This window comes from Populus trichocarpa, chromosome 5 (assembly GCF_000002775.5).
Source record: "Populus trichocarpa isolate Nisqually-1 chromosome 5, P.trichocarpa_v4.1, whole genome shotgun sequence".
NCBI lineage: Eukaryota > Viridiplantae > Streptophyta > Magnoliopsida > Malpighiales > Salicaceae > Populus > Populus trichocarpa.
This window is the reverse complement of record NC_037289.2, coordinates 5646705-5768600: the sequence shown is the minus strand read 5'-3', so window position 1 is coordinate 5768600 and position 121896 is coordinate 5646705. Positions and strand designations below refer to the sequence as shown.

General features: G+C 34.0%; 10 protein-coding genes and 2 long non-coding RNA genes across 23 annotated transcripts; 6 read left to right on the top strand and 6 right to left on the bottom strand.

The window, feature by feature from the left end:
* The first annotated feature begins 7839 nt into the window (after window positions 1-7839).
* LOC7477125 (protein HEAT INTOLERANT 4) lies at window positions 7840-14101 on the top strand. Its single transcript, XM_024600472.2, has 14 exons — window positions 7840-8264; window positions 8723-8761; window positions 8849-8902; window positions 8991-9054; window positions 9215-9273; window positions 10061-10185; window positions 10310-10369; window positions 11432-11490; window positions 11781-11860; window positions 12062-12100; window positions 12476-12538; window positions 12624-12671; window positions 12754-12882; window positions 13623-14101. Exons 1-14 carry the CDS (start codon window positions 8088-8090, stop codon window positions 13668-13670), a joined length of 1044 nt encoding a protein of 347 aa, XP_024456240.1. The 5' UTR covers window positions 7840-8087; the 3' UTR covers window positions 13671-14101.
* A 133-nt stretch (window positions 14102-14234) lies between these two features.
* Window positions 14235-20255, bottom strand: LOC7477124 (protein CPR-5). Its single transcript, XM_002306311.4, has 5 exons — window positions 19577-20255; window positions 17636-17692; window positions 17235-17270; window positions 16366-17091; window positions 14235-15063 (listed from the first exon to the last, which is right to left on the bottom strand). The coding sequence occupies exons 1-5, from the start codon at window positions 19916-19918 to the stop codon at window positions 14524-14526; spliced, it is 1701 nt and encodes a 566-aa protein (XP_002306347.4). The 5' UTR covers window positions 19919-20255; the 3' UTR covers window positions 14235-14523.
* A 2491-nt stretch (window positions 20256-22746) lies between these two features.
* LOC7477123 (cytoplasmic tRNA 2-thiolation protein 1) lies at window positions 22747-28731 on the top strand. Of its 5 annotated transcripts, none has more exons than XM_052453266.1 (12): window positions 22755-23067; window positions 23185-23299; window positions 23389-23531; window positions 23649-23768; window positions 24372-24484; window positions 24571-24663; window positions 24777-24817; window positions 24996-25062; window positions 25455-25566; window positions 26069-26320; window positions 27224-28273; window positions 28396-28731. In XM_052453266.1, the coding sequence occupies exons 1-10, from the start codon at window positions 22975-22977 to the stop codon at window positions 26231-26233; spliced, it is 1062 nt and encodes a 353-aa protein (XP_052309226.1). In that variant the 5' UTR covers window positions 22755-22974; the 3' UTR covers window positions 26234-26320; window positions 27224-28273; window positions 28396-28731. The 5 variants fall into 5 exon arrangements, with proteins under 5 accessions (XP_024457817.1, XP_052309226.1, XP_052309225.1 ...); XM_052453264.1 differs by lacking the exons at window positions 27224-28273; window positions 28396-28731 and adding exons at window positions 26430-26582; window positions 26615-26794 and having other exon boundaries at window positions 22756-23067; XM_052453265.1 differs by having other exon boundaries at window positions 27224-28731.
* Window positions 25183-25571, bottom strand: LOC127905373 (uncharacterized). The gene is made up of 2 exons (XR_008059321.1): window positions 25425-25571; window positions 25183-25308 (listed from the first exon to the last, which is right to left on the bottom strand). It is a non-coding gene; the product is annotated as an uncharacterized LOC127905373 (long non-coding RNA).
* A 124-nt stretch (window positions 28732-28855) lies between the features above and the next one.
* Window positions 28856-29796, bottom strand: LOC7486332 (nuclear transcription factor Y subunit B-3). The gene has a single exon (XM_002306309.4). It carries the CDS (start codon window positions 29642-29644, stop codon window positions 28970-28972), a length of 675 nt encoding a protein of 224 aa, XP_002306345.2. The 5' UTR covers window positions 29645-29796; the 3' UTR covers window positions 28856-28969.
* A 7468-nt stretch (window positions 29797-37264) lies between these two features.
* LOC7486331 (somatic embryogenesis receptor kinase 1) lies at window positions 37265-44452 on the top strand. The gene is made up of 11 exons (XM_002307088.4): window positions 37265-37766; window positions 38650-38782; window positions 38879-38950; window positions 39834-39977; window positions 40812-40883; window positions 40968-41039; window positions 41129-41241; window positions 41605-41736; window positions 41815-42156; window positions 42416-42810; window positions 43858-44452. The coding sequence occupies exons 1-11, from the start codon at window positions 37673-37675 to the stop codon at window positions 44170-44172; spliced, it is 1884 nt and encodes a 627-aa protein (XP_002307124.2). The 5' UTR covers window positions 37265-37672; the 3' UTR covers window positions 44173-44452.
* A 1735-nt stretch (window positions 44453-46187) lies between these two features.
* LOC7486330 (protein ACTIVITY OF BC1 COMPLEX KINASE 8, chloroplastic) lies at window positions 46188-56030 on the top strand. 5 transcript variants are annotated; one of them, XM_024601681.2, is made up of 21 exons: window positions 46188-46819; window positions 47650-47785; window positions 48055-48221; window positions 48569-48689; window positions 48849-48949; window positions 49059-49157; window positions 49889-49999; window positions 50099-50178; window positions 50541-50610; window positions 51699-51772; window positions 51873-51942; window positions 52056-52144; window positions 53057-53181; window positions 53685-53765; window positions 53851-53911; window positions 54024-54078; window positions 54200-54298; window positions 54423-54512; window positions 55120-55179; window positions 55279-55400; window positions 55702-56030. In XM_024601681.2, the coding sequence occupies exons 1-20, from the start codon at window positions 46337-46339 to the stop codon at window positions 55393-55395; spliced, it is 2289 nt and encodes a 762-aa protein (XP_024457449.2). In that variant the 5' UTR covers window positions 46188-46336; the 3' UTR covers window positions 55396-55400; window positions 55702-56030. The 5 variants fall into 5 exon arrangements, with proteins under 5 accessions (XP_024457449.2, XP_052308978.1, XP_006382925.3 ...); XM_006382859.3 differs by having other exon boundaries at window positions 46189-46825; XM_002307087.4 differs by having other exon boundaries at window positions 46189-46825; window positions 55620-56030.
* A 2565-nt stretch (window positions 56031-58595) lies between these two features.
* Window positions 58596-60077, bottom strand: LOC112327450 (uncharacterized). The gene is made up of 2 exons (XR_002981651.2): window positions 59468-60077; window positions 58596-59025 (listed from the first exon to the last, which is right to left on the bottom strand). It is a non-coding gene; the product is annotated as an uncharacterized LOC112327450 (long non-coding RNA).
* Window positions 60078-74296: 14219 nt separating this feature from the next.
* LOC7486329 (2-isopropylmalate synthase 1, chloroplastic) lies at window positions 74297-80289 on the top strand. The gene is made up of 12 exons (XM_002307086.4): window positions 74297-75105; window positions 75666-75879; window positions 75966-76046; window positions 76653-76745; window positions 76838-76924; window positions 77432-77532; window positions 77915-77948; window positions 78040-78114; window positions 78835-78918; window positions 79013-79147; window positions 79617-79762; window positions 79865-80289. Exons 1-12 carry the CDS (start codon window positions 74420-74422, stop codon window positions 79998-80000), a joined length of 1872 nt encoding a protein of 623 aa, XP_002307122.4. The 5' UTR covers window positions 74297-74419; the 3' UTR covers window positions 80001-80289.
* A 7259-nt stretch (window positions 80290-87548) lies between these two features.
* Window positions 87549-93684, top strand: LOC7477122 (probable inactive receptor kinase At5g10020). 2 transcript variants are annotated; one of them, XR_002981923.2, is made up of 4 exons: window positions 87549-88670; window positions 89395-91050; window positions 92429-92493; window positions 92896-93040. XR_002981923.2 is itself a non-coding variant. In XM_002307085.4 (3 exons), the coding sequence occupies exons 1-3, from the start codon at window positions 87743-87745 to the stop codon at window positions 93471-93473; spliced, it is 3162 nt and encodes a 1053-aa protein (XP_002307121.1). In that variant the 5' UTR covers window positions 87552-87742; the 3' UTR covers window positions 93474-93684. The 2 variants fall into 2 exon arrangements, 1 of the variants encoding a protein (XP_002307121.1); XM_002307085.4 differs by lacking the exon at window positions 92429-92493 and having other exon boundaries at window positions 87552-88670; window positions 92896-93684.
* Window positions 93685-98965: 5281 nt separating this feature from the next.
* Window positions 98966-109918, bottom strand: LOC7477121 (lysine-specific demethylase JMJ25). Of its 2 annotated transcripts, XM_024600729.2 has the most exons (14): window positions 107077-109161; window positions 106878-106993; window positions 106179-106278; window positions 105940-106081; window positions 105319-105382; window positions 104478-105228; window positions 103425-103754; window positions 102463-102625; window positions 102157-102365; window positions 101618-101690; window positions 101439-101524; window positions 100819-100938; window positions 99927-99988; window positions 98966-99312 (listed from the first exon to the last, which is right to left on the bottom strand). In XM_024600729.2, the coding sequence occupies exons 1-14, from the start codon at window positions 108592-108594 to the stop codon at window positions 99288-99290; spliced, it is 3759 nt and encodes a 1252-aa protein (XP_024456497.1). In that variant the 5' UTR covers window positions 108595-109161; the 3' UTR covers window positions 98966-99287. The 2 variants fall into 2 exon arrangements, with proteins under 2 accessions (XP_024456497.1, XP_024456498.1); XM_024600730.2 differs by lacking the exons at window positions 98966-99312; window positions 99927-99988; window positions 100819-100938; ... (2 more) ...; window positions 102157-102365; window positions 102463-102625 and adding an exon at window positions 102632-103174 and having other exon boundaries at window positions 107077-109918.
* A 1633-nt stretch (window positions 109919-111551) lies between these two features.
* LOC7477120 (glutathione hydrolase 1) lies at window positions 111552-119426 on the bottom strand. 2 transcript variants are annotated; one of them, XM_024602412.2, is made up of 7 exons: window positions 119160-119426; window positions 115340-115689; window positions 113932-114447; window positions 113598-113833; window positions 112888-113152; window positions 112415-112552; window positions 111552-111959 (listed from the first exon to the last, which is right to left on the bottom strand). In XM_024602412.2, the coding sequence occupies exons 1-7, from the start codon at window positions 119164-119166 to the stop codon at window positions 111720-111722; spliced, it is 1752 nt and encodes a 583-aa protein (XP_024458180.1). In that variant the 5' UTR covers window positions 119167-119426; the 3' UTR covers window positions 111552-111719. The 2 variants fall into 2 exon arrangements, with proteins under 2 accessions (XP_024458180.1, XP_024458179.1); XM_024602411.2 differs by lacking the exon at window positions 119160-119426 and adding an exon at window positions 115850-116006.
* Window positions 119427-121896: the final 2470 nt, after the last annotated feature.

The window sequence follows — 121896 nt, the reverse complement described above, 5'->3', positions numbered from 1 at the left end:
AGAAGGTCTTTTCCATGAGATTTATTTGATATTATGCAATTAATTGATGTTATAATGGTCATTTAACTTTTTCTGTATGGTTAAATTACATAAATATCCTTATTTACACAAAAATAAAGGATAAGAGGGCCTTTTGCGTTATTTCTTGTTTTTTTAAAAGATATATTTACTCTGTTACCCTTCAGATAAAAATAAATAAAGAATGAGTCAAGATGTATTTTTGTATCTTCATTATGGTTTTTTTGTTATAATCTATTCGAGTTATGAGCAAATATAATAAAAAAAAGGTTGTCGGCGTGTATTCTAGTGGCCATGTCATCTGAAACGTCTAATGACGATGAAGCTAATAAGATGATATGTATATCCCAATTCATGATGATTAGGTGCCGATAGTGTTTTTTTCTCCTCCCTTTCTTTTTGTTTTTCCTCTCATCTCCTTGTAATTCGTGTTGGGTTAGTTAAATTTCAAAGTTGTCATCTCATATAATTTTTATTTTAATTGCATTATTTTGATTAGTATTTATTTGTTTTAGATTATTTGTTTTTTATTTTTCATTCATTTTCATTTGGTTTTATTTATTTATTATATAAAATATAATATCCATTCTCATGATTGATTTTTTTATCATTTTTTTATCTGTTTATTTTTTAATTTTATCTCTCAATATTTTATTTCATTTATTTAGCTTGTTTTTTAAAGTTAAATAAACTCCTTATATGTTTTTTTTTATTTAGCTTTCATCCCTTTTTCTAGGTTATTTTTTAAAAATTTAATTTTTTTAATCATGACCTCATATCGCGGGCGGCGGGTTGGTAGAGTTAACTCGAGTTGACTCAAGTTTTCCAGGTCGCAGGTCAGTGAAGTTAAGTTGGGGTGACTTGGGTTTTTTTTTTCCAATGTTTGTTTATTTAACTTTATCTTTTTTTTCTAAGTTATTTTAAAAGAACTATTTTTTTAATCTCGATCTTATGTCACAAATAGCATACTAATATAGGGTTAACTCAGGTTTTTTTTTTCTAACGTCTTTTTTTCAAGATTTTGTTTTTCAATTTCATTGTTTAAAAATAAGTTATTGGACCTTAAATTTTATGGTTTTTTTTGCTTTATTTTCCATAGAATATCACGATTTCATATTTTATATATTTATCAAGTTAATTAAAATTAACTTGGGATATCATCACATGAATATTTTTTTATATTAAAAAAATAACTCTACTTACAACATAGTTCGGGTAAAAAACAATTTATTTAAGAATCTAATGGGACAAGTAAACAATGATTTATGAAAAGCTAAGACTAAAACTTAAATCCAATACAACTCAGAATAATTGACAAAAAAAAAATGTTTTTAATTAAAACGTGCGAGGAAATAATTGGGGTGGGATGAAAATTTGGATGGACGTGCCAATAATCTACTATTTTTTGGAAGAAACAAAAGAGTGAAAATGGCTATGGAGAGAATCAAGGAGGAAAACTTTCCTGCCTAGTCCATTAAATTAGAGAGTAGCCACTAGCTCGAGAAAAAATAAAGATAAAAAGAAAATCATATAGTAGATAGTATAATGGTAAAAACTTGAAACTAAAAGGTTTATTTTTTTTGTAATCTCAGGTTCGAGTTGGTTGTTAATATGATAACTATTGGAAGCTTACATGGTCGTTAATTTCAGGAACCGTAGGATTAGTCGAGATACGCATAAACTGACCTGAATATCCATATTAATAAAAAAAAACAAAGACAAGAAGAAAATCCATCCAATTTAAAAGAATGTGAAGACTATATATATAAAAAAAGTCCAACCCAATTTAAACCCAAAAATACCATTGACTTTTTACATGTTCTCATCTTGAAACGTAAGATGGAAAATTCTACATAACATATAAATCACACATTATATGTCTATATAGAAAATCTGGAGGAAGGCATAATCTCCCTTTCTTGATCAAATATACAATTACCAATAAAGAGAAGTTAAAACTGTCCTCTGATTTTTACAAGTCTTGTAAGGAAACGAGCCTTATAACGGTGACACCGAGTACTTTTATATCTCTTGTTATTGTCCAACCAAGTGTTTATAATCGAGGTTTTGTTTGTTTTTTTTAAAAAAATTAGATTAAAAATATTTTAAAAAATATTTTTTATTTTATTTTTAAAATTAGTATATTAAAATAATCTAAAAATATAAAAATTTATTTTTTTTAAAAAATAATTTTATTAAAAACACAGCGTTGCCATAAAAACAAACACCACTTATATCATGAACTGCTTTGAAATCTCAAACAAACTTTCTTAAAAAAAAATGAAAAATAATGAATGATGCTTTTGAATCATGGATTTGTGTCCACATGGTATCAAAAGGGGGCAATTGCCCTCTTAATTTTTTTTTTCAACATATTTTTTATATTAAAATATACAATTGCCCCTTTAAACATTTTTTTTTTCAAAATACTTTTTATATTAGAATATTAATAATATCTTAACATGTTTAATTTTCTTTGATGGCTACTAATTAATTAACCCAAGTTAGCTATTGTTAACTTACAACATAATATAATATATAATATATATATATATATTTAGCATATTTCATTAATTTTTTTTCTTTCTCTTTCATTAATTAGCAGAGAGTCTTTTTTTTTCTTTTGAGCTACTATTCTTGCCTCTCTTTCTTTTACAGGTTTGTCTTCAAGTCCTAAGCTATTAATTAGTTAAGTAAATAACCTCTTATGTTTTATGCTTTATGTAAGTTTTCTTCATCTTTTCTATTTGTTTTATTGTTTAATTTTAGTTTTATTCATTTACAATTAGTTATTAAAAATGTTAGGATTTATAATAATTTAAGAGTTTGTTGAATTAATATATGTTTGAGTAATATTATATGTATATGGATATGAATTGAAATGAGTTTTAATAAATTGATAAGTATTTTACTATAAATTTCATATTGAAAATGGATGACGGTGAACTTACTAGTTATGGTTTTAGCTACTCTCTACCATATGTTAGCATAACGTTGTTGTCAAGAACTTCACTAGTCCTTGAAAAATTTAGAAAACACAAGCATTGAACCCATCCTAAACTAAAAATAGATGAATGACAGTTTGATTGTATATATTAAGAGAAAAATATCTTTGATGAGATTGATAATGAAATTATTATGAAGCAGTTTTAAAATATAAAACTCAAAAAGAACAATTATAATGTAAGTTTTTTTTTATTTTAAAAGTATTTTTAAATTAATTTTGTTTGATATGAGTTAATACATGTATTTCAAATTGACTTCTTAATATAATGCATGTCTACATAATACATAATATTAAATATTTGTTAATAATTTGCTTTCTTATTTAAAAAATACTGGCTCCACCACTGTTGATAGGAATAGCTTGAACTCACCTTTAACACTCCTCAATCACTACATGTACTGTAAAATTCTTTGCCTCCCATGAAAAAATGGAGGTGATTCATCGCTAGAAAAAAGAAAATTACGACTCAATGCCTGCTAACAAGCATATTCATGAGAAGGATTTTCAAAAGAGCTCACTTATATTCTTCTTTCAAGTCAAGCGAAGATTAGCGGGATTTGTAAAGTGAAATTAATTCTTAAAGCCCCACAAACTATCGCTCCATTTAAATTCGATGTTGCATTAAGATCATAATTGTAGCTTGGTTTAATTAATTTCATGGTAAATTTATAGAATCGTTGATTGTTGGTTTTAAAATTAGGAAGCTTGGTTTTATGTTGTGGGTTAGTCTCAAATATGTCGTTTTAAGGCCTGGTAGAAGGGGACTATGTAAAAACTGGGGAAATTAGTTGGAACAATCTTTTTTTTTTTTTAATTAACGTAAGTGTCCGGGTAGCTTGCGTGTATTTCGATTAATTTTACATATTTTAAAGTTAACGACCATGTAAACCTCTAATGACCCAGAGGTAGTTGGAACAATCTTTTAAGATCGAGAGTCCTGATAAATTAATAGAGTCGTTGATTGTTGGTTTTAAAATTAAGAAGCTTGTTTTTATGTCGTGGGTTAGTCTCAAATATGAAAAACTTGAGGACTCTTATACCTTCATGAAAATTAGGATCATGTTGAAATTGGTCGCCGAATGTCCATTAATAAATGATAATGGTTTGCATCGGCAAAAGATTAGAGTAGCAAAATCTTAGTTTGGAGATATGAAGGGTAGGATGGCAAATACAAGAAGGGTAAGTATAAATCCAGACTGGTTTCGTAGATCTGGTGGTGGTCGAGATCAAGTGGAGCGAAACATTATAATGAGTAGCGCATGAGAGTAAAACATGAGCATGATCAATTACAAAGCGTTTCGAGATAAAGAAAAATCTATAGTGGAATTGACGCAGGTGAAAATATAAATAATAAGAAAATAAGTTAAAAAGACAAAATTAAAATCGAAAAGTGTTGTCACATAAAATAATAATTTTTAATTTTATTACTGAATATTTATCTTTAAATATTTTATCCCGTCAAGAGGTTCACGGTATTTTTAAATAAATCCAAAAAGTAATCTAAACAAACTAGAACATCCAAAAATAAATGAAAGACAATAAAAATCCTTAACAAACTACTAAAAATAAAATTATCAAGTATAATATTTAATTTTATAAACTAAATAAAAAATACTAAGAAAACAAATAACTTTTCATAAAATCCCTCTAATATAGGTCTTTATATTTTTGAAAGAATCTGTCCTTGAGCTCGAATCTTTACAATTTAGATATTGTGTATGTCCAATTAAAACTCACCAATTTTTTTTTTTTTTTCATGCGCATAACAATTTTAAATATTAATTTCAATCAATTCATATTAAATTTTCATGAGAAACAATAATTAACATATTATCTATATTTTATTGGCTTGTGGGGTAATGAATTACAAACCTCAAACTTGCCTTTTCAATTTGTGTTGTGTCCGTATAACCTTTGAATAAGTTTATTTTGGTGATAACAATAAGCCTCTAATTAAAATAATCAATATAGCCTAATTTAATTAAAAAAAAATTGTTGAACGACTTCCCTTTTTTTTTTGCACTTAACTTTTAGCCTGTCAACGAGGATACCATTAATAACATCATCATTACCCTTACTATCATTATTCATGGCATCATCATCACCATTAAAATAAAAATGATAAATTAATAGAGAATATCAATCCACATTTAATTCATCATAAATAGGATCATGAGAATCTCCATGATACTTATCTCAATTAAGAAGTTATTTTATTTACGGTGTGTTTGGGAACGCGGTGTAAACCGTGTTCCCTCAAATTTTATTTTATTTTGCTTAAAATAATTTTTGTTATGTTTTCAGATTGTTTTGATGTGCTGATTTTAAAAATAATTTTTTAAAAATAAAAAAAAAACTTTATTTTTATGCATTCATCATAAATAGGACCATGAGAATCTCCATGATACTTATCTCAATTAAGAAGTTATTTTATTTACGGTGTGTTTGGGAACGCGGTGCAAACCGCGTTCCCTCAAAATTTAATTTTTTCTTGCTTAAAATAATTTTTGTTATGTTTTCAGATTGTTTTGATGTGCTGATTTTAAAAATAATTTTTAAAAAATAAAAAAATTTTATTTTTATGCATTTCTAAACGAAAAACACCTTGAACCACCACCACAACCACAATCCTAAATATACTCTTATTCGTGCTTCTGAAATAAGTTCTTAAAATTATCAATGGAATTGTGATCAATTTCTCACGATCCTTTGGGCTCCTTACCTCTGCTAACTTACTAGTTAATTTTGCATTGAAGGAGGTTTTTTTTTTTTTATTTTCTTTTGACTAACATCCATTAAATGAAGTAACTACATCGTAAAAAAATTAAATTTTATGTTTACCAGACAATGTTGATCAAAATAATCTTAGAAAGAAAATTACACAATCAATTTTAAATATATATCTAACACTATAGGCGTAATAAATTATATATATAAATTTGGGTATGGAGGTCCAAGATTATGCCACCTTCACCTCCATACTCGAATAATTCGGGCAATTAATAATTTTATCAATCTTCACCTCTTCTTTCATGGAGATAGAAGTCCATCCACCCCCGTCTTCATTAAGGCCATGTTTGTTTCTCGGAATTCATTTTCCGGAAAACCACTTTCCAAACTTTCATGTGTTTGTTTGCCATTAGAAAAGTTGGTCAACGGAAAACACTTTCCGGTCAACGGAAAACACTTTCTGGTCAACGGAAACACTTTTCAGTCAACGGAAAACACTTTCCAGTCAAAGAAAAATTTGATTTGATTTCTAGGAAAGTGTTTTCCTTTTTGGCTGTGTTTGTTTTCCGGAAAGTGGTTTCCGGGAAACCACTTTCCAAACTTTCCTGTGTTTGTTTGCCATTGGAAAAGTTGGTCAACGGAAAACACTTTCCAGTCAAAGGAAAATTTGGCTTGGTTTTCAGGAAAGTGTTTTCCTGAAAAATTTGGGCGGAAAACACTTTCTGGAAGTTGTGAAAAATTTAGAAATGTCATTATTTGCTGATTATATCAAATTTGATCCTCAAACTTTTGATTGCTATATATAATTTGTTTTGAATATTTATTTTTCAATTTCATCTCTTAAAATTTAATTTTTATATTAATTTTGGTCCTTATTTTTATAATTGCTATTTGCTTTTTCCTTATCATTTTTTTATTGAAATTTTTTATCTATCAAATTTGGTCCTCATTCTTTTGATTTTTACTTATTTTATTTGAAATAATTTATGAAATGTTAATTATTATTATTTTAATTTCTTCACCTTTTATTTTTTTTAATTTTTTAGATTTGATCTCTATTATTTTAATTATTATTTATTTTATTTGAGATAATTTATGAAATTATATTTTTTTTCAATTTCATTCTCATTCAACTTTTTAATTTGTAAGATTTGTTCCTTATTATTTTAATAAACTTGAAAAAATAAAACATTAATAAGTTATTTTCCAGCTCATTTTCCATAACATAACCAAACACTGGAAAGTGTTTTCCAACTTATTTTCCATTACACTACCAAACATCGGAAAACACTTTCCCGGAATTCACTTTCCCCGGAATTCACTTTCCAAAAGGAAACTACTTTCCTGCAAACAAACGGGGCCTAAGTCAAGTGGAGATTATCCCTGGATCTTTCATTAAAATAAAAATACGAACACTCCTAGTTTTTTTAAAATTTATTTTTATTATTCGTTCTCTCATAATTTTATCCTTTTTTAAATGCACACTTCATTTTATTTTTTAAGTTCTTCAATTTCATCTACTACAAAACAAACCTAGCATTTTGAAAGTAAAAACTTAGTTTTTTTAAAAAAAATTTGCAGTTAACTCTAATCAAGAAATCAAAATACAAGGACTGATGTTTATTTTTACCTTTCAAAAACGCTTCTGAAAAAATTTATTTTTTTTAATTTTTATCTTTGTTTTAAATTAATATTGTTTTGATATTTTTAGATTATTTTGATGTGTTTATATCAAAAATAATTTTGAAAAAATAAAAATAATATTATTTTGATATATTTCTGAGTGAAAAATATTTTGAAAAATAACCGCAATCACACTCCCAAACAAACGTTAAAAGATATTTGTTTTGAATTGTATTTTAAAATTTTAAGATTTAAGTTAATTTTTTTAATATATTAATATTAAAAATAAAAAAAATTATTATTTCAATATATTTTTAAATAAAAAAAATTAAAAAACAAGTTCGAGACAGTCTCACAATCTTACTGCCTCGTGTTTTCGGTTTTTTTTTTCCCACTACTTATTGCCGACGTTGTCCGTACACCACCCTCAGTGCTTCATTAAAAAAAAAAAAATAGAAAAAACAAATCCAAAAAATTCAAATCTTTGCGCCTCTCTAGAAACTGAAATTTCAACCTTCCGAAAGAGAAAAAACCCTATCTCCCCGCGTCAATTTCACGCTTTTAAAAAACAAAAACACACACTGTCCCTCCCACCCTCCCTCCCTCTCTAGGACTCGAATCCGGATCCTTCGAGTTCGATCCAAAATAACCAAGCTCTCTCGCCATTACTTGGTTTTTTCTCTCTAGAAAATCAATCAATCAATCAATAATGAGGAAAGGAGCCAAGAGAAAGAGAATCCAGAAAGATAATAATGAAGACGAAGCTGCTGCCGTTCCCGCTCAAGACAACCACAAAACCACCGAATCGACGAAACCACCTACTAGAGCTAAGCCAGTCAAGGCATCCAAACCCGAACCCGAATACTTCGAAGACAAGCGCAACTTGGTATTCTAATCTTTCACTTCCTCCCATTATTTTGTTTCAATTAGTTTATTTTGTTGGATTTTAGAAATTAATTAATCTAAGTTTTTTCTTTTTATATATTGAAAAATTTAGGAATAATTTGTTCAATTTCTGTTTGTTAATAGGTTTTTAAAAATGAATGAAATCGGATATTTTTTCGTAGGGTTAATTATATTGTTAACCAATCAGTCAATTAAACAGTGGAAAAACTTAGCTTTGAGTTTAAGGTTAATAGCTGCAGTTTGGCAGTTTGTTAGTTTAGTTTAGTTTTATTTTTTTATTTTTTTCTTAATTAGGTTAAAATTCTTGAACTGTGTAGTAATGCTTTTATAGCAAGGATAGTTTGGAATTTTTTTGTTGAATTTTTTGAGTACCGTGTTATTTTTTTTAAGCTGGTCAATTAAAAAAATTAAGCATTGTGAAATTGTTTTCTTATGCAGGAAGACTTATGGAAGGAAATATTCCCTGTCGGTACAGAGGTTAGATTTTAATTTTTATCCTGTTCTTTGCTTTGTTGGTTAATTAATTATGTTGCTTATAGCTTACAATATTTCTTTTTTGTACAGTGGGATCAACTGGACAAGCTTTACGGATTCAACTGGAATTTCTCTAATCTAGAGGTGGTTGTCATAAAATCACCTATATCTTTCACTGCGTAGATGGTTTTTAGTATGTGTGTAAACTGAAACTACTGCTCTGACTGGTCAGAATGCATTTGAAGAAGGAGGTGTTCTACATGGGAGGAAAGTTTACCTTTTTGGGTGTACAGAGCGTGAGTTGCTTTCTAACTTGAAACCTTAATTTTTTTCTAAGTCTTTGTGCCCAGGCTTCTTTAAATAGCCAGACATTACTTTCTTTTTTGCTTGATTTTCCCATGCCCTGTCCTTTTCTTTTGCCATATGAATCTTACTTTGTTTCTTTGGTTTCTTCAGCTCAACTGGTCCCTTTCAAGGATGATAGCCTATTAATCTACATACCTGCAGTCGTGGCGGTAAGTTTACTGAAACAGTTACTTTTGCATGCACTCTGATATATGTATGTTCACCTATGAAATTGTCAAGGAGCAGACTTTACAAACACCTTTTCTTATCGCATATTTTTACATTGGTTTGTTTTCATGATGAAAGTAACGTGGGCTTTTTCTTTACTTAATTTGATAAAAGGTTTAGCTGTGTCCGGTTATGGCTTTACGTTGTCCCCACCTTTACACCTACTTAAATCTCATATAACAAGGATCTCAGGTTTCAAAAGCCCTAGATATATATGTCCAAGAAGTGCTTCCATGCATTAAAGCACAATCCAGGAGTGAAAAGGTCATAGCGCTCATAGACATTCTACATTTCCTTTATGGTAATAGTGGGATCACAGATCTCTCCTTTTGAACTTGGCAAAGTGAGAATGTTGGTTCTACAATTGTCCCTACCTTTACACCTAGTTAAACCTTTTATAAGATGAACTTAAAAGGAAGCCTATGTTTTACTACGAAGATGTCCATTTTGTGCTGTTCTCAAGGCTATAGGTTAAGAGCTTGAGAATTTACCTCTTAGATTGTTACTTTTCCCAACACCACATTTTTTCTTCCTAAGAGTTGTTTCATCACATATTTCACTATCTGTTATAATTTCAGAAGTACAGTTGCAGATTGGTGTTGTTGTGAAGACAATTATCTCTAGTCTTCCTTGAAAAAGAAAATAAAAAAAATAAAAATCCTTTATATTAATGGAGGCTAGTCATTTCTTGCTGCTGCCTTTCTATTTATTAAACATCTTCTTTTACAGGTTGCATCTCCTTTCCCTCCTTCTGATAAGATTGGAATTAAGTCGGTTCAGAGGGAGGTTGAAGAAATAATTCCCATGAAACAAATGAAAATGGATTGGGTTCCTTATATACCTCTGGAAAATAGGTATCCAATTTTCATATTCCAAATTACATTTCTTCATGATTTCATGGAGTTTCTCTTTTCCCAATTTTTTTTTTAATTATATATTTTGCTCAATGTCTTTTTTGCAACTCAAATCCTTCTCCAGAGAAAGTCAAGTTGACAGACTGAGACATCAAATTTTTATTCTGAGCTGCACTCAGAGAAGGTACCTTGCTCCCCTCTCAATCTTCCTGTACACACACAATATATCATTTCTAGTGTTTTATATGAGGTTCCTTACCCTATAGTTATTACTTAAAAGTTCTTTTGGCTGCCTTTTTAATTTCCTTGAGCTGTATGTATGGAGAACTGTTCCGATTGGTTTTTGTATGTTGATTTTTATGGAGCTCTGCTCTGATTTTTTTTTGTATGTAGATTCTCGGTTATCAGGACAAACTGCTCTTTAAGTTATTTATTGCTGCCCATTTTCATTACATATGTTGATATCACAGTTTGTTCTTAAATAATCATTACAAGCACACATGGTGCTCAAATGTCTCATGGGCATTTCTGGACAACTTGTTTGGTACTTTTTTTGGATAATCCAGTTCCCAGATCTCAGTTCCTGCTTTTGAGAACCATTATCACAGTTTGGTCCTAAATACACGTTATAAGCATGCATGGTGCTCACATGTCTTAGGGCCATTTCTGGACAACTGGCTTGGTACTTTTTTTAGATAATCCAGTTCTCAGTTCCTACTTTTGAGAACCATTATTATATTATTTATTTAACAGAAATAACTTCACCTTTTGCTACATTTTGGTTTCTCATTTTACATTTTTTCTTGGTTATATATACCTTTTATTATGGCAGTTGGATGACATTCTGTTCAGTAGACATTTAAGTGTGATATGAAGAAAATAATGAGACATAAAGACACATCTGGGCTTGTTTTTTAGCAAGATAGAAGCTAGAGGAATCAACATTTTTATGTTCATAGATCTGCTGTTAAACTTACAGCCAGCATGTTGTTATTGCACAATAAACTTGAGAACTTAATACTCGAGCTTCCTTCAGCAGAATATTTTATAACCTTTTCACCTTTTAAACTTCCTTTCTGGTTCTCCAATTCATTAATCATTGGAAGTTGATGCGCACATAAGCATACCATATTTTATGAGAAATAGTCAGGTTTGTAGTGTTTCATTGAAATTTTCAGATACTATGATGTTTGTGTATCCTTACATGTGTCTATTCCTGTTGCCTGTGCACATGGATTGCTTGCAGGACCGCTTTGAAACATTTGAAGATAGATCGGATCAAGAAATATGAGTACTGCTTACCTTGTGAGTTTTGAGGAAATTTCACATATTTAGATTGCTGTATTCCACACAAACTTCTTTTTACTTAAACAGTGTTGTGAAAATAATGGAACAAAGTGCTCTCTAAGTTCTGATGAGTAGAAAAAGTTTGTGGCCACAACACTTATTTTCTGAACAATGTTTGACTGCTTGCTAGATTAATCAGAGCAGAGGATAATACAGCTCATGCATTAGCTTTTAGTGTTCTGTCATCTTTTATTGCTAATGTATAGGGAACTGTTCCATTCCTCTGACATGCTTCCCTTTTTTGACAGATTTCTACAACCCCTTTAAGGAAGATGAGCTTGAGCAGAGCACCGAGGTTCAGATAATTTTCCCATCAGAACTAAAGCCGGTAAGTGAATAGCATGTAAGAGAAACAAATTGATGGAAACCAAAACCTTTGGATGTTGATGGATTGCATGATTTGAGATTGGTTCAGAAATTACAGTCTATGGTTAATTAAGCAAACTGCTGTGCTTAGTTTAGTTGTGATGATAAAGGTAGCACTGATATACGATTCAGTAAATTGACCTTCTATCATTAATAACTGCAGATTTTCTGTGAATTTGATTGGGAACTTGATGAACTTGAGGTAAGAGTTCTATTTCTGATGTTTTTTTCTTCGTTTAACCTGGATGGTTTTTCATGAAGTTTCTCTTTTCACGTCTTCTGTCTTTTGAATGTATCATAACCACTGTGACATTTGACATCATGGGAGAATTGGTTTGAACATGTGGTTATGATAGTCGTCTTATAAATCCACCACTGTGGAGCTGGATTCTCCTGCATATTTGAAGGAATGATGTAGAAATGGTGTTATGCTTATGAACATATTCTTACCTCCTCTTGTGATTATACTTGTCCTATCATTGCTCAACTTTGTCAAAATTCTTTCCTGAACCACCACCCTACCCACTGCAAAGAAAGTACAATTAATTTATATTAAGATTTACCTATCAATCTGCAGGAGTTCACTGATAAACTGATCCAGGAGGATGAATTATCTGAAGATCAAAAGGATGCCTTTAAGGTGAGTTTTGTTAAATATATTTGAATATCTCATCATTTCATCTTATTTTTGTTAATAATTGAACCTTGCATTTTTGCTTTCTTAGGAATTTGTTAAAGAGAAAGTTCGAGAAGCAAAGAAAGCTAACAGAGAGGTAACTTGTTTGGTTCTGTTTGGTTTGGGAGTATAAGTAGGCAGTCTTTGATCTGCTTTCTAACAAGTTTCCTTTGACGCAGGCAAGGGAAGCCAGGAGAAAGGCCCTGGAGGAAATGAGTGAGGAAAGTAGACGAGCATTTGAGAAGTTGAGGTTTTACAAGTTCTATCCCGTGCAAACACCTGATACACCTGACATATCAAATGTGAAGGTAAAGCGTTGTCCACAAGGACATGCAAAAACAGCTTTTGATTAATCAGAGTTTGTTTTTCTATTCTGATTGTAGTTCAATAGCTAGCAACCTTTGTGATTGCCTGTTCAGTTTCCAAGTAGTTGGAATACAAAGTTATAGGAGGACATTATTCAAGTTAAACATATTATCCCCTTGTCTATCTGTCTAATTAGCTTATTTTGGATTTCATATTCCAAATATGAGCCTCTTTCAAATCCTGTGTGCCCGTTTCATTTTATGATCAGAGCATGCATATTGTCCTTGAATGAGGTATACAGGCCTGTCTTACCTCTATGAGTTTTGTATTGTTGTCTGGTATTATCTCTGGTGTATGCAAAAACACCCAAATAGTCAGGTTTCCATTATTTAAAGCAGTTCCATATTGAATATGCTTTCTGTGGGAAAATTCTGTGGACCATGGTCTTTTGTCTTTTGAATGCTACAACTTTTAGGGAATGAGAAATTATTTATGCGTGGGTTTCAAGTTTAGATTGTATGATTAAGGTTTCTTTTATACCCCATTGTGTCCCACAGTTTTGTCAATCTACCGTTCCAACTTCTCAAGGGAACATCTTAAATTTTCCATTCATTCTCTCAATTTCCAAGTATTAATAGATTGTCCCAGGTCAACGAGGATAGTACATGCAGACCTTGCATTTTCTCTTTCCCGAAAGTGGATTATCTGATTTCCTTGTGATTTTTGCAATTTTTCCTTGAAGGCATCCTTCATAAACAGGTATTATGGGAAGGCTCATGAGGTTCTATGAGTGGATACATCTAGGACAAGCGTGACAGTTTGAAGCCTGCTTTGGCTGCAAAGAATCAAATATGAAGATTTTGTTCACCATGAAGATGGGAGTCGTGCCTATGGGGCCTCGTTATAATCTTCACTTTATCAGTCTAGGTGTCTCAGGGCATGTAAACTTTATAGTTTCAGAATTTTTTTGACAGTCAGCACATGGTACTCTAGCAGGCATTTGTAAGATAACACTGTTGAGGGCTATCACATTTTCCAGTTATAGAGTTGCAGGTGGTGAAATTCACCTGTTGCTTGGATCTCTCGGTTGTTTCCCCCATACATTTTGTTCTGATATAATTAGTTTTATTACCAGAAGTTTAGTCGCAAAACAATATGATTTATAGTATTTCAACTTTCTGTAATAAATGACCGCAATGCATTGGCTTGCGTTCTAAATTTGACCGGTGGTCTGAGGACTTGAGCAACATTAAATTCTTATTGGTGTGTGAGGTGAACGATTATTTTGGTTATTAGCAGCGTGGCCTTGAGATTTATACTCTTAGAGTTCAAGGGAAATGAATAAGATACAGGATAAAGTAATATATCAGTTCACGAATATTCTAACATTAAAATGCTGCTACCATGATACAACATGACAATTCACTTAACATTACAAACGACCTGCGATGCAACTTCTGCTCTCTTCTTGTAAAGCATCCCTAGCTAATTTTGCAGTGACTCAAGCATACAAAATGAATAAATCAACCCAGCTGCCCACATAATTTATTTAGCCCAAGCACAATACTTAGGCAGCTTGGTGTACAGTACAAGTAACATACAAATAGACAGGAGCTTGACTGGTTGCGATATGAATGGGAGCCTCAATCACCCGTTTTGGGACACATCATGTTCGGTTTTAACAGACAAAAATGATTTGTCCATTCACCTGGGCCAGCAAATGGCAAGAGACCACAGCACAATGGTAGAAACAGGACGGAAGTAGCGTAGAAGAGTAATTTCCGGAGCCAATATGGAAATATTGTGTTGGGTTTTGTCCCTTGAGAGATTGCAACGACGGGGCCATGAAGTATACGGAACAAAGTTGGTGTACATACATTTGAGAAGAACTGCAGCGAGCATAAAGCTTCCCAATACAGAAGCCAGAGTGATCCACTCCCTCCCAGTGTATCTACACAAAGTTTGCCAGTAAAACCACAGACAGCTCCCAACAGTAGCAGAATGAAAGTTATTGGCATTGTCCGGTGTGAACTCGAGGACCGTTGTACAAGCAAAAAAGCAACTGCAAGAATAATTAGGATTCCAAACGCCATTTGGCTCACAACTTGAACTTGACATATCAGTATCTGCAGCCAGGAATTTAAGGATGAAAAAGGCCTGACGAACCACCCGAACTTGGACACCTGAAACACAGCCAGAAACATAGAATTTTTCCTCAGCATCTGATATGAAATTAACAAGAGAAAAGGAGTATATAGCAAAAAGAAACAAAAATCATTTGTTACCAAAGGTATGGCATGGCAATTGTCTAATCCATAGACCCACGGTTGGTGCTAATCCCACCCCTTATTTGTTGTTCCCCATCAATAATTTCATTAAGTGACAAAACTAACCTCAATTTAATTCCTCAAAACTTCAAATAATTAAACCAATTAAATTCTTTTAGATGTACATGCCAAAAAAAATAAAACATAATTTCACATTAACAATGCAATTTTCTATTACACACACACACACAAATAAATGTACTTAAAATTCATGAAAAGTGTGGTAAAATGTATTTGTATTTCTAATTGTTTTTAATATACTATTTTTGTTTATGTTAAACATTGTTTAGATGACAAAACATTACTATTATCACTCAATGATATCATTAAGAGTGTCTATTTTATAGCAGATACAAAGTGTTCTACATTTTATTCATTATCATAAAAATATCATAAGTTTTTTTAAAATCTAACTTGTAAATTATAAAATATTTTTTACAATAATGATTTTGAACAATACGCTATATATTTCAATGAAAACAAAAATACTATTAGCATGTTCAATTTAGATTTGAAGACAGTATTCTTTTATAAATTTATATTAGATTTATAGTGTATAGAATTGATGGTGTTTTAATTATATATGAGAACATTCTAAATGAAGGTTAATTTGGTCACCTCATAATGTTAGGGAGTGGGAATAGTGTCAACCTAGACCCAATATCACAAAACTAGAAAGGGTTTAGAACAAAGACATGGTATTAGACATGGAAACAATGATAAAGAATTTTCTTTCTGCTCGTGATTAAGACTATTTTGGATCAAGATTGCTAAATCATGTTTAAACTTGAAAAGGAGAATCCGGTCACAATTTGCCCAATGAGAAAGGTTGTCCATCGTTTCTACTTCGTCAAATTTCAGACATCAAGGGATGATTAGAATATAAAGCCTGCCCAAGCCCTAACCTTTACCAACTACCTCAAGGATTGAAGTTAAAATGCTGCTTATAATATAATAGTTTTAATTAAAAATACACTTTTAGTAGCCTCTCTCTAGTCTCTCTGTTATTTCTCAAGGAAGCACCTTTGCTAGTACCTAGTACTAGAAAGAAAGCATATAGAACCAGACCAGAATACCAACAAAAATGATAATTACACACATGTCAAGAAACTAAATCAAATGACATTAGCAAGATAAACAATAAGACATGGTCCTTGCCTTGTGTGAATGAGAGCAGGATGCAGTAGCTTCTTTGATCCTTCTGTATGAATAAACATATGTACTGTATGAAAGCGAGGCTGACATGATGAACAAACCAGCAACAAGACAGTCAATGCAATTTCTATGCAGCTCAGCATGCCTTGTGTCTTCTAATTGAGTCTTGAACTTGTCAGCTTTAAAGGATGCCTTTGACATGCCCATTACTAATTTTGATCTCTCCAGATAGTTTGATTCTGAGGTGAGATTCAACAATTCCTCATCCAACTTCAATCTTTTCATTGCAACACCAATCTCCAATGCCTTCAGGTCATTAGAACGGACTTGCTCCACAACAGATTTCTCAATATTGTTATACATGTTAATTAAAGGGTATGAACTAGGAGCACAAGCCAGTTGGTTGGCTGGCCCGTGCAGGACAAGTTCTTGACCCAAGCAACCCACTGATATGTTCTCTTCTACCTGCTCGGGTTTATGGGTTTGACCCTCAGTTGAATTATTGGGCAAGTCTGCTTCTGAATCCGAGTCTTTCATACAGGCACTATTTGTACAGCCATCTCTTTTATTGAGAGTCCTGTTTGAAGCAGAAATTTCTAGGTTCTGGTGAATTAAGGCATGCGGTCCCAAGTTGATAGACGATTCATTAATCAATCTAAGAGTACTCAATGTGCTCCCAAATGATTTCTGAAAATTCCTTGCGAAGAAATCAAATTTGTTACCAAAGACCTGTTGCAAATAGGGTGTAAAGAATGAAGCGCATTCATATAAGTCAGCATTTTGTGGCCTGTCTGATGTTGACAAGTACATGAGGAAACTTGACTTGTAAAACCAGAGTCAATGGATGAGTGAGCAGTTAAGGTCTGGCTTACACTGGCTAAAGATTCTCTGACAGCTGAAGAGCAGATCTGCACAAAAGTAGACAAATAAAGATTGATTTAATCCCCAATATTCCAAACATCATTAATCTTAGAACAAACAAATTCAATATCAAAGGGAAAGAGCCTATAAAAAAAAAAACCCAAGTATGCTGCGGCAAATTTTTCTGTTGCAGTGAAAAATTTACTAGATGGGCAATTTCATTGATCTGATTGCATTGTTGCCTAAATATGAACTGTATAACAAGCAGTCCATTTGAGTTATAAATCTAGTATGTTATTCAGTATGCAGATAAAAGATGTACAGCAGAAGGGATGTAACCATAGTGATGACATCTTAGATCTATTTCTGCGAGGTGAATATAAAGTTCACGTTAGGCTAAAAAAAACCTTACCATTGAAAGATGATCAACAGACATCCTTTCACCTGCAGCATCTTTCCTCTCCAGAACCTAAAATTAGAAGAAAAAAAAACAGCAACAGATGAACAATATCAAATGACAAATACTAATGTGAATGCAAGAAAATCTTTACAAATGTGCACATTATTTACATTTATTTCTAAGACCAGAGCATAAAACTGGAGACTTTGCCAATGGAGTCTTAAGTGGCGATGCAACACTTATTTTGCAAATCTCCTCTGAACACTGTTTTGATAATATAAAATTATCAAAATTCAAAACTATTCAGATCCGGTAACATAGCATACCTCAGAAAACATTTTTTTGAAAAAACAAAATTGAATAAAGTATTAAAACAGTTAGGTATGAAATGGGAAATTTTAATTTCTCATGTCCAAAATGATTAGCACATATGATAAAAGATGCCTGAGACCTTGCTAATTGACAAAAACTCTCCAGTGTCTCCATTCCTGTAAGAATGCGATTATGTATTTTTAATGAGACATTTTTCATAGGGCAAGCCATTTCATTTGAAAGTTCAGAAATCCCACAGGAGAGTGCTGAAAGGTACAAAGGGGACACTGAAAGAAACCATAGGGAGAAAAAACCTATATATATAAAACAATTAGAAATTGAAAATAAAACCTTAAAAAGGAAGAAAATAGAGTTCAAGTTTTTTTTTAATGCTTTGTTTTTACAAAGATGGAAGACTATAATAAAATTGGCAGTCAAGACCAGAAAGACTCGGCGTTCAGGCGAGCTGCTCGGTATCTCAGGTTCAAACAAATAGCTGTGAAGATGTTTGAGGGTTAACTTTATAAACAATCACCAATCTGTTTGGTATACTTAAGAGAAGGCAGAGTCCAGTCCACCTTTTGATTCACCAAAGATAACATATTACAAGAATACAACTGATGTCATTAACGGACATCCCACAAGAACAAAAATTCTCATTGCATGAGTAAATATAAACTGTCAACCTAATATCAAAATTAATTTGACCACCAAATGATATTAGACTGCAAACATGGTGTTGAATAAAAAACTGGACACTGCTTTGGACGCACTAATTATACATATATCGATGTATAAATCAAAGAAGGCCATAAGGTATAGACTTGAATGTATTAATGTAAACAAAATAAGAATCATGCAACAAACGATATGTCCGCATGCAAGTAAAAGCATGTAATGTGTATGCCATATGATACGCAGATAGCAATAAAACATCCACATTAAGCATCACATAACAGGCTTGTCTCTATCCCTACTGCTTTCCCGAAACACCAAAACAATAGATACAATGTAGATATCTAATTATCTATCTCAATGACGTTTATATACATAGCCACAATTGTACATCAAATGTATACATTTTCTATAGGGTTGCTTAAAAACCTTTTATTCACAATCCATTGATCATTTTAATGCCAACTACCAGAACTTAAATTCAAGTCAACACTGAATTTCATGCATAATATAGTTGATCAAAAGCTAAAATCCAAGTGCTTGTAACTCATCTTTGAGTTCCATAGTTGCACATCTAAATCAATACATAAACTTAAGGACATTCAAAGAGCTAAACACTCCACAACATCAAAAATTCATCAACAATCTCCTTAACCTTACATAAGTATCTATCTCCATTCCAACAAATCAACAAATTTTATCTAGAAAAGCAATAACCAATAGCAAACAAATCCCAAACCCGATTAGACAGTTAAACAAACGCCAATCAATTTGAATAACATATAAGCAAATTGCCTTAAAAAATTTCCCAATGCAAGCAGATACAAAACCTAATTGCCTTAAAAAAACTAGACAGACACAAAAAAAAGAAACCAAACTTGAAGCTACATCAAAATTCCAAACTTTATGAGCCAAAATCCCTAATTTCAATCTAAATCGCATAAAAAAACAGAAAATTGAAGAAACCTGAGCAACAACAGCAGCAAAAGACATTCCAAGAGGTAATGCAATAGCCTCCACACCATCATCCCCTATACCACCCCTGCGCCTAACAGGAGCAAAAACCACCTTAGGGCTTCTGCGTTTGTGTGACACGCGCGGACTTTTATTCACAGAAGAAGAAGAAGAAGAAGAAGAAGAGGTTGGTTGTGATGGGGGCGGTGTTATGGCTGTGTCTTTAAAGACTCTTTTTTTCTTCCTCTTGTTGATGGTTTTTGGGTTACAATCATTCTCCACAGTTGGATTTGGATGATTAGTGGGGGTCGGTTCTTGGGTCGAGAGGGAAGGAGATGGAGCGGTGCGATCCATGGAGGAGTACAGAGTAGGAGGCCTCAAGTACCGATTTTTAAAATCTCATAAATAACAACAGAGAGAGAGAGAGAGGAGCGTCTGGTAAATATTGGAACAATGGAATCGGATCCACAAAGCTTGTTCATGGGGGGGTTTGACTGTTTTGTAACTTTTGGACCGTGTCTGTACTGTTTATTCATGACATAATGAAACCTAGTACCTGTACTCTTAATTTTCATTTTCTTTCTGAATCCCGTGCTCCTCCTAGATTTCTTTTACTTGATTTTTTCCACATTCTATCAGTAATTCAAGATTGTGAAACAAGAATCAAACACTGGATAAGGACAGGATCTTGAAAAATCTTAAGCACGGGAACTTAAATGGAAAAAATACAAAGGTGTAAGTAGTAAAGATATGGTTAGGATGCGTGTCGGCGGGCGTGTTCTTTACAAAAGAGGCATTCCAAATCCAAGAAATTCGGTAAAATGTTTGTTTTTTTTGTTTTACTTATAAAGGTCATGTTTGGAGGGAATAAGTGCTTGTTGGATGGTTGTGAGATTGTGCTGTCTGTTAAACAATCATGGCAGATCCACTTGTAAGTTGTAACCCAACCCGATAAGACAACAGTGTACAGTCACATTCGACCCAGTAAAACTGTAAAACTACCCTGCAACTATAAAGATCCTTTTTAATATGTAACTCACTATTCTTTACTAGCTAACTATAATGGTGAAATTGCATCATTATAATTATTGCTAATGATGAACCAAAAAAGGTGGTGATTTTGTTGCCCGTAGTCTTATGAAATACTATTTATTATAGTAGTTTTTTTTTTCAAGATTTATGGTTATTTTTCTCATTTCATACTTCAACATTTAGTTTATTAAAAATTAAACTTCATAATTTATTGGAGATTGTTTTTTATAATATTGTCTCAGTCTTATAACTCAAGTCACGGGTTAACTCAATTGAATCGAGTTTGTTTTGTTTTTTTTAATTGATGTTTTTTTCAATCTTATCCTTTGACATTTGATTAATTATGAATTATGTTTCATGATTTATTTTAGATTATTTTCTATAAAGTTATCTCGGTTTTATGAATCAGGTCATGTGTTTTGTGTGTTAACCCGGATAAACACGAGTTGTTTTACTCATAGTTTTGAAACTCAGCCCGGCCCGGTGGGTCGACCCGGGGCTAGAACCGGGCTGGGTTGAAAAAAAATAGGGGAAGGAAAAATCCGGTGCGACCCGGCAATACCCGGTCATAAACCCGATTGCAACCCGTTGACTTTTGTTTTGTTTTTTTTACTAAAACGACGTCGTTTTGATTTTAAAAAAAATTGACTCAGTCAAAACCCGGAACTTGGACCTTGGACCGGGCTGCCCACCAGGCCGGGTCTGAAAACTATGGTTTTACTATATCATGTTTTTAGATTGAATATTTTTTTTTTAATTTCATCATTTGGTGATGAGTTTATTGAAAATTGGGTTTCATAATTTGTTTTAATTTACTTTGTATAGAGGTTATCATAGTCTTACGATCTTGGTCGCGAATTTGACAGGTTAGCCAATGTTGACTTGGGTCATTCTTTTTTTGTTTACTTTCTATGAGGTTACTTTGACCTTATGATTCGGATCACGAGTTTGACATGTTAACTTATGCTATTTTTTTTATTAAACATTTTCAATTTCATCATTTAACGCTGGGTTAATTGAGAATTGAATTTTATAATTTGTTTTGATTTGCTTTACATGAGATTATCATAGTCTCATGATCCATGTCATGGATTTGATAAGTTAATCAGGATTGACCTAGATTGATCAAATATGTTATCGTTTTAATATTTTTTTATATAAAAAAAAGATGTTGACTTGAATTCCTGAGAGTCAAAGTATATTTTTACTGGTTGTTCGGGTTGTCTTTAAACTCATCAAGTCGACCAGGTCATATCGGATCAGCCTTCACGTGATTTTAATTTTTTTTACTATAAAAGTGCTAGCAATGCTAGATATTTCTTTCATATATTTTAAAAAAAATTAATCTAACTTGCAACGTAGTGCGAGCTAGTGATATAACAAACCACTAAAATGATTCTAAGTCACATGCATTATTATATTTCAATTGTCGGAGAAAGAAAGAATTCGACAAAAGAATATCAAAGTGTAAAATAAAAAGAAATCTCATGACCAATCCAAAACTCGTTAGAAAAAAAAATTATACTTAGTCCAAGTTCTTTCTTTCTTCTCCCTTTATAATTCCTTTATTTTTTTTTTCAATTTTAACTTTGATTCAAAATTTTATTTTTTTAATATTTCATTTCTTGAACTTGAGAGAGGATATAAAGTTGTCTCGATAAAGAAGAGAAAAAGTCGAAGGTTTGACCACATTTTAACATAAAAAAGACTAATTCTGGTATCAACAAGTTCAATTCAATAATAGAATTTTATTGGGGTGTTTTGAATTTTCATCTTGCATGAAAAAGTAGATTAGGGGTGAGAGATAAATTCTTTTTTGTTTTGATTTTTAGAGCTTTTTTGGGTTGATAAATTGTTTTTTTGATATTTTAAAATTATTTATTGGGTATTTTAAAGTAAAAATGACTTTTTTAGCTAAAAAATCCCTTGATTTTCTAGCTACTGATTTCTAGTAAACTATACAGTCTGCCTTATTTTTTTTAAAAAAATAAGTGTCGAGGCTTAGATAAAAAAAAATCAAAAGAAACGAAAGCCCACGCGCGTGGGCTTTTATATTATTGGATCAAGCGTGCTTGTACACCCAGTCCCAGGCAGGTCCAGTAGTTCTCGATGATCTCTCGAAGTGCCCTCGTGCATTGCTATATATATATATTCTCACCTCGTCGCCCGAAATCATTTAATTTAAAATTTTCCTCGTTTAATTTGTGATATTCAATTTGATTTTGGCTCAAAATTCATAGAAGCTTTAGAATTCCCTGGAAGCATTGAAAAAAATAAAATAAAATCACAGCTTGCTTCAAGAGGTAATCTTTTTTTTCCTCCTCAAGCGAAGTTTGAATAAAGAAGGTTTTCAATTTTGTTACCAGTAAGAGTTATTTATGGCGGAAAATCACAAGAAAGCTGCGGGTCGCCTGTGTTACCTTTGTAACCAAAGAAGGGCTGCCCTCAAAAGACCTAAAACCCTAGAGCAGGTAAATTCATTTTTTTTATTTTTTTTTTAAATTAACTATTTTTCGCCCTAACTTACAAGTACTGATAGTTGAACTTGCTATTGTGTCTTTTGTGGATGAATTAAAATAAAAAAAAAGATATGCAGGGAGTGTTTCTACGAGGTATTTGAGGAAGAGATTCATCAGGTGATTGTGAAAAACCAGCTGTTTAAGCCCGGTGAGCGGATTGCAATCGGTGCCTCCGGTGGAAAAGGTTACATACAATAAAAAAAAGACACTTTTTTGGTTATTTTGGTTGCTTGTTTATTCATTTTGTGATTTTGTTTTGTTTGTTTGCTGTAGATTCGACAGTGCTTGCTTATGTTTTATCCGAGTTGAATCGTCGACACAATTATGGGCTGGATCTCTTCCTCTTGTCTGTTGATGAAGGCATTACTGGATATAGGGATGACTCCCTTGAGACGGTTAAAAGAAATGAAATTCAGGTAGCTAAGCTTTAGCCTTTGTTGTTTGATTTGGATTGGAATGCGCGGGTGATTCGATTTTTGCAAGGGCATGCTAATTTTGAATCCAAATGTAATGGCTGTTGTTATTTTTCTTAGTATGGGCTGCCGTTAAAGATTGTTTCCTACAAGGATTTGTATGGATGGACGATGGATGAGATAGTGAAGATGATTGGTTTAAAGAACAATTGTACATTTTGTGGTGTTTTTCGTAGGCAGGTATTTATATCGCTCTTTGTTTCCCCAACGCTGCTGATGCTTTCTGTTTTTGCTCTGTATCTAGAAGATATGTCATTAGGCCCCATAAATAGATGTTTGCAAATGATTATCTGGTGCCTGAATGACATATTTTAGGGCATCCTCCTGAAAAAAGAAAAAAAAAAGAATTAATAATTGAGTGTAGAAAAAGGTAACACTAAAGCAACTTTGACAATAATAGATGTACAATTACTTAAATTCATAATAATGATGTTGGAAACACCCTGCTTTTATTCCAAACTAAGTTCAGAGTTCAAGTCACTGATTGGGTTGTTAGTCAAGGCAAGCAATTAATGCTTCATACAGCCTGATTTATGTCATTCTTAAACTGCTTTATTCATGCATCACTTATTTTACTTCAGTCAATTGAGAAATAGAATGCTTTAGTTCATGCTTAAAAAAGAATTTTTTTGAACTGAAACTTATGCCTCAAATGGTATTTGAAACCACGCTAGATATTAGATCGTAGCGAAAAGTTTTAGCATGCAGTTTGATATTGATATTTTCATGTGAAGAATAAGATTTATGTATTTGATGGGGTTGGTTTATTTCTTTGTCTTCAAGGCCCTTGATCGTGGCGCTGCATTGTTGAAAGTAGACAAGCTGGTTACCGGACACAATGCAGATGATATTGCCGAAACTGTACTCTTGAATATATTGCGAGGGGATATTGCTAGGTAATGCATTCTGGTTGGAGGATCTTTTTTCTTCTTATCTTCCTCTGATTGTTTGGTTACTTGAGTAGATTTAACTTTCCTTGCAGATTGAGTAGATGCACTTCAATAACCACTGGGGAGGATGGACCAATTCCAAGATGCAAGCCATTTAAGTACACCTATGAGAAGGAGATTGTTATATATCCTTATGGTTATGGTGTTAAGTTCCCATGGAGATTCTTTATTGCTTATTGTATTTCATTGCTATCTGTTTCTTAGTGGTGATAGTTGAGAACCTTAACAAGATGCTCACGTATGCTTATTTCAAGAGGCTGGACTACTTCTCCACTGAATGTACTACCCTTTCCCCCTTTTTCCTTGGTTGTAATTTGCTTTTGTTTTGTTTCTTTATTTTTCCTTCATGTCTTCTGCGGGATGTTGGGACTTGGTGTCTGAAGTTTGTGCCTATCAATTGGATTTTGTATAAGGTATTGAGCTTGTCTGCCTCTATTCACAGAGTATTTTGTTGCAGGCATATATTCACCTAATGCATATCGTGGTTTTGCTCGTGAGTTCATCAAAGATTTGGAGAGGATGAGGTTTACTATTCTCTTTATTCTCCCTTATCAGCATCATTGAAACAGGATTCTATTTTCTATTTTTGTGAAATTTCTTTTTCTTCCTCTTCTTATTTTTTTTGTGTTGGGAGGGGGGCGGGGATGTTAGAAGTATAAATATGCCCTTGGATTAATGATCTTCTTGTTGCATTTGCTACTACATGCAAGCAGAAACTGTATGCTCCAAAAATTTGGTGATTTTCCTCTTATATCTCTCTTTGTGTTACCCTATTAATTATTGGTTGATTAATGATCTTCTTGTTGCATTTTCTACCACATGCAAGTAGAAACTGTATGCTCCAAAAATTTGGTGATGCTCTTCTTATATCTCTCTTTTTGTTAACCTATTAATTATTGGTTGATTACTGATGCAGACCAAGGGCGATACTTGACATTATCAAATCAGGGGAAGATTTTAGAATTTCCACTTCTACGAAAATGCCGGAGCAGGGGACATGTGAACGATGTGGTTACATTTCAAGCCAGGTGAGTGTTGCTTTTGCTTTTAAGCGAGATAAGCATGGAGTTCAGATTGGATTAGTATCCGGCATGAGTTTGGTGGAACAACTCATCTGATAGACTGAATGTTGTAGATGTGATGCATTTCATGTAGGGTAGTCCCGATTTAAATTTTCAGAGATTATCCTGAAAAGCTATAAAACCCATAGATTGAAACAAATGAATTATCCACCAGGAAATTAAAACTTACTCGGTTACTAGTAAATTGATAAACCAATCATCCAAAGTTTGCAATTGTTTTCTAGCATATGATTTAAACCAGTAGTATTAACCTGATATAGCAAGTTTATCTGACACATAGCTATTATATATTAATCAGGTATTGATCCCAAAGTTATTATTTCAGGACCATAGATAAAAACCTTTCATCTAATATATATAAACTCCTTTTCTGCTAGTGCCTAGAATGTTTAGCCGTGCTTCTAAACTGCTACAAATATTTTGTTTCATGGTGATGTTCCATGCACAGAAATGGTGTAAAGCCTGTGTTCTGCTTGAAGGACTGAATAAGGGTTTGCCTAAGCTGGGAATTGGACGAAGTCGAGGCCTAGATAACAACCATAGGAAGGATGTGAAACAAAGTAATGGAACAAAGAATATTGAGGGCAAACAATGTGGAAGTTTGGACTTCTGATGTAGTTGTTTCATTTGAGTTTTGGGGATTTCTTGCAATTGATTCATGGTGTCAACGGAAAGTCACTGAATAGAGTATACTTGGAAGGTAATTTCTTGAAGAGAAATGCATATTTTAGTTGCCAGGGACCACTATGGTTACTGGAATTGATTTGATATTTGAGGTTATTCAGGAGAGATAACGTTTGCATTTGAAGGTACATCACTTGACTGCTAATACAACAAAAGAATGAAGAAGTGAATGGTGGAATATATGTTGGCACATGGGGGCTGAATAAAAAGTGCACAAGCATTTCTTCTCTTTTGGTTTGTTGAGTTAATTATAGAAGTAACAAACAGTGTGTGTGTGTGTGTGTTGGGGGGGGGGGGGGGAATTTGGGAGGAGTCTTTCATTCAACAGATGGACTCATGCTGTAGTGGAATCCATTTCATCATTTCACTGATCTTGCTTCTTGTTAATGTTATTTGTTCCCAGGAACGAGCCTGGGAAAACTGTCATTGCTTTGTATTAGAATTAGAATAGCAAGGATTGCTTATTACATGGATGTGCTACTTTTGTCAATTCCCAGCGTCTGTTTTACCATTTCGTTTTGGCAATGATAGAATATTCCTCTTTTCATTTTCTATCATTACCTTTTGTGTTCTTGTTAAAATTAAATGCCTAATCGGTAATTGATGGCTTTGCTTTTAAAAAAGGCTGTACTTTTTACTTAAGAAAACAATGCATGCCCAATAAACTCTTTATTTGTGGGTGATGATATACCATTCCACCAATTCACAACGGCAAATTCAATAATTTATATTTTGCTGTTGTAAATTGATGGAGTACCATTATCAAGCCCCTTGTTTCTTTTTTCAACAGTTTTGTGTCTTGCTTTGAAAGCAAAGCACAATTGCACCCCTTTGTTATTTTTTTGGCCGAAAGCATAAAAGATCCAATGCCCATCTTATCCTGTTGATAAGCTTTTACAAGGATGTTTCTCTTCTTCAGTTACGAGGGCTTCCCTTATGGGAGGTGCGCTGACTTAATGACGAAACGGGCATCTCAGTGTTGGTTGTCAGGAAAATCTCACTGGTTTGCTAATGCTATCAGAGTTAACACAATTGCCTCCTGACCACATGGCTTCATGCCCTTTGAGAAATCACTAGAGCTGGAAGGCACCCTTTGAGAAATCCGTGAAAGAGAGAAAAACACAGAAATAGACAGCTTCATGCCGGTCCTCCAGTGTCTGGTTAATGCAATCACACCTTGTGATCTAAATTAAGAGCATTTCTTGTATTTTATGGTGTTTATATGGTGGAATTCATGTGATCATGAATCAACAGCATTATAGGAGTGTTTTAAAAGCTACTTTTCAGCCTCTTTTGGTGATGCCCTCATTAAATAAAAAAGAACTGGAGAAACGAACTACTGCGGATGAAATAATTTTTTTGAAGAGAATTATCGATAGCTCCCAGTCTCAGTTTGGGGTTTATCAATCCACCCTGGCGCCAGGACTCCCAGTTGAGCTGGAATCTCCCTGTGGGGAATCTGGCCTCCCAAGAGTCCACAACCCCATGTTTCGAGGTGGCAATATAGCCCTCAACTTGCTGTGGTGATCAAAGTGATTCCTAACATTCACAGTAACCGTTAATTCATGTGCTTTTCTCTCGAGTTAAAAAAGCTACTGTCTACTACACTACTGGATAGCTCTGGGAACTGGAAGCCCTGACGAGGAGGCAACTGACGCTGTTTTTGAGAGTATTCGCGTGGCCATGAGAAGACCATCCATTATAACAGGATTTTGACATTTGATTAATTAATTCTTGTTTTGACATCTAGAATCCCGTTTCCAATTCATTTTGTGCTTGCTTTTGAGGTCTCATTGGATATTGACTCTCCCTCGGATTTATTTTGGAATATTTAGGATGATGCTATTGTTATCCTTTGACGAGATGTAGTTGGACTCAAGCATTTGGGGATAGGGGCTCAATTCCCACCTCTGTAATGACAGCTTCGGCTTTTGCTTCGTATTTCTGTGGTGCACTACTTCTCTTTGAGGTTTGACTTGCTGGCTCAGCTGGTTTGGGATTGATATTGACATTTTTTACTTTATCAGTCTCCTTTGCACGCACCATGCACCGCTTTACTTGACTGCAAAATCCTTACACCTTGGTTTTCAGCTTCATTCTTGGGCTGATGTTCTGTGTTTGGAATACTGAGAAGATAGACTACCTCAGTTCTAAAATCACAAGCTCTGTGTAGGAATGACAGCCGTGCAGAGTTCACAGTGCCTACCACCTCTTGCTTGTGTAATTGCTTGAGTTTAGAAATAATTAATCTATACTAAGAGGTCATATTCTCCAGGTCGATTTCTTCTTCTGTATAGTATGCATAGCCGAACATCTTTGATGAGTTTTTAGAGGCAGTCATATATATGGGTAACGATTGTTTCTGTGAATGAATCTGTAATATATATCAATTATTCATCAATAAAAAGAAAGTTACCACTTACCACAAGTATAATATTTTCCTTTACGTTCACAGTTGTAGATTGTAGTGATTGAACTGTATATATATATATATTAAATGAACAGGCATAAGATTTCATGGAGATTATTCTAAGCTCTACGATGTTCATACTTTCAGAGCACAATCTGCAATAACTTCATTTATGTGGACATGTAGATGTAGATAGTTAATTGATCTAACAAAGTAAGAGATAAGCTTATATAAATATATAAGATCAGTATATCTCTACCACCGAACCCCATGATAAAGCTGAGCTGCCCTAGCTCTCTCGCTATTCCTGTCTCCGTTTTCGCCTATCCTATTCATGTTGAAATCACCAGCCATAAAATTCTCTTGATAGCCAAGGAGCCTTGTGTTTTCCCCATAGCTCTTGGCTGTAACTTCTGTGCCAAGTGAGTAGAGTCCATTGTTAAAACTTTGAAGATCCATCTCAGTTGACGGATCAGTAAGAGTACCATTGACTTTGTTAGTTTCATGAGTACCGACAGTGCCATGGTTGGTGGGGGACAACTGGTCTTCTTGTCTAGCCATGGAATTTTTCTCTCCCTCGGTCTCTCTATACTTGTTGAGATAAACCTTCAAGGACCCAACATAATTTTCAAACCCTAGTGTGGTCATAGCCCACAAAAGATCATCACCGTTTATAGTCTTCCTCTTCTCTCGTTGACACTTGTCGGATGCTTCGCCAGTGATGAAACTTATGAACTCAGAGACACACTCTTGGACAGTTTCCTTGGCTTCTTTGGATATTTTTGCATTTGCTGGGAGCGATTTTTTCATGATCCGGCTTACGTTGGCGATGGGGAGGAATCGGTCTTGCTCTAATTTGGAAGAGCTGTCTGAGATGTTCTCAGACGAGGGGCTTCCAATTGGGCTGCTTTGGGTCCCTTTCCCAGTCATTTTAGGCAACCAAATATGCAGGAGAAGAGAAGATGCCAAGTGCCAAAAAAAAGGGTAGGTAGGAGAGGGAGGGTTGGGTGAGGACACAAGTGTTTTGCTCTTCAAGTTTTTGTTGTGGGATCCAATGAGGGAGCTCGGGCATTTAAGCGAGAAGCAGCGGAGTAAAGAAGCCAAAAATATAAAGAGCGGAAAGGCGGTCTTGACGCGGACAGAAAAGGGAAGAGACAAGCACTTGAGGGATCGGTGGAACCATCACAAAGAATGGTTTGTGAAGCATGGAATCTAGGTTAAAAGTAAGAGCTATTAATTTGTGGGACCCGCAAAAGATCGATGAAGGAGCTATCAGGTGGTGCATGATTCTCTCGTAGAAGGAGTTTCATTGGTGGTCGAGTACAAGTGGGTATGAAAAACAATGGCAAGTAAACTACTTTTGCCTCTATGTTCTTTGATACACAACCTTTGCAGGTTTGTTTTGTCAAAACTCAATTAGAAATGTTTATGGACCACAAACAAACATTTTTATTTTTCAACCCAAATCATTAGAAAAAGTGCATGCAAACATGGTAAAGTTCTCAAGGAAAATGTGAACTCGACATCAAGTCACTTTCACCTGTTCCTACCCTCTGCAATTTGATATGTTCCGTAAGGTGGGTAATAATATGCAATAACTTGGTTAACTCCTTCAAACATAGGCAGAGTTTGATGTCAGATGATGCATAGAACAGTTTTTTATTAAAAAAAAAATCGATTCTGAAATGTTTTGAGAAGAAAGATATTACTGTCTGTCGAGTACGTACTGTCATTAACTGTATAGAACAATGTTAAGTGGCGGCTTCAATGACTAATATAGATCGATAAAAGTTAACATCCCCTCACATTTACTTGATAAACCTGATCAGATAACTGTTATTTAATCAGGTCACCCTAGCTATAAAAATAATGGTGGAATAAATCCTAGCTACATATGGATGGGACATCCATGGAAGCAAGCAACCCCCCCCCCCCCCCACATTCCTGTCTCCATGCAGATATATATTCGTATATGAAAGCTCCATGATCTTTTTTTTTTCTGATTTTGGATCAGGGTTCTTGATAATAATATTAGCCTTTAATTCATATCATTGGACATGGTATCTTTGCACGGCTTAAGAAAAAGGTGGTCTTTTTGTAGGGGTGGCTCTGGCACATATGCTTGACGATCACTTTGCTTTTCTTTTGTTCCTTTTATGTTTCTCAAGATTCTCTTGCATCACATCCATGATATGCTTCAAAATATCAACAGCTATTCTCCCAAGGCAACCACTATTTTTTCCTCATTGTTCTTTCTTAAGTTTTAAGTATACATACTCAACACACTGACAACCAAAAGCCATTAATTCCCAATATGCATGATTGGTAGAAAGAAACGTCAGCAATTCACCATTACACACACACACACACACACACACACATCGGAAGCCACCATTTCTTCCTTGTCATTTCCTAGATCGGCAAATTATGCTTGGTGGGAGGATGTGAAGAAATTATTCATTGAACCTTGATCAGCTGTCTTCTTTCAGAATTATTTCGTCTCATTCAAGCTTGATATGCAATTTGCAAACTTTGACTAATAAGCCTGTTCGATTTAGCACTGACCATGCCTCGTAACGTATATCAGTCAAACCTATTCGAAATTTCATATATATATATATATATATATATATATATATATATATTAAATTCATGAATAAATTTAGAAAAAAATAAATAGTTTATAACACTCTGACAGGATCATCACAAGTGGCTTCTTTGGCACCTACCTTTACCTGTTTATTCCATCATTACATGCATCATGATTTTAAAATGGTGTAGACTGTCTTTAACTTGCTGTCTCCTCAATAAATTAAGAACTAAAGTCCCAAGTTCAACATACAACTTGCAATTATTTATGGACTCGGATCATATTATCTAAATCACAACCATGTTTTAAAAAAACCCTAATTGATTAAAAGATGAGCTTAATATTCAGCTTTTCCAACATTAACATGCTTAATAATTAACACATAAAATATGTTGTTGGAAAAGCTGAAAACTGTCAGGATATTGGTGAACGGAGGCATCCAAACAAAAGATATATACTGATCACCCAATACAATCTTAGAATCTCATCAAGGCAGGCTTTAATTTGGTGATGATATGATCGATCATAGGATTAAACTCTCACTCTTTTATATTGCACGAAAATGATGTTTCGATGTAAATTGTGATCATATATGCTGAGCATTCACTGTTTTGACCATTCTGAATGTATCATTCTCTGCTAAAAGATGCACGAAAGAATTACGTAAGGTGCATGTAATGGCTTATAAGCTGGGCTAGTTCTTTATTCTGGCTCATATAAGAACTAAGATTGTTGAATCCACACTTTCTAAAGAACAGAAAGATGAACTGAAAGGCACAAATCCCTACTAATATGAGCCACTCTTGATTTGATTTTTACTATTGACCATTGAGAGAATATGCTCCAAACAGATCTTACAAATGATTTAATAAATGTTTTTATTAGCTAGTGGATATATCTGAATTCAAGAGAAATTTTGTTTGTCATACTAAGATTATAATTTAAAATGAAGATAACAAGATATTTGACTGTTGAATTAACTTAAATTTCTATAAAAGATTCTACTGGTTGTTTTTTTAATTGGGAGCAATTGCATCGCTCATCAGACTATTTTATCTCTTTAAATTAGGTTTATAAATTGTTGTTTATGTTGATTTTTATTTTATTTTCTAGTTCATTTAAGTTTTTATAGCCTATAAAAATATTTAAACCTCTTTAGAAAACATCTTTAATCATAGTATTAATGTATTTTTCATTCCGTTAAAAATCAATTTCTTGATATTTCGCTTCAGATCCTCAACTTTGTTTGGTAGCTTTTGTAAGAAGGGAAAATGTTAAAGGATTACATTTAACCTTAAAAAAAGAGGGTGTAAACCTCGGTAAACATAAACATGTACCATTAAATACAATTTTTTAAACTAAGAAAAAAAATATTATTTTCATCTTTTTAAAAAATAAGCATTTAAACTATGCCAATATGAACAGCCAAATCGAAAACCCAATAACCTGGGCAGGCCCGCTTTTGTAAATGAGCCGAAAATGCATTTAACCCACCCGGCTAAACAACCTAGTTCGGACCATCCAAAACCAATGAATCCAAGTTGGCATGAGAGGATCATTTCCAACCATGTCTCTTAAGAAAAAAAAAAAAAAAAAACTCGTCATTGATTCGTGATTTGCCGTGAGCTGGGCTAAAATTTGTTTTAATATAAAAAAATAAATTTGCAATCATTTCCAACATGTCTCTGACATAAAAAAGTTAATGCATGTTCTCGTATAGCAATATATTGCAATGTATCTATGGATCTAAAAAATGTACGAAGTATTATTTTCTTGAGAATAATACAAGCTCGATGACGAGGTTGGGGGCATCGCTGGGCTTGTGTTCAAGCCAATGGTCTGCAACCTTTGAACAATGCCTGCAAACCATATCTGTAACCTAGCGACTTGCTACTGGCTGCTTTCAACTCATTAAGATACAGTCTAATCTCTGCTCGATCAAGCTATTTCTCGTGATTTTTACATGAAGAAATTTATACGTTTGAGATTTCTTATGATATACTGCGGTTATCTGAAAATAGATTCTTAGAATAATCATGGGACAAATCTCTTTTTATCTGTTATAATTGTATAAATTCAGTAAGTAATATTTGATAAAAAGTTTCATCAAACTTACTATATGTTTACCACAATTCTTTACCCACTCAACCTAATTTGCCTCTTACTTATGTTCTAGCCTCTTCTCTTCGCTAGCCTACCTGAGCTTACCTGCATAGATCATCTGTTTGATTTCTTATATGTCATTCAATCTGGGCTCTTTACAGTAACGATTGCACCTTGGTGTGTTTGAGATGTGGCAGCGGTTTGTGATTCAAAGTGTTTTTTGCTTAAAAATTCATCAAAATAATATTTTTTTTTAAATTATTTTTGATATCAGCATATCAAAATGATCTGAAAATATATATTTTAAAAATAATTTTTAACAAAATAAAAATCAAAATCAAAATTTAAGAGAACGCGGTTTGCACTGCGTTCCCAAACAGACCTTATGTTATTATAACCGTTCTTTAGAAATAAAGTGATAACTTGTCCCCCAGCCATGATGTTTCGTATAGTTAGATTGTGTCATCTAAGAATGGTGTTCATTAACCATTATCCACTTTACATCCTCGTTAATGTAAAAGTTATGCTTTACTATCTTTAATTTTTGAAGGAGTTCATCGAATTTATTATTATGAATTCTTTTAAATAAAAATGTCCCTAATTGATTTGGCTATGTTTATCATCCTAACAGTCATTAGAAGACATACACGCACCAACATTTCTTCTACCACTCACAACTTGTGACAGAGTTCTCTAAATTATCATTTGACTATTGTTATTACTATGAGTTTTTATGAATTTCCCCCAACTAATCTAACTATGTTCATCTTTCTAACGACCATGAAAAGGCATGCAAACATCATCATCATCATCATCATCATCATATGTTTTTTCTACCACTCACGACTTGTGATGGATTTTTTCATCATGTTGTTATTGTAATACATTTCTTTAAATTATATTGCTCCTCATCTTATCTAGATATGTTAATCTTTCCATTCATCATCCAAAAACATGCATGCATTATCTTCATCGAACTCCCCTAAAAAAATGAGTTAGGCAATCAATTGTTCCTTCTATTGCGCATCCATAAATAATTACACCGTTAATTCACACAATGTATTTTTTTCGGTCACTTAGTTTTCTTTTCTTTTCATTTTTAACCTTCCACAATAATTTTGTTCGAGATTGGCCTTGATAGTTTGTTTTAATAGGTTCGGTGTGAGGTTCTTATAGAGTTGGTAAAACATCCTGTCATTGTATTGGCACTTGATTTTGTGTAAAATTATTTGGATTTTTTGTTTTTAAAAAATTAAAAATAAAAGGACTATAATTGAAAATATGGAAAAAAATGTAGCCCCCTTTGTCTATGATGGGAAGAATAGAAGAAATCAGGTGTGGGAACTAATGAGAGGGAGAGAAAAAATAGAGGAAAGAAAAGAAAAGAAAAGAAAAATGAGTCGCTAAAGCATACTGGAGCTACATCACCATTATGTTCTACAATAAAAAGAAGCCCTTGCATAAAGAATTTCAATGGCTTTAAGGAAGGCCATCATCGAATCTCAGAGAAAACCACACGCACCTCTCCAATACAACGACATTCCTCACACGCTAATGTATGTGTTACAATGTTAGACATTTTTTTCCTCTTTGTTTAATTCAATCCTTGACTCTCTCAAACCTTTTTAATCCAATCCAGAATTCCATCATGTATTAGTCCAATAAAGGCTCAATTAGGACGAGAAGAAGGCAAAGTAAAAGAAAGAGAAAAATGGCTCAATTAGGTTAGTTCATTATAGTTGTATCCATGACCTAGGTTTGGAATTTGATAAGTTAACTCGGGTTGATTGGAGGCAATCCAATATGTTTTCATTTCAATATTAAAAAAAGATGTTGTCTTGAATTTTTTTAAAGTCAAATCATGTTTTTACTCGTCATCCAAATTGCCTTTAGACCTATTAAGTTGATTAGGTCATATTGGGGCAACTCACATATGATTTAATTTGAAGCTTGAACTAGACGAGGAGTTAGGTCGGGAGATTTCAAGGTTGACCTATTGAGCCGCGTTTAATGATACTATCAAAGTGCTTCCTATGACCTGATCATTTTTTTTACGTTAAAAAATAACATTGTTTAACATTTTTTTTAATAAATAAGTTTGAATAGCATCATCTTAATTTTTTTTAGTCAGATCAGATTTGACTATGTTAACTTGGTATTTTAAGAATATATACATGTTATTAAAAAATTATCAATGATATTTCAAATCCGTTCTAACAATGGAGCGCGTGCAATGAAACTAGTAATGATTAATATCATTACTTATACATCTAAAACAACTAAGAAATGATCTGGTGATGAAAAGTGAAGCACGTCCTTTTTTTCCCCCAATTACATACTTTTTCAGCCTAATGAGATTAAATTAGGTGTGGAATTATGGTAAAAGTATCAAATTACAAGTTAAAGGACTAAAAAGTAAAATGTAAAGCCACAAATTTGCAACAATTTTTATTTTGGTACGAAAGCTCATTTTATTTATTTTTTAGTTTTTATGTTAGAAAGAGGAGAGATAAACTTACCAAAAAAATGGGTAGAAAAATAGAGTTGTCTATTTAGCCACTTGTTTGCTATGAAACTCATTGTTATCAGTGTCAATGAGTTCCATTTGATAAAGGAAGTTTGATGGCGGTAGTTTTTGCCTTCAAACATCCCTATAAAAAGATATCAGACTTTATTTAGATATTTTTATTTGGTTGATTTTTTGTTTTTTGGGTGATTTTGGATTTGGGGTTGTTAGGTGGTTTAAGGAGGTTTTTATGATGTTTAAGAGGTGTTTTCGGGTTAAAATAAGTTGGAAAATGGATTTGTAATTCAAAAACCCCCTCCCCTGGTATTTCAGCTATCATAATCGTGGTCGGAATCTTAATTGTAGCTCACCAAATGAAGCATTGTCTAATACTTATTTTGTTATTATTTTCTTAAAATAAAGGGTGAATAACTTGTCATATGACCCTTAAGCAAGAAGAAAAATATCTGGCCCAACCGAGCAAGCCTACCTCAGGCCCACACGCCTTGTCACTCGGGCCCTATGAGTTCTTTTTTATTTTGAAATGATTTTTTTTATTATATAGTAAAATAAAATAAAAGATCGATGGAATGAAATGGAGTCCATGAAACAAGCAGATGTTTGTTAAATTAATCCATATTAACTTGTGCTATTTTTTTTATCTTTAGACCTGCTAAATTAATAAAATTATACGGGAATAATTTTTACGCAATTTAATTTTAAATCCCTATAAAGTGTTGGGACATTAACTTTCATTCAATTTTATATCATATGGCCGAGATATCATGTTCTTACATTCAATTTTTTTTATCCAACCCCGCAAAGTATGATGAGAAGAAAGCTAGTAGTATCATATAGTGGTAATAATTGATTGTTTCGATCAAGAGTGTCATGAAAGTTTGTTTGACTGAATCCGAGGTGGCACCATGTACCCCACCTTCCTTTTCCTTTGACTCTCAAACGTAGTTCGCTTCAGAGTAAATTATAGGCTGGTCCCTCTATTTCTTATGATTTTGTAAGATGGCTTGTTTTGTCATGAAAACTATATATTAGTCCCTCAGAGTGAACTAGAGTTTACCGTCAATCTTCTTAAAATCTCCGAGCTACCCTTTTCTAAATGTAAATGACTTGTTTGTAGTGGGTGGGATTGGAAAATTTGATAAAAATGAAGGACATTTTAAGAAAAAAAATAGTGAAATAAAACCAAGTCACAGACACATATAAGATTAGAGAGATTCAATATTGGATCCCTTAGAATAAAGTAATTAACGAAAAAAAAATAGGAATTAAATAATACTTTACTCTTTTACCTTTTGCACTTCCTCCTTGCCATTTGCATGCTTTGACTGGGACCCAAGTTGTCGCTGCACCACTGCACGCCACCTTCTCTCTCCCTCTCCGTAAAAAGCTTGACAAAAAAAATAAAAAATAAAAAAAATACCCCAATACAAATCCATTTTCTCTGGCCAAAAAGTACAGTAAAGTTGAAGCATTTATTTGAAAAGAAGATTTTCAAGGATCTTCTTTCATCACATTAACAAAAGAAAAACCTCTCTACTTAATGAAACCACTTTTTTGACATGAAGGCTACTAGACTTACTTTTGAAAACTACCCTTTTGTTAGTCTTCGTTAATGATGGTCTTTTGGGGGGGTAGTGGAGGGTTATGAGTGTGAAATTTTACTTCTTTATGTGTTTTTAAAATGAGGTGCTAAGGTTTGGGCTTTGGGTTTGTGTCAGTGTTCATTTTGTCAATTTTAATGGAGAGAGAAACTGGGGTTTCTGTGATTACTCTGTGGATGATCCTGGTGGTATTCATACTCCCCTTTTCAAGGATCTCTGCCAACATGGAAGGTTCTTGCTGGTTTCTTATTTTCTTGAATATTTTATTTGTTACTTATCAATAGATTGTTGTGGCCCTTTGTAAGTCTGTGGAATTATGGATTTTGTTTGTTAAGTTGTTGTGTTATTGAATGCTGGCTTTATAGAGTTATTTTGAACAGTGATGGATGGAATTAATGCTTTATTGTTGTGTTTATGGAGCTGGATTGGTCTGGTCAGTTATTTTTAAGGTGTTTTATTGATAGGATGTGCAATTAAGAAACTTTCTTGTATTAGATAATGACAGGCTCTATATAATAAATTTGACTCTCAGAACTTGTTATGGTAGTGTCTTATTAAATTAAGGTGTCATTTTCCTATCAGATCAAAGAGAGTGTTAATTACTGTCATTTTTTGATGTTAAGTTATTGCACGAGAAGGATGTGGTAGCTCATTTTCTTTTTGTGGGCTGAATGTTTTAAAATTTCAATTAGTTCTTGCCTGAGTTCAATTTTTGTTTGCTTCAAAGTGCTATGCTAGGTTCTTTTGCTTTGACTTAGATAAGAAAGAGGGGTTTCAATGCAGCGGGAGATGGGCTTATAGCATATGGAGATTTGATTGAGACATTAAGATTAGACAACACAAACACAAGATTTGGCTTGTAATTCATATCTTTGAAAGCAATCCTTTTCTCATGTCATTAAGCTGGTTGAAAGAGCACATCTTCCCAAACTTGTAGGACAGAGTCAGGTGTAATGGGTCATTTAATGCTTGTTAGAGAATATCAGAGATGGTAAAATCTAGTGCTGATGCGAAGTTGAGTAACTTTACCTGCAAGCTTTAGAAATCTGCTTTATCTTCTTGCCTTTTTCTTCCTTTGATTGACCTTCACATCTCAATATTGCGGTTGAAGCAGGTGATGCGTTGCGTAATCTACGGGTAAATTTACAAGATCCAAACAATGTCCTGCAGAGCTGGGATCCTACCCTTGTTAACCCCTGTACATGGTTTCATGTTACATGCAACAATGACAATAGTGTTATTAGAGTGTAAGCAACCTTATTTAATCAATCACTTTGTTAAGTAAACCATGCTTGTTTTATGATCTTCTATATGCTAAAAGCACCATTTCTTGTCTCCTACAGTGACCTTGGCAATGCAGCCTTATCTGGTCAATTGGTCCCACAGGTTGGCCAGCTTAAGAATTTACAGTACCTGTAAGTCATCATGAAGAATGTTTATTAGAAGCACTCTGTTTGCGTGTATTTTTTTGTGGCTAACTGCTACTCCTCTCTATGCTTCTATTAACACTAACTGCATTTTTTTTTGTGCATTCTTGATTGACAATTTTTATGTTCAATGTTCGCTACCTCTCCAATCATCCTTCTCTCATGAAAAGGATTCTTTTACGTGAATTGTAGGCATGCATTTATTGGTGATGCCTGACAATATCCAGTTGCTGTCATATCAATTATTACTTTTCTTTCCTGTTCTCAAAAGAGGGGAGGGCAGCTTGAACATGGATAAATACAGATTGAAGTCTTAGGAAACTTAGTTAACCTTCCTGATTAAAATTTGTTGAGTGGAAGTTTTTTATATTGTATATACTATACACAAGTACATCTTTCTTGTAAAGTTATTTTAGCTAATTATTTTAACATGCTACTGAGTTATCACACAACAAATCTGTAGTGTTTAATTGGATTAATGACTGGGTGAGTTCCCAATTAAGTTTGCTATTGTTTTATAGGAGAAATGGATTTTGTTAATGCAATGAATCAACTAGTTCACTCAGAGCATAATGATCGCCCATTATTTAATGTTCTTTTCTGTGTTTGTTTAAATTTGGAGGTCATCACAATGCACAGCATTTAGAATCAAAATTTGAATGATTGCTATATTAATAACAACATTAAAGAGGATACAAGTTCAGTACAACAGAGATGAGCACACAGTAGTTTCGTTTTATTATTGTTGCGTGTGGACACATGCTCTTAGTGGTACTCTTTTATTGAACTATGTTATTAGTTTGTAGTGTTTTACCATCATAAATGTTTTCTTTTAAGTTTTAATGTCTTATGATTAATTTTTAACATGCAGAGAACTCTATGGTAACAACATAAGTGGACCAATTCCTAGTGATCTTGGGAATCTGACAAACTTGGTGAGCTTGGATCTTTACCTGAACAGTTTCAGTGGTCCTATTCCAGACGCATTGGGCAAACTGACGAAACTTCGCTTTCTGTATGAATGAACACCCTTTTCCTTGCCTTCTATAATTTTTGCTCTTTGGGATTCATTGCTGCTTATTAGAACTTCATTTAGTTTGTTTATTGGAAAAGACTGCTTAGCACAAAGCTCGTTTTTTTGAGCCACAAAGCTTAATTTGTCAAGGAACGGCTAGCATCATAATTGCCTTACTATGCAGCATTTTATCCATGAACAATAGTACAAGGGTCCGATATTGCTTAGCACCAAGGAATTCATAACTACTTTCTTTCTCTGTTTGTTTTTTTCATCACATTCAATTTCCTTTCCTTTCCTTTTCCTTTTATTTTCTTTTTCTGCTTGATATGAGGAAGTCAATGTAAAAGCAGCAGTGTAAACTCAAATAGTATCATGTTGCCTTCCATTTTGAGACTGTTCTGCAGATTGAACTAAATTATCCTTGATACTGGAGCACTCTCCCTTACAATCATGAAAAGTTAATTGAAGGTTGTTTATGTTTAAGGAAAGTAGCATGATATTCCATTTATTAATTTTTAACAAGGGAACTTTGTGTGCTTCATTTGCTGCAAGCTAGCATGTAAGTAATTGCAAATGGACTTCTTGACTGGTGTAGTTCTCAAGGTGTCCTTGAGGTGATTTCATGATTCTATTTTCTGCTTGAATGGAGTAGAACTTAAGTGCTGAACCATTCCTTTTTCTTTCCTAATTTTATTAATTTCTAACTTCTCAATTGTTTGTGCGCTTGAGTGCTTGTGGGCACGTGTTGGTTCCAGCAGGATTTTAATAATACATGCTAAAGTGGTAGAGGGGAAACTTATCATTTTTTTTGGTATGTCTCTGCAAGGATAGCCGACTCAACAACAATAGCTTGTCAGGTTCCATACCTTTGTCCTTGACAAACATCACTGCCCTTCAAGTCTTGTAAGTGCTTCTTCTCTTTTTCAGCCATCAGTACTGTCTTGGTTGTAATGATGTGATATGAACTTTTTGCAAATTTGGTTGTAGAGACTTGTCAAATAATCGTCTCTCGGGACCTGTACCAGACAATGGCTCGTTTTCACTATTTACCCCCATCAGGTTTGCCATCTTACAATTGGAACTTTCTATACCTGAAATTCTGGATGTCCAAAACGGAACCATTAGCTAATTGGAATCGCCTTTAACAGCTTCGTGAATAACTTGGACCTCTGTGGCCCAGTTACGGGGAAGCCTTGCCCTGGATCTCCACCATTTGCACCACCACCTCCATTTATTCCACCATCAACTGATTCTTATCCTGGTAATCTCCTGCACTAATAGTGAAAATACAATTATTTCATACTGTCATCTTTTCTCATCTTCAGCTTGATAATCTTCATATTGTTTCTTACGAGGGCATAGTTGGTGTTTGATTTACTTATTCTGTCCACTACAATCATTCCTATAACTGCACATGCATTTCAAGATTTGTTTTTATTTAATTTTGCAGCTGCCACTTGTTGCACTAATAGCCTTATTTAATTACCAAATTCTCAAAAAGAAGTCCTTTTTAAGCGTATTCATATCATCAGAAGGTGGAAATTACTGTTGAAATCACTGTTTTGGAAGTTAGTTTTGTTCCAACAAATTTGCATTAGGAGACTGAACTAAATTATCATTTCAGGAGAAAATAACCCCACTGGAGCAATTGCTGGCGGAGTGGCTGCTGGTGCTGCTTTACTGTTTGCAGCCCCAGCCTTTTGGTTTGCATATTGGAGGCGAAGGAGACCGATAGAGCTTTTTTTTGATGTACCTGGTTTGTGTTTCACCTTCAAAATAGACTAGTTTTAATGATTGGGCCTTGAATGTTCTTTTAACTCTGTTGTTTCTCCAGCTGAAGAAGATCCAGAAGTCCATTTGGGACAGCTCAAAAGGTATTCTTTGCGAGAACTACTGGTTGCAACAGATAGTTTTAGCAACAAGAACATTCTTGGCCGAGGTGGATTTGGTAAGGTGTACAAGGGACGCCTGGCTGATGGCACATTGGTGGCAGTAAAAAGACTGAAAGAGGAGCGGACACCTGGAGGGGAATTGCAGTTCCAAACAGAGGTAGAAATGATCAGCATGGCTGTGCATCGGAATCTCCTGCGGTTGCGTGGGTTTTGCATGACTCCAACGGAACGGCTGCTTGTTTATCCATACATGGCTAATGGAAGTGTTGCATCCTGTCTAAGAGGTACTACTTGTTGGTCCTTTCTGGTGCTTTTAGGTCATGGAGGTCATGTCTGCTACCCTTATGCTACAAACCTCATCCAACCACTTTGGTTTAGTCTCATCTGTGGTTTTTATACTGGAGTTAAATGCTCATTCTAGTTTCTGCTGCTTTCATGCTCCCATCACCTCACTAATTCATTTATATCAAATAGGAATTTTAACTTGAACACCTTTTATGTGAGTAATTGGTACTCATGATCCTTTTTTATGTATTCTTGTAGAACGCCCCCCATCAGAAGCCCCTCTTGATTGGGCAACTAGGAAGAGAATTGCATTGGGGTCTGCAAGGGGTCTTTCTTATTTGCATGATCACTGTGACCCAAAGATCATTCATCGTGATGTGAAAGCTGCAAATATATTATTGGATGAGGAGTTTGAGGCAGTTGTTGGTGACTTTGGGTTGGCTAAACTTATGGACTACAAAGATACCCATGTCACAACTGCTGTGCGTGGAACCATTGGACATATAGCCCCTGAATATCTTTCCACGGGAAAATCATCTGAGAAGACTGATGTTTTTGGTTATGGGATCATGCTCTTAGAGCTTATCACTGGACAGCGCGCATTTGATCTCGCCAGGCTTGCCAATGATGATGATGTTATGCTACTTGATTGGGTAATAAACTCACTGCCTTCCTCCTTGTTATTTGCCAGATTCTTCCGTTATGTGTTAAGATGCAAAAGTTTATTTTGTGATGTTATAATCTTGCTTCAACAGTGTTACTCTGGATATATATATATATATATATATATATATATATATATATATATATAGTATATCTGGAATTGTTTTGTTCAGGGATGCACTCCATAACGCTCATGGCTCTGGTCAGTTGAATCCGTGTTTCAACCTGCTTCACTTTTTCTGCTTGTTTACTTCTCTTTTTCCATACAAACCATGCCCTTTTTTGTAACTCCATGTTTTCGTTGATTCCTTGTTACTCCCACGTGTTTCTAAAAGAATTTTAGCCTTCTGAGATTTATTGGGACGATAGATAGGAAATGGTATTTTGTTCCTTACGACCTTTTATCTCTTAGCTTAATTTCTTTATTGTCTTTGGCTTAGGAGAAGCATCATAGTTCTGGCCTTAATATTCTATTCTTGAAATACTAGGGATCTTTGGTTATCCCATGGAATTCATCTTTAAATAGCATCTAGGGTATAATTTTACTATTAAATGGCTGACTCAAAGGTAGTTGCTGCTATCATCATATGGTGATTTGTGATTAATGAAAACTGTCAACCTAGAATACCTCTTATTTCTGAATCTCTCTTCTTTCCTCTCCAATGACGGCTGGTACTCTTGAACTGATCTATCATACTGATTACTGAGGGATTTGTTCATATATTTATGAAGAGAGAACAGAATGAATTTAACTTTCTTGAAACATCCGGATGGGCTTCAACTACAGCTCATCTTGATATTAAATAATTTCAGTTTTGTTTACTCTTCATATAAGTTGCTGAAAGGTCGTGCCTTTAGTAATTATGTTGGCTCATTAGGCACAGCATGGACAGTGCATATCTTTTCACAGATGTAAACTTCCTGCTTGCAGCTGGGTTTAGTCATACGCTTCTCTGATATTTTTCTCATTCTTACTGCTGGACTTGTCTATGCCACATTTGTTCATTCACTAATCAAAGCTTCTGCAAGTTCTGCAGGTTAAAGCACTCCTAAAAGAGAGGAAATTGGAAATGCTGGTTGATCCGGACCTGCAGAACAATTATGTCGACTCTGAGGTAGAACAACTAATCCAAGTAGCATTGCTCTGCACCCAAAGCTCCCCAATGGACCGGCCTAAGATGTCCGAGGTGGTGAGAATGCTTGAAGGTGATGGATTGGCAGAGAGATGGGAGGAGTGGCAGAAGGTAGAGGTGGTCCGCCAGGATCTTGATTTGGCTCCATGTCAAAATTCTGAGTGGCTCCTTGACTCCACTGAGAACCTTCATGCTGTAGAATTGTCCGGTCCGAGATGACCATACCTTTTCAACAGATAAGAAAATCCATGATTTACTTTCACTTTTTGTTTTTGTTTTTGCAATGCCCCCGTCTGCAATCTTGTCTCTAATATTCAAGTTAACCCAATGTAGTCCCCCTAGGAATATATATTAAAAATCTGTGCATATGAATCTTTCTGGGTTACATTTTGGATCTTACAAGGCAAACTGCAGGACACTATGAATATACCCAATGCCTTGTGCTCTCTTTTATTCTTGTAACATTAATATAGTTCAATTGCAAAAGTTGGTTTGATGATTCTCGGACCCCCATTTTTATTTTTTTGCACATGGATCTTTTCTTCTTTTATTTGAGGAAAATTTTCAATTCGTCTAAAGTTTCATAGTGGTGTTTTAAATCATTGAAAGTTGTGCAATCAAACCTATTTTCTAGTATTGGGGTCTTAAAAATGTATTAAAATAATATTTTAAAAAAATATTTTTGATATTAACATTTTAAAACACGATTAAAAAACATAGAAAAAGTAAAAAAGTAAAATTTTTGTGAAACATTTGTTTGTCTGCTTTCCTTAAAAAACATCTTAACTCATAAAGTTGAATGCTGTGGTGCTGACAGGTGCCAATAAATGCTCGATGGTTCGATTTAGTAATTACCCAATCATCTAATTTTGAAGCTGAACTGGGTTTGGTTTTATTTTGAATTAATTTTTTTAATTAAAATACAAAAAATTCAATTAACTAGGCCATGTTATGAGGTTATCAGCACATTAAAATAAAAAAATTTGATATAAATAAAACATTTTATTTTTAAAAAAAATACGGTGTTGCTGCATAACAAATGCTGCCTTAAACTTTTCAAAAACAACCCAAAATCATGGTTACAAGCATTCGTGTCTAGAGACCTTGCAATAAGTGTTTTGCTGCTGGTTTCATTCACCAAACCAAGTTGAATACCATAAATAAAAAGAATAAATTAAAAAAACAGATCATCTTGCACCCAAAATGGTGAAAGGGTGACATTTTCTTTGGAAGGAAAAAGGAAAACACACACAAAAAAAAAGAAGGGCAAAAGCATATCTTTTTTTTTTTTTAGATTCGAGGAAACTCCACCTTCCGGAAAGCGTATTTTGTAGGTTTAGGTGAGCGAGTAAAACCCTGGCTGTTCCAGGCTCTTACAAGAGATGCACAACCTGACTCGAACTCAAAACCTATTGTACAGATCTCAAGCTCTTTGCCATTACGCTATAACTCGGGACAGCAAAAGCATATCATCCACGAACTTGACCCGAATTGGGACCGGCAACCTTTTGCCTAAATATAATAAAAATACCTAGATTATTTCTTGTCAAATAAAAATAATAAAAAATCCTTAACGAAAGACACGTAGGCCGAAACGAGTCCAAAAAACACCTCCAAAGCCAAAATTATCCTTTTGTGGCTCTCTCACCCAATAAGAACCGCGCTATCTCCCAACTCTCATCTTCCTGCTTGCCACGTGTCCTCCCCTCCTCCACCCCTTTCCCTCCCTCCCTCCCTCCCTGTCTTTTACACGACTTCCTAATTTCATGGAAAACTATAAAACCGCCATCTAACTACACAGATACTTTCAATTAGGTCTTCAAAGTCCAGGATTATTCAGAAAACTCCTCTCTAAAATCATAAACTCCACTATTTAATATATTTACACGTGATATTTTCCGATTCTACTAGCAATCATATAAGAATTTCTTATAATTAATTGGTTCTAATTAATTAAATTTAATTTTTTTATCACTTATAGTTGCTGCTGCTTTTATATGGTATCATATTTCCATCACCATACCTTAAATAAAATGCTCCTAATTCAAACACACACATCAACCCTAATAACGGATTTTGTTAATTATAGCATTTCGTTTTAGGACAATGTCTCTCAATTTTAGGATACAATTGAACTATATGAAGAGTTGAGAGACTGATATGTAGTTTCTCAAATTAAGAGTACCACTACAATAATTTTTTTTTTTCCTATTAAAAACACACTCCATCCATGTCTTGTTCTTCTCCTTGTCCAGACTCCCCTCTGCTTCATTCTCATACCACAAATCTCTTGAGCACAAACACGCTCTATACAAGAAAAGAATAAAAAAATAAATGAAGATTGGGGTTTTGATTTGAAATAATAAAATCAAAATCTCCATTGATGGCTTCTTCTTTACCCCTGCCAGAGCTCACTTTCATCTCTCCACAAACCAGAACTCGGAAACATCACCACCACCTACTTCCTCTCTCTAGACACTCTCTTTCTAAACTAAATGTTTCTAGTAAAAAACTTAAATTCAATATTCCTCTTCGGACTCCAGTGGTTCGAGCTTTGAGTGAGGATACTGCAGTGATCGATGAGAGAGAGCGAGAAATTTTGAAAGAACTGAATGGAAATGGGAACGGAAGAGTGAATGGATCAGTGGAGAGGTATGTAAATGGTAGAGTTGTGAGTGTGGAGGAGGGAGAGAGTAGTAGTAATGGGAGTTTGATGAAGTATGCGAATGGAAATGGTGTGGCAGCCACGGCGACGGCGAAGATTGTGGGGGAGGAGGAAAAGGAAGGGTTGAAGGAGGATGGAAGGAAGAAGAGGATAGAGGAAATTGGGAAAGAAGAGGCTTGGTTTAAGCGTGCTGGTCAACAAGTTGAGGTTTTATTTCTTTTATTTTCATCATTTAAAGAAGTTTTGCTTGATTGTTTTGTTTCATAGGAAATAAATGGGTCTTAGAATTTACGTGCTTGATTTGAATTTAGTTAAAGAAAGAACAGATTTTCGCTAACTAACTAGTTTAACTTCTTACTTTGTGTTGTGCTAAGCAATCTTGATTAAAGTTTTGCTCGTACCTGGACTGAGAGGGTCAAGGGAAGGAAGAGCAAGCACCAATGATCTCTCAATCTAAAGGAAAAAAAAGGGGGAATACCATCATTTTGGTTTATAAATAGTAATCTTGCATGCATCGTCACTTGTTAGTAATACTTGTACGCTTAGTCCATAGTTTCCCTTTGTATCATAGATATAACATGACACAAGTATGAGTGGATTCCTGGAGAACTTGAGATTAATGTCCATTTTAGGAAATGTGTCCTACCAGTTGGCTGTTTATCAGCAGATTATCTTTCTTAGGATGGTAATTCAAGCATCGGAGAATAAAGTTGAGCCAGTAGCAACTCTGACGGAAGGGATCTGGTTTGTTGTTAAGCAAGACATGAGGCTTTGTGATAGGAGAATGACTGAGAAACTTTAGTTGAGCAAGATTGCAAGCTTTTCATTTCTGGATATGTTGTCTTTGCAAGTTTCTAGTCCTGTATGGTCTTACCAGAGGTCATGGAGATAGAATTACCTCAATAGTATATCCCGCTATTTAATTCAGGCTTCATCGTGCTACCACCTCATGGCTGAGCACAATTGCATTTCCCATGAAATCTGGGTTCTGAAACACTGTTTGTTTGGGATGACAATTCATGGTCTTGCAGGTTTCTGTTGTACCTGGAGGGCGTTGGAGTAGATTCAAGACCTACTCAACAATACAAAGGACTTTGGAAATATGGGGATTTGTTTTAACATTTATCTTCAAGGCTTGGCTGAACAGCCAAAAATTCTCTTACCAGGGTAAGTGATTTCTAGTTGATTGGTATTGGTTTAGTGGTAAGAAAATATAATTTAAATTTTGAATCATCATCGTGTAGTTTTTGCATTTTTTTGCTCTTGTATTTGTACTTCATGTCTGATTTGTGTGACTGGAGCTCTCAATAACCCATGAGTTTTACGGAAATTGTTAATTTATCAGGATGATCAGCCTCTAGACTTATCTTGCTAAGTTTTCCCTTCTTTTTTTTTCCTCTGCTGGTCGGTCTGATTATACAAATGAAAATATGCAGGAGGAATGACAAAGGAGAAAAAAGTTGCAAGGAGGAAGGCCCTTGCCAAGTGGTTAAAGGAAAGCATATTAAGATTAGGTCCAACATTCATAAAAATTGGTCAGCAGTTCTCTACAAGAGTGGATATTCTTGCTCAAGAATATGTTGATCAATTGTCTGAGCTTCAGGTCAAGACTTTTCTTTTGATATTGGGTGTTTGACATTGAGTTTCAACCTGCTTTTCATCAAAATTTGATTTTATTTTTGCTTTAAATTAATATTTTTTAGTGTTTTTGGATCGTTTTGAAATGCTGATGTCAAAAATGAATTTTAAAAAATGAAAAAACATTATTTTGATGCATTTCTGAGTGAAAAACCCTTTGAAAAACAACCGTTACCACACTCCTAAAAACCTTCTTAGCAAAAAAGGCTTCTCATTGTATGTATTTTTCAGTTGGTTCAATTTTCTTCTATTGTCCATTTTTTTGGAGTTCGTGATTTATTTGGGATGGTCTAAATTGATGTATTCTTTCAGGATCAAGTTCCTCCATTTCCATCAGAGACTGCTGTTTCTATTGTTGAGGAAGAGCTTGGAGCTCCAGTGGATGATATCTTTGATCAATTTGACTACGAACCCATAGCTGCCGCAAGTCTTGGTAATTGTTATTTCATTTTGGTTGTTTTTTGATGGGGAAACTTTTGCAATTTGCCGTTTGACATTTGTTTTCTGTGATGCAATTGATGATAAGAAAGAAATATCTAACGTTGCAATTTCTTTCTTGTTCTTCCCTCTCCCCCCCTGTTTCTTAATGGAGGTCAAGTTCACCGTGCAAGATTGAAAGGACAGGAAGTTGTGATTAAAGTCCAAAGACCTGGTCTCAAGGATCTTTTTGATATTGACCTAAAAAACCTGAGGGTTAGTTTCCTTTGTACTTTAGAAATTCCTTGCATCACTTTTGGTGGGGTCATGAGGGTTTAAAAGTCTGAGATATATGAAGCATCGCCTAGTTGCTGATTGTTTCCAGGTAATAGCTGAATATCTTCAAAAGATTGACCCAAAGTCAGATGGTGCAAAGAGGGACTGGGTTGCAATATATGATGAATGTGCAAGTGTCTTGTATCAGGTAGCAGTGTTCCCTTTATGACCTCATCTTCCTGATTGCTCAGAAAAAAACAAGTGGCATCTATTCTTTTACTCCAATTTCCCAAGTCAAAGTTTTTCTGTTTGCAATAATTAATGTTTTTTCCTTAAGTTGGTGTTGTAAGTTAAGCATTGAGGTTTTTGATAAATTTGAAATGAATTGAGCACTAGGATGGTCATGCTTCTTGAAACAACATTCTCACTATCTTAGTCAAATTGAAATCAGGATGTGGGACATAGATGAGTAGGAGGACAGAAGGGAAGCCCCTCATTTAATGTTGGTTTTTGTTGCAATCAAACACATGCCTGGGATAGAGTTGCAAATTAAATGAACATTAGGATGGTCATGCTTCAAGAAACAAGATTTTCACAATCTTTAGTCTACTTAAAGTCAGGATAAGTGACATGGATGAGTAGGGAGATAAAAGGGAAGACCTCAAGAAATGAGTGATCAAATACATGCAGCCTATGATTTAACCATATAAATGAGCTCTAACAGCATGCAACCAAGTACAAAATGACTAGTAATGCCTTTTTAGATTAATTTTCTCTACTTCAAAGAAATTCAATAAAATTGTAAATTTAAGTTTTTAAATTTAATTATGGTTTAACTTGCAGGTCTTGTGCCTAGGGGTCATTAACATAATTTATTATGGAGCTGCATTACAGTTCAGTTTTCTGATTGCAACGGCTAATAGTATTTGACATTTTCAGGAGATTGATTATACTAAGGAAGCTGCTAATGCAGAACTGTTTGCAAGTAATTTCAAAAAGATGGAATATGTAAAAGTCCCAACAATAAATTGGGAATACACCACTCCACAGGTTCTAATTATGAACTTGAGCACTATTTTTTTCTTATAAAACACTATTTCTAAAGTTATTTGTAACCTCTTGCTCCTTTATTTATTCATCTGAATGTAGATTCTGACAATGGAGTATGTCCCAGGGATCAAAATAAACAAAATTCAAGCTTTAGATCAATTGGGTGTTGATCGCAAAAGGTTAAGATAATCTCCTGCTATTAAGGGAGTGTTTGGAAACGTGGGTCGTGTTTCTAAAAAATTCAAATTTTTTTTTTGCAAAAAATTAATTTTTTTGGCTATGTTTTGGATCATTTTGATGCACTGATCTCAAAAATAATTTTTAAAAAATAAAAAAACATCATTTTGATGCATTTCGGCATGAAAAACACTTTGAAAAGCAGCTGCAACTACACTCCCAAACATGCCTAAGCTTGGTGAAATCATATTAACATTGTACCTTTAACTCTTGTCCTTTCGGTGCTTGTACTTGTGTGATTTAGTATAGTCAAAAAATTACTTTATTGTCAGCTAAAAATCTTCATCTTTATCATGCTTTGCAGATTGGGACGATATGCGGTTGAATCTTATTTGGAACAAATTCTATCTCATGGATTCTTCCATGCTGACCCTGTGAGTTTACTGCCATTTTCAGTTTTTATTGGTAATTGAAATATTTGCTATTTAGGATTCTCAGTATGACAAAATTATTTGAGAAAGTGAACCTGAATTCTGAGCTTACTGTACTTTCATATGAGGATACACACAAATTATTTCAAGGGCATGTAAGGTCTTTATTGAAAGGCTTACCTCCTAAGTAAAAAAAAGAAAAAAAAAACAGAGATCTAGAAAATTCTGCTGGAGATGCTGAAGGTGCAAGGTTTTTAGATTCCTTGGATGAAAAGCTTGATTAACCGTATGCCTTGCATCTTGAGGTGTGATCGACATGCATTGACCTGAAATCTCAATTTTCATGAGAAAATGTTCTTAGAAGTCTTATTTATTGTTGTTTCAAAATTTCAGCAGGTGATGCTCGATAGTCATCTGAAGAGGGGTTTTTAATTTTCTGACTGCAGTGTATCATAGGTTACCTTACTTGATGCTGATAGGATTTAGAGTTTCTTTGACATGCTTTTGTTTCCCTTAATTCAAAATAATAGCATCATTAATTTTTAAAATGATGTTGCATGAATATGGATAGTGTCTTGAGTTGAATCATGAAACAGATATGATTTTAATTTAGTGCTTGCATGTGAAGACGATTCTGCATTTGAAATATGGAGGGATGTCAGAGACATCTAGAATTAGAAATTGATTTCACACTCATCACAGAGAAAGTGGGACATGGAGAGGTCATTGAACTTCATCTGAAACCTCATAGAAGAGAGAGGTAAATTAGACCAAAAGCAGATGTAGTCACTGTATTTGACACGTGCATCCTAAACACGTTGAAGCTACATTCCATGGTGGCTGTGCCAATAAATTTCTGGTCCAATCAAATGGAAAAAGAATGTCCTTTTGAACAATAAAGGAAAGTTTGGATACAATCTAACAGCTTTGACATGTGTTGATAATCAGAGTTCTCAAAGCCTTCCTAAAATTGTTTTATGATTATTTCTCATTTTAAAGATGAGGGATATGTGATCCTTCTATTTCATGATTCCTTGAAGGCATCTGAAGTTCGTTGAGTATGTGACTAGATCTCATTTATTTCTCTGCAGCATCCAGGAAATATTGCTGTTGATGATGTCAATGGGGGAAGGTTGATCTTTTATGATTTTGGAATGATGGGAAGGTACTCTTTGGTCCTCTTCTGGCTACCTTCAATTAGTATACCAACCAAGTCCATTATCGAATTTCAAATGATGACTGTCCTTTGCCTTTGCATATTGCAGTATCAGTCCAAACATTCGAGAAGGGTTGCTGGAAACATTCTATGGGGTTTATGAAAAGGATCCAGATAAGGTGATTGTGTGTCTTAAGTATGGTGGTCCATGGGGCCAGGTTTCCCTTTTCTTATTTGACAAACTTAGCATGCCACAGTTCACATGGTCTGATGGATTTCTATGCTAGTGCAGGTCCTTGAGGCAATGGTACAAATGGGTGTCCTTGTGCCTACTGGAGACATGACAGCTGTCAGACGAACTGCACAATTCTTCCTCAACAGGTGCTTTGAAAGAAAAGGATAACTGGTTGGGTTATCTTTCATTTATTGTTATCACTATCTTTATTATTTATTCAAAATACGACATTGGGTAGTTTTGACTAATTCCTCATCTGCTGATTTGGGTAGCATTTGGAACAATCTCAAAGACAAAAATAAATATTATGAGGGAGGATAAGGCTATTGGTAATTGTAGACACTTTCGGATGCTAAATTAGAACACATAGGGATCATCTAAAAGTTTTTCTTGGTAGGAAGAAAATTCTGCTCAAAGTTGTCTGTGCCATTCTATTCCTATAATAATGAATAATAATTCAACTCCAACGAATTTACAAAATCTTCCAAGGTGGGAAGTTCAAGGATAGGTTAGAGGCTCGGCTGATCAACAGAAGAAGGAACCTAGGCTGATGGCTTAGATAGATTAAGGGTTGAGTCTCTAGCCCAGATTGAACAAGGAGAGAGGATCTTGACTGAAGTATTGCTCCTGTCTTTACTGTTATTAAGGTTTAGCTGCTCAGCTGGTATGAGAAATATCAGAGATCAAGTGTAAATGACAGATGATTGTCTCATTTGGTGGAAGAAGGCATAACTTTTCCATCATGCCCTTGTTTCAAGGTCCCAAGGTGGATATTGAATTGAAAAATTGAGAGGGAGGTTCTTAAGATTGTGGCATTCTCTGATGAAGTGGAACTCGGGACAGTCATTACAAGAGACCAAGAAGAGAAGCTGGGCATTCATTTTGAATCACATATACTGTGATGCCAAAAAGCCTGTCAATTTACTGACACTTTGATAGGTTGCACAGTGAAGCAAAGTGGGAATGTTGAAACTACCTTAGGATAATCTAATAAGTGATGTATTGATGCTTCTTTGTTCAACCTCTAAACACAAAATTCTAACCTCAAAGTTTGGCAGTTTTGAAGAGCGTCTTGCTGCTCAAAGAAGAGAGAGAGAAATGGCAACAACAGAACTTGGATTTAAAAAACAATTGACCAAGGAGGAAAAGATGGAGAAAAAGAAGCAACGTCTGGCTGCAATAGGTAATTTCTATAGTGTTGTTCTATATTTGAGTTTCCAAATTCTTTGACTGAAGTCATGGAAATGCCCATTACATATATTGGTATCTAATATTAGTAAAATATATTTCCAAATAGGAAGGTGGTGATAGCTTCTCACTTTCTGTTGGCATCTGCACAAAAGCAACTGTTGTTAATATATACATACAATTAATAGGTGTCTATTAGTTTAACACTTATCATTCAAGTTTTCTTTGTTTTAATTTCCTTTCTTTGTTCTCAATCTTAGGATATGGATCCCCAACTAGTTTTGGATAGAGGTTTAGATGAGTTGAAGTTGTTTCTCAATCTGGGATACTTAAATTCAAGTCTTAGTAGAGGATACACCTGCTCTTCCATTGAACTTCGTTGTCCAATTGATTGTGCAAATTATCTAGTTTGGATAAGATATTGCACTTCGTAGCTTTCAACTCATTTCCACAAACATTTAGAAAACTGCAGCTCATAATGCTACACTCTCTTAACAGGGGAAGATTTATTATCCATTGCAGCAGATCAACCTTTCCGTTTTCCTGCCACTTTCACATTTGTTGTGAGAGCATTTTCAGGTGAAGTACTGTAATTTGGTGGGATCATTGTTATGCAATGCTATGCGCAACATTGACAGTAGACAAGAAATTATTTTCTCTGCAGTATTGGATGGCATTGGGAAAGGCCTTGACCCTCGGTTTGATATTACTGAGATTGCCAAACCGTGAGTGATGCAGCTACTGCTGCAATTTTCTAAATGTTCTTAGGAGATTTCTAAAATTAGGTCGGGTATGTAAATTGTATGCCTAACATATCCTGCATGCCTTATCTTTCAGCTATGCACTCGAGCTGCTAAGATTTCGTGAAGCTGGAGTTGAAGTTCTCTTGAAGGTAGAGATTTTATTTTTCTGTTTAGTTCTCTTGAAGTAGGACCATCTTACTGTAGTCTAACCCTGTGCATTGAACATAATATGTGGTCTTATTTTCATAACCAATCCAGTAAATGTTTCAGGACTTCAGAAAGAGGTGGGACAGGCAGTCTCGTGCATTCCACAACTTATTTAGACAGGCTGATAGAGTTCAAAAGCTTGCTGAAACTATCCAACGACTGGTAGGATTCAGGAGTCCCTTGTGTATTTTTAATTTGAGTATTTTAATGATTCTACTGCTTCATAGCAAGCCTGTGGATTCCACTCTTCCATACTTGTTACTTAGCAATCAACCCTACATTGCAGGAGCAAGGTGATTTGAAGCTTCGAGTTCGAACTCTGGAGGCTGAGAGGGCATTCCAGCGTGTTGCAGCTGTTCAGAAGACAGTAGGGAGTGTAAGTTAATCTGTCTTATGACTTTGGGGAAATCATGCTCATCGAATTCTTGTTTATCTTTCATTTAGGTTTCATTGAACGCAATGTTAATATTTCCTCATTTATCATTGAATGCACTATTCATGGTTTAACATATTTGAACTATGCTTCTGTTGAAAATTTGCATGTTAGTTGCTTCAGGACATGACACATGTTTCCAATCATGCCAAGAACTTGTATAAATAGTGATAGAGGAATTTACCTTGGTTGTGATTTTTTGTCAAGAAGCTTGAACAAGATTGTTATCTTTAACATTTTCACCATCAATGCTGTTTCTGCATTTAAAAAATACTGAATTTGCATGTATAGCAAAGAAAATTCAATCAGTGAACTCGTGCATTTATGGCATTTTAGCTTGTCTAGAATTATAGTTGGCTTGCCTGCCACTTCATTGGTTAAGTTGAAACACAAGAACCATGCTTGTATGTATTTTTTTTTGTTAGTTTTACAGAAAAATAAATATTTTATGGAGTTGATACTGAAACATAAATATTTTATGTAATATGTTGCGATGTGTCTGGATCTGAATTTGTAATTGTTGGTAACATCCTTTTTAACCAATCAACAGGCTGTAGCTGCTGGAAGTCTAATTAACCTTGCAACGATTTTATTTCTCAACTCCATTCGAGTAAGCCATAAGCAGTAATTTGTGTTTGCTATGGCATTATTTTGCATCTTTCTTCTTGATCTTGAATAATCATTTGTTTAAATGTGTCATCTTTCCTAGGTACCAGCCACTGCAGCATCCATCCTTTGTGCATTTTTCAGTTTCCAAGTTCTCTTTGGCATTATAAAGGTGAAAAGGTTAGATCAACAGGAAAGGTTGATAACAGGAACTGCTTAACCTAAGTAAGTACACTTTCTTGTATTGTGCATCTTTCTCTAGGTGTTCTTACTTTGATACAAAATTGTACAATGAGCGAGACTAGATCAGATGACATAGAGAAGGACTTGCATAAATACGAAACATGGGTTGCTGAGTGATTTTCTTTCTTCTTCAATTAAGACCTTTTTTTCATCAATTCAATTGCGTCCTTCATCCATCCCTCCTCTCTTGTCATTTTCTAGTGAAACAGCCTGAACAGATCGTTATGGTACTTACCCAAGTGCTTTAACAAGTGAAATCTACTTTTTTGAGCAAACTTTTCAGGAATAAAGCATCGAACACCATGTGGAATTACCATAAAACAGAGATGGTCAAAGTGACTTGCAAGGGATTATCTGCAGTGAGCTGTGTGTTTTCTTATATGATGTTCCGCACAAACATTCAGCTGCAATAGAGTTGAGCGGAGGACAGGAAGATTGTCTATTCAGCTAAGAGACTACATATAGATTACACCAAATACTAGTTGCACATGGTTCTTAATCTCAATTTCATTCAAGCTCTCTCTATTTGTAGTTCTCCAGCTATGTACATATATTCACAGTTATTCTTGGAAATTTAATATCACACTCAATGTAGGTGGTGGAACGTGATAATTAATTCTTATTATGATAGAAATTGCCAATAAAAGCTGACTGACAAAGACCTTAAGAATGCAAATTTGAATGCTGGCCGTGCTCAATGACTTGAGTTGCTGGGGAAGCTGGCAGCTATCACTTAAACTTGTTCTAAATGATATCTTCTCTAGGAGTGATAGCTAAGAGAATGATAGATATCCTGGTGGTAGCAATAACTCAAATTATATTTCTTTGCTGAAGACGTTGGGTCGACAATTTCTTGTCTAGAGTTTTAATATTTTTTTCAGAAATCTTAATTCCTGTGAGAAAAGCATACAAAGCAAGCCATCAGAACTAGCCTGTATTAGAAACTCTTACTAGTAAGTTTCAAAGATTCAGCTGAATCAGCTTACGCTGAAACTCATGAGAATCCTAGAGGATATTATAATTCTGAACTTGATTCCAGGTTCAAAACTTCAAAATGGGTTTGTAGAAACATCTATGATATTTGCTTCAAACACATATTTTATTTGGAGGTTCTCATGTAAATCAGTCTAATTGTATTTTCTTAGCCTCTGCTCTGCTAAGAGATGTAGAGTAGACTGGATCCTAATTTGGAAGAAGTAAAATACAGTGGATTATTATTATTATTATTTTTGTAAAAATTTTTCTTCTGCACTCCTGGATTATCATCCGTAAGTGATTGTCCATTAGTTAAGCATCAACTTCTGAGGTGTTCTGGTATCACAGGCTTCTAAAGCATCTAAGCACATAACTGGTCACTTCAGATTGGCTTAGGATTTTAATTTTATCACTAATAATGCTGTTCTTCTGCTATAGAACCATCAGCAACCACATATTATCAACGCTTGTACGTAGTTAAGCATTCCATCATAATTCCACGAGGTGGTATGTCCATATACTGCAATATAATATAATGTAATCTATTTTTTCGTGAAGTATGAATCTAGAGATTTATCCAGTTGGAAATTTCCACAACAGGGTCTGAGTTATATGGACTCGCGTATTGGAAATTGAAGAGAGTTTATGTTAGCTTTACAAATTTCATGTCTCTTTGTAAGGCTTCTGAATCTATCACTTTTTAGGCTGCATACGTATCATTGTAATGGTTAATGTGCTCCTGTTCTTCTCATTCTGCAGAAGTGACCATTTATAATTGCTAGTGTTAGCGCAGTTGGGACGAGAGCTTTTACCAATCACTTAAGAACAATCTCAGTATACCAGATCATAGTATGCATGCATGCAAACAATCTCTGTATACTAGCATGCATGCATGCATGTACATGTCATCCTAAAAGAATAACTTAAGAAATTAATGTAATGGCAAAGATCAAGTTATCCATGGTATTATAGATGATATTTACAAGATGAGTATCAAAATAAGGAAGCCCATGCGGAGAAGTGTTGGATATACCAACTTAGATTATAGACAAGAAACCTTCTTGATAGTTTATATTTTATTAGGGAACACATACTGTATACTTGAAATAAAATGATGGGGTTTTCACAACTCAAAGAATAAATAATATCAAAATTACAAATAGGAGATTATGTTATAATATGATTAATTCATTAGGTTCATATACGATAAGGTATAATTAAAAATATCAATAACACATAAACATAGTCCTACAAGTAAATTTTAAAAAGGTCCCAAAAAAAAATGGGGATAATAATTAAAATAAAAAATCAAAATAAATTTTCGGTTCAAGGATGAAATTGAATAGTAAAATTAATTTTACAAAAGAACCGAAAAAACTAATCAAAAGAATCAAAACCAAATTAAAAACAAATTACAATTTTATAAAAAAACAAAGTAAAAACATAAAAATAAAATAATAATAACAGAAGTTAAAATCCTTGTAAATAAAGAGATAACTTTGAAATTTTGTTTGGTCAGCAAAAATTTCAAGGGGCATAAAAAGAAATGATAAAAAATTATTTCACTAACTACCATACACGCCACCTAAAATAAAAAAATGTTGTTGTGCTTCTAATGACTTAATGGAAGGGCATCTTTTACTGTTAGGAAGTGTTGCATATGTCACTAGAAAAGCATTAGCACCTCTCACATGGTAGGTGTATTGTATGCACCAATAATTTTTTTATGTTTAATTATATTTTATATTTATTCAAATATAAAATTACTCATTATTCATTTTTGTTTTTTTATTAACATGAGTGTCCGGATCAGCTTGCGCGTACCTCGACTAGTCCCACGGGCCCTGAAGTTAACGATCATGTATCCCTTTAGTGGCCCTGAGGTTTGTGAGACTCGAATTGATGACCTCTAGAGAGCAAATTTAAAGCCTGACCAGTTGAGCTACACCCCTCAGAATTTGCTCAAGATACATCTTGATTTTTTATATATAATTTTATATGAATGTGCTCTCCATGGATAAAACTATATTATCTAGCTATTCACGTTCCCCTGCCATGGATCTGTTTTCCACCCATGATCATCTGCTTTAATATTATGTTTTCTATTACGATCTACAAAAGCCACCATGGAGAAAAAACAGAACCTATGCAATGATTAAAAACATCATCCCAAACGAATGACAAAAACACAAGAAGGAGAGATTAGAAATTAATCTCGATCTTGGAATTCTAAGTTCATGATTTTCATCATCCTCTGTTTTTTTTCCTTAAATAAATTCCAAATTTAATCCTCAGATGGCTTGCGCATATTTTAGACCATTATTACCCTCGCCTCAATTCCAAAAAACAACAGGTGAACCAATTTGGAAAATCATTCACTATGGAAAGAGATTTGGTGATGGATCAACAAAAAGGGTACAGTGAAATAGACTTGCTAATTCTGCAGATTCGAATGTTCAATGGCTGAGAGCCTGAGACCATACCCTAGCCAACTAATACCTATGGTCTCAGGACTAGATTGAGTGTATATGGAGTCCTCATTCTCATAAAGAGTCTCTTCTGACCCTCCATCTCCTATTTTCTTGCACTCTCCCCTGTCCTTGCCGCTACTACACTCATGATCAGCTCTCCCCTGTATCATCATCTCAAATCAAATACAGCAAAGCACGCAAATCTGGAATTTTAGCTTTCACTATTGATTCAAATAAGAAACAAGACCCAGTAAGAGTAATGAGTGATGGATTGAATCCGGGTAGAAAAGCACTGAATATTAACTTGGGGGCTATCCTTGTATTAAAAACAAAAGAAGGGATAAACTTGGTGGAAGAACATAATAAAGAAATATCAAGAACAGACCATATTAGCAGAATTTCCATTTCCCACCAGCAGTTGACTGGTTTCAGTTTTCCCAAGAACAAAAAACACGAAATGGAAGAAGAAAAGCAGAGAAACGCAGAAGGGTATAAGAGATGTGCATTCTAGCTATACAAGAGTACTTCAATCAATATTACATGTGCACTACGTACATGAAGAAGAAAACCTTATTAGAAAAGAAAGAAAAAGAAAGCACCGACCAAGAGATCTTGAATGGCGTCTGTATAAAACCAGCCATTTAGCACTGATCTGTATATTGAGTCACAGTTTTCATCTTCCTTGACCTGTCTCCTGATTCCTCAACACAAGTTCGACATTCAAGACCAATGGGCTGGCTATTTTGGTGTCTTCTCACTAAAATATAAATCTTGAGAGAAAGAGAGGTAAGAGGGTAAGGGAGTTGCTGGCCTGTTTGGTCTCCAGGATTCTACATGACTGTATAAATTTATAATAATAAGATCCTTACAGCACCATACACCAATTAATGCCAACTTAATTAGTTTTGTTTGGATTTGCTGCTAGTTGCAATGAGATTCTGATCAGCCATCATAAATAAACTCTTTTTTTACGTAAATTATTTTATATACGATCTCATGTACCTCAGATGCACTTGTATGAGTTCACCAGTATCATCGTCAAATCTCATGTGGAATCAGTAGCCGGCCGGCCGGTGACTTGCCTGACCGGTCCAATTTGACCGAGCAACACAAGGCATATGCTTGAATGAATACTCTACCTATCCTCCGCATGGTTTGTGCCGAGTATCAAACACTCGCAAATCCTTTCTATGATGATGTTAGGCAGGGCGGAGCCATGAAATTTTCCAGTCTTGACGTCCTTGGTTATGATATAAATATATAAATTATTTTTTAACATCAATTATTCACTCGAATATATAAATTTATCAAGTTAACAATAAAATTTTAATTCAAATACATAACACAATATATATATATATATATATATATATATATATATAAAATTAAAGTACATAAAATAAAAATAAAAATAAAAATAAAAATAAATTATACTATCAAAGTTGTACCCTTCGATGTTTTGTAGAATAGAATTCATCTATGATCGAATCCGAATCAATATCTTCAACAAACTCTTGTTCAATGTAAATCATCATAGAATCTGTTAAGAACTCATTTTTCATTTTATTGCGAAGCACAATTTTAACATGTTTCATAGCTGAAAATGTCCGTTTTGTAGTGGTAGTGGAAACGGGCAAAGTCAAAACAAGACGAATCAACCTGTCAATCAAATGATAGTGCTGCGACTTATTTGTTTCAGCTAATCCTCGACATAATTCAGAAATGGTATACATATTCCGAAAGCTCTCATGATGAATAACATCAATCTAATAATGCTCTAGCTGAGATCTTAAAAATACTAATGCCACAATAGAATATTCATGAAATGCATAATATACAAGGATAAACTAGTGATGCAGACTATTGGAAGATTTGGAGAACTTAACTTTGAAATAACCAGTAAATTATTAGTACTAGTGTGTTAGCATCCGTCCATTTCTAAGGTACAATATATTGTTTACTCTACTAACAATCTACTGTAATGAATGTGAAACATTGAATTCAAAATGAAAAGTCAGAGCTTGTAAATTCTTACCTGATGATTTTACATTCTTGCGGCTCTCTGTATAGATTTTTCTTCAAAATCCAAGTTAAAATTGTATATTATTGAGAAGAAAACACTAAAACTCCAAGTTACTTAGAGGACATATGAACTAATTAATTATTTATATTTAGATAGGTTTATTGTAAAATATAACTAATTAATTAGTGTTATTGCAAGGGAAATTAAGTAGGCGGCTAATAGCGGCTAATTAATTAATTAATTAGTGTTGTAAGGGAAAGTAGATAGTGTTTAGATTTACAATGTAAAAAATAAAAATAAAACTATTAATTTTTTTAATATTATTTAAATTACAGCTCTCCTTAGCCTTGTAAAAAACTCCGCACCTAACGGTAGGGGATGTTCATATCAAGTGGATGGCCCGTATGACGCCTCCCTCTCCCTCTGTATGGATAGGGAACCACCACCTATTATAGACTTTAAGATCGGCGCCGCCTGTTTTCCCTCCCTTTCTTTATCTCCATAAAAGATGGTGTGGCTTGTGGCTATATAAACATCCATGCATGAGTCATCAAGTCAAGGGTTACAATCTCTCAACTTGCGTGTTCTCTTCTTCTTCCAACGTATGATCGCTGCCTCTTTCCTTGCACTTCATCTACAAAACATACAGTCAGCCTATCTGGGCTATAAAACCCAGTTTCTTTTTGTTTTTTGTTTAGCCATAGGGACTCCATAACCTGCATGGAGGACTTGTTCTGTAGGTTTACAACCTCATCACGAATATATATCTCTCCAATGAAGGATCAACTATATATTTCATCTCTAAGGTGGAAACTTATCTATCTTCGAGGATTTATACCATTGTTAGTTACGTTGTGTTTAAGGAAAGTAAGCCAAAAGTCAACCCTTCATCTCCATCTTTTTCTCTAAAACTTCCAATCTTCCATAGCTGATAACTAATATACACTAGGCTTAATAACACCCCGCACTGGTGTTCCACCGCTGCCTAGTCACTTTTGTTACGCCACGAGACCAGAATATGTTTTTTTTTTTGTGTGTAAAAAAAGATTTTCAGCTGCAGGATGTTAAAGAATAATATAAATCATATCCTGGGATCTCACCTAACAGCTTAAGCTATTGGGTTGAAATGGTTCTTTGACATGGTATCAGAGCCTTGATGACCAAGCGGTCACGAGTTCGAATCTCACCATCCCCATTTATTTGATAAAAATTAAGCACAAGGTAATGTGGACCTGTGCAAGTTTCAAGCCCAAAGGGCTTTCACTTGAGAGGGTGTATTAGAGAATAATATAAATCATATCTTGGGATCTCACCTAACAGCTTAAGCTATTGGGTTGAGATGGTTCTTTGACACAAGAAACATGTTGTTTTTAAAAAGAAAAAATTACGAGTAGAAGAGTTATATAGAGTTAAATAAATTGGTTTTTTTAAAATGTTAACCTATGTTAATTTACAATTATAAACCCATGATCTAAATTACTAGATGTGAAGGATCCTATTTGAAAAAAAAAATTATGAAGCTCAATTTCTAATCAATCAAATGTTAAAAAGTAAAATTAAAAAAAAAATTAATTATACAAAAGAATTCAAAAGAAAAAAACATCAATTAAAAGAATATTAAGGATCAAGATTATAATAGAAAATAAATTTTATATTTTAAATAAAAAATCAACTTAGCAAAAGGACAAAAAAATAATCAAAAGAATGAGGATCAAAATTGACATGCAAAATTTAAAATAATTTTTTTATTGAAGGGTGAAATTGAAAAGAAAAATCAACTTAGTTAAATGATAGAAAAATAATCAAAAGAATGAGAATCATAATTGACACATAAAATTAAAATAAATTTTTGAATGAAGGGTGAAATTGAAAAGAAAAATAACTTTAATAAAATAAAAAAAATCAAAATAATGAGGATCAAATTGGTAAAAACAATATACTATAAATTTGAATAAAAGGATAAAATTGAAAAAAAAAGAAAAATTTTATAAAAGAGGCAAGAAAAAAAATTAAAAATCAAAAGAATAAGAATCAAATTGAAAAACATAATATATGACAAATTAGGATTAAAGGATAAAATTGAAAAAAAAATATTTATAAAAGGGCCAAGAATAAACAAAAAAAAAGAACTAAATTTGAAATATCAATAACAAAGATGACCAAACTATCATTTTAAGGGGAGGAGTGAGGAAAAAAAAGCTCCACTAGTAACAAATTGTCCACCCAACTCTGACACGCACAACCCTAAAAGGTTACAATTTAACCCAATAAACTCTACTAGGATTACTGGGTTTGTTACAATTTGCATCATAGCATGGTTTTCAAGCGTCTTGGATCTGACAACCATGCTATACCCAAAAACCTTAGGTGTGGCAACCATATTCCAGGTCCAAGCGACTTGAGTAGCTTTGTTTAGGTGTGCTAGGCTCGGGTCCAAGCCTATTTAATAAATTTTTTTATAGATTTCATATATGGACTAGGAGTAGTGCTTATCAGAATCTTAGCAGATGATAATTCAAATGTTGAGACTTATAATATTTTTTATTTTTTATAAAAAATATATTTAAACTATCATTAAAGTATCCTAAATAGAAATCCAAGTTCAAAAATTATTTATAAACCATAAATCATCACAAAAATTTAATATTACATTTTAGATCTAAAAATTCAAATCATATCTTCCTATTAAAATAGTTCATTTTTTATGTTTTATGAATTTGTTATTGCTTTAATAGAAATTCTATTTTTTCTCCTTTTTTCTCCACGCCGGACCTAATGGACTTGGGTATGGAAAACATGTCTAATATGACAAACAACAAATAAAAAGAACAATTGTGTACTTTTGATCTACAGTGATTTCTCCATACTATTTAGATTTTGTTATAATTGTTTACAGAAGACTTAAGTGACGAAACTATTATATGATTTTTTTGTAACTCTTCTATAATATATTATGATTCATTGTATTACAAGTATTTGCATACAAAAGAGTTTGGTTTGATGTAATGATTATGTAATATAATTAGATTTTTTATAATTAAGTTTCTAATTATATATATATAAAAAATCTTTGAGCCCTAATAAAAATAATAATGTAGAAACTTAATTAAAAAAAAAGTCTTTCATCATAATAAATAAATTATATTTTTTATAAAATACAAAGACCGAATAAATTTCCTAGCAAAAACCACTTTAAGCTCGTTTGATACTATGATAACAGCTGCTATTTAAAATGTTTTTTACTTAGAAATGCATCGAAATAATATTTTTTTTTAAAAAAAATTATTTTTAACATCAACACATCAAAATAATATAAAAATACTAAAAAAATAATTTCAAATAAAAATAATAATTTTTTTCAAAAATATTTTTAAAACACAAAAATAAACACTCTTTGAAAATGAACCACTACTGCAATTTCATTAAATATAACTAAAAGACATCAGCATTTCACCATGCCAGAATCACTATGCGCACTCTCTCACAATACATTGTGGATTGAAGCGGTGCATTTCTTTTGTAATTTTCACTTTGATCCTCAAGCTTTTATTTTGTGCAATTTTGACCTTTTGAGCCCAAATTACCCTCTAATAGCATATTTTCTTAGGAGGGAGGGTTGAATTGAAAACTAAGGGACTGAAGTAAAAATCTCAGGTAACATGGGGGGCGGGTTGAAAGTTTCGTTAAAACATTCATTTTAATCTCCTATGTTATTTAGATATTAAGTGACAAGTCCCTTGAATTTGAAAACAATACATTTTGATACCTAACTTTATTTTTCTCTTGTTTTAGTCTTTTTTATTGGGAGGAGAGAGAGGGAGTCACCAGATTCCATCTTAGAGAGAGAAAATAGTTACTGAGGAAGATTTCAACCACCAAAATGGTAGATTTTTGTGTCAAAAGGTTCCATATGATGAAGGGGGTTACAATTAGGTGTTTGTTTACCTTGAAAACACCTAAAACAACAAATTTGAGCTTAAGAAGAATTTTTTTTCAGGTGGATTTCGGGTTTTGGGGTGGTTTATTGGCTTTTTGGTGGTCATGGATTGGTTTAACAAGGTCTGTATGATGTTTTCTAGGTGTTTCGGGTCAAAAATGGGTTGAAAATGAGATTTTAGGTGAAGAAACAAAGGACCTCGTTTTTTCCGGTCACCTCAGCGGCCGGATTCTAGGTTTCGCAGGCGACACGCCTTTTTTTTAAATATGTCGTCCGCCCCATTAATTTTTTTTAAAAATAAAAGCCCGCGCGCTTTATTAGGCAAGGCGTTACGAGGCCCGGTTTACCAGGCCTGGCAACACTTGGCCTAATTCCTTTTTTTTATTTTCAGTTTTTTTAAAAAATAATGCATTATTTGCTTATATTTTTAAATAAGCTTTTGGTTTATGTTTTAATTATATTACGATTATTTTTAAATGATATTGAGTGTGTTTAATTTTTAGAGAGGTAAATATGATTCATTTGTGATTTTTTCTTAATTTTATACAATTAAATTTGTTTTTTTTTTAATATTGATTTTTTTATAAGATTTTTTATATGTGTAGCCTTGCATTATTTTTTTTAATTATTGTTCAATAAATGTTTTGTGTGTGTCAGTTTCTATTAAAAGTTTTATGTGTTTTTCTATTACAAATTTATTTTGATAGAAGAATTCATTAAATATAACCAGGTAAATTACTCGTATTGTGATGTTAGATATTTTGATATTTATTTTTCACTTAGTTTTCTCAATTTCATTTTTTTTTATTGTTAATGATTTTTTTTTCATTACTTTACACAATGGTTACTAGGTTGTTTAATTAGATAAGTGCATAATTTTTTTATTTACATCTATAAGTGTTTTTTAATGTAAAAAAACAGTTGAATTTTTTTTATATTATATTTTGATGTTTAAGATTTGATATTTATTTTTATGATCTTTTATTTTTTTTTTCCTTGAATCTTTTATGAAAATTTCATTGTTTTTAGTTTCACATTTCAATTCAAGTTTATAGTGTATTTTTTTTGTAATTTTTTTTTTTTTTTTTTTTTTTTTTTATTTTTTGTTTTTTTTTTTTTTTTTTTTTTTTTTGCATTTGTTCTTTTGATTTTTGTCTTTTTATTAATGTTTTTACTCTTTTCAATTTAACTCTCAAATTTAAAATTTGTTGTTGCCTTTTGATTTATTTTTTATTTTAATTTTAACACTCATTATTTTTATTGTATTTTTTTATTTTGGATTTTTTTGTGTTGTTTTTTTTTTATTTTAACCCTCATGATTTTTTCATATATAATGCTTTCGGTCTTATAACCCGAGTTATGGTTTAAAAAGTTAACACTAATTGACTTTTTTTATCTTATTTTTTTATTTTCATATTTTTTTATATTATCCTATTCTCATTTAATTTTTATTTTGTTAATACATAAGATGATTGAGATGTTTTGAGAATATTATGAAAATATATTTTCATAATATTAACAAGTATTCATCTTTTGCATTGAGTCTTTTTTTTTGTTTGCTTTATTTATTATTGATATCTTATTTTCTAATGATACTATTAAATTAAGAGTTTATTAAACTGACGCAGAACAAGATGTTGTTGGATCGTGATCTCGTTCACGAAGACGAAGATTGTTGATTTTGTTCAACAAGACGAAGAGTAGCTTTAAAATTTAACAATAATTTTGAATTGAATAACTTTTGTAAAATCAATGTGTCCTTCTTTGTGATTACAACCAATTAAATATAGCAACAAGCTAATGAAACTCCAGATAACATTAAAATGCATGAATAAAGAAAAATGTCTAGTTCGTTCTATGACCAGATTAACTTTATTAAATTCAGCATGCTTTAAAGATCAGATTCAAAGTCTCTGAAATCTTGATTAATGATGGCTGGTTGCAGCTCTCTATGTTCCTGCAGTTCTTGATTTGGCTGCAACTCTTCATTATCCTGCGATTCCCCATCATTCTCCTCCACTTGAAGAAAACTCGCCCCTGAGTGATCATACAAATTGCCTTCGGAATGATAAGCAGAGATATCTGCTACATTAAAGGTCTTGGATATGTTCATATTATTGGGTAAATCTATCACATAAGTGTTGGCATTGATTCTTTTCAAAACTTTGAAAGGTCTATAACGCTTCTGCCTTAACTTGCCATGATATTGGGCTGGCAACCTTTCTTTTCGAAATAAATCATCACCTGATCTCCAACGTTAAACACTTGATGCTTCCGGTGTTTGTCTACATCTGCTTTGTATTTAAGATTGCTCTGCTCCAAAGTCTGCTGCACTTCTTGGAACATCTGTAAATAGGAATCTGCGAGATCAAATGCAGTTGTACCAGAGCTTGTAGAAGAAGGAAGTTTAACTAAGTCCACCACATGCCTTGGACTTTTAGTATAAACAATAGAGAACGAACTTCTCCCGGTAGAACGATTAACTGAATTGTTATAAGTAAATTCAGCTTGAGCTAAAGCATAATCCCATTAGCCCTTATTGTTTCCACATATGCATCTAATTAAATTTCTCAAGGATTGGTTTACCACTTCTGTTTGGCCATCAGTCTGGGGATGTATTGTGCTGGAAAACTTTAAAGTTGTTCCAAACCTCTTCCACAAAGTTATCCAAAAAGCTGCCAAAATTTTGCTATCTCTGTTAGAAGTGATGGAGAGGGGAACACCATGCAAACGAATAATTTCTGTGAAGAACAATTTAGCAATGTGATGGGCATCTGTTGTCTTCTGACAAGGAATGAAGTGCAACATCTTGGAAAATCGGTCACCCACCACTAATACTGCATCACTGCCTCTCTGAGTTCTTGGTAAACCAAGCACGAGATCCATCGAAATGTCATCCCAGGGGGCATTAGGAATCGTCAGAGGCATATATAAACCTGAATTCTGTGATTGCCCTTTGAACTTTTGACAAACTGGACACCTCTGCACAAACTTTCCAGCATCTCTTTTAAGTTGAGGCTAGTAATAACGTTCTTCCAAACCAACTATGGTTTTATCTCTCCCTACATGCCCACTTAAATCACTAGAATGCAATTCCCTTAGCAATTTATCACGTAGAGAGCTCCTAGGAATGCACAATCTGATTCCTTTGAATAGATACCTATTTTGGACCAAGTAGTCATCCAAGGACTACTTCAAAACGTATTTATTCCAAACACCATCAAAATCTGGATCATGTTCATACAACTCATTGAGTTGTTCAAAACCTGGAACTTCATTAGAAAAAGTAATAAGAAAAGTGGCACGACGACTTACTACATCTGCAACTCAGTTAGTAATTTCAGATTTATGAACAATAACATAATTGAATCTTTCAAGATAGGTTGCCCACCCAGATAGCATACGATCAATATATTTTTGGCCTTGAAAATGTTTGAGAGATTGATGGCCAGAGTAGACAATGAACTCCTTAGGTAAGAGATATGTTTCCCATGTTTTTAGAGCACGGAACACCGCATAGAGTTCTTGTTGATATGTTGACCATTTCTGTCGAGCTTCACTTAACTTTTCGCTAAAAAATGCAACTGGCTTCCCCTCCTGAGACAGAACAGCTCCTATGCCAATTTCGCTTCCGTCACATTCAATCTCAAAGGTCATGGCAAAATCAGGTAGAGTTAAAACAGTGGTTGTCGTCAACTTTTCTTTAATCAATCTAAAACTATGATCAGCAGATTCTCCCCACTAGAATTTTCCTTTCTTCAAACAATCGGTGATGGGTGCTACAATGGTGCTGAAATTCCTGATAAACCTGCGATAAAAAGTTACGAGACCATGAAAGCTTCTTACATCAATTATAGTTTCTGGTTTTGGTCAATCCCTAATAGCTTTCACCTTTTCTTCATCCACATGGACCCCTTCACTACTTATGATAAATCCTAAAAATACTAATCTGATTGTAAGAAAATTACACTTCTTTAACTTTACAAACAACTCATTCTGCCTCAACACAACCAGAACTTGCCTAATGTGATCAAGATGCTCATCGATATTCTTACTATATATTAAAATATCATCAAAATAAACAACGACACAGTGTGACATGAATGGTTTGAGTACCTGAGTCATAAGGCGCATAAAAGTACTTGGTGCATTGGATAACCCAAATGGCATGACTAACCATTCATAGAATCCATCCTTCATCTTAAAAGTTGTCTTCCATTCATCTCTAACACGGATCCTGACTTGATGATAACCACTCCGCGGGTCTATTTTTTAGAATAGTTTAGCACCGCTCAACTGATCGAACAAGTCATCAAGTCGAGGGTTGGGAAACTGATACCTTACAGTTATTTTATTTATGGCACGACTATCCACACACATCTGCCAACTTCCATCCTTCTTTAGAGTGAGCAGAGCAGGCACTGCACAAGGACTAATGATCTCTCTGATATGCCCTTTTTATAACAGCTCCTCTACCTTTTCCTTCAAGATTGTTGCGGGGGGCGCGACGTCGTCTGGCAACGACGGAGGCTTCTTTTCGTGCCTCCTGATGAGGGGTGTTGTGTGTTGGGAAGGTTTTTTGGATTTAATCATAAAATTATGATTAATGTTTAGGAGTTGCTACCTAGTATTATGGTCACTAGGAACCTATGGTCTGCGAGAGTCTGGGTAAGGGACTGGTTGTGCAATGGGAAGACACATCACCCCCAGTGCACCCTACCTAAGGTAAGCTGCATTGTTGTTTGATTGTTTTTTTCTAAGTCGGGTTTCTATTCGTTGGTCTTTTTTAAGGCTCAAGGCAAATCTTTTTTCATAAGAAAGTCTCTACCTTATTGGGTGAAATCCTAACCATTCTAAAGTTTGAATTTTAGCATCGCATTTTTACACCTTGTATCTTTAATACTTGAAGGTATACTTTATCGTGTAATTTTACACTCTACAAATATTAAAGTCTACATCTGGATCCTAAAAAAAAGATTGGAAAAAGGTTTTTGACATGTTGGCCAAATCCTAATGGATAATCATAAACTGGTTACGATATCCATTTTTGATTTTTTTAAACATGAAAAAGATGCTTTTTTTTTATGAAAAATATGCTTGGAAAAATTTTAGGATTTGGCCGTATGCAACAAAATATTTTTTCTTTTTTGAAAATGCTTTGAATTTTTTTTAATATTTCGGAGAAAACCGGGTATATTAATACCAGATTTGTATTTTACAGTGTAAATATACAACCCGATATTATGCAAAATTGGTAGAAAAATATTTGAGAAAATCACAATTTTTTTTAAAGGATTTTTAATTTTTTTTTGGAATTTTTCGTCTTTTTTTTAAAAGGAAATATATAATATTATATTATATATTAATTAAATATTATTAAAACAAGTGGGTCGGGCTGGCCTAGATAACTAGGCCAGGCATAAACCCAGAAAGCAGTGGGCCGATCTCGGCCCAACATATCCTTTTCTTTTTTTTTTGGGCCGGGCCGAACTTAAATGGTTCGGCCCCGGCCCGCATGGTTGCTAGCCCGACCCAGCAACCATGCAAAGTAATTGCACTGCATGCTCTGCATGCAACAACTTAATTGCAGCAACAAAAGGGGCGGCGCTACCTGACGCCAGAGTGCCTAAATGGAGGCCTAGCTGATTGATACGAGGAGGGGCTGACGTGAGGATGGTGGCTGAGGCCGTTGCAGAGATGTGGTCAGTGGCAAAGGAAGCAAAAAAAGAAGAAGAAAACGGGAGGGGCTGCAGAGAGGAGAGAGAAATCAACGGTGGCTCTTGGTGGTCGGTGGGTGGTTGTGTTGGCTTCCTGTGGTGGAGATGATGATGGAGAAGCTGGTGCTGGCTTTGGTTGGTGGCTGGAACGGCGGAGAGAGAGAGGGAGAGAGAAAAAATTGCAGAAACAGGGTAGAGAGGCTGGTTTTTGGCCAACTTTGGACCCGATTTTCTCCTCCCTCAAGCCATCAACTCAGCCTCTATTTATAGGCGGTGGAAGAGGGTAATCTCGTATGCACCGGGTTAAAATGTTAGCCCTTGATTCTGTTGGGAAGGATCCCAACCGTTGGTTCAAAATAGCCTCCCTGAGTTATCAAATCTGCAAGAAAAGGCTGCCTGAGTTGACCTCTTCACGCCATCGCCGGTGTCTCCGTGCTGTCATTCATCCTGCAACGTTCACATGGGGTTGTAGAGGAACTGCAGGGGACCCGTTTCGTGCAAGTTTTGTTCGATTTGATGGAGAAATAAAGCATTAAATGCACCTGCAAACAAGGCTCCAAAGCAGTTTCTTTCGGGTAAAAGAAGAAGACAATGAACAGTGACTAGACGAAGCGTCGTCTGGTCCCCTTTTTTTTTTCTCTCAAAACAGCGCCGTTTTAGGTTGAATTAGGGATTTAAACTGATTTTCAATTTCATCCTCCAGCTTTCAATTGCTTTCAATTGAACCCCTAATAGACCCTAAACTTTTGATTTAATGCAATTAAGCCCTTGATGAACTTCAATTGCAACCCCGAAGTTACGCGCCTTTTACAATATGGTCCTTGGTCTCGGATTTTGTCAATTTAACCCCTAAATGACCATTAAACTTTTAATTTCATCAATTTCACCCTCAGTTTTTTGTCAATTTCACCCCTATAGTTTGACACCTTTTACAGAAACGTCCTTGGCTGTCAATTTCTTTAATTTAACCCCTAATTGACCCCAAAACTTCAATTTTCTTGCAATTTAGCCTCTAATTTCAATCAATTAACATGGTAAAAATTAAATTTGGTCTCTTAAAATTCCAATCTCCTCAATTAAGCTCAAATTAGGCTCCCAAACTTAATGTTTCACCAATTAAGCCCCAAATAAAATTAATTTGACCCATTTAAAGTATAATTAAGTCCTTGCACTTAATTAAATCCTTCAATTGGACCCAAATTAATTCTTAAACATAATTAAAATTTAATTTGGCCCATGATTAAATCAAATTGGCCTATTAAAAATTTAATTATGTTATTGGACTTAATTTTTATGCAAATTCGTCCAATAATCATTTAATTTGACCCTGAATTTGCATTTTTTCTCTATTTTGGTGCATAGTGGGGTACAATTAGGCCTTGAATTTCCTCCAAAAATTTCAGCTTGATTTCCCAGCCTGCTTTCTCCACGTTGCCAGCCTTTATTTTATTTTTTTGATTTTTATTTTGAAAACAAAATTTGAGGAATAACCCAGAATTGGGTTATGACAAAGATGTCATGCTCCTGAGGGCTCATACGATAACGGGGAAGATTTGGTAAGCTAGCTCCTGGAACAAAATCAATGCGATGTTGGATATCTCGCATTGGAGGCAAGTGTGTTGGCTCTGCTAATACATCTTCAAACTCTGCCAATAAACAGTGAACCTTTTCAAGTGGGGTTGGTATGTCTTGTTCCATTCCTTTTACTATTAAACAAACACAAGATTTGGCTTTCTTCATATCTTCCACAAACTCATTCTCGTTAAGAGCTACAGACAATAGAGTCTTCTCTTCCATCTTTAGTGAAGTGTTGCTGGGATGACTGGGAACCACAACTATCTGCTTGTTATTCCAAGAAAAAACATACGTGTTGTCTCTTCCTCTGTGGGTTGCATCAATATCAAACTACCACGACCTGCCTAGTTATACATAACAAGCATCAATCTCCATAATATCACAAAGAATGTCAGATCTGTAAGTCTTTCCCAAAGATAATGGTAAATAACATTGTTGAGTAATCTTCATGCTAGGCCCTTTCTTTATCCACGCAATGTTATAAAGGGTTGGATGTAGTTGTGTCTTAAGCTTAAGGTGCTCAAGAAGGCTTTGTGAAACCAGATTTTCACAACTGCAACTATTAATCACCAGCTTACACATTTTGTTGGTTACAGAACACTTGCCTTCAAAAATCAATTTGCGCTGTGATTCGTCTGCTTGTGCTGGAGTGTATAATAGTCTCCTTACAACACATACCACTTCCTCACCGTCTTCCTTAGCCACTTCATAGTTGCAATCCTCTTCAGTTGTGTTATGCTCCTCATAATCTCCTTCAAGTTCTTGCTGAGTGATATTGACAAATTTGCGTCTGGGATAGTCACTAACCAACCGACCATATACCTTGCATGGCCAAATAGTCTTGAACACTATAATTCAATCCATTCACATAACGCGCAACTTGCTGGTCTTCATTTTCATTCAAATTGCATCTAGCTTGCAAACGTAAAAACTCCTCAGTGTAGGCAGACACTGAACGTGTACTCTGATAACAGTTCTGAAATCGTTGAAAAATTACTTGTTCATAATCTAATGGAAGAAAACGACCCTTTAAGAGTGTTTTCATTTGAGTCCAATTCCGAATAAGAGGTTGTCCTCTAGTCCTTAACAAATCCTGGTGACGCTGTCACCACGCACCAACACCTCCACGTAACTTATAAGCTACAAAATCCACCTTACGTTCAGCTTCAATCCTCATAATATCAAAGAAACGCTCCACTTCATATATCCAATCAAGAAACTGCTCAATATCTGCTACACCACTGAAAAAAGGTAGATCAACCCTCATTTTATAGGATTCACCTTGCTGGTTCCCATTTCTAGCACGTGGTCTGAAGTCACCTCCAAAGCCCTCTTTATTTTCATCTTCAAATTCAATGTGTAGAGGTACAACATGTTCCTCATGCAAGTTCGATCTTTCCCTTGCAACTATAGGGGTTGCTTTATGGCCTTGTGGGGGTGGGGCATTGATTTGCAAGCCTCTAACAAATTCATTCAGCATTTCAATGTTCCTAGCCATTCCTCTACACTTTGCTCTATCCTTGTAAGACGCTCTCATTATCTTACCCAACCATCACAAGACCTGACTCTGATACCACCTGACGCAGAACAAGATGTTGCTGGATCGTGATCTTGTTCACGAAGATGAAGATTGTTGATATCGTTCAACAAGACAAAGAGTAGCTTCAAAATTTAACAATAATTTTGAACTGAATAAATTTATTAAAATTAATGTGTCCTCCTTTGTGATTACATCCAACTAAATATAGCAACAGGCCAATGAAACTCTAGATAACATTAAAATTCATGAATAAAGAAAAATGTCTAGATTCGTTCTATGTCTAGATTAACTTTATTAAATTCAGCAGGCTTTAAAGATTAGATTCAAATCTCTGAAATCTTGATTAATGATGGCTGGTTATAGCTCTTCATTTTTCCGTAGTTCTTGATTTGACTGCAACTCTTCATTGTCATGCGTTCCCATCATATTATGCTAATTATTTTAATATTATATTTTTTATTTTTTAAAATATATTTATTTTTTTAATATTTGTTTATGCTAAAATAAAAATTATCCCAGTGTGGCGGGCGCCAACCTAAGTAGCACAAGCTGTATGTTGCCTAGGCTCATCTAAGAAAGAGACACGGAGGCGGAAGCATCTTCATATTAAGTGCAATGAATATACATGTAGTCATCTCAACTGTGGACCACACAAAATCCTTTTTACCGTTTTGACTGCGCCGGCTTCCTTTGAAAAACCACACCCTCCTTCTCCCCCTCTCTTGTATTTCTCAGTTTAGGGTTTTACTTTACTCCTCCTCCCATGGCTTCCATTTCCACCACCCCGAAATTCTCCGTCTCTCAAATCTCCCTCAACAGATTTCTTTTCTCTCCGAACACCACAAAACTCTCTTTTCCTCCTTCCATTTCCTTCCCTTCCACTTCCACTTCCCTCCTCAAAACCAAAACAATCACCTCCTCACTACCCCCCTCTTCCTCTCCCTCCCCCTCTCTCACCCGCCCTGTCTACGTCCCCAACAAAATCCCAGACCCCAATTACGTCCGCATTTTCGATACCACTCTTCGTGATGGAGAACAATCCCCTGGCGCAACACTCACTTCCAAAGAAAAGCTTGACATTGCTCGCCAGTTGGCTAAACTCGGGGTTGATATAATCGAGGCTGGATTCCCTGCTGCTTCAAAAGATGATTTTGAAGCTGTTAAAATGATTGCTAATGAAGTTGGGAATCAAGTTGACAGTGAAGGCTATGTTCCTGTTATTTGTGGGTTGTCTAGGTGTAACGAGAAGGATATTAGGGCTGCCTGGGAGGCTGTTAAGAATGCAAAAAGACCGAGGATTCATACTTTTATTGCCACCAGTGGGATTCATATGGAGTATAAGTTGAGGAAGAGTAAAGAAGAGGTTGTGGAAATTGCATCAAGTATGGTTAGATTTGCTAGGAGTTTGGGTTGTGATGATGTTGAGTTTAGCCCTGAAGACGCTGGCAGGTTTGAACTTTTGGGTTTTGAGTTTTTTGTTTCTGTTTTCAATTTTGTTTGCTCAGTTTCTGATATAATTCTTTGGGGTTTATGGATACAGAGAAGCTACAGAACATTTTTATGTTATTGATGAGTGTAAATGAAGCATAGCCACTGTTTTTTTAATCTTATTTCTTTAGTTTCGAAAGCTGTGAATGGTTTTGGGGTTTTATTTTTGTGAACAGCATTTTGTTGCATACAGACTTGTTTTTTGGTCATTGGATGATCTAATGGCTACGAATTCAGGGTCGAATTGTGTGTGTGTGTGTGTGTGTTTTTTATTATTATTATTATTATTATTGTTAGATTTGAGATCCTGCTGTTAGAAAATGGATGTGAAAGTGAGAATGCGATTATTAGTGTACCTGCCCGTGTTAGAAATTTCAATGAATCTATATTTTGTTATAGAGCTGGTTTCCTTATTTCTTGTATGGCTGTTTGAATTGAATGCTGGTATTTTTATTGTTTTGAGTTGAATTTTATGTTTACATGACCGCATTTAATCTTCAAGTATTTTGATCCTAAACCAGATCAGAGAGAGAGTTTTTATATCATATATTGGGTGAGGTTATCAAAGCTGGGGCAACAACTTTGAATATACCTGATACAGTCGGAATAACTACTCCTAGTGAGTTTGGACAATTGATTGCCGATATAAAAGCAAACACTCCTGGCATTGAAAATGTTATCATTTCAACGCATTGTCAAAATGATCTTGGGCTTTCTACTGCCAACACTTTATCGGTATGCCAATGACATTTTCTATTCTATTTAATCCCTGTTGATTTAAAATTGAATCACACTCACACCGTAACTTTTAATAAATCCAGGGGGCATGCGCAGGCGCAAGACAAGTGGAAGTGACAATCAATGGCATTGGTGAAAGAGCTGGAAATGCTTCATTGGAGGAGGTATAAGCTTTTCTTTTATATCCTTTTTTTGCATGATTAAAAAGGCTTTCGTCACTGATTTAGTTGATGAAAATCTCACTACACTTTCCCTGAAAACAGTTTTCCCAATTCTTGAGAAAGGAATTTTCAAATTGCCTGTGTGAGAATAAAGTTTTCATCTTTAATGTTTTCTCATGGATAGCCTGAGAACAGACCTAGGGATGATCAACATGAGGGAATGCTTTCTTAGATTTTTTTTATTTGGACTGTTTATATGACATGTTCCATCTTAATGTTTTAAAGAATACATATCGTCTGTAGAGACAGATAAAGCCATTTGTTGTAGCTCAATTTGTACCATCTTCCTTTCACTTTTTTCCTTGGTCTTGGTTTTATATGAATGGTCTTTACGTTATCATTTGAATGTTGTATAACTAGATTTTCTTTTCTTTTCTTTTTTAAGTGGCTTTCTGAAGCAGCATTGAAATTTAAGAGATTCTGCTTTTGTATTAATTATTGAAGCATTTGCTTTTAAATTCTGTTCTCCTACCCTTGCTTCTCACCTATGGATATATTGCTTTCCCTTCATTTTTCTTTCGTATACTTATGCTAGTTGCAAATATGTAGGTTGTAATGGTAATTAAATGTCGTGGAGAGCATGTTTTAGGTGGTCTGTATACTGGGATCAATACTCGACACATCACTATGGCGAGCAAGATGGTATTCTTTGTGTGCTCTGCTTTGCATTTTCCTGGTATGCATTCTGTTGTTTATAAAATATGATTTTCATGATGCTTGACATTATTCTTTAGGTAGAAGAGTACACAGGGTTGCATGTGCAGCCACACAAGGCTATTGTTGGAGCTAATGCTTTTGCTCATGAAAGTGGCATACATCAGGTTGGTATTATTGCACTTTCAATGAGCATGGATGCTGTGTTTATCAATTCACTTTTAACTTACCGTACCTGTATTATGTTGCCAATACATGTTATTTAGGTGCTTGTTCACTTATGCAATCTGAGTGTAGTTACAATTGGATCTACTGTAGAATTTTCTTCTCAATATGGATTAATTAAGATGAGACATGCAAATCAATGTGCAAGTTATCAAATTTTGGAAATGTCCAAATAAGAGGCTTAAACTTGTCATTGGTTCTCTCACATTTTTTTAGCTTCTCATTAAAACGTTTTGTTCAGAGTTTTTTACATGTCTTCTCAATTATCTATTGATTTTTAGTTATTTTCTTTGAAGCTACACGGTACTGGCCCTGGGTGTCTTGATCTGTTTGTTTAGATTATATGTGTTTCCTTGAATACTCATTAATCTTGGAATATTAGAGTGATGCTTTTTGGAAATTTATTTGGTTTACTGTGATATATTCTAAATATAATTTGTGTTTTCAAGGATGGTATGCTGAAACACAAAGGTACATATGAGATTATCTCACCTGAAGATATCGGGCTCGAACGTTCCAATGATGCTGGAATTGTCCTTGGAAAACTTAGGTACCATTCTTCAAAATCTTCTAATTCTACTGTCAATAGTTAGTCTTCCTATATTGCCATTGATGCATTATTACCTTCGAATGGAAAACTAATTTTTCTTTGTAGTTTCATTATTTCCACAAATGCTTGAAAATTTCATACACGTAATTTTGATTGGGCTTAATAGATTCTAATTTGTTGCCCATGTAAATGAGCAAATCAATAATCCATGTTTATCCACCACTTCATAGTAGAGATAGGCATCCTTCTTGATAGTTTGCTGTTCTTATATTTATGTGGTTTAGTTAAGATGGACTCTATAATTGATTCGTTATTTGCTTTTGCTTTATTCATATGTTCTTTATCAAATCATGGCATTTTCTTTGTCCTTTTAATGCTGAAGTGGGCGGCATGCTTTGAAAGATCGACTAAATGAGGTATGCAAAGATTTGCAGATGTTAAGAGTTCATTGGATTTCCTGATTCTCTGACTTGTGCAATAACATTTTTTTATTTTTGCTTCTATCAGCTTGGTTATGAGCTGGATGATGCACAACTTGGCAATATATTTTGGCGTTTCAAGGCTGTAGCTGAAACGAAAAAGGTGAACTAGTGATGATTTTTTGCATCCTTTTGTGATGCCATCAAGTTTATATATTACTTTCACAAAGTGCATCTTTAAATAAAAGTTGAGGATTGCTTTTCTAGTGGTCTTGTCATATTTTCCTGTCTTAAACTGCCTTTTAGATTATCACTATGATCTTGCAAAAGTGGAAGATCTTGTGCTGGTTATAGCTTTCTCTGCTCAAAATGTTGAGACTTGAGACAATAAATCAGGAGAAAACTTTTGGAGCTAGGTATACCCTGTTTGTGAAAAATATATAATAGCATGAGTTGCATTTATGTTTGATCATAAGACACTCCTGGTGGGAGTGAGACTCGTGGAAAACCATGATATTCTAACAATTTTCCTTTTTTCATTTTGTCTTCAAATTTTCCCCACCCCCTGAAGCAAACACATCCCAAGCTTTTTGTTGTTAAAAGGCTTAGGTAAAACAATGATGGTTAGATTGATGAGTACTTTATGATGAAAGATAGTGGCATTAAAGTAGAGAATTTGAAGATTCCTCGCCTTATACTCAGCAGATTGCCTTGACAATCTGGCATGGCTGTCTTGTTTAATGGATGTTGGCGTTAGAAACATTTATTAAAGTGAGGTCTTTTAATCCTGCTTTCTTGAAAAGGAAGTAAACCATGCATGGGAGGCTTTTTGTGGGAATGTATTCTTTATTTGTTGGCTTAATTTAAATTGCTGATGCTCTAGAGAGTTACGGATGCTGATCTGATAGCATTGGTGTCAGACGAAGTATTTCAGCCAGAAAATGTTTGGAAGCTGCATGATTTGCAGGTGAGTTTGAAATTTAATTTCAGCTGGTTCATCTTTTCATTTCATGTGATGTTTCAACTGCATTCTAACCAATCTGAATGAACTTGACACACAGGTTACTTGTGGAACCCTTGGTCTTTCAACTGCAACTGTTAAACTCCTAAGTGCTGATGGGGAAGAACATGTTGCATGTTCTCTTGGAACTGGGCCTGTAGATTCAGCTTACAAGGCTGTTAACCTCATTGTGAAGGTTGGATACACACAAAATTACTTCTCTACATTGCCAGAATTTCCATTTCATTTTGAAAAATTATGCCTTCATCAAATTTTAGAACAGGGTTCTAAACTTGATTCATCTTTAAGTTTGCATTTCCTTGATTTTTTTTTTTTGTTTGCCCACCAGTTTCCTACCCCAGTTGCCTTTTTGTTTGGTAAGGGGTAATGTCACAGTGGAATTATTTACAGTTGATTGTTATTGGAATTTTTTTAGTGTTAATATGCTGTAAAGACTTTATGGTATGCTTTAGACTGGTGCCTGAGTTTTTTATGTGCTTGATATTCTTAGGGGCTGTGGATTCTTTTTTTTTATTTTTAAATGAAGGTCATGGACTTTGTGTTGTCTGACAACCTTCCCATTCCAAATGCATATATTTGCTTTTGCTAAGGTGTGATTATTTACTAAAACTGGCACCTTCGTGTCCAATTTTCTATATATGCAGGAACCAGTAACACTTCTTGAGTACTCCATGATTGCTGTTACAGAAGGCATTGATGCGATAGCCACTACCCGTGTTGTAATTCGTGGGGAGAACCAACATGCACCGACCCATGCTTTAACAGATGAACCCTTTCAACGGACATTTAGGTACAGTAGCACATCTTAGTGTTGCATTATTTTGAGTTGATGTGTCTGTTTTGTGACTTTATTGACTAATGAAAAAATCTTTATTTGTTTTCTTTTATGCAGTGGATCTGGGGCAGGAATGGATATTGTTGTTTCTAGTGTCAAGGCCTACGTTGGTGCATTAAATAAGATGTTAGCTTTTAAACAGCAGCCATCCATGAAAAGGGTTTCTACGGAAAGAACTCCTGTGTCTGCTTGAAGCATTTGAACTCATCTCTCCTGCGTGGTATATATCAAACCAAACTCCTTCATTTTACTTTCAAAAGCGAGCGAGAATATATTTTAGAATGTAAAATGTTTGAAGATAAAATTGTCTATAAGACCGAAAACCTGTATGAAGGTAGGATTGTCTTCATGCCTGAAAACCCTGTTGGTGTTCGCGGTATGTTTTATTTCAATGCTTCAGATTACGTACTTGATCTTTTTGTGTTGTTGAAACTTGTAATAGGAAGAGGTAAACACTCAGACTCAAACAGTTCTTTGTTTCCTTTTTCTTTTCCTCCCTGTTAATTACTCAGGCCCCAGCTGCCGAAGTGTCTCTGTCCATTACCTCTTCCCATCTTCGAAGAGGCAGACAAAGACAATCTATGCTTGTTGCCGGCATTCTTGCCTACAAAATGAGACCTTCAAAACTTGTATGGATGTAAAGGTGCCTCCAAAGAGGGCAAAATTTTCTGATCTGATTTCATAATATATAATGACAAAGGAAGGAACAATGAAATAAATCTCCCTTTCTAGCTCTTTGACATCGTAAATTAAACATAGAATGAAAAATAACATAAAATTTTCTGTTTTGATTCCACAATAAGTTGTTGTCTTGTAGCCGTAGGCTAAACAACAATTTTAATGTAGCAAAATCAAAGCAGATTAAGTGGGAATATATCAGCAGACATTGATAAAGGGATACAGTGAAGGAGTTTATCGACTGTTTGGGACTCACTCGATAGAACTTTTAGAAAATGTTGCCTCCAGCATGTACGCGATAATTTGGAATTCAAAGGCCCTTGCAAGTTGTAATTATTAAAGCTTTATCTTAGCGAAAATGGTGGATATTCATAGCTGACTTGTAGGTTAACAGCCTTTAGAATATCTTTTTTTCAAAAGATGGGAAACTTTATTTGTTTTAATCTTGCTTTTGAGGCACAATTGCTTGTACAAGCTGAATCTGCTTATGCTGCTGGCTAAGGCGGTCCATATCCCATTGATTCCCCCTCTTGGTGGGACAAAGGCATCACACTCTTGTTGCTTCCGATTTTAGAAATGGATTTATAGTTCATTTACTCTCAAGCCTTCCAAGTCAAGCTTTTAGAAATGGCAATACAAAAATATTGTAGCACCGGAAGGGTAAGGAGAGATCATTCATTACAAAGAACAACGTCTCTCCTTTGCTCGTGATGTCTCCCATTTCGGCACTTCGGCACACTCTCGTCCCTGTGTGAGTGAGAGATTGTACGTATAAGAGTTTTCAAAATTGCGTAGCGTGATGTCAAAGGACTTGAGATCCGCACAATAGGTCTTGAGTTCGAGTCAGGGCGTGCACCTCTTGTAAAAGCCTGTGACAATTGGAGTTTTACTCGTTTATCTGGACCCACAAAATACGCTTCCCGAATAATAAAGTTTTCTCTAATAAAAAAAAAAAAAGTGTACGTATAAGACTTCCAAAGACAATGAAACTTATTCCACAAATCCTACATAATGACCACCTACTCTTTAAATTAAAGGGTAATTAAACACAATTAGTCTTTAATCTTAATTTCGTTTCGTGACATGGTACTTGAGTTGGGTTTTTTTTTTATATCAAGAATAAGTTAAATAATTAATATTCTAGCTTAATATGTGTACGTGCAGGAATTCTTCCAATTTTTCTTTTTCAATTTGAATCTACAATACTAATTAAAAGAAAAATTAATGAGGCGACACTCGTGTTAAAAAAGTTAACATAAAACCGTTCTTGAGAGTTATGTTAACTTGAGTTTTAGATTAAGTAATAATTATTTAATATAATATCAAAGTTACTTTCATCAAGTGGCTATGGTTCGAATTTGTCATTCCCTCTTGCTCTTGATTAAAGAATTACATGCAAAGTAATGGTGGATTAGTTCAAAAAATATTAATAAAGATTTTATGTAAAATAATTTAAATTTAAATGCAACATAAATAAAAATTTATTAAAATTATACTTTTTAAAATATAAAAAATATTTTAAAAAACAACTACTATATTATTATTCTACTGTTAAACAAGCTTAAAAAGTCTTAATAAAATAGAATATTTAAAAAATATATTTGACTTTAATCTGAAAAAAGGTGCGTTCGATCGTTTATTCTGAAAAAGAAAAGGATTGAAAAGGTGTGTCATCGCCACATCCAATAAAAGTATAGACCCCACATCATCAGTACCAGGACACTTCGTGGACACCCACTATTTGACTTAATCTCTAATGTTTGACTTCTCTGTGACAGCCAATCTGAGCCGTCCAAAACCATTTTTTTTTTTACTGGCAAAAGCTTACAAATAATAATACACAGGTACGTTTGGCAATACAACCAAAACACTGTTTGTTAAAAAAGTTGTTCGTCTTTTAATAGTATGGGTCTAATTTATATTTTTATACAACCTGTGGTATCAATTATTACTATTCTTATTCGTTGCATCGTGGAAAAAAAAAAAGAGTAAACTTTAACTTCACAGTAACCCTTCTTGAACGAGATCTAGAAGGTTTTTTTAATTAATTGGAGAGTTGTTATTTAGTATTATGGTTACTAGAAATTTTCATTATTTTTTTATATATTTTAGGTAAAAAACTGATTGTATAAAAAAAAAATATTAATACCTCTAATATACCTTACATGAGATAAATTACATTGTTTTTTTATTATTTGTTATGGTACGATGATGTTTATATCTACCGACTTACTATGATAGATTTGCTACGATGAACAAATCTTGATTTTCTAGGTCAAGAACTCGGTCTAGAAAAGTGAAATATCTTCAATTATCATTGAGGCTTCTTTCAGGGTAAAACTAGAATTTTTGCTACTGTGACATTCCAAATAATATTTTAGATAAAATTCCTTACGGATTTTATCATTATATTAGAAGTGAATGAACTTTATTATTCATAATAATATTTTGGATATTAACCTCATATAATTTTTTTTATCCTTGTATTAAAGTGAATAATAAAATTATTATCCCTAATAATATTTTGGATATTAACCCTTTTAAGTTTTCTATCCTTATACTAAAAGTGAATAATATAATTATTATCCTTAATAATATTTTGAATATTAATCCATTTTAGGTTTTTTATTCTTATATTAAAAGTGAATAATATTTTCTTACCAAAAATAATTTTTAAATATTTTTAAAATATAGATAAAAAACATTTGAATTTTTACAAGCTTGTTGCAAAATCCATGCAATATTTTTTAAAACATGCCAAAGTATATTTGTTTTTTTTTTTGAAAAAGATGCTCAAATAGTTTTAGGATTTTTGTCCATATGCAAGAAAAAAAAATTACTTTTTTAGGCTTTGTTTGGCAAAAACCCGTTTTTTCTTGAAATAAAACTATCCAAAATAAGTTTAAGGGGTGTTTGCCAAATACACCATTAAACAAAAAAAAAACCCTTAACAAAAATATGGAAAACCAAACAGTGTCTTAAGTCTTTGACCCAGAATGATCTGACCGGGTTGATGCAACGAGGCGGACCTGAAATTTTTAATTCGACCATAAACCGAACAAAATTAGTTTTCTGAACCTATTTTATGCATAAACAGGCCTAATAAATCCAGGATAAACACCCTTACTTTAACATACATAATATATGAAAAAACATCAACTTTAATATATTAAAAACATAAAAAGACTTCAAAATAACTTCATTAAATAAAAATCACAGCAACAAAGAGGTGAATACAACATTATTTATAGAGTTCTACTAGGGTTTTAAGAGGTTATGAATCCATTTCTGACCTCTTGATCTTAAGAGAAGTGTTGTAAACCCTTGATAAAAATCTATTGATAAGCCTTTATGTATTAACACACGAAAAGCAAATCGATTTTTGCATGGCGGTTTTAGTATCAAGGATGACTAAGTTGTCAATTTTCAAGGCTTTGTTGGAGCAACTATGATGTCATCGTCACCTCATACCACCAGAAGATGGTAGAAAGGATGCATAATTTCATTTGAATCCAACCTTGCTCAATTTGAAGGTCTGTAACTCCACATTCATTCGTTTGAAGTTGTTAACTCAATCAACCAAAACTATCGAAACATGGATGCCCAGGTGACGAACGACATGTCACTCACCTTCTCTTTATTAAATATGAAAGACACATCATTTAGGGTTTTTAATTTGGGATTGAACAATATCAATTGAGTCTTTGTTCTTCCAATTGCTTTTAATCGCACCCATAATTACATTCAAATTTTTAATTTCATGCAATTTCACCCCCGTTAAACTCAATTTTCTGCCTCAAAGTTGACCGTGTATTTCATTCTAGTCATTGGTTTTGGATTTATGCATGTTGATCCTTAATTGACCAACAAACTTTTGATTTTTTTTCAATTTGACCCCTGATTAGGTCAATTCTAGCCCTTACATTCACGCATCGTTTTCTAGTTTGATCATTAGTTTTGGATTTCTTCAATCAAGTCCTTAATTGCCCATCAAACTGTAATATTTATACAATTAAGCCCCTTATTTGACCAAATTAACTCTTAAAAATTGCAATTCGGCCCCAAATTTTAATTTCTTCTAATTAAAGCCTAAATTAACTTTAAAAATCAATTCTTTTCTTGCAATTAAGCCCTGAATAAATTCAATTAAACCTAGAAGAATTCTAATTGAGTTCTTAAATATCTAATTTTGGATTTTCCTCCTCAAATTGAGTTTTCTTCGCCAATAAGACTTTTATCAGTTGAAAATACGCTATCAAATTTTCTAATTTTGTATATTTTGATCTTCCTTAACCAGTTTTTGGTAATTTCCTGAATGTTCTGATATATTCTTCTCATTGATATTTTTTTATTTTCTTCAAATATTTTTTTGATTTTTTGTATTTTCTTTGTTTTTTTCCTCTTTTTTTATGTGGGGGCCCAAAAATAGATAACAACAAATTAGATAATTGTTTTCATTATGCTGGAGGTCAGATCAATTTTTTTACATAAAAAATATATTCAGGTGTTGTTAATGTGCTTTTTTAGTAGAGAAAATATTTAAACCATATAGAAATTGATCTAATGTAACCTGGTCGACTTGTAAGGTCCAAAGATAACTTCGAACGACCGATAAAAATATAGTTTCACTGCGAAAACCAAGTCAACATTTTTTTTTAAATATTAAAATGACAATATATTAGATCGACTCAAATAAACTCGAGTTAATCTAATAAATCCGCTATTCAGGTCATAAGACCCTAATAACTCTATAGGAAGCAAGCAGATAAAAAAAATTTATTAAACCCAAATCTCAATCAATCATATATTTGATGATGAAATTGAAAAAAAATTTCAACTAAGAAAATCAACCAAATCAATCCAGGTTAACCCGTCAAATCTAAGTCATGAGATCTAAATAATATTATAGAAAACAAATCAAAACAAATTATGAAGCTCAATTCTCAATCAATCTAATATTGAATGATGAAATTAAAAAAATCAATTAAAAAAGAAACACACAAAAACCACTTGAGTCAACTCGGGTTACGAGACTAATATAATTTTATAGAACATAAACTGAAATAAATTATGAAGCCTAATTTTCAATCAATTCTTATTAAATGATAAAATTAAAAAAAAAATCAGCTTAAAAAAAAAAACCCAAGTGAAATACCCTTATTGAATTCTCTTGTGAAGAGCAAAACATTAGACATACTGTTTCAGTGAATATTTATTTTTATATACGGCAATGCCTTTGTTTTAATTTGTGTTCAAGCAATGACGATGGATGGTAAAATCTTAAGCAGACAAGGGGATGGTTCCCAGCGGATGCCCTAATCGCATCAATTACTTTTCCAAATGAAAGACGAGACAAACACACATAATTAATTTGAAAGAGACCCGGCATCTGATCGCATTGGTGAAGCAATCTGTACTCCGTTCCTCATTTCCATTCTACAACAAATCTTTTATTTGCCGGCTCATAAAACATCTTCTTGCTTCTAGACACCCACTACAGCTGACTTCCCTTTCCAAGACCAGTTCTTTTTTTTAATATATATATATATATATATATATATATATATATATATATATATATATATATATTTAAAAAAAAAAAATTAATATAGGTGTCCGGGCTAATTTAAGTATATTTCGACTAATCCTACAGGTTTTAAAGTTAATGATCATGTAAATTTTTAATAGTTCTGAGATTTGTGGGACTCGAACTAATAATATTTGAGAAGAAAATTATTAATTAAGTTATATCTTTTAAAATTAAAAAGAATATTTCAGTGAAGGAGGAGGAGGAGGAGGAGGAGGAGGAGGAGGAGGAGGAGGAGGAGGTTGACGAATTTTCTTGAGTTATGACTAATGGCAAAAGCCCCTTCAATCTCTCCTCCAATTACACACACCATGTGTCCGACCCAAAACGCCAAAAACCAATTAACACGTCAAAACAAAAAAAATCCTTTGAGAGCATGTGAGTAGGGCCCTCTCTCGTTTATTTGCGTGATGCACAATGTAAACACACGTAGTCAAATTAAACTAAATTAAATTAAGGGGGGTGTGATAGATACTTCTAATTTATTTATTTTTTAAAATTTATTTTAAATATTATTATATCAAAACAATTCAAGAATCAAAACCCCGATTAAAACACTGTTTTAAATATCTTCTGAGACAAGATGATATGCAAATCCAAATATGCTTGGTTTATTTAAATTTAATTAGTGAATTACTTGATTTTAATGTATAAAAACTGATTTGATAATACCCTCTTGTCTTTGTAATTTCAAAAATCAAATTCAAGTTGAGGTTGATAGTTTTTTTTAATGCATATGCATAAATATAAATAATCAAGATGTTGACATTAATTAAAATCAAATGTCAATATCCAAGAACTTTTCTCCTCAAAGAGTTGATGGTTAATGAGACAGCTCTCTTGATTCTTTAAATTTATATCATAGAATCAATATTCAAAAACTTTAATTATCCTAAATTAATGTGGAAGTCATACATCAAGAATTATCTAGATAAAATATTTAATTTAAATTAATATGTAAAATGACTGAAGAGTGCTATTTATTATCACATAAAAAATGCATATATACTTATAATTATTTTCAGATATTAATGATATATTGAAGTTAATTTTTATATATAAAAAGGGTAAGTTAAAAAATTAAAAAAACCGATTAAACTAAAAAATTAAAAAAAATAACTGAAAAAACCAATTAATTTAATTATTTTTTTTTATTGAAAACCAAATGAACCTCTAATATAAACCATCCAGATTTGAACAGATTCGGAAATAATTTTTTGGACGGCCTCTTTTAATAATTAGATTACACGAAAAAAGAAGAAGTAGATACATACATACATACATACATACACTATACATACATGCATGTAGCAAGCAGTGCAGGTGCAGTGCAGTGGGACAGCAAAGAAAGAGAACAAAGGCTTGTCCTTTACAGTCTGTAGTTACTCTCTCTCTCCCCCCCACCCCAACCAACCAACACTCTCCACCTCATCCCCCTTCTCCTAAAACCGCCATTTTAAAAAAACACAACACTCTCTCTTCTTCTCCCTCTTTAACCTTTCTTTTTTTTAAAAAAAAAAACCCTAACCCTCTGCTCTCTCTCTCTCTGTCTGTCTCAAGATACCTTTTCACATTCCAGCTAGGGTTTCAACCTCTCTAGTAAAATAAAATCAAATGTTCTCTCTAACGAACCACTAGCACAGAGTCGTTCTCTTTCCTACACTCTTCAAATGACTCTTTTCACTTTCCTTTTCACTCTCTCTCTACTCTTTTTCTTCACTTCCGGCTCCGACCTCCGATCCTTACTCGAATTCAAAAAAGGTATCCAATCCGACCCGCTCCATATGATCTCTAAATGGGACCCCTCTGCTTTACCCGACCCTAATTCTTGCCCCCATTCCTGGCCCGGTATCTCCTGCGACCCCAATTCCGATTCCGTCATTTCTATTACCCTAGACCGCCTTGGTCTCGCCGGTGACTTGAAGTTCTCCACCTTACTAAGCCTCAACTCCCTGCAGAGTATTTCACTTTCGGGTAATCAGTTTACGGGTCGCCTTGTACCCGCATTGGGATCAATGAGCTCATTACAGTACTTGGATCTGTCTAATAACAACTTTTCAGGTCCGATCCCGGGTCGGATCGCGGAGTTATGGAATTTGAAGTATTTGAACTTGTCAACGAATGGTTTCGAAGGCGGGTTTCCCGTCGGTTTACCAGTTGGGTTTAGGAATTTGCAGCAATTGAGGGTTTTGGATTTGAGTTCTAATAGGTTTTGGGGTGATATTAGTGCGGTCTTAAGTGAATTGATTCATTTAGAAAAAGTGGATTTGAGTGATAATGAGTTTTCTGGCGGGTTTAGTGACATAAGTGGAGAGAATGTGTCAGGTTTGGCCAATACATTGCATCTTTTGAATTTGAGAAAGAATAAATTTAATGGTGGGTTTTTGAAAGCAGACGTAATTGGGCTGTTTAGGAATTTGGAGGTTTTGGATTTGGGGAATAATGAGATTAATGGAGAATTGCCTTCATTTGGGTCTTTGACGAATTTGAAGGTTTTGAGGTTGGGGAATAATCAGCTTTATGGAGGTATACCCGAGGAATTGTTGAACGGGTCGATACCGATTGAAGAACTGGATCTTAGTGGCAATGGATTTACAGGTTTAGTGATTCTTGACTTTTCTTTTTGCGATTATTTTTTGTTTTTAATTTTTATTTGATGTGTTTTTGGATTTTTCTACTTTCTGTTAGAATTTTGATTGGGGTGTTCTGTATAGTCAAATGAAGTGATATTTCTGGCGAATTTTATCCAATTGTAGCACTTAAAACCTGGATTTTGACTTTATTTTGTGGAAGTCACATTTATTTGTGATTGTTTACCCGAATTTTCTAAATACGGGTTTCTACGAATAGTAAACCCACATACAGGGATCGTATATCAAGGTGCCAGTGGTGAATTCTTAGATTTGGGCGCTAGAGGTATAGTCAAAACGTGGCTTTCTTGATTTGGACTCTAGAAGCATAGCTAAAATGTTGTTTCTTGTTAAATGAAGTGCAACCTGTCGAATTGGAGTTGACACTGGAAATGTTTGGGTCTGGTCATGTAGATGAATAGCAGGAAAATGAGCAGGAACAAGTATATGTGCCCTTCCGATGGCCTTTCGCATTTCATATGCAAACTGAATATTTTGACTTGTATTTTGGATGTTTCTGTTGAGAGAGTTGAACAGTGAATGCACATAAAACAATTGAAATAAAAGATTTCTAGAAGTTTGGTTTTACATTTTGTTTTAAGATAGATGGCTGTATACCATTGTTTTCTGCTTCCATAACCACTCAACGCTGAGTTCTCTGTGTCTGAATTTCTCATTTTATATCTCTGCAGGTTATATTAATGAAATTCACTCCACAACTTTGAATGTTTTGAATGTTTCTTCAAATGGTTTAAAAGGTCACTTGCCCACTTTTCTTCAAAGATGTTCAGTTCTGGATTTGAGTGGAAATATGATCACTGGTGACATGTCTGTTATGCAAAATTGGGGAGCCACTTTGGAGGTTCTTGATTTGAGTTCAAACCAGTTATCCAGAAGCTTGCCAAACTTGACTCCTCAGTTTGTGAGGTTAACTAAACTTAATCTTAGGAATAATTCCCTAAAAGGCAATTTGCCTCCTCAGTTGTGGGACATTTCCACATTGTCTTCAGTTGACCTCAGCTTAAATCAACTCAATGGGCCTATTCCGGGTAGTTTCTTTACTTCACTGACCTTGACGAACCTGAATCTTTCTGGAAATCAGTTTTCAGGGCCAATTCCAGTTCAAGGGTCAGGTGCAGGCGAATTATTAGTTCTACCTTCTTATCCATTGATGGAGTCTCTTGATGTCTCTCAAAATTCATTATCTGGTCCATTGCCTTCTGGCATAGGCAACTTTGCCAATCTCAAATCACTGAATCTTTCACATAATAACTTAACAGGACAGCTGCCAATTGAACTCAGCAAGCTAACCTACTTGCAGTACCTTGATTTATCTGCCAACAATTTTCAGGGTAAAATCCCTGACAAGCTTCCATCCAGTCTGATTGGATTGAACATGTCCTATAATGATCTCTCTGGAAATATTCCACAAAATTTGAGAAATAAATTTGATATTACTTCATTTCTTCCTGGGAATCCCTCATTAATCATCCCAAAGGCCGGTGGACCATCAACAAATTCTGTGCCACATCACATTTCTGGAGGAGGGAAACACGGGTCAAAGCGTAATATTACAATTGCAATAATTGTTGCTACAGTCGGGGCTGCTGCAATGGTTGCTTTTGTTTTATTGGCCTATCAGCGGGCACAGCGGAAAGAATTTCATGGGAGAAGTGATTTTAGTGGTCAAACAGCAATGGAGGATGCTAAGCTAGGAAGATCTTCCCGAATTTCCCTTTTCAAATTCCAATTGAATGCTCACCGCCCTCCAACTTCATTGAGTTTTTCGAACAATCACTTGCTTACTGCAAATTCAAGGTCATTATCAGGGCAGACAGAATCTGCAACTGAAATTGTTGAGCATAGTTTGTATGAAGGAATGATGGCGAGTTCATCAATTCCTAATTTGCTAGATGACCATCCCACAACATCAGGAAGGAAGTCCTCCCCAGGTTCCCCATTATCTTCCTCACCTCGTTTTGTTGAACCTGCAAAATTGGATGTCTATTCACCAGACAGGTTGGCTGGGGAACTGTCGTTCCTTGATAGTTCACTTGCATTTACAGCAGAAGAGTTATCTCGAGCTCCAGCTGAAGTTCTTGGCAGAAGCAGCCATGGAACTTTATATAAGGCTACTCTAGACAGTGGACATATGCTGACTGTGAAGTGGTTGCGGGTTGGACTAGTCAAACATAAGAAAGAATTTGCTAAGGAAGTTAAAAAGATTGGCTCTATACGACACCCAAATATTGTTCCACTGCGGGCATATTATTGGGGGCCTAGAGAGCAAGAAAGACTTCTTTTAGCTGACTATATCCAGGGTGATAGCTTGGCCCTACATCTATATGGTAAGCATTTTATTATGTCTAATTTTGTGTATTTCTCATCATGTTTTTATTTTGCAGTATATCGTCCAACTTTGATAGGTTTTTGAAAAACATGCTACATTACTGCCGCATGTTGATTCTTTGATTTCAACCTGGTCATTATAGGGCATTTTAATACTCGTGTCAAGACTGGTGCAGATCCTGGTTTCTGAACTTAAATGTTATTTTCAAACATGATACATAATTGCTTTTTGTATGTTCAAAAATATTCTGCTACAAACAATAAGAATATTTCCTTCAGTTGCCTTGAATATGGTGATACATAGCCTCACTTTGTAGAGGTAGACAACGGACACAATAAGAATAAAAAAAAAAGGATAAAACACAGCCCATTGCCCCATCATTGAGGTTTGGAAAAATAAGGTTCTTTACTACAATGAACATCAAGTAGACAAGGGAACCATCAAATATTGCAAGAATAAGGTTCTTGAATTCAATGAACCTCAGGTAGACAATGGTGCTATCAAATTGGATCTGTGTTGTACCAGTTGTCCTGCATAAGGCCTGGTTTGTCATTGGAAAAAAAAGAATTTAATCTGGAATATGATTATCCGGGATATTACTGCTTTCTTGTCTCCATGTCCTGATATATTAGGGAATTTGTTCTCGTTCAGTTTATTATGTAGGTAGTTAACCTGGTAGACTGAGGAGCTATGGATTATACTTAAATGTAATGGTGTGCTCTCCCCACCCCTGTTTTTTTTTTTCCCTGAACGTTAAAGATTGATAGTTGTTTCAACAATCCAGTTGTTTCTGTGGTCTTTGTATGTCCAAAAATTTAATGGTACCCATTTTGTGCCGGTTAAATAAAATATGATAGGACTATGTACCTGTAATATATTTCTGTAGATGCTATTCTGTCCATACATCTGTTCTAAATCGTTAGTGATGCTATCGACAAGAATTTTACTGGATCTATGAATTTTTTTATGCAGAAACTAGCATTATAATATAGCCATGTCCATGAAACAAGTACTTTATAGATGTAAACATTTATTTGCATGATGAATCTTTTCCTGACTTTAGACACTAATTGTCTATTTATGTTGCCTTTCTCTGGTGTAATAGATTACCTATGTTTCCAGTGGGTGAATACAATAGAATTATGAATATTGCAGATTGAGTGTGTAAATGGTGATGAAATCTTGTGTTTGTGTGTGTATTTGATTTAAGTGAACGATTTTGGTAATTTGAATGATGATATGGTTTGGTGGAATATGAAACTCTACTGGATTGGATATGGTTAGGTGTGTTTGTGTTTGTGTGCAAGGCAAGGTATTAGTCCACTCTCTGTTTCACATTCTATCACCTATTAATATGGCTTGCACATGTGTTTTAGGAATTTAGTTGGTATGGTGTCTGCACAAGCATGGGAAATTAGAATCAAAACCAGAGATATGGCAGGTAATGTTCTAGAGTTTGTGTAGCCGGTTGGCAACTGCAAATGTACAATGATGACCACAGCCCACACCAAAGCTTGTTTCTAAAACTGAAGGGTTCCTTGTTAGTTCCCTTGTCTTTTCATCTGAGAGGTGTGAGCTTTGATTTTAGTTCTATAGTCTTCAGATGTGTATACCATGTCTCTACCAGTGTCTAGGCTAACAGATAAACTGATTGTAGGGCGCATAACATGGAGGCAACAATGTCAGTTGTCCTTAACTTTAAGCTTGCTTCAACTCTGAGTAACAGAAACATGCATTTTGGGTTTTATACAGGAGTGTTTTGCATTTTCATTTCGATGTCTGTATTTTTTTTAGCTGCTGCCGCTATTCTTTCTTATTTTTTTCTGGAACACACGTTGCACAGAAACAACACCTCGGAGGTACTCCCTGTTGTCATTCAGCCAAAGACTAAAAGTTGCTGTTGATGTTGCTCGGTGTCTATTGTATCTTCATGATAGAGGCATGCTCCATGGAAATCTAAAGCCAGCAAATATACTTCTGGAAGGTCCTGATTACAATACTCGTCTTACTGATTATGGACTACACCGTTTGATGACACCTGCTGGCATTGCAGAGCAGATACTAAATCTTGGAGCACTAGGATATCGAGCTCCAGAGCTTGATAATGCATCTAAACCTGCGCCTTCATTCAAGGCTGACGTGTATGCATTTGGAGTGATCCTGATGGAATTGTTAACCAGAAGAAGTGCTGGTGACATAATATCAGGTCAGTCAGGAGCTGTTGACCTTACAGATTGGGTTCAGTTGTGCGATCAAGAAGGAAGACGAATGGACTGCATTGACAGGGATATTGCAGGTGGGGAAGAACCAACGAAGGCAATGGATGATTTGCTTGCCATATCGCTTAAGTGTATTCTTCCTGTAAATGAGAGGCCTAACATCAGACAAGTCTTTGATGATCTATGTTCTATATCTGTTTGAAATTTTGTACATGTGTCCTGGAATTAATTTTTGTCATTCCTCGACCCCCAATTGTCCATTTCCCCCATTTTTTTTCATTAATTGGTTTTTAAGCCTTCTGATTTTGGGGCTAATCATCACTCTTTTTTTGTCTGGAAATTCTCTTGTAAAGGAACAGCCAATCTATTGATTATTTGACAGTGTTTTGAGTTTGATCTTCAATTGAAAACAATTTCAATTCTTGTGTTCTCATTGAATGGAAATCAAGCTTTGTTGTAGCAGTAAAGCTTATCGTTATCCTCTTTTATGTCACCTTACCAATTATAACAAGAGTGCTAATGAGGATTCTGCAGAAGCTGTTTTTTTTTTTTTTTAGTTTAACGTAGGTGTCCGGACCAGCTTGCGCGCACCTCGACTAATCCCACGGGCCCTGAAGTTAACGACCATGTAAGCCTCTAGTTGCCATCATATGAGCAACCACAGGACTCGAACCTGAGACCACAGAGGGAGCAAACCTCTTGGTCCCAAGCTCTTACCACTGGGCCACTACCTAGATGGTTAGAAGCTGTTTTTCATAATGTGGGATGTGGTCTAGTAGTTCTGATGAGGAATGATGATGATGTTTAAAAATATATATATTATTTTAATATATTTTCAAGTAAAAAGTATTTTGATTATCTATCATAATTTTAAACAGTATGAGTAAACAGGGTTTCAGTTGGATAAATTTAGTGATTAGTACAAAAAATAAAAAAAACCCAAGATGAAAAAGTTTTGGTGAAATAACACAGTTTAAGGATATTATGATTCAAAATGCGACATTTGACTAAATATCGTGATTGTGAACCATGACATCAATTATAATTTTATCGTGGTTTTAAATCATAATATTTAATTAAATGTTGTGATTTTGAACCGCAACATTAATTAACAGACTATTTTGAGAAACAACTATACATTTCAAAAAATGGTAAGATAATAGCCAAATTGTTTTTGTTACCATCTAGTTTTGGAAAATTTTGGTGTTTTAAGACTGAAAAAGTTCATGAAATCATAGTTTTTGTTCTTCTAAAATTTAATCAACTTTATGATTCTTAGAGTTAAAATTTTTATAATTTTAATAAAATTTTAATAAAATTTGGATAAAATTTCCCCTATTTAGTAACTATATTCAAAATTTTATCACGCTTGAAAAACTGCAAAAAACCACTATCAACAAATTATAACTAAATTCAATAAATTCTCACATTTCATAATCATAAAGCAGCTGTAGGAATGGAAAAAAAAAACATAGATACATTTTAAATAATTCAATAATACAATGTTCAAGTAATTCTAAAATATATAAACATAACTCATCTAAATATATCTACATTGTCTACTGGATAATCCGGGCTCATCAGTAGCATGATTGGATCTAGCTCCTGCACCTGCTTAAGTGGCCTCATTTTCTGCAACAACATCATCAAGACTTAACCTCTCTCCAAAGATATCAAGTCATGTGCAACAAACATTTAACCACCAGGATTTGATGGTGTGAACTTCACTTTCTTTGTTAGTATTACGAAGATAAAATGTGGCCTTTCACCCCTCCCGTAGTATGAAATCAACCTAATATTAATAAAACAATAATATTAAATTAAAAGATTAATATATAAAACTCAATGTTTAGAATTTCATAATTATGAAAAGAATTGATTACTTACAAGATTTTGAATCCGTTGGGCATGTTGCTTGTACTGCATGTATCTAGGTGGAGGAGCCTGAATGGGATCCGAAGTAATGACCCGACATGTGATATTTATGTACTTTCATATACTCCTCATCTGTAATCACATGATGCATCTCTGTGAACATCTAATTCCTTCATGCATCCCACCATGAAACATATGCTTCATGTCAGCTTAACCAGTCATAATCATTATTTTTACCCTGACGAGTTATGACGTGTAATGCATCACTCATGTCACTGTCGACTGGAATGTGTTGTTTGTAACTGAAATGTCGCATTAACTGGTCTGAGCAATGTAGCTTAACAATCTAAAAAAATCAACGGGACAACAAAAATTTAAAGTAACAATAGTATTTCTCGCTTCATATCTATAAAAGCAACAAACATCTCCCAACTTGTTTGACCCCCTCTATGTATGCAAGACATAGATCCTCAGCTATATGTAGAGATAACATCAAAATCATCCAAGGGAGTCAAATAAATTAAGGGCACAATTCTCCTTGTTAGGTTAGTGAATAATACACTACCAAACATATGGAGTATATATATGTTATAGCATACCTTCATAAAATATTAAAATTATCGAAATAATTAACGCAAACTTAACAAATAATCAACACATTAGATTTTTAATTGATTTTGTACCTTTTTTGACCTCCTAATTAGCAAATTAATATAATTAAAAAGAAAAATCAAATTCGTGAACTTATAAACAATAATTCAATAGAACATGTAATTTATCACACAAATACAACATTCATGATCTCTTGCATTAAATCATTAAGTATAGTTAATTATATTATCAGCTTATTCTAACAATACATATAAAATCTCTAATTCGACAACTTAACATTAATTAAACACAACACATAATTAATTAAAAATATTATTTCATAATTAATTTAACTTATTTTTATATTCAACTATATTAAATCAACTCTAAATAATGATATTTTTAACTAGTTTCACATTAATTTAACAAATCTTAAATCTACCATAAACTCTAAATCCAACCTAAACAATTATTTCATTTTAACTAAACAAAACACAAATTTATAGCAATGTAATATATTTATCTTATTTGTAGGATTAAAAAAAAGGTTGGGGTGGTGGCGGCAGCGGTGATGACAAAGGGAACAGTAGTAGCTGATTGTATTATTGTTGCATAATTCATTCTATAAATAAAGAGAGTAGTAGCTGATTACATAATTCGGAGTTCAGTTGTCATGGAAAGAAAAGGTTGGTTGGTGAGTAAAGAAGATGGATTGGACAAAACATTTGCTGACAGATTTTAATACGAATTGGCAATGGAAAAGTCCATTAGATGAATGGATGGCCAGATTTACAGAGGCAAAAAGAACTCAATTTTCCATTACTGTGAAGGTAAATTGATTGAGCATAAGCCATCTTCGCTTAGAACTTGTTTTTGTATAGGATGTTTTTCTAAACTATGTACATTTTTGGATGCAGGAAACAAGCTCATGATGGGCGAAAGCAGAACAGCTCACTTCAATCAGTGCTGGTCAGTTTCTGTGATGTAGAGAACAGGGTGGAGAAAATGCTACTGGGAAATTCGACGATGAAGTTGCCTGTAAATGTTCTCCCTTACTAAGCATGCGATGCAGAGAAGGCTTAGTGCTAATAGCCAAATTATACAAGTCAAGTCACAACTTATGAAGTTCCCTTTAGAATTCTTGGTAGTGTCTGTCGGAACTGTCAATTAGTATGCTCCCTCCCCCAAGTATAATATTCTGGATAACCAGTAGATTAAATTTTTCGAATATGCTAATGAATATGGTTTGAGAATTTGAGGGTAGGCAGTAGGCACCAACCAAATTATATTTGATATTATTATTAGATTGAACGATGAATCCCGTAAAGGTTATGAACAATGCAGAATTACAAGCACAATATGTACCGAGTAGCAGGACAGACCTGGCCTCAGTGTTGGATATCTAGCAGTTTTTTTTTTTCAAATTCAGAAATGAAGCAGTTGTGTATTCATATTTTCAGTCTAATATAAGCTATTAATGTTATATGAGCATTTATTTTTATTATTGTATAAATAAATAAATAAATAAAATTTTAAAAAAATAAAATTTTTAAACTCAATAGAATTCATTATCTATATCGTGAATTTGACATGTTTAATTGTAAAAACACATGGGAAATAGATAAATAAAAAAACACAATAAAATTATATGATAACTAGGATTAATTAAAAGAAACTTAGAAGATAATGGTTACTTCCATATATATATTTTGAAACTTGTTTTTTAGTGATTAAAAAGTTGAGTGGAGTGAAAAAATTATAATTTTTTTTTAAAAAAATTATTGGCGTGGATGATACTTATGCTCTTTAAGCGACACGTGCAGAGTCATTCCATGTCAAAACATAGTATTTCAAAGTGGTATTGAAAGTATCTTGCTGTGATTTTTTTGTTGTTGCTATCTATGTACACAACAAAGTAGTGATTGTGGGTTCTGATGAATTTTTTTTTCTATTCTCTCTTTTTTTTATCTTCTCATTTTCAAAAAATAAATGTGTCTTTTCATTTATTTTTTTTATCCAATTTGGTTTTTTTTTTATTGCTATTTGCTTTGTTTTTTTTAAAATCTTTTTTATTGATTTTTTCTTCAATTTCATCCCTTATTATTTAATCTCATTTATTTTTTATATCAAATTTGGTCCTTATTTTTTTTTATTATTGCTTGATCCTAATTGAATTTTGTTTTCAATTTCATCAGAGATTATTTTTATATCAAATTTAGCTCTGTTTTTTTTTAAAAAAAAATTGTTTTTTTAGATCCATTATTATTATTATTTTCAATTTTTCCTTTAACATTTGATTTATTAAAAATTAGTTTTTGTGTTTTATTTTTACTTTTCTTTCCATGAGTTTATCTTAATGATATGTCAGATTGCAAGGCTAGTTAACAAGAATTAACTTTGAGTTTTTTTTTTATTGTTTTTTTTAATTAATGTTTTTTAGATTCAACTTTCAAAATTGAATTACTTGATAATTAAATTTTATAGTTTTATTTAGTTTACCTTCAACAAGTTTCATAGTTATTTTTATGTTGTTAATTTTTTTATCAATTTTTTTATTATTGTTATTATATTTTTTACTTATATTATTTAAATTAAACAAGCCTATTAAATTCAACCAAGCCAATAACTTAAATCTTAATTTTTTTTTTATTTTGTAATGATACTTGCATCACTAGCATTTTTTTTTATATTAAAAAAAATTTGATTGCGTCATAGCGCGGCTCATATCCAGCGAGTTCTATATTGGGTTGATAGATTTCAATATTTGCCTTTGCCGAGGCTGAAGAGGAGGTTCCCGCAATTCAAGAATACATTCCGAGGCTGAAGGTGTTCCAGCTACACCAATCGGACCTGGTCCAGACCAATGCTTTATTACTGATTCCAACTGTGGTGATTGGGCAGTCATTTTCAGAAAATGACTAATTTAATTTATATTGCTATATAACTGATTTACCTTAGGAACACAATTAAAATCTTATTTTTAAAAAAATTAATTTTTTTATGTAAAATTAATATATTTATATATTTATATTAATATTAAAAATATTATTTTAATATATTTTCAAATAAATTTTTTTAAAAAACAACCACTAACAGGTACAAACCGTGATTTTCAGCCGTCCCGATTCTTGTTTCAGTCATGCAGACTACTCAGACGCTTGCATCCAGATTCAAACACAAGAATTAGTAAAGTGAGTTTGAAATTTTTGGGTAATAAAACTCATGACCTGGGATAAGTAAATATAAAGCAAGCATTTACGGAGTATTAGTTAGAAACATCCAGCATTAGTGCTGTGCCAATCAAACCTTGTACAGAAATCATCTTCCTCTGTTTCTATCTCGTTCAACAAAAATTATATGTTCAACCTGTAGTAGGTAACAATCCCAGAAGAGAATCTACTCGACTGACGACGATGAGAACAGAGGAGATTTTTTACGGTGACTATTTTATGAACCTAGAACATAAAACTAGCACCTGAAACAAAAAGAAATCCTGCCTAAGGATGATGACACTGCAAGTCACCCCTTCTTCCTCCCAGCCTTCTCTTTCTCAAACCTTCTCGGTTTTCTCCACTCTGAAATAAAACAATTCAAACACTCGGTTGCTTTAACAAAAGAAAATAACAATGAAATGCATGGCAAATGATTGTTCAGAACCAATAATCCAAGTGAACAGTTCTCCTTGACACATGACCAGAAAGAAAAACATCTGCATTTCACATTTGCACCTAGAGGCTACAAAGTTTAAGGTTGCTTTACCGACAGCAGCAGCATGGTAATCTAACAAAAAGAGATTAAAGCATACCTTAATAACGTTCAACAACAACAAAAATTTAATCTTTTTCCTTTTTGCTCCTCAATTTAATTTCATCGAGTGTTCCACTGAGCAATTAGTATACTCAAACATTTCATTTCACTGTTTTCCTTCAGTGGAATCACTTGCATATAATGAGCAATTCTTTTATGGACAGAATGAATACATTTTTTCACTTATTACACACCATGCCCTGTCATAGACGGATCAAAATGCTACATAAATACATGGCTGCGTCATTCCAAACTAATGGCATGAGCATATTTTTAAAAAAACCTTTTGGCAATGATTTAATAAAAAAGGGAAAGAAAGAACTGAAATACGAATATGCTGAGTACTAATCTAAAAATCAAGCATGAATGGTTAGTGACTCACTTTCCATCCTTCATCAGAAAATCTACAGCGCGTCTCGCAGCATGAAGTAACATTTTCTTTATCTGCATCAAAAACCGAGCCAGGTTAGATTTAGTCAGTGCATGATCAACAAGTGACCAAGAGTAAAATGCAGTGCAACCAAAAAAATGAATGTATGGCCACTGGTTGTGGGTTTTTATGGTGCCATAAGGTAAAGATTGTGTCGGATATGATAAAAATAATCAAGAGCAGCTGAATATCACAGTTGTGACCAGAGATGGCAATACTGAGAGCAATGTTACAGCACTTGCAGTTCGAACAATGATTTGGACAGACAGGCTTGGCTATTCTATAGTATTTCATTATTTTGCAATGAAAGTCCTTGGTCTTCATTCTTCTTGTGTTTATCATATTGCAAGATTTTACTAGCACACCAGAGATTATTCTATTGTGAAACATGTGGTGACCAGGGAGAAATAAAACTCTCCATAGTATAAATACGACAGGACTACTCAAAAAACCGAGTAGTGCCCCCACTTCATCCCCAGATCAACTCTTTTCACTCCAGTGGAATTTCTCTTATTACAAGATCCTTAACTTTTCAGCATTAACCAGAATATCATCATAGAATAACTCTAAATTATAGATTTCAGAGGTCCTACATTAAATGTGTTATAGAATGATTAAATGAAGAAATTGATCTAACTCTTTGGATGGATAAGAAGAGAGCATCAAAAAGAGACATTCACAACAGATACAATTGGCCAACTTGTACATGAAAGACTCCATTCTCTAACTCACAACACTTTCAAGGAAAGCATCTCAATGACCAAAGACTCATTCCCTTCAGATTGACAAATGGGTTTCAGCACTTGTCATTATTATATAGACATAAAAGGAAGATTACAAATACCTCCAGCTTGTCTTCCTTGGCCTGATGATTTGGGGGGAGCAGACGGAATTCCTCTGTCAAACGTATGCACTCACCAACATTTTCAGGCGAGACAAAGTCCAGTGCTACCTTAATGCAAGACTGTAAATGTATAAATTAGTTTTCATGGAAAATCAGTCTGCATTTCTGATTGTGTGCATGTGCCACTGGTATAAACCAACACATGAACAAGGAAGCTCACTACTTAATGGCAATTAAACTCCCAGATTTAATGTTCAATTTTTTAAAACAAGACCTAAAAAACATAAGCACATTACAGTAGAAACCTTGAGAATTATACTTCCACCAAGTCATCAAAGGACTACATCCACATCAGATGTAAAGAAATCTACACTGCTGAATAATTCAGTGGAACCATCTCATCCTAAAATTTTAGGAACTGGACCATAGCACACCAAAAAAAAAATAGCAACAAAGTTGTGGAGACCATGAATAAGACATTGTTAATTTCTGAACCTCCTACGTTGCCTAATTCCATGATCAAGATCAAAGCATTGCCATCAATTTCATTGCTCAAAAAATGACCAGCAGGAATTGCCACACAAAATTTCCAGGTAAATATATAACAGAACAAATTTTACCTTCAAGTTTCTAACTTGATGAGGACAGCCTGCAGGAATAAAGACAGCATCTCCAAGTTTCTGGACAAATGTCCACGGTTCAATGCCTGCACATCAGTGTCAGTAACATAATTATAAACCTCAAAATCAAGAGGAAAAAAGAAACTGACTGAACCTATTATATACATTAAAGGACTAACCATATTCCTCTTTTAGCTTCCTTTTGTGCTCTAGAGTCAAATAAAATGTCTGGTCATGTATGGAGTGAACAACCTACAACACCAAAAGAACAGTAGTTCATGTAGTTACTTCAAGGATGCAAGCAATTTATGCTACAAATTCAGACAACCAGCAGTAATCCGATTTAGCTGGCCCATTTAATTCAGTTTTGACGAAACAGTCTCTCTTTTCGATCAGCTACCATGCTCATCCCAACTTTCCCCAACCAATTCATAACATTCATGGTGCCTTTCCACGTCCACCCTAGAATATTTCTTTAACATATACCATTTAACAAATTCAAGATTTTTTTTGTAAAGCATTAGTGCATAACTGGTGTTCTTGTTACCTAAAGTTTTACCACAAAATTCATTTTCTTGACCATGAATTAGGATACACAACAGAGTTTTTTTTAGCATGGAATATAGACTGTTTCTACCAAACCCTTGAATTAAGCAAATCTGAAAGTTATAACACGACCATGGGCCAAAGGTAAACAAGACAGCCAATACACGATTACCTTTTGTAAAGGGCAACAATGGATATGCCTAAATTCTTTGAAGTGCTTATCGAGATATTCCTGCAATTTAGGAACATCTTCTCTCCGGAAAATATCCCAAACAGCACCTCCATCTAAAGCGTCAGGCCATTCCAACTCATTTGCACAATTTAAAGGTCCACTCTCATAGATTTTGCCTTGAACCACTTCTTCCTTCTCAGTAGATTTCCCTAATTTATTTGAAAAGGCAGAACCATTAAACAGAAAATTGTAAGTCAGGTCATCAACTTCGCCAGATAATAAACACATAATCATTAAGTGACCTACCAGAAACACCACCATTCTTGTTAACATCAAATTTATCCACATTCTGATCATATCCAAAAAGTTCTCTCTGGTCTTGTTTGAAGTGAAGAAGCTTCAAATTTTGAATCTCAGCAAGTTGTCCATCGTTATAGGATACCTCAGCAGTATGCGTTAAAACATTCACCTAAAGCAGCAAATTTATTGTGCACAAAATAATCATGAATAAAAGACCAATCATGAGGTTAAATAATTATTTCAGATCCCAGTCTTGACAGCCCCAGCACATGTAGATACTATAATATCAAGATTCACTGCTGGCAGGAAAAAGGAAAAATTCCACATTTCAAGTCTTAAATTTTTCTGTCAGAATATATGAAAATCTATCATTAACAAAAAGACCATTAGTCATTGCCCCATCCCAGCAGAATCCTAGTGAGAGAAATCTGACAGTTCTTGACCGTTTTCTCACTGAGAGCTTGCTGTCAAGCATCAAGTTTGCAACCTCATGTTTGCAGACCAAAACATATTACCTTTTCTCTAAGCAGGTTGGAAAAAAAATTCAAACACAACTCATACAAAGAGTATCATACAACAGTTAGTTGAGCATCACCACTGAAAATACCCAATGCTGCTTAAAGTCACTTTCTTGATTTTTTATGCAATATTTGGAACAAGACACGATGCTGATCCCTGACTATAGTTTTCAAAGCTCCCAAATATAAGCCTGTGATATCTACAGAATAGAATAAAAGCAATCAAAGCATGGCTTTGTAAGTCAACAATTTAAATGTTGCCTCCAAGAAAAACTGAACATGGCACACTAAGAAAGGAAATTTTAAGTTGTCATAACTTTTGTTATGGAATTCACCTTTCAGCCTTTTTCAGAAGGATGTGTCATTCTTATTGATTTCTAACCTTTCATTCTCTTTCTGTCACTACTATATCTTCTTTTATCTGAACAAGAATAAAGGAAACAAACATACCGCATCAGACATGTCACAATGAAGCTTGGTAACAGAATCTCCACGCCCAAGCTCTATAGGAAATCCATAAGCAATATATGTCTTCGGCCCCATGTCTGGCTTCAAAGAATTCTGAGGCAACCTGATAGCAAGGTTTAAAGGTCCACTGCGGCGGTCAGTATACTCCTTGAAGGGCAAACAACAGGTGAATTCAACATCATGTCGTGGCAAACTTTCACCAAATGTTTTATATGGGGGCCAGTCTTTCAGCTTCAGAATCTGAGGCCAATTTTTACCATCAAACCTTCCCTCCGTGTAACCAGTAAAGAATTTATGGACATTAATTTCTACCTGCGTTCATCAAGAATTGAGCTTCATACTAAAGATCATAACAAGTGATGACATTTCAATACAGATTGCACGCATAGTTATCAAGATAAATGGAGAATGATTCACAGCCATAGTTATCAGAAAATAGCATCAAAATATTTGTGCTCAACAGGAAAGAGATCAATTGAGATAATGAAGTCTACCTAAAATTTGCCAGAACTATTTGAAAAACTCATTCAATTTCAATTAGCAATGTTGCAGCTGAGTTTTTATTATGGCGGTGATAATTATTTGGGTTGCTGGTTGAAATAGCTCAGATGCATTAGGAGCAGCGATTGTTTGGTGATGGCTCAGATGGTAGTGGCACGGCCATGGCAAAGCTAGGTTTTATGAGAAATGGGTTCTTGGTTGAAAGATAATGTAGCAACTAGCAAGGGGTTTTAGGCTTCACAAAGAGACTGTTATGGAGAAGAAAGGATGAGGAAGGTCTACTGTGGTTCGAGCTTGGTGAGAGACAATATGGGGATGAAATGCTATAATACAATGTTATGCGAGCTCTTTGTATTATGTAATCAGTTTCGGTAAAAAGAAAGTCTTCTGTTGTGGATTTGAATTATATGATCGTGGACTTAGACCCTCCCATGATTATCAGAAAATAACATCAAAATCAAGCAATAAAAGGTGGCAAAATTTTGTCTTCAATGCACCGCTGAAACACAAAAAAGAAGAGGTAAATACACTGACCTCACAGCAACTCAGGCACTCAATTGCCTTAACATCCAAAAGTGTACCATGTTTTTCATGTTTGATCTGGCGGAAGGCACGCCACATTACCATCGGCTCCCAACTTAACCCAGAAGCAGTCTCAAGCACATTGCTAACAATCACAGGCTCAGCTCTCTTCCAATGGAACTGAAAATGTTTCAAATCATCCTCCATGATATCTTTGGCTTTTGGATTGAACAAATAGTTATCATCAGAATCTTCTCGACATGCTGCTTTTAACAACTCGTTACCATTACAGATATCACGATTGCCATTCGAATTAAAACACATGCGTAGTTCAACGGGAGCATTAGCAGAGTCAATTTCACAGTTTTTTAACACATCTTCAACTTTCTTTACCAACTCTGAAACTGAAACTGAAACTGAAAAATTAACTTCTGTGTTTGGGAACAAACATTTCAGTTGTAAATTGCCACTACCACAAGCACAATGAATGCTTCCATCTTCATTTGCTTTCCATCCAGACTTTGGCCCTATAAAATCCTCAGAGACAGTCTTTTTAGGCGAACCAGTCAGCAATTCATCTTTTATTTCCTCATGTTCACCATGCATATACTTAAATCCCCTATCAATATACTCCATAACCACATCCGGCCCACCACCTTGCAAGCATCCAGCACGGATCTCACGGCAACAGAGAAGACAAAGATCAGAAGAGCAATTTGAGCAACTTCTGTGATAATCAAAAATAGAAGTTCGGCAATTATCACTGAAAAAAAAACACAAAAGGTGGGTTAGTATCAAATCTTACCTAGAAAAAGAAATGGTGAGAAACGCTGATATCTAAAAAAGAACTTACCAGAACATGCGTTCATCTGCAGGGCAGCTAGCATTTTCTATCTGTAAGTCTGCAGGCGGTACACCTGCAGAAATAAACTATTTGTGATCTGACAAGCAAGAAGGCCAACTCTCTAGACGTAGAAGCACAAGCACCCTTCAGCTACCCACTCATTCATAAAGCATGCTCATCATAAAACATAGATAAACAGACATCTCTGCACCAACAAGCAGCACAAGCACATGCATAGAGTGCATGCCATGATTAATTTCTTAAAAATCTATAACCAATCTTTTGTTAATGCAACTTTTAGTTTGGAGTAACTGCAAGTACAACTAAAGAAAGGTCTTCTACATCCAATCAAGAAGAAAAACACAGAACATAATATATAATGAAAAGATTTATTCTTAAAACACAAATCATGACAAATAAAGAAAAAATAATCACAAGACTTGGGAATTTGACCATCAAAACAACAGACAATCATTTCATCCCATAAGAGCAACACTTTTTTATACAAAATTTCATTTTTATCAATTTCAGGCATACTTAAACGAAGACCATTTTGAAATTTAAACAGAATCATTGAAAAATATTTATTGCTTATGAAATTAATTTCAAATATTTGAAACAAAAGAATACCCCTTATCCTAGCCTCAATTTCTCTCTCCGTCATTTGCTCTGCATCTAACCGCTTCAGAAATGGAAGAAGTGAACAAAGTAAAAACTTAGAGTGCTGCACTTCTTCTTCTTCGCTTACTTCCAGGTTTAAATTTTTCAGGTCCTGCAGACAAGAGGTAAAGTTGTTACATCTCACGCTTACAATTAAAACCATTAACAAATACATAAAGAAGATTGATCTGCAAAATTAGAGAACATACTTTTACTGGCGCATCTAGACGCAAACAAGATTTACAGTTGCAATTTCCAAGACAAACTGGACAAGCACTTGCAATATCATCCTCTGTCATCTTAGGATACCTACATAAACCAAGAGTTCCTTAAGCAACAAAATCAATGTTAGAGGGATTGAACCATAGACATTTTCAAGATGATTGAACCTCACTAAAACATGTCTAAGCTATGTCATTTTCTTGTTGATTGTCCAAGCAGGTGCTAAAATTTCAAAACAGTACATCATATGCTAATTACTTGTATCCAGAATGTAATGTTACGAATGAGTTGGATTAAAATTGGATTAGATCTATCAGTACACACAGATCATGCACGATATCACGTGTTCTAACAGTTAACTATTTCCTCCATAAATTTTCGTTGAAAAACAAAATAAATCTCGGATAGAAGAAAAGAACCAAAGCACGATAAGTTTGCCCCATTATAACATTTCACAAGCATAAGCATGCATGAGAAAAGGAAAGCACAAGCTAAGTAATAACATACAAATTCATGAAATTCACAGCAAACGATAGCATGAACTACAAATCAATATCTTACATTAAATGGATAATTGAGAGTTAATTTAGATTAAAAAACACCACCCTTAACAAATATATTTGTATACACGCACAATGAGAGAACAAAAGATTACAAGAGATAATGCAAATAATCGTAAACTATACCATTTTGTTAAGCAGGGGATACAATAGCGCTTCCTTTTACATTTCAGGCATCGAATGACACGGCCTTTATCACTTCTCTGGCATTGGTGGCACATTAAACACGCTTCCTCAGTGAACTGCAAATCCAAATTCCGGGACGTAAACAGCCATTAATTAATCAAACAGACAATATCAACAATAAACCAAATAGATTAGTTACCTGACTAGTGCGCCAGGATTTGCTGTTCTGCCCAGCTTGCTCTTTCTGACTCCTGGGCCCATGACCTGTCCCAGTGCAAATCACCAAAGAATCTCCTTCACCTTTGCCTTCACCACTTTCTTCCATTTCTTCTTCTCCTTTAATTTTCTCCTGCGCCTCCTGCTTCTTCTTCCCTTTTTGACTCGCTCTCTTTGTCCCACTATTCACATCACCGTTTTCCCTCTTTTTCTCACTTTCCAATCCATCACACTCCGAGACCCCTTTCTTCTGTCTACTCTCCGAGACTCCCACCTTCTTCCTGCTCTTCCTATGCTTCTCCCCAAACACTAACTCGTCTAATGCATTATCAATCTCAGCATAATTCACCTTTTTCTCAGTTTTCCTCAGCCTCTTCTTTAAGGGACCTCCATTCTCTTCCACACCAACAACAGTCTCCTTCCCCTCCTCACTCTCCACCTCCTCATTACCCAATGCAGTTCCCTTCTCCTCGTTGTTTACATCACCATTTTCACTCTTTTTCTCACGTTGCAGCCCATCATTCTCCAAGAGTGCTTTCTTCTTTCTACTATCCGAGACTCCATCCTCCTTCTGGCTCTTCCTATGTTTCTCCCCAAACACTACCTCATCTAATGCACTATCAATCTCAGCATAATTCACCTTTTTCTCATTTTTCCTCGGCCTCTTCTTTAATGGACCTCCATTCTCTTCCACGCCGACAACAGTCTCCTCCTCATTACCTAATTCAGCTCCCTTCTTCTCACCCTTTTCACTGTTCTCTCCTTCATTCTCAACAAATTTCACTTTTTCCTTCCCTTCAACTCCCAGCTCTCCAATCTCTTTCCCTTCCTCATCATCCACCTCCTGATTCCTCAATTTACCTCCCTTCTTCTCCCTCTTCCTTTTCCCTTTCTCTTCCCTTTTCCCATCTAATTTACCTTCTTTTCCATTATCTACGGCTATCTCTTCTTCTTCCTCAGTACCAGCCTCCTGTTTTTCCTTCCAAGCAAACCCTCTCTCTTCCTGCTTCACAAACCGCACTTCACTTTTATCACCAAATTCGCCTTCTTCCACACTCGCCACCTCTTTCTCAGCAAATTTCACCCTTTTCTTCTCTTTCACAACAGATGAGACCCCCTTTTCATCATTCCCTTCTTTCACCTTCTCCTTCTCCTTCTCATTATCACTTTCTTTCTTCTTTCCCTTCTTTTTCTTTTTACCCTTATTCGCATTCTCCTTCAGATCACATTCTCGCCCTTCCTCCACACCATTACCTTCCCTTTCTTCTTCACTAACTCTACTCTCACTCTCCTTTACCTTCCACTCCCTATTCCCCTTATTTGAGACATCCTTTGACTTATCGAAATGACAAGTTTCCTCCACTTTCCCTTCAATTTCACTACCTTCAACTAAACCCCCACTTTCCTTCACTTCCTCCTCAGACCCACCATTCTCCGCAGCTTCCTCCTTCACCCCCGCCGTCGATTTCGCCGGTCTCTGCCGCTTCCCGACTCTTGTCATCAAAAAATATTCAAGCTTTTAGCAGGAAAAAAAAAAAAACAGAGAAACAAAAGGAGAGGCTTAAGTTTCTTGTTTTAGAAAGGGTGAAGCTTTACTGAGAGTGGCACACGGAGTTGTTTTTATAAGAAAACCGTTTGTCAAAGCGGCTGCCGCGGGAATGTCAAGAATTTTAATTTTTTTCTTAAGTAATTTTTTTATATTTCTAAATTATTTTAATATATTAATATTAAAAATAAAAACAAAATATTAGCTTAATATATTAAAAAAAAAACACTTTAAAAATTAATTATCTTCCCAATACTAAACACTGAGAGGCAGAGTGTGTTTTTGGTTTTTCAAACACTCTATCTTTTTAAAAAGTGCTGGAAAAAATAGGGTTTATTAATTTATTTATGTGGAATAAAGTAGGGCAAGGATAGAGAATAGGGCATGGGTTATTATGACTTTCGATTGATTTGATTGATGGGCTAATTAATTGTTTAGGAATTAATTATTAATTTAGTGTTTTTGAAATTTTTGGCGCCAAAGTAACTGTTGGAAGGATTACTGTGGGCGAATTTTTGGGACGGAAGGTTATCCCGCCTGTTTTTTTTTTTTTTTTTAATTAATCTCAAGGTTGGTTTTCCACTATATAAATTAGGCCTATCCGGGTGTTGATCCTTATAGATTTTATGGGATTGATGTGAGATGATTAACCCAGCTTGATTTCACAAAAATTAGTCTAACACCTCATTTCCATATAAAAAAAAAATCAGATTTTTTCTTTGACTTGACGCGAGTTAAATCTTGTATCAATGAGTTCTTGAGTTAACTTGCTTTGTAGTCGGGAAGTTATTGAGTTAGAGCTTGTTTAATATTGTAATATCAATTATTTTTTAAAGTATTTTTTTAAAAAAATAAATTAAAATAATTTTTTATTTTAAAAAATTTATTTTGGATATCAGCATATCAAAATGAAATGAAAACACTAACAAAATTAATTTAAAGTAAAAACAAAAAACTTCAATTTTTGTCAAAAAATATTTTTAAAATACAAAAACAAGCATGCTATTAATTTATCAAGCCTCAATTAAATTTTTTCTGAGAACTTTGAAACCATCACCTATTTGTAGTGTTTTTTCTACTTTGGTCCTTCGCCTTTCAATTTTTTTTCAATCAACAAATTTGATTTAATTATCCTTTAATTTGGTCCAAAAAAAATGCAAGCATGCAAAATAAGTTTGAGTGCCAAAATTTTAAAAAGAAAAATTTTGAACAACAAATCCACAATGAAATGTCAGATCATGAATAATATCCGTGTGTGCAATGTTTTATCCACGATGTTTAGAGTTTTGTATTGGCTTTTTAACTCGTGTTGCACTGTTGATTGAATTTTTTATTTTAAAAAAGGGATATACATGCTTGATTGACGTGTTTTTATACGTAATTGTTTTTAAGTGCAAATAAAAAAAAAACTTATCCAAATCAAATCAAATATATGTGTAAGTAGATGAAAAATAAGTAAAATAATATATATATATATATATATATCAAGATATTTGATCTTGTTACATAGAACATTCACTCGATTATGTTTACTAAATTTTTTTTATTAAAATAAATTTTGTATTCAACCAAATAACAATGAAAATAAACATAAACATGAAACTAACTGAATAAAATATCAAGTAAGCCTGCACATAGTAAAAAAAAATTATTTTAAAAAATAAAGTTAATTTATATAAAACATAAAAACAATTATATATGAATCAAAATAATATTTTCAAAAATTAAATACATATTAATCATTTTAAAAAACTTTCAATTCAAAAAATGCTAAATAAACAAAATAAAAAGCTAGTAATATTCTAGGTGACGCAAGCACGTTTAAAAAAAATAAGAAAAATAAATAATTTTTGGTTACAAGTTCGAATGAGTTTAATAAATTGATTCTATTTTAATTAGATAATTAAAAAATATACAGCGATAGTAACACATATAAAATTCTTATAAAAATAAATAGCATAGCAACCTGGAAAAAAAACATTGGAAGTATAAAATTGGATAAAAAAATAAATTGACCCAAGTGAACCCGAATTAGCATGATAGACATGTAACCTTGGTAGTAAGGAACATGTTAACCTGCAAAACCCATGGTCCAGGTCTTGAGATCGAGATAACCTAATAAAAAAATTGAGAAAAACCATAAAGTCAATCTTTTTTTTATATAAAAAAATAATGTCAAACAATGAAATTGGAATGAAAATGAGAAAAAAAATGACGATGCCCTGCATCAACATTTCAAACTCGTAACTTGACTCATTAGACCGAAAGCACAAAATGATATTAAATAAAAAAAATATAATTAAAAGAACGAGGGTAAAAATCAAAATAAAAAATAAATGAGGGGCAACACAAATTCTTCGACTAGAAAGTTAAATAAAAAAAACTTTGACAAAAAAATCAAAAAAATTAAGATCAAGTTGAAAAAAATAATATATCATAAATTTTAATTGAAAAATAAAATTAAAAACAATAAAATTTTATAAAATAGAAAAGAAATAAAACCCAAAAGAATAAAAACTAGAATTGAAATAAAAAAAGGGACTAATGTATACTTTTTAAAGGAGAAGAGGTGACAATTTATCCATTATTTGTCACCACACGTTAAAATGGATCAAATATCACTTCCAAAGAGACAAGAAAAGATGATATTTGGTTGTCATATGCTGATCCAAAAGACACAAATAATATCCACTTATTGAAGTGTGCTCATAACACGCAACAATTTTTATTTTTAAAAAATATTTTATAATATAGAAAAATAAAAATGCCACCTCAACTAAAATAACAAAAAAAAAAAAAAATTGATCCCGATACCCTTTAAGTACTTTTAATGTTCATTTAAAATAAAATAAAGACAAAGTCTGTGAATTTTTTTTTTTTTGTTGTCTATAAGGTTATTTTAGAACTTCCACTGTTAAAAAAAAAACATCTATTCCCCCAATGATTTTTCAAAAGACATTTGAGATCATATAAGAAGACAAAAATACCAATTCCAAGGCTTTATTTTTGTGTTGGGAGGGGCAAAATAGGGAGAACGCCGTGGATTACTTAACTAATTAATCTAAAATCAGCTCACGACTTTAATAACCAGCAGGCAACCCTCCTTTCCTTGGATCGCTAACTGCTACTAGCTTTCCCATGAGTTTATTTCCTTCTGTAGTCTCTAAATCCTGAACAATAAATTGGCAAATGGTTCCACCAGCAATGCCTTTCAGGACATGGCCTCTTTTCTGGAGGAATGCCCTGACATCCGCAGAGAGTTCGAAGTGGTCGCCGTACACTGTTGTCCAATTCTCATACTGTACTACGTTGGGAGTTAGCTGCATACACGTGTAACATTTTATCAGGTTTCTGGTAAGGTTAGAAATGAAGCCCACTCATAAGTTAATCACAATTAAGAGAAAAAAAAGCTATCAGATTTCAGGTAAGGCTGGAAATCAGCTAATACTCGATCGTGGGATCTTTTTTCACAAACAAAGATACACCTCTTTATAAAGGCAGAGTGGAACGTCTTGATGCAACTTCTACAATAACTTATTCTACAAAAGCTAAGACTAGATCAGCTTTACCAGGAATCGGCATGCCATTCCCAGAGGGGTGAATTGCATGTAAACCTAGATCCCATCCCATCCATAAATTTTTCAAGAAAATGTCTTTCAGGAGTTCCTCCAATCTCAGGAGATCACACAAAGGCTAAAAATGCAAAGCTACTAAACTTAGTGTGCTTGCAAAAGCAGTAAAAGAGAGAATTTAGCAGCTTGGGATTACATAAAACCTGATGATAGACTCTTGGAGCCAAGACAGAAGAGAGTGGATCCATTCCCTTCGCAAAATGATTTAAGAGAACCTCCGTAGTCCCAGCAATGATCATGGATCCCCCACTTGCGCCTACCACACCTTTCAGTTGCTCGTCCTGTGGAGGGATGCACAAGACAAAAAAAATTGCAGTGTTAAAATGTGCATAAGGTCTTAAAATAATGATAAACAAGGATGGTATCAGGGTCAAAATTTAAATGGAATTATATATAAACATAATAGTAGTTCATATACAATTTAGAATCGAGTATCACAGTCTGTATCTGTTTGAGCATGACTGTGGGCCGGCGCTATGATTCATTTGAGACCGGAAACCCCTGCCCCCTAAGCCTTTAAAATGTTGGAAATCATAATTGGCCATCTGGAGCCTCCGAATAGAGTAAATATGGGATCAATTATAACTTGAGCAAAAGAAATCACAAAGCAGCAGACCTTCAGCACAATAGTAGGTGTCATGGATGATAATGGTCTCTTCCCAGGCCTGATGAGATTAAGAGGTGCAGGTGGCGGAACATGCCCAGTATTATTCCCAGGCATGGAGAAATCATCCATTTCATTATTCAGAACTATTCCTGTACTTGGAGATAGTATCTGTGTCCCAAAGTATGAATTCACAGTATTGGTCATGGAGACAGCATTCCGCTCACTATCTACAATGGATATATGACTCGTGCCATGATCATTAATCTGGTTCCACCTGTCAAAACGCAGAACTTGGTAAAGATGATAGGTACAGAATATAGATTGTCAGCATAATTTATACTGCATCTTTCAGCACATGCCACAATACTGAAAATGTTGGGAGTTTGGACAATCTGGAGGAACTACTTTGCCTCTCTCAGTAACATTATAAAGCAATGAATTGCCCATCATGTTCTTTTTTCCAAACCACCCAGCGAATGGATCATGTGAAGAATTAGAAAATGCACCGTGTAAGTTTTGAAGAAAAATTCAATAACATAATCAAGCAATGAACTACCTATCATCTAACAATGGTTTTCAGGATCATCCACTCCTAATCAACATAAAATTTTACAGGTTCTTGCAATTGAACATGAACATAAAAGGAACTGTATATTAGAAAATATTCAGTTATTTGTGTGCAAAAACAAATTTTATGCTACAGTTGCTACTCTGTTTACCTGCCACCATAATGACCAGGATCAAAAGTCATGTTGTCATAAATGGTTTTCTTCAACTCTTCTGCAAATTTTGGAGAGATCATATCTGATACGACTTGAGCAACATCAGCAAAGTCAGGATCGCCAAGCTTCATCCTCACAGCGAACGCATGCTTTAAAGATTCAACTAGTCGATGGAACCCAAGGGGACCAGAAATGCCTTCCGGCACTCCGTATTGGGCAAGAATGTTCAGAATCTGTGGCAAAGGGAACAGTGATCCTAGATTATTGGTGTTTTTTTTTTTATTTTTGCTCTCTAAAGTCAGAAGATAAACAGGCACAGAGGTGCACTTACAAGCATCATTGAAGCACCCCCTGAAGAAGGGGGAGGCATTCCAATTATTTTGTAGCCTAGGATGTTAGTGATGATGGGTTCTCTAACTCTGACTTTATACCTCTGCAAGTCTTCTATTGTCAGTATCCCCCCAAGTTTCTGAATATCTCTTACCAAATTGAAACCTATTGGTCCATTATAAAAGGCCTCCACTCCTTTTGAAATTTTTCTTAACGTGTCTGCTAGTTTCTTGTTGTAACAGATATCACCTTGTTGCAAGAGATCACCATTTGATGTAAATACGTTGCGAAGCCCTTCATCTGCCAAGATACCTGATTGTGTCTTTTCCATCTGCATGCGGAGGTATCGTGAAATCTTGAATCCTCTGCGAGCTAGCTTCTCAGCTGGCCTTACAAGCCTTTCCCATGGGAGCCTTCCATGCTGTTTCCACGCTTTGTAAAGGCCAGCAAGTTCCCCTGGGACAGCTATGGATAGGGCGCCTCTTGCTTTTAGAGTATCATTTCCATCATACATATTCTGCAAAAAATGGTTGAACAAATTATTTAGAACATAGCACAGTACAGAAACCTATCAATCTAGAAACTATCAGTTTTCCCAACAAATAAAACAAAATGAAAACATGAAAGCAGAAAAGTATATTTGCAACAAAAAAGTTATTAGATATAGTTTCTAGAAGTGTCTTGGTTTTAGCACAAGGCACATTGCATTTGCAAAATCAATATTAGAAGCAATTCAAAAATATATGGACAATAGGCTGCGTCGTGCCCCCAATTTCCTTGGTGATAAATCGATGCACACCATATCAAGATGCATGGCCTGAATGTGAAAGCATATGCAGAAGATTTGAACCATATGGAGAAATTGTATTCTTGGGGGATAAATCGAGAAATGCCAGACAATAAATGGTTGAATTTTCAATAAAAGGACTGAAAAGCATGGCAGATGGCGACATTCAGCCCTTGCTGGATCTTTCAAATGAAAAATTCCGTTTGCCTCCAGTGGAAGCTCTCTACAAAGTGGATGTGCATCTATCAACAAAACAAGACTTAAAACAGTGGCAATTACCAATCAGCAATATTACTTGGACAGCAGCTAATGCAAGTGAGGTAAACTAAATTACTACACACACACACACACACACACACACACACACACATATATATTGACTCCGAATGTTCTGAAAACACTACTGGTTTATTGGGAAGAACACGATGGAGAGAGGAAGGAATCGCCATACTCCAAAATACTGCCAAATCAATGAAAAAAAATGAAGGAAAAACCTGTTACTATTCATTTGTTGATGTGCCAAATTGTAACATGCATGTTTTCCCTTTATTGGTGTCGATATTTTGTACTCAAGATGGTCATCACATATATTCTAGGAAAGACTTGTCAGAATCCTCAGTACCTCAGAAGCTTGCATTGGCGCAGTTTCTCTCATGTCATAGGCATGTACCTCCCCGCTGGCAAGTCTGATAAGCATAAAGGCTCCTCCACCGATGCCACTTGATGCTGGGCTCACAACTCCCAAACAAAGTGAAGCAGCTACAGCTGCATCAACAGCATGTCCTCCTTCACGAAGAACATCAATCCCAATTCTGGAACATCTACCATCATCAGTAGCAACAGCACCATGGCGTGCCACTACTTCTTGGTGTCTAAATTTGGTTGAACCACTCTGACGACCGTGAAGGCTTGAAGTAGCAGGGCACAGTAGAAACAAGAAAAACAGAAGGATTGCCCATAACGACGGCAAAGCTGCAATCAATAAAAGCGTTGATTTTGATGAAAAACATCTTAATTAAGTCAATAAAACCACACATTCCAAAATTCCTCATTTCATTACCAGAAGAAGAAGAAGAAGAAGAAGATCACACAAAGTTGATTTCCACCTCACAAGTCTAAAAAAACTACTCACATGACAAGTCTCGCATAGCACAATGTATTCTTCTGCCATTGAAAGCATTGAATCTGCATGTGATGGTGGGGTGGTGTTGGTCCATTTGCTCAGAATAGAGCATTAACAGTCGGGGCTCTATTTTGACCTTCACGGTCCACTAGATTCTTTTAGATATTTAACATTTGACATTTTGAGTGGACGTAAATTCATTTTTTTCCCTGTATAAGTAAGTTATTGCATTTTTTTAGGAAATTAATCAATGAAAGGTATGAAAGAAAATCTTAAAAAAATTAGGGTCTGGCTATTATGATATCTTTAATAAATTAGTTAAAAAATTCACATTAACAAAAAAATTAGAAAAGCAACTCCACACAAAACACTATTCACAATAAACATGTTTTTTTTTAAAAAAAAAATTATATTCATAATTTATTTTACAAGCTTGGCATGTTAATTTTAATTGACCTAAATTATTTTTAATTTTATATTTTTTTAATTATTTTTTTTCAATATTATTATTTAACTTAAGATTAATTGAGAATTTATCTTCATAATTTGTTTTAATTTATTTTTTATTAGGTTATCATGATCTAATAACCTCAATTTTAGATTTGATAATTAAGCCGAGTTAGCGCAAGTCAATTTAATAGGTCACCATCTCAATTTAAAAAAATATTACCTTGAATTTTTTAAATCAACTATTTATAAGTTATTTAGGTTAATTTTAGAATTGTTAAGTTAATCGGTCATATAAAATTAATCCCTATACTGTTTATAATTTTTCAACTAAAACACACATTATTAACCAATTCAATTTTTTTATGTGAAAAAGAAATTGATTTGACTGCAAGTAGTGCGGGCTTTAGTTAATAATAATAAAAAAAGGGCTAAAATAATAAGGTAAATCCTAAATTATTAGAAATTTTGATTCTTGAAATGAAACGCATCCGTGCCTCAAATTTATAAGAATAAAAAAGAAGTAATTTTAACAACATGTGAAGAAGTAGTGGCACACTACTTGCAGTGTGTTTTGCTAGAATAATCAAGTAAGAAATGATCATTTCTCATTGTCTATGATAATGGCAAAAGAACACGTGAGTGAAGTTAATGGTGGTGATTTTTTGGATAGATGGTTTTCCAGTGTGTTTTGCTTGGATTGATCTCTTTCGGGCCTGCGTTTCTTTGGCAGATAGTGAGAAAGTGCTGTGGTACATGTGTTTGTTAGTTTGGTAAGGAGTTTTTTTTTTTAAAAAAATATATTAAAATATATAATTTTTAAAAAATTAGTTTTGATATATAAAAATATATAAAAAAATTATATAAAAAAAAATTTTAAATTTTTGAGAAATGTAATTTCAACCGCGTTCCCACACACTGTTTTAATATTTATAGAGCTAGTTTTTTTTTTAAAGTGTTTTTTAAATAAAAATATTTTATATTTTTATTTGTTTTAAATTAAATTTTTTTTATATTTTTAAATTGTCAAAGAACCATCTCAACCCAATAGCTTAAGCTGTTAGGTGAGGTCCCAGGATATGATTTATATTATTCTCTAACACACCCCCTCAAGTGAAAGCCCTTTGGGCTTGAAACTTGCACAGGCCCACATTACCTTGTGCTTAATTTTTATCAAATAAATGGGGATGGTGAGATTCGAACTCGTGACCGCTTGGTCATCAAGGCTCTGATACCATGTCAAAGAACCATCTCAACCCAATAGCTTAAGCTGTTAGGTGAGGTCCCAGGATATGATTTATATTATTCTCTAACATAAATTAGTTTGATGTAATGTAACAAAGCTGATGGTGATGTATTTGTCCTATCCTATCCTATGATCCATTATTTTCCTTGTCCAAGGGAGGTGCTTGCCACATGGAAGGGATGTGGTCTATAATTTTAGTCCAAAGTCTAATGATTGGTTCATTTCTTGTGGTGTGTGTGCAATCGTTTTTGTGAAATATAGTTTACCATATATATATATATATATATATATATATATATATATATATATTTTTTTTTTTCGTAACCCTTGAGGATATAGCAATGCTCCATTTTAACTCCTCTTTTTTAAAATTTCTAATATCAAATTTATAGCTCGCGAAAAGTCCCAGTTGACTATCACCATTAAATAGCCAAAGCAAACTTTCTGATAGCCCACTTCCCTCGTATTTTCCATTTATTCTCTCTCGTATTTTCCTTTCAAACCCTTAATAAGCGTTGTTGTATTATTGACCTTGAACGGATCAAACTCCAGTTAGAGTGAAAAATGGTGGCAAATGCATGGTACTGAATATACTTTTGGCCGGTGATATACTTTTCTAGTCAACTTAACAGTGATGGTAAGAAAGATACAGAGTAAATGGAAAGAAAAGTCCACTTTAGAGGCTAGCAAATTGCGTGCATACATTCCACCAATTTGCGTAGAATTATCAATACGAGTGCCTAGAACTGTGAAATATACAACCTCAAGAGAGAGAGAGACGTAGAATTATCAATACGAGTGCCTAGAACTGTGAAATATACAACCTCAAGAGCGAGAGAGAGAGAGAGAGAGATTTCTCTTATTATTTTTCAAGATAGTTTCCGTGAGGTGATTTTTGTGTTAATTTGGGTTCCTGGATTTTGAGAGTTACTCTCTTGTGTTGTATTGATTACTGAAAAAACTAAAATTTGAGTATGTTCCTCTCTTCTATATATTTTCCTCGTTCTCCTTTTGATATCTATCAGACTAATCAAGATTTTTTTTTAATCAACTCTATGTATGCTTTCTTAATCATAATTAATAATTAATATTCCACCAAACAATTAAAAAGCTTAAATTATAATTTAGAAAGTAAGTTGATTTCAACTTTTATTAGCTATCTAACAATTAGGGGTTATTTTAACCTTTTCAAGACTATATGACTTAATTAATATTAGGAAACAGGATTAACGTACGCTAGTAAACAACACCTAAAATATAATTTAATAAGAATCTAACTTTTGATTAAATTGAGAACTGTTTTTTTTCTTCGCAATACCTTGCAGAAATTAAAGGAAGAGAGGCTCACTCTTCAAGAGAGAAAGAAAGGAAGGAAGGAATGTTAGTGATTTGAATGAAACGATGCTAAGAGGTGGACTTGCAGAAAATCTTTAATAAGGTGGAAAATGAAAGCATACAGGCACACAAAACATACATTGATGCTAAGCACATAATCAATTAAACTTGAAACAAATCGAAATATGAGAGAGGTAAGGAGAGAAAGAACAGTTTTAATTCTTGCACAGACCCAGATTAGTTAGATAAGAAGGAGAATTAAGAAAGAAGTTGAATGCTTAAGTTACTTACATGACATCCTTCTTCTTTTACTCCTCCTGTCTTTCTTCTTCGTATTTGCAGGTGATGATCCAGTGCATCGTTGACATATTTATACCCTGTCAAACAGAGAGTCCTAGGAATTTGCAAAGAAGATGCCCCACCTAACCTGTCGGTCAAAATACTTTAGTCTGTGGTACTGTGCTTGAGCAATGAAATACTACAGAAAATAATTATCCATGGGCTTCATCTCCACACGAAATGATACAAATAAAAACAAAAGAACCAGTTTTTAGCCGTATAAAAGAGAATCAATCAATCAAATGGGTATTCCTTGCAGGCTGCAGCTGTAATAGTCGTCGTCGTCTTTGACTTCTTTAATGTATATAGTTTTCTTATCTTTCTAGGTGCCATTTGCATAGTCTTGGCATTTTCTCGAATAAGACATGTGGTCGGTAGCAATATTGGAGAAGTTTCCCTACAATTAAGCATAATCAAAGTGTAAAATAACTCAATTAACAATAGGGAATCACTCCCCCCAAACCCCCAACCCCCCCAAATATAATATGAATAACAACAGTAATTTACAGTGTTTTTTTCTTCTTGTTTTTTGCATTTTTCTTTTCAACTTTTCCCTTTTTCTTTTTTTTTTGTTTTTTTTTTAAATTACTTTTTTTTCAACTTTTCTATTTTTTTTCAAAATTATTTTTGTTGATTTTACTTTTTAAATATTGACCTGATTAAATACTGTGGATTGCTGCGGTGTTTTCCCACATAGTTTTTCCATTTTTTTTTTATATTTTTCAAACAATACTCTAAATGGTGTGGGAGAATCACTGTTCCCCCATACAATGCATTGTGGATTACAACAGTAATCCACGGTATATTCCTCCTTTTTTTTTGCATTTTTTTTCCAACTTTTCCCTTTTTTCCCTTTTTTTTCTTTTTTTTTAAATTACTTTTTTTCCACTTTCCTATTTTTTTTGCATTTATTTTTTTTTCAAAATTATTTTTGTTGATTTTACTTTTTAAATATTGACCTGGTTAAAAATTTCACTTTGTAATTTTTTTTCTTTAAAATACCGTGGATTGCTGCGGTGTTTTCCCAAATAGTTTTTCAATTTTATTTTTTTATTTTTCAAAATTATATTTGTAGATTTTTTTTTAATATTGAGCTGATTAAAAATTTAGTTTTGTAATTTTTTTCTTTAAAACACTGTTAATTGCTACAGTGTTTCTCCGCATGGTTTTTTTTATATATATAATTTTCTCCGAAATTATCTTTTTTTATTTTATTTTTTAATATTGAGCTGGTTAAAAATTACAGTTACAATATGTGAGGAAAACACTGTAACTTCGAAAATTACTGTTGATTGCTATAGTGTTTTTTTCCACATGGTTTTTTCTGTTTTTGTTATGTTTTTTTCTAAAATTGTCTTTGTCAATTTTATTTTTTAAATATTAAGCTGATTAAGAATTGCAGTTACAAGTAAATACAAGTTTTTCATCACAAAACACTATGGATTGATACAATTTTTCCTCACATGATTTTTTTCCAGTTTTTTTCGTGTTTTCTTTTTTTGATATATTTTTTTTCAAAATTATCTTCGTCGATTTTTTTTTTTAATATTGAGTTGGTTAGAATTTAACTTTGTAATAAAGTTTAATCATGTGGGGAAAGCACTGTAGCTTTCCTCACAAAACATTATGGATTGCTACAGTGTCTCTCCATATGGTTTTTTTTTCTTATAATTTTTTTCAAATTATTTTTGTCAATTTTATTTTTTAATATTGAGTTGTTTGAGAATTACAATTACAATTACAAGTCATTACAAATAAGACTAAATCATGTGGGGAAACACTGTAGCTTTCATCACAAAACACTGTGAATTGCTATAGTGTTTCCAACATGATTTTTTTTCTCTTTTTTTGGTGTTTGTTTTGTTATTTTTTTTCTAAAATTATCTCTGTCGATTTTTTTAATATTGAGCTGATTAAGAATTTAGCTTTGTAATTTTTTTTTTTAAAACACTGTGAATTGTTGCAGTGTTTTCCCATATGATTTTTTTATGATTTTTTCCAAAATTATCTGTTATTTTTTTTTTAATATTGAGTTGGTTAAGAATTATGATTACAATAAAGCTAAATCATATTAGAAAAGCGTTGTAGTTTTTCTCACAATACACTGTGGATTGCTACAATATTTCTCTAAATGGTTTTTTATTTTATTTTATTGGGGAAACCACTATAGTTTTTCTCACAAAACATTGTCAATTGCTACAATGTTTTTCCTCATGAGTTTTTTTCCTTCCAAAATTATCTTTGTTGGTTTTTTTTAATATTAAGTTGGTAGAGAATTTAGCTTTGTAATTTTTTTTGCTTTTTATTAACAGAAAAGCTAAATTATGTGGCGAAAACATTGTATATTTCCTCACAAAACACTGTAGATTGCTACAAATCATTTTGTTCAGTCTCTAAGTTTTTGATCACCAACACAATTTTTTTTTCCGTCATGAAATATTTGCTCCATCATACCTTTAATTTCTATTACTTATCTATCGCTAATTCACAATTATAATACTATCAAGTGTATTTATTTTATAAGCTCGCGGCAGCGCGCGAGCACGTCATCTCGTAAAATCTAAATTAAGAAGATAACCCAAGGCATAAATAATTGAAAATCGCCGATTTCCCCGACATTTCTCTTTCTAGTATATGGATGGCTTAGTCATTATTCAATCATATGCTCCATAAAAAAAAAGGGGAGAGA

Coding starts and splice junctions, on each gene's coding strand:
- LOC7486330 (XM_006382859.3), top strand. CDS start 46,337: ATGGCTTCTTCTTTACCCCTGCCAGAGCTCACTTTCATCTCTCCACAA. Junction 48,222..48,568: donor ATCAATTGTCTGAGCTTCAG/GTCAAGACTTTT, acceptor GTATTCTTTCAG/GATCAAGTTCCTCCATTTCC. Junction 48,690..48,848: donor CATAGCTGCCGCAAGTCTTG/GTAATTGTTATT, acceptor TTCTTAATGGAG/GTCAAGTTCACCGTGCAAGA.
- LOC7477121 (XM_024600729.2), bottom strand. CDS start 108,594: ATGACAAGAGTCGGGAAGCGGCAGAGACCGGCGAAATCGACGGCGGGG. Junction 106,994..107,076: donor AATCCTGGCGCACTAGTCAG/GTAACTAATCTA, acceptor TTGGATTTGCAG/TTCACTGAGGAAGCGTGTTT. Junction 101,691..102,156: donor ATTGTTGCCCTTTACAAAAG/GTAATCGTGTAT, acceptor TTGGTGTTGTAG/GTTGTTCACTCCATACATGA.
- LOC7486332 (XM_002306309.4), bottom strand. CDS start 29,644: ATGACTGGGAAAGGGACCCAAAGCAGCCCAATTGGAAGCCCCTCGTCT.
- LOC7486331 (XM_002307088.4), top strand. CDS start 37,673: ATGGAGAGAGAAACTGGGGTTTCTGTGATTACTCTGTGGATGATCCTG. Junction 37,767..38,649: donor GATCTCTGCCAACATGGAAG/GTTCTTGCTGGT, acceptor CGGTTGAAGCAG/GTGATGCGTTGCGTAATCTA. Junction 42,811..43,857: donor ATGTTATGCTACTTGATTGG/GTAATAAACTCA, acceptor CAAGTTCTGCAG/GTTAAAGCACTCCTAAAAGA.
- LOC7477120 (XM_024602411.2), bottom strand. CDS start 115,952: ATGCTCTATTCTGAGCAAATGGACCAACACCACCCCACCATCACATGC. Junction 113,834..113,931: donor GGGGTGCTTCAATGATGCTT/GTAAGTGCACCT, acceptor CCTTTGCCACAG/ATTCTGAACATTCTTGCCCA. Junction 113,153..113,597: donor CCTGGTCATTATGGTGGCAG/GTAAACAGAGTA, acceptor GCGTTTTGACAG/GTGGAACCAGATTAATGATC.
- LOC7477124 (XM_002306311.4), bottom strand. CDS start 19,918: ATGGATCGCACCGCTCCATCTCCTTCCCTCTCGACCCAAGAACCGACC. Junction 17,092..17,234: donor TCAGAGAATCTTTAGCCAGT/GTAAGCCAGACC, acceptor TATTTGCAACAG/GTCTTTGGTAACAAATTTGA. Junction 15,064..16,365: donor CCTGCTCTCATTCACACAAG/GCAAGGACCATG, acceptor GCTGTGTTTCAG/GTGTCCAAGTTCGGGTGGTT.
- LOC7477123 (XM_052453266.1), top strand. CDS start 22,975: ATGGCGGAAAATCACAAGAAAGCTGCGGGTCGCCTGTGTTACCTTTGT. Junction 24,664..24,776: donor TATGAGAAGGAGATTGTTAT/ATATCCTTATGG, acceptor CAAGATGCTCAC/GTATGCTTATTTCAAGAGGC. Junction 25,063..25,454: donor AAAGATTTGGAGAGGATGAG/GTTTACTATTCT, acceptor TTACTGATGCAG/ACCAAGGGCGATACTTGACA.
- LOC7477125 (XM_024600472.2), top strand. CDS start 8,088: ATGAGGAAAGGAGCCAAGAGAAAGAGAATCCAGAAAGATAATAATGAA. Junction 10,370..11,431: donor CTGAGCTGCACTCAGAGAAG/GTACCTTGCTCC, acceptor GATTGCTTGCAG/GACCGCTTTGAAACATTTGA. Junction 12,101..12,475: donor GGGAACTTGATGAACTTGAG/GTAAGAGTTCTA, acceptor ATCAATCTGCAG/GAGTTCACTGATAAACTGAT.
- LOC7477122 (XM_002307085.4), top strand. CDS start 87,743: ATGACTCTTTTCACTTTCCTTTTCACTCTCTCTCTACTCTTTTTCTTC. Junction 88,671..89,394: donor TAGTGGCAATGGATTTACAG/GTTTAGTGATTC, acceptor ATATCTCTGCAG/GTTATATTAATGAAATTCAC. Junction 91,051..92,895: donor CTTGGCCCTACATCTATATG/GTAAGCATTTTA, acceptor CACGTTGCACAG/AAACAACACCTCGGAGGTAC.
- LOC7486329 (XM_002307086.4), top strand. CDS start 74,420: ATGGCTTCCATTTCCACCACCCCGAAATTCTCCGTCTCTCAAATCTCC. Junction 75,880..75,965: donor CTACTGCCAACACTTTATCG/GTATGCCAATGA, acceptor TAATAAATCCAG/GGGGCATGCGCAGGCGCAAG. Junction 78,919..79,012: donor GGAAGCTGCATGATTTGCAG/GTGAGTTTGAAA, acceptor CTTGACACACAG/GTTACTTGTGGAACCCTTGG.